General features: G+C 39.1%; 2 protein-coding genes and 1 long non-coding RNA gene across 10 annotated transcripts; 1 reads left to right on the top strand and 2 right to left on the bottom strand.

Moving 5' to 3' along the window:
- Window positions 1-60,053: 60,053 nt before the first annotated feature.
- LOC124871213 lies at window positions 60,054-82,211 on the bottom strand. Its single transcript, XR_007038975.1, has 3 exons — window positions 82,116-82,211; window positions 62,552-62,676; window positions 60,054-60,213 (listed from the first exon to the last, which is right to left on the bottom strand). It is a non-coding gene; the product is annotated as an uncharacterized LOC124871213 (long non-coding RNA).
- On the bottom strand, window positions 68,669-69,656 carry rprma (reprimo, TP53 dependent G2 arrest mediator candidate a). The gene has a single exon (XM_047370332.1). The coding sequence runs from the start codon at window positions 69,511-69,513 to the stop codon at window positions 69,118-69,120; it is 396 nt and encodes a 131-aa protein (XP_047226288.1). The 5' UTR covers window positions 69,514-69,656; the 3' UTR covers window positions 68,669-69,117.
- On the top strand, window positions 81,775-135,406 carry galnt13 (UDP-N-acetyl-alpha-D-galactosamine:polypeptide N-acetylgalactosaminyltransferase 13). Of its 8 annotated transcripts, none has more exons than XM_047370327.1 (13): window positions 81,775-81,871; window positions 88,246-88,533; window positions 96,288-96,456; window positions 100,555-100,721; window positions 102,876-103,083; window positions 104,329-104,499; window positions 105,198-105,315; window positions 107,598-107,778; window positions 110,054-110,193; window positions 114,786-114,884; window positions 116,513-116,647; window positions 120,813-121,041; window positions 130,636-130,771. In XM_047370327.1, the coding sequence occupies exons 2-12, from the start codon at window positions 88,392-88,394 to the stop codon at window positions 120,996-120,998; spliced, it is 1,716 nt and encodes a 571-aa protein (XP_047226283.1). In that variant the 5' UTR covers window positions 81,775-81,871; window positions 88,246-88,391; the 3' UTR covers window positions 120,999-121,041; window positions 130,636-130,771. The 8 variants fall into 8 exon arrangements, 6 of the variants coding, with proteins under 6 accessions (XP_047226283.1, XP_047226282.1, XP_047226284.1 ...); XM_047370326.1 differs by lacking the exon at window positions 81,775-81,871 and adding an exon at window positions 81,878-82,074; XM_047370328.1 differs by lacking the exon at window positions 81,775-81,871 and adding an exon at window positions 81,878-82,277 and having other exon boundaries at window positions 96,291-96,456.
- Window positions 135,407-144,179: the final 8,773 nt, after the last annotated feature.

Raw genomic sequence — 144,179 nt, 5'->3', positions numbered from 1 at the left:
AGTGTGCAATGAATCTAAAATATATGAATATTAAATTTTCATCATTACATTGTGGAAAATAATGAACTTTATCACAATATGCTAATATTTTGAGAAGGACCTGTATTGTAGGGGACTAAACTCCATCAGTGTTTTCATCAACTTATCAAAAGCATGAGATGATATAAAGGATGGGCTTTCTGTACGCAGCGCTGTTCACCATCTCACACTATAGTTGTCACTCGGCACACAGCGAAGATACCTTGCCAAGTGCAGTCAGAAGAAATCACGCATACACAATCAAAAATTATTGTTTTATTTTTCTTTGATCATCACTCACACTAAGGCTCTAACCCTAAACATTTTTAGCTGTTATAAATATTGAAAAATTATATCAACTCTAAATCAGCTGCTCCTGACGACTTTTTCTCCTCCCCCTCAATTTTATCATCCTTTCTTCCTTAGGTTAATTTTGCATTTAAACAGCAGCCTGAAAAAACTCACAGCTTCCAGTATCACACTTAACAGCACAGCCAGGCCTGCGTGCAATTTGGAGGTGTGAGCACATCCCACCCAGTGAGAGCCCTACTCCAGTGGAGAACCCAGCACATCTGGCTTGTTTTTATCAGCGTGATGCTGTTTTAATCTATTGTTGTTAAAGATCGTCAGTGAACCTCAGTGAACTGGCTTCTTTATTATTATGTAGTGGGTTACAAAACTTTGGGGGATAATTAGCAAATGTTGCATCACCAATCTCCCTACAGTTGTTGCGAATAATTTTCTGTAAGCTCGGAGTAGATAGTATTTTGCTCCAAATATAAGTGGAAGCCACTGCAGAGCTGCTAAACTGAATTAATAAGTTTTCTCCTTCTGCTTTAAGTTTGTGGCCTGACCTTGGGAATCACAAAAAAGTCATGAACAGGATCCAGTAAGTTTTCAAGAAAGGCCTTGATTAGTTTTAGCTTTTTCTTTGAGTCATAAATTATACATTTTTTGTTGTTTCTGAGGAGAAAATAAATCTGGATTTTAAACCAGCTGTCTGCTTCACCCTGCTGTCCTAATGATATGCCCATGAGTTAATTGGTGAGTCTGAATTGGCCTCGGGTATATATATTTAAATTTTTGCAGTAGTCTGTGAACTTGTGACCAGTCCTATTGAGCTTGTCTAATAATATCTACAACTTCACATGGGACTGCTTCTATCGCAGTGTGAAATCACAACTTGAATCTTATTTTATCAGAGCACCTACTCTGCATATTAAAATGATCACAGAAGTTGAAAAAAGCCCCACTATTTCTAGCCAGTTTTTTCTCTGGCTTGCAATTAACACCTACAACTCACAAAGCTGTTGATTGCCTGAGACAACCTATTCACAGTCTTTCCTCTGAAAGAGTTGCTGATTTCACATGATTTAGATCAAACAGCCTCCACGTTTCCAGTGCTCCCACCCACCCAGCCACACAAATACAGCCTTGAGCATTCATCAGACATTCCCACTGAAAGTTATAGAAGATGTGAAGAGAGGGAGCACACGAGGAGGGGTAGAGATAAGCAATGAATATCTCCTCCCTGATTCACCTGAGAACATGCTCAGGTTAGTGTTCCATAACATGTGACATGGACCTATGAACTCTACCAGAAAACCTACTGATCAAGCGTCATATACACTATATTGCCCACTGCATTAAGTTTAATGATATTACTTTCTAAATTTATTGCCCTATTATTTTCAGCTTTTCTAGGAAGGCTTTCTGCAAAGTTTAGGTGAGTGTTTATCTGAGTGAATATCTGAATTCTTACAGGAGAGCATCAGTGAGGTCAGGCACTGATGTTGAATGAGAAGGCCTGGCTCAAATGTTTCTCTGTAATTCATCCCAAGGATGTTCGACAGGGTTGAGGTCAGGGCTCCGTGCAGACGAATCAGGTTCCTTTACGCCAAATTGCCTTATTTTAGAAACTGATTTTAACCCACCCTATTTAACAGATCTGCTGCTGGAGTACAGTCCCTCTAGATCTCTCAGCTCTTCTTAAAAGGGTCTTCTTTAGGTACCTAGAGTGAGAACTAAAACATACGGTGAGTCGGTATTTTTCCTGTTGTGACCTTTAGCTACAGGTCTTTAGGAACAGCCTTCCTGAAAACCTGAGGACAGCTCAGAGTTTTGATGTTTTTAAAAGCAAACTAAAGACACATAATTTCAGTCTGTTTGTTTGTTTATAGCTATTCTTTATTGGTTATAGTTTATGATTTTACTTCAATTGTAGCAACATTTAATTAATATTTTCATTCATCTTCATCTATACCGCTTATTCCATATTGGGTCGCGGGGAAGCTGTTGCCTATCTCCAGCAGTCTACGGGCGAGAGGCAGAGTACACCCTGGACATGTCGCCAATCCACCACAGGGCAACACAGACACATACAGGACCAACAACCATGAACACACTCATTCACACCTAAGGGCAATTTAGAGAGACCAAAAACATGACCACCTGTCATGTTTTTGGACTGTGGGAGGAAGCTGGAGTACCCGGAGAGAACCCATGCATGCACGGGGAGAACAAGCAAACTCCATGCAGAAAGACCCCTAGCTGGGAGTCGAACCCATACCTTCTTTCTGCAAGGCAGCAGTCCTACCAATCGTGCCACAGTACTTCCATTAATTAATTAATTTATATTTTATTATTTTTTCTTACTTTTTAGTGACATATTTAGTTACAAGTTAATCATGGCAAGTACTGTTACATGTTTTAAGTATATCATACTTTACAATATTTTAGATATTATTTATGCTTACAATGGTCTTAGCTTTGGTGTTTTTATGAAATTTATTTTATATTTTTTTACATCTTTCCTTATATAATATACACGTATCTCCAGTGTTTCCTTTTTAATCCAATTTACACGATTGTGATTCCACAGTTCCTCATTCTCTATAGCTGATTAATTTCTATTACTTTTATTACCTAATTGTTTTGTTACCAACAATTATTTTTTTATCTGTGGATGTACTTGATTTAATCAGTTTGATTGCAGTTTCCTTGTGTGTGTCTCTAGTGCTTAAATACCTGTGGTGAAGTTTTGTATAAAAAGTACTCCATAATTAAGTTCAATAAATAGTCAGTCATTTTCTACTGCTTATTCCATAGTGGGTCGCGGGGGAGCTGGTGCCTATCTCCAGCAGTCTATGGGCAAGAGGCAGGGTACACCCTGGACAAGTCGCCAGTCCATCACACAAACAACCATTCATACACCTAAGGACAATTTAGAGTGACCAATTAACCTAACAGCCATGTCTTTGGACTGTGGGAGGAAGCCAGAGTACCCGGTGAGAACCCACGCATGCACAAGGAGAACATGCAAACTCCATGCAGAAAGACCCCTGTTTGGGAATCGAACCCAGGACCTTCTTGCTGCAAGGCAACAGTGCTACCAACTGCGCCACCATGCAGCCCGGGGTTAGGGACCTTGCGTTGTAATCTGGTGTTGTTGGAACCCAAGGGCCCATCCTCAAACTGTTTCCGCAGAGTTGGGAACATTAAATAGTTTAAAATATTTTGGAATATTGCAGCATTAAGAGTTGTCAAGTCAAATCAAGTAAACTTTATTATCCCCAAGGGACAGAGCAGACAGCAGTGAAAACATAAAAAACAGCCAAACATACAGAGAACAAAATAAAATAAAATAAAGGTCCTTACATTGTGGTCCTGGAATTAAGCAGGCTAATAACAGCAGGGAATAATGATTTTTTCAGTTTGTCTTACAATATGGCATTTTGTATCTCTGTCCTGATGGTAAAAAAGGGAGATTTCTGCCCACAGAGGATGGCTTGGATCAGCCAAAATGGTCCTAGCTTTCTTTAAAGACTCAGGTATTCATCAATGACTACAGGTCCTTCTCAAAATATTAGCATATTGTGATAAAGTCCATTATTTTCCATAATGTCATGATGAAAATTTAACATTCATATATTTTAGATTCATTGCACACTAACTGAAATATTTCAGGTCTTTTATTGTCTTAATACGGATGATTTTGGCATACAGCTCATGAAAACCCAAAATTCCTATCTCACAAAATTAGCATATTTCATCCGACCAATAAAAGAAAAGTGTTTTTAATACAAAAAACGTCAACCTTCAAATAATCATGTACAGTTATGCACTCAATACTTGGTCGGGAATCCTTTGGCAAAAATGACTGCTTCAATGCGGCGTGGCATGGAGGCAATCAGCCTGTGGCACTGCTGAGGTCTTATGGAGGCCCAGGATGCTTCGATAGCGGCCTTTAGCTCATCCAGAGTGTTGGGTCTTGAGTCTCTCAACGTTCTCTTCACAATATCCCACAGATTCTCTATGGGGTTCAGGTCAGGAGAGTTGGCAGGCCAATTGAGCACAGTGATACCATGGTCAGTAAACCATTTACCAGTGGTTTTGGCACTGTGAGCAGATGCCAGGTCGTGCTGAAAAATGAAATCTTCATCTCCATAAAGCTTTTCAGCAGATGGAAGCATGAAGTGCTCCAAAATCTCCTGATAGCTAGCTGCATTGACCCTGCCCTTGATAAAACACAGTGGACCAACACCAGCAGCTGACACGGCACCCCAGACCATCACTGACTGTGGATACTTGACACTGGACTTCTGGCATTTTGGCATTTCCTTCTCCCCAGTCTTCCTCCAGAGTCTGGCACCTTGATTTCCAAATGACATGCAGAATTTGCTTTCATCCGAAAAAAGTTCTTTGGACCACTGAGCAACAGTCCAGTGCTGCTTCTCTGTAGCCCAGGTCTGGGGAATGCGGCACCTGTAGCCCATTTCCTGCACACGCCTGTGCACGGTGGCTCTGGATGTTTCTACTCCAGACTCAGTCCACTGCTTCCGCAGGTCCCCCAAGGTCTGGAATCGGCCCTTCTCCACAATCTTCCTCAGGGTCCGGTCACCTCTTCTCGTTGTGCAGCGTTTTCTGCCACACTTTTCCCTTCCCACAGACTTCCCACTGAGGTGCCTTGATACAGCACACTGGGAACAGCCTATTCGTTCAGAAATGTCTTTCTGTGTCTTACCCTCTTGCTTGAGGGTGTCAATAGTGGCCTTCTGGACAGCAGTCAGGTCGGCAGTCTTACCCATGATTGGGGTTTTGAGTGATGAACCAGGCTGGGAGTTTTAAAGGCCTCAGGAATCTTTTGCAGGTGTTTAGAGTTAACTCGTTGATTCAGATGATTAGGTTCATAGCTCGTTTAGAGACCCTTTTAATGATATGCTAATTTTGTGAGATAGGAATTTTGGGTTTTCATGAGCTGTATGCCAAAATCATCCGTATTAAGACAATAAAAGACCTGAAATATTTCAGTTAGTGTGCAATGAATCTAAAATATATGAATGTTAAATTTTCATCATGACATTATGGAAAATAATGAACTTTATCACAATATGCTAATATTTTGAGAAGGACCTGTATACTGTGGCACCAGCTCCACTATTTGGTCATTGATCATCACTCGAAAGATCAGTATGGGGATTTTCCCAAAGTCTATGCACATTTCTTTTTGTTTTATTGACATTAATATATAAAAAGGATTCTTCACACCAGTTTTAAAAGTCATTGACCACCAAGCCATGTTGAGAGTTGGTTGACCACAACCTGAAAAAAATAAACTAAAACCATAATCCTCCTTTCATTAAACTTTGCATTTGGCAAAAACAGTCAGAAAAGTATAATTTGCCTGGCAACCACTAAATCTCCTCCATTGGACTACCAGAGAGGAAAGTGTGATTTCTCACTTCACAGAACACATAAATGGGATGAATGTAACATTAAAGAAGAAAAAGTTTTGAAATGATTGTGGACTTTTTTTTAGCATTACAAACAACTGGCCTTTTAACAGAGATGTGAGCACTTTATGTGGATGCTTTTTTGTTCAATTTATCTCATGCAATTGTTTGCTACATACTGTAACTTAGCCAACATTAATGAGAAGATTGTGAAAGTCTCATTTTAGCCATTACATTTTCTACCAGTAGCTGAATAGAAGCAAAAAGAAATAGATATTCTGGCTCTTAGAACATTCTTTTCTCTGCAAAGGGAGTAATATGAGAATATACAAAGTGTCAAATTACTGCCAGACAGCCTAGACCTGTTTTTAGGAAAGCAAGTTAATTGGTTTCATTGCTCGGAAAGGGAGAGTTGTAAGGAATGAGATAGAGTATGGATAATTCACACAGCCTCTCAAGTGGCAGCCCCATAACCAATCCATTTGCAAAAACATACATTTAATTAAACAACTGACTTCTACTCTTAAATGCATTCCCTTATGATACACATGCACTTATGCCTCTTCCATTCAGCATGCACAGTATTTCTGGCTGGCTCCATTAGGCAGTGCAGTTTGGAATGCATGTTTTGTTTGATGCATCTGCTGTGCAAATGGCATTGGTGAGTGGTTCCCATTTGAGAAACAAGGTTCAGCTGTGGACACTAGCTGGCTATACGCTGTCTGGGGCCTGTAATGAGAAGAAATGGCAGGGGAAAAATGGGGGGCACCGGTAGGACCAGAAGGAAGATGCTAGGGAATTTGTGTATTAGCAGACTTGTTAATGGGGCTTTATGGTCCAAGTCACACAAGATTGGCACAGCCTCTTCTGTTGCTGCAATGTGTTTTGCTGTCTTGGCTAAACAAAGGTGTTTTATTTTTATTTATTTTTTTATTTTTTTATTAATACATTTTCAGATTGATATTATTTCACAATTCCTTACAAAAAAAACCCTTTGAACTTTTTCAATTTTTTTCAAGTTACAACCATGAATAATCAGTCTTTTACGGGATTCTATTTGATAGACCAACATGAAGCAGTGCATAGTTGTGGGGTCAAAGGAAAATATCACATTATCCTCCAAATGTTTTACAAATAAAATACTGAAATAAAATACTGAAAAGTTTTCCCTGTGTTGGCATTCAACCCTCTTTCCTCTGTTACCTTTAAATAAAATCCAGTGCAATCAGTTGTCTTCTAAAGTCACTTAACTTGCAAGTAGAGTCCACAGAGGTCTAATGTAATCTCTGTATTAATTCAGCTGTTCTGTGAAGGCCTCAGCGGTTTGTTAGAGAACATTAATGAACAAACAGCATCATAAAGACCAAGGAACACAGCAGACGGATCAAATATAACGTTGAGATGTATAAGGGATTGTTTGGCTATAAAACAGTATCTAAAGCTTTAAAAATCTCACAGAGCCTTATTCCATCCATCATCCAAAAATGAAAAGCGAATGGCACAACTGTAAACCTACCAAGCCATGGGCATCCACCTTATTTGATAGGCCTTACAAGGAGAGCATAATCAGTGAAAGCACACAAGGGGACTATGGTAACTCTGTTGGAGCTACAGAGATCCACAGCTCTTTAGATCTGTATAACTGTTAGAAACATTCCCCAAAAGAGTTGGAGCTATAAATGCAGGGAAAAGTACTGACTCGGAAAGGGTGGACGGAAATGCATGCCGCATTTTGTAGGTTCTAAGTTCTTTTTTGTATAAAAAATGTGGCAAAATGTGGAAATGTTAAAGAGGTATAAATTATTTTACAAAAGGCTGTGCCCATGTAGTATTTTATTCAGAAATCAAGGATCAACATTGGTTTGTTATTTGTTTTGGTAAGCAGATTTAGTCCTTTGTGTCACATGTATACAACAAATCATCTCAGAATATAAAATGCAGCATGTTGCCTGCTCTAATTGTCATATAACTGAAAACATGATGATGCCCAAAGCTCATAAGTGCAATCTCATTTCTGCTGTAGAGCTTTTTACATCACTTCAGATCTTCTATTAGAAATGAGAAACACTTAACTTAAATGCATGCTTGGTGCAGACACATATTGCGTCATTGTAAAGACAGGAGGGTTTAATGATAACACCAGCCATCTACTAAGTGTCTGCAGTGTTATGTATACTAATAGTCAGCAGGAGCTATGCTCAAGTACAAGATACAGTTTTGTCTCGGGGATATTTTCTTTTTCAGCTTATCTCGATGAAGAGTAATCTGTGGATCAGATACAGCTTTTAACCACACTCCCCACACTGCTCTTGCAAGATTACTTTGAAAAAACAGGTTGCTTTTAACAGACTGGTCAACATAAATCCATCTAATATTGATTCAGCCATGGAGAAACAGCATATGGCTTTTCTGACCCAGAGAAGAAATAAATACGAGGAATAATCACATTGAATACCACAGCTGGATGTAGCTGCTGTTCTGTTATACAGTCAGCCCCTCCCCTGCTTCCACCCATCGTTGCAGAACATTGTGTTCAAAGCATGGAGGGGTGGTCAATTAACTTTTACACTGCTCATTTGTCTGTTATTAATACCCTGTTTGTCACTGAGATAGAATGGCTCCATGATACCCAATAAACTTTTCAGATCTAACTGTGAGTCATCCTGACTGAAACTAAATGGTAGGGCCTACATCTTTGGGCCTGATGTGACATCTGTTAGTAAAACTGTGATAGACTGCTGGGATCACGTGGGTTACCAACATCAGGTGTGCTGAGACTGACTCACCGATCCCAAAGGAGGCCACTGCGGGAAGTGTACTGTGAAATGGGGCAGCTATGGCAGGTTCACCGCACCTTGTTGAATCCCATAATACTCAAAAAATAAAAACTTGAGATAAACACCCCCACTTCCCCTCACCACCACCACCACCACCCCATAAAATGTTCAGACAGAGGAATTGTTTGACAGCATGAGGACTGCTTCTGCATCACACTAGGACGCATTCACACATCTGGCAATTAGACATGCAACAGTGACCAATCAGGCCCACAAGAGGACAGAACATTTTGTTTTGAAGTTCTGATGCCAGACTTAAATTGATGCTGTGAATATAAATAAGTTCATTTGGTAAAAATTAAAAACACAGAAATTGTGATTCGCAATAAATTTACATTTGGAATGATTTGTACAGAACTAGCTATCATGTTAAATTACTTTTTGCAAATTGTCAATTATTGATGGACATTTGATGATAGTAAAAAATTCTGCCAGAGCCACACTAAAAAGGGATTTACAGCACATTTGTATACCTTCAGCATCTCCTGCAACAACAGACATGAAGAAAGGCAGATGCGTTTTTCTTAAAGGCATCTCAATTTAATCAATTTTCCACTATCATGACATATAGGTATATAATTCTAGTAATTCTCATCAGCCACTTTGAACTTTGAATCTATTTAACTTGTTTATAAATACAGCATTTTTTTTTTCAAACCAATCTGGCCTTGTGTGATAATGTAAGTGCCACCTAAACCTAATTTCTGATTGTTACACTCTTGTTTGCAACAACTGCTATCAACTGTTTGAAATAAATTGAAATGAGCCTTTCGCATCAATGTGCAGGGATGCTGACCCAACCTTCAAATAGAATTGTTTCAGTGACAGAGGAGGATTTTCCAGCATGCACAACATGTATAAGGTCACGCGACAACATCTAAATCGGACTTAAGTCATTTGAATAGGCCTCTTCAAAATCCTCCTGTTTTTCTTTAGGGCCATTCACAGGTGGACTTGCCGGTGTGTTTTGGATCATTGCCCTGCTGCATTTCCAAAGTGCTTGAGCTTAATGTCATGAAATGATATTCGAATATTTTCCTTCAGGATTTTCTGGTAAGGAGCAGAAATCATGGTTCCATCATTGCAGTAAGCTGTACAAGCACTGAAGCAGCAAGGCAGACCCAGACTATCAAACTAATCTTCTGGAGTAATCAGGCCCTGGTGTGGCCAGAAAAATCAATTAAAAATGTAGTTAATCCCATTAAGGGCCAGACTGGTGTGGACAGCTTTTTTCTCTTAATAAATGAAATCACCATTTACAGGTCCATGTTTTTAACCAGGTCATCTTTGTCCGATATTTAAATCTGTTTAAGGATTTGAAACATTTAAGTGTAACAAAATGCAAAAAAGGAAGAAATCTCCTTCCATTGACTTCCATTCATCATGTTTATGACTTCCACATGACAAAGATCCCAAACATACATCCAGACAAAGCAGGCAGATAATAAGCTTCTTGGTGGCTGACAAAAGTGTGTTAGAGATGCAACTTTCTGAGGGACATTTCACCAAATACTTGATATGTATGTTTATATTTGAAGTTAAATCTTTTTGACCCCTTGTGGTCTAGAGAACATCCAAAGTAAATTTGAACTTGTGCACCCAATTGTTTATTTGAAAGTTCTTTGTTGTATGATAGTTCTAGAAAACCTCCCCAAAACAAATGAAAAACAAGTTTATGTACTAACCAGGACAGTAAATTAAAAAAATGTATCATATATATTTTAATTTCAGATGACAACATTGGAATATTACATAACATTGTTCACATGAAATTACCTGCTTTGTGTCATTTCCTATATCTAATAGGAATAAAAATAAGAATAGATATGTGACATTTCAGTTCAATTATTTTACATGTCGTTAACACATTATTAACCAATTATTCATTAACAAGTTGTACTTTTGGTCTTTCTTACTAGCAGGAGAGCAGGAGCCTATTCTAGCAGTTAGTAGGTGAGGGAAAATACACCCTGGATAGGTCGTCAGTCCATCTCTGGGTCAACAGAAAGACACACAGCACAAAACACCATGTGTGCACACACTTCCACTGACAGTGGGAGCAAACCAAATTACACTGTAGAAAACCAATGGAAGCAAAGGGAGAACATGCAAGCTCCATACAGAAAGACCCTAGACGGAAGTTGAACCCAGGAGCTCCATGGTGTGACGTAACACTAACAAGCAGACATTAAAAGTGTATCCAAAAATACCAATCTATTGTGTGTAGTCACACACAACACAGGTTTTAATCCACACTGACTATCTTTCTTCTCACATACTCATTACCATATTGATTAACACATCGGGGTTACTTGTGTTGTTTTGGAGAGGTTCAGGCTTAATCCAAATACGTATGCTGATAAACTTGACACATCCACTTACAGCTGGTGTCAAAGAGCTCAGAATGTAAGCATTTAAACTAGTGTCTAAACAACCTTTGCTAAACTGAGGTGATGAGGGAATTGTCATTTCATGTGTGTGCAAAGTTTTGCTGTTCAGTAATGTCAGAGCTTGGCTCACCTCTTTCACTATTGTCCTAATACCACCGCCTTGTTGGGCTGGTATCCACAGGACAACACTTAACAGACTGAATTATTATATAATAAAATATCAAAATATTATTATAAAATATAAACAAATATATTCAGAATAATTACAACATTGGTAGCTCTAGGAGAGTCAACAGTTGGACCATCGAGGCAACATTGGGTGTTATTTAGGAGCATGAAGCTAGAAATTGCATTGTTTTACCATTTAAGTGTCCTCTGACATCACAAAACACTAAATTATAAAATTAACAACCAATCTTCAAACATTCCTCATGCATGTTTACCCATGATAATTAACTCTTGTTGTTTTTAGGTCTTGTTGAGGTAAAATAATTCCACCAGATATAATAATAGAGCCTCAACACCCCAGTCCGGTTGTCGTGAGAAAGAACAGATGAAGAGCAGGAAATTAAGATTAACACAAGTTTAATTTGGTAAATGATAAGTCCAACTAGAAACCTGCAAGCAGCTTTGAAGGCCCTCGCACCCCTCAGCGCAACTCGGGCTGTTGAGTGACCGCAGGAGCCTGGCATCGCCTCATACACGCCACCGACGATGACACTGCTTCACTTCAACACGTCGTCACTAAGTGGTACTGTGAGCAACATGTCATATGATCTTCGGTCATGCAGAGTTTCGGTCTGGCAAAAAGCATTCAAATTTCGAGTAAATCGGACCTTCCAGAAGGACGCTGCAGTCGCTTGTTTGTTTGTGGGTGGGGCAAAAACGACATCATCAATTGACTGTGTCAAAATGTCAATCATTAACTCATGATCATGTATACTACATTTCAAGTGGATCCGATGATGTATGAGGGAGATATAGCCCTTGAAGTGTCCTAGTGGGCGCTATTGATCCAATTTTAAATGTAATCCAATAGAGCTGTTTAGGGGCTGACAAAGATCAACCATATTCAGTTTGGAGTTAATCGGACCTTCCATATGAAAACTACAGTCATTTGTTTATTAGTGGGCGGGGCTAGAGTGATGTAATGTATTGACTGTGTCAACATGTCCAGCATTGATACATGATGATGTACAGGAAGTTTGAAGTGGATCCAATCGGGATTAGTTGAAGGAGATCAAATATGGCCCACACTAAGTGAAACATGACACTTCCTGTTCTGAGGGGGCGGGGCTTCGATGATGTCAGCATCTGATCAGTGAATATTGTTCAGGGCCAGAGGTAGACCAATCCCAGAAGGTTTCATGTCTCTGTGACTTTCTTTGTAGAAACTATAAGAGTTTCGTGTTTCATGGCGAGAAGTCAGATTTTGAGGCTTAGCCACGCCCACATACTTTAATGTAGCAAAAAGCTTTTGATAACTTTTGATCCCCAGTGCCTTAAGACCATACTGATTGATTTCAAAAGCTGTAGGAGGAGTTCGCTCAGATTTGACGTGTGTAAATGAGACAAAATGGTGGCTTTGATCCAAAATGGCCGACTTCCTGTGGGGTTTGGACAATGGGTCCAAGAGACTTTTTTGTAGGTCCTGAGAAGTTACATAAGTGTACTGAATGTCATACACCTCGGACACAGCATGGCTTGGGGCTGGTTGTTTTAGTGCTCCTAGAGGGCGCTGTTGAGCAATTAGGCCACGCCCACCAATTTTATCACTGGAAATCTTTAGGGCGCTGGACCAGTATCAATCCTATTGAGTTTGGTGGCGATTGGCTTAGAAATGTGGAAATAACAGGCAAACGTAAGGCCATGGCGTGACGTCTGTCATCGCCACGCCGCCATGGCCACACCCTCCTGCCTAAAGTCTCTGTGTTCCAAACCAACTTAGACCATCTTGTTATCTGTCACTAGGGACAGTTTCGTGTTGATTAGGTAACAGGGGTGAAATTTGGACCTTTCACAGTAAAACATGGTACTTCCTGTTCTCAGGGGGCGGGGCTTAGATGATGGCAGGATGTGACCATTGAATATTGTTTGGGGCCAGATGTGGATCAATACCAGAAAGTTTTGTGTGTCTGCGACTTTCCTAGTAAGAGCTATAACAATTTCACTTTTTTTGGCGAGTCGTCAAACTTTGAGGCCTGGCTCCGCCCCCTCAGCATGCTAAAAAAGTCACAATTTTGATAACTTTAGATCCCCCATCCCTTCTGAGCAAACTGACCAAATTTCAAGGCGATCATTCAAAATCTGTAGGAGGAGTTCGATCAAATACGGATGCTATAAAGGACAAAAATGGGGTCAAAATTTAAACTTCAATCCAAGATGGCCGACTTCCTGTTTGTTGTAGGATGCGGGTGCAAGAGAGTTTTGGTTAGTTCTCGGGGAGTTCTACAAGTGTACAAAATTTCATAACTGTACGATAAAGTAAGGTCAATGCGGATGGTTTTTTGAAAATTTCAGGGGGGCGCTGTTGAGCCATTTTTATTGCGACTTTCGTGAAATCTTTAAAATACGTAAATTTCACACACGACTGATAGCTCCGTCAAATTTGCAGACTTTTTGAATATGTTAAAGCCGCGAAAAAGGCGATTCATTTGTCGCCAGAATAATAATAATAAACATTCGAATTACAATAGGCCTTTGCAGCTGCTTTGCTGCTCGGGCCTAATAATTCCCAATGCATATTGAACACAAAAGAATGATACAAAAAAGAAAGAGTTTACCAAAGGGCCCTCCCGGAGAGACTTGGTCAGCAAAACGAGGCCGTATCACCGAATGCTCTGTCTTACAATAAACGTTAAAACCTCTTGTACCTTTTGCTTCAAAGCTTACTGACTGACCCTCCAACTCCAAGAATTATTACAAAGTCTGTGTCGGCGCTGTAAATTAGCCAACCCCAATGTGAGTACTTTATTCAATTCAATTCAAAAATACTTTATTAATCCCAAAGGGAAATTAAATGTTGTTGTAGTTCATTATGAAGGTTTCCTCAAAGAGCCGTTGTGATGCTGATGGCTGTGGGCAGGAAGGATCTCCTGTAGCGCTCCGTCTTACAGCAGATCTGAAGAAGCCTCTGACTAAAGACACTCTGTTGTTGTTGGACAGTCTGATGAAGAGGATGCTCAGGGTTCTCCATAATGTTCTTCATTTTATGAAGAATCCATCTTTCCACACTGATCTCCAGAGGTTCCAGAGGAGTCCCCAGAACAGAGCCAGCCTTCTTTATCAGCTTGTTGAGCTTTTTTAAGTCCCTGGCTCTGATGCTGCTTCCCCAGCAGGTGATGGCAGAAGAGATCACACTCTCCACGACAGACTTATAGAAGATATGCAGCATCTTGTTGCAAACACCAAAGGACCTAAGCTTCCTCAAGAAGTACAGTCTGCTCTGTGAAACCTATGGTCTGTATTTAATTTGAGCATAGTCTTAATTGCGTAAATTAAAAGAACAGCATGCATTAGCAAATGGAAATAAAAGGAAAACACTTGATAAAGTTATTCTCAGCTTCTTAAAAGTGTTATTTAGCATTGTGCTTTCGATATATGGATGGACTCACAGTGATGATGAAAAATTAAAATCCAATTAAACTTTTTACCAGACATCTGAACATTTTGGGTCAAGGCTGACTGTTGTGTGTTGGTTTCATCCACCTTGACAGGAAGTCTGGTTTCATCTAAAGAGAAGTAACCCCGAATCATGATACTACCACCACCATGTTTAACTGTGGGTGTGGTGTTTGCCTGCAGTGTTGGTTTTGTGTCTAATGTACCTATTGGAGTTATGGACAAAACTTCAAGTGTGATTTCCTCAGACCATAACACATTTTATCCTCAATGTTTTGGGAGATTTTAGCCAATACTACAAGTTTTTTTTTTTTGAAAAAAAGATTTCTACCTTTCAACCCCCCTACATAATCCAGACAAATGGAGAAAACAGGAGAATGCTGTAATTTGTAGAACTCAACCAGTACTAACCAGAAATTCCTGCAGCGCATTCAGTGTTGCGATTAGGCTCTTTGTGGCAGTTTCTGTCTTCTCTTTTTATCATGTATTGAGAAACATCTGGTTGGGCAATTTCACTCTTCCATATATTTCCAATTATTGTTGACTGTCTTTACTGTTCTATGTTCCATATCAGAATAATTTGTGTACAAACAAGGAATTTGACTTCAGTTTCCATTGCTCACATCCTATATCAACATCAATCCAAACAACAACCACAATGTGTAAAAACACTTGGATAAACAAGGAAAAGTGTGTCTTTTAATGTATACAACAAGAGGGAAGGCTGGCTGCGATAGAAAAATAAGTTTATTTATTTCCTGCAGAATAGCTGACTACTCTGGCTGTGAGGTGTTCATTGCAACCGCAATGATCCTCTCTGCAGACCTAATTGTTTTTTGCAGTTTGGACCTGTCCAGCTTTGTAGATGAGCCAAAGCACACAGAGACGGATGAGCACAGAACAGACTGAATGATGGTAGTGTAGAAGATGACCAACAGCTCCTGTGGAAAGTTGTATTTCTTGAGTTGTACAATCTCTGCTGGGCCTTCTTCCAACAGTGTCTATGTGTGTGGACAATCTCTACCGCTGTGCTTAAAAGGAGCAGCTGGACGAGCATTCCCTGCCTGTTGGTCCATGCAGTTGGTAACCTCAAGTTACTCTGTTCTCAGTTGAACTCCAAAAACTCAGTCTGACCAAGCTTCTAGCAGCTTCCTGTTCTAAACCTTGTTTGTTGCCTTGCTCCTAGGTTTGGTTGGCGACCTCCTTTCTGGGTTCTCGGCATTCATGTGGAGGATAGCTCTTCCCTTGAAACATTCCTCCTACAAGTCAGCTAATTAACCGAGCCGCTCTGAGCACCTGCCTGCCCGCTCACTCTCCAATCCAGCCGAGCCTCTAAACTGAAAACCAAGCAAACGGATCACCTCCAGGGAATGCCCGACCGTAAGCCTCCCTCAAAGATACTAAGCGCCTCCAGAAACATAAGCCTTCCTCGTTCTCTGTCAATATCCTAACTCACTCCCTTTGGAATAAATTCTAACCCACCTCTCCTCCACAAAACGATCCAGATCCTGTTGACACTTGTGTCCAGCCTTCTAGCTATTCCGTAAAATAAACTTGTTGAAAACGTTCTCTTGTTCCTGTGTCTGAGGGGTTCCGCATGTGGGTCAGAAGATTAATTAGCTGGCAATATGACACCTCCTGTGTGTATGCAGACTCGTCATTGTCCTGGATAAAACCAATGACAGTGGTATCATCTGGAAACTTCAGCAGTTTCACAGATGGGTCCGCTGAGGTGCAGTTGTTTGTGTACAGAGAGAAGAGGAGTGGGGAGAGAACGCACAATAGGGGGGCAAAGGTGCTGATGGTTCTTGAGCGGGAGAAGAAGCTTCCCAGCCTCACCTGCTGCTGCCTAACAATCAGGAAGCTGGTGATCCACTGACAGGTTGAGGTTGGCACTATGAGCTGGGTGAACTTTTGATGAGGGATGTCTGGATTGATGGTGTTGAAGGCCAAACTGAAGTCTACAAACAGGATCCTGGCGTACGTCCCTAGGTGGCACAGGATGAAGTAGACCCAAGTTGATTGCATCGTCTGCCGACCTGTTCGACCAGTAGGCAAATTGCAGGGGGTTCAGCAGGGGGCCTTAGATGTCCTTCAGGTGCTTCAACAGGACATGTGCCCGTGGGCTGGCCGCTGGCCTGGCCCGTTCTGTGATCGCTGAGGTGTGGGACCAATGGTTCTGTTCAGGTCGCTCTTAAAAAACTATCCATGGCGTTAGTGAGGCTCACCTCTGGTATCTACCTGGCAGAAACTCCCAGACTGCAGTAGCAATAGGTAAAGACGGATAAGTAGACTATGTAACATGGAGCGAGAGCAACAGTTAAAGAAGGGTAGGTCTACTTTGAGGAACCAAGGGGGTCCAAACTTACTCAATAAAACCTTTTAAGGCACCGCAAATTTTAAAATATGGTTACTGAAAAGGATCTGGAAAAAAAACTTAATGCTAAAATGTCCAGGAATTCAGTTTTAGTGTTCCCTTCATAAACTCTACAAATATATACATTTACAAAGGTGGTGAAATAAGCAGTATCAGTACAGTGAGCACTGTACAGTACAGCTGCAAGAGCTCCTGCTGTCATGGAGGTGGTGAACAGCAGAAGTAAGAAGTCAGAGCGTTAATCTTCAGGTACAATTTGAGCACAAATATCACCTGCAGGCTATGCTCTAAGAATACTTTGTGCCTTACTCATGATGAAGTATAGATTATTTAAAATGTTAATTTCATTTTGCAGATAGACAAGAAAGTCAAGAGAAGCCATTTGATTATTTTTCCAGCCCTTACTCCAAGGATTTGGATTTATTTTTCATTACCACATAAATCAGACAAGTCAAAGAATTATTCCAAATCATTTGTTGTAAAATACTATGATTGGTTGTCAAATTCCTAGTGAGTTTAAAAGGGTTTATACATAGCATAATGTAGGTGAACATAATTTTAGTTTATGTTATTTGAGTACATAATATTGCACCACAGCAGAAACATTTATTTTGTAGGTATTCAGTTGATGACGTGTGCAGACGTCGTGCATTCAAAGTGTGCTTAATTTAACTCAGGCTTGAGTTGAATTTGCTGGTGGTGGCCTGGGATGGCACCAAATACCTTGTTAAAGGTATGAGTGAAGATGGGGTTAGTTGGTCAGTGCAGGTTTTCAGGCAGAGAGGGGACCATCAGGACCCGGAGTTTCTTCCCATTTAGACGATGGATGACCCAACTAACATCTTTTTCTTTGATTTTCAGTGCAGGCAGCGGGAGAGAGGAGGGGGTTGTAGAGTTATTGGTGGGAAATACAGGTCAATGCTTAGTGTGAGAGTGAGATATAAAAGGCTGGTAATCAAACCTACAGAAGAAACAGTTCAGATCCTCAGCCAGGTGAGGTGGGGTGTCATCACAGCATAGGGGGTAGGGCTCCTGTAGCTAGATTGATCTCCTTTGTCGGTCTGTTTCTCACCTGCTTATTCAGGGCCAGGTCTCCACTGTGGTAAGCCTCATCTTTGGACTGACACAGCCACCTCCGATGTGAAGGAAACCATGGTTTATTGTGGTTGAAAGTGCGAACGGTCTTGGTCTGCTCACACATTTCCTCGCAGAAGCTGATGTATTAAGTCACGATATTACTTATTTGGTTTAGATCAGAGGCAGAAACTTCAGTTTGACATGCTTTCCTGCCCATTTACCTCTCCTACCTCTTCGGTAAATCCCACAGAGAGCTGCCATGCTTCCAACCAGGGTCTCAGAAAAACTCGCTGATTTGATGAAGAGCAGGGAGCAACTGCCCAGAGACGACTCCCCGATGCTTAGGAGTTGCTCTCTTGTAAAGGTGGCTGCAGCATAGCAGCAGGATACAACAGAAAGGCACAAAAATACAAGAAATACACGTGAGCAAAGTACAGAGGCAACCATTCGTGGGCCCATCTTGGATGTAAAAACAATATATATATATAATATATATATATATATATTATATAATATATATATATTATATATATTATATATTATATATATATATATATTATATATATATATTATATATTATATATATATATATATATATATATATATATATATATTATATATATATATATAATATATATATATATATATATATATTATATATATATATATATATATATATATATATATAATATATATTAAGCTAAACAACCGAAATGTAACTGCATGTGGATCCGTATGGATGGATGAACCACTCACTAAAAACAAAGCTACAACATTCCAGTTCCCAATACGTCAAGGTAGAAATAACTGCACATCATCTAAACTGTTTATGTCTTCTTGTTGATTCAGTCATTAACCAATTTATTTGAATTGAAAAAAACATTGCTTATTGTTATGTGATAAAAATGTGAACAATTGCGATTGAAAAACTAAAATGCCTCTGAATAAATAAATAAATATTCTTTTGACTCTCTTTTGAATACTTTATTTTGATGCTTCCTGAAAACCCATGAGCCTCTTTGGAGATTCAGATGAAGCCACTATCTCCACTCAGACATGATGACTGACTGGCACAGCACTAAGGTGTTCAGTTATCTGAGGCCACCTGCTCCAAATGTAATAAGTATGCAGAGCATTTTGCACATCAACCATAACAGCAAAAGCCTGATGGAAACCAGGCCAAAATAATTACCCCATTTCTGAAGAGTCTGGAGGTGACTATTCAAATCTCCTACTACTTTAACTTGCTGGCATATTTGGTATTTCATTAAATTGCTGCCTTAGGCCCCCACTCACATGTGATAAACTGATGTTTCCTCCTTCTGCTGAGGATTGTTTTCTCACCACAGAGTGAAAGGTGTTATTTTGTGTTCAAAAGCACTGTTGCAAGCACAGATATCATGATTTATTTATTGTACTTGATAAATACAGCATTCAGAAATTGTGAGCTGAAATATACTTATATTTTATTAACTCTACTGTTCTTTTAACCATCACGAAATCTTTTTTTTAACTTTAAACGAGGAAAAGCTGCTAAAGCTTCGAAAACATTTCTTGCATTTTAGCCAAAATTAACTCCAAAGTCTGTCTGCATCTGTCACTCTGTGATTGTTAATTAGATATCATATAAAACTGTCACCCTCTGTTTGCCTGACATATTTCAGTGGACTCCATTCCCGATGCTCAGTTCCCTCTTATCTGCAGAAAACAGTTGGTGTGAAGCCATCTCTCCGCTGGCTCTTTCATCTAGGCTGGGGTGAAATCCTGTTGACTTCACATACAGAGCAATGCTTCTGTGCCGTTTCTCACAGAGTCTGATAGGACACATCTATCCTACCTGATATGAGGCACATATTTAATCAATGGAATGTTGCTGGGGTGTTTTTCCCTGTCTTCCCTTCAGCCAAATCACCCTCACTTTCACCAGATCAAGTGGGAGTATGGGAGATATTTTCCATAATCTGGATCTTTTTTAGTATACAGTACATACAGGGGTTGGACAATGAAACTGAAGCACCTGGTTTTAGACCACAATAACTTATTAGTATGGTGTAGGACCTCCTTTTGCGGCCAATAAAGCATCAATTCGTCTTGGGAATGACATATACAAGTTCTGCACAGTGGTCAGAGGGATTTTAAGCCATTCTTCTTGCAGGATAGTGGCCAGGTCACTACGTGATACTGGTGGAGAAAAATGTTTCCTGACTCACTCCTCCAAAACACCCCAAAGTGGCTCAATAATATTTAGATCTGGTGACTGTGCAGGCCATGGGAGATGTTAAACTTCACCAGTCTTGCTGTGTGTATTGGTGCATTGTCATTGAAACCGATATTTGGCATTGGCATGCGTGACCAAAGGTTTGGCTATAGCAGCCCGGCTGTGTATATTGACCCTGTGGAGCTCCCGACGGACAGTTCTGGTGGAAACAGGAGAGTTGAGGTGCACATTTAATTCTGCCGTGATTTGGGCAGCTGTGGTTTTATGTTTTTGGATATAATCCGGGTTAGACCCGAACATCCCTTTCAGACAGCTTCCTCTTGCGTCCACAGTTAATCCTGTTGGATGTGGTTCGTCCTTCTTGGTGGTATGCTGACATTACCTTGGATACCGTGGCTCTTGATACATCACAAAGACTTGCTGTCTTGGTCACAGATGCGCCAGCAAGACGTGCACCAACAATTTGTCCTCTTTTGAACTCTGGTATGTCACCCATAATGTTGTGTGCATTTCAATATTTTGAGCAAAACTGTGCTCTTCCCCTGCTAATTGAACCTTCACACTCTGCTCTTACTGGTGCAATGTGCAATCAATGAAGACTGGCTACCAGGCTGGTCCAATTTAGCCATGAAACCTCCCACACTAAAATGACAGGTGTTTCTGTTTCATTGTCCAACCCCTGTATATCTTTAGATTACTTTTATCTTTACCTCCGGAACACACAGGTGGATGCCCCTACAATCGCAACTCAGTAAGAAACGTGGTGAGGCTTCGGGGAAAGAATAATGCTAAACTGAGGTGATGAGGGAATTGTCATTTCATGTGTGTGCAAAGTTTTGCTGTTCAGTAATGTCAGAGCTTGGCTCACCTCTTTCACTATTGTCCTAATACCACCACCTTGTTGGGCTGGTATCCACAGGACAACACTTAACAGACTGAATTATTATATAATAAAATATCAAAATATTATTATAAAATATAAAAAAATATATTCAGAATAATTACAACATTGGTAGCTCTAGGAGAGTCAACAGTTGGACCATCGAGGCAACATTGGGTGTTATTTAGGAGCATGAAGCTAGAAATTGCATTGTTTTACCATTTAAGTGTCCTCTGACTTCACAAAACACTAAATTATAAAATTAACAACCAATCTTCAAACATTCCTCATGCATGTTTACCCATGATAATTAACTCTTGTTGTTTTTAGGTCTTGTTGAGGTAAAATAATTCCACCAGATATAATAATAGACCCTCAACACCCCAGTCCGGTTGTTGTGAGAAAGAACAGATGAAGAGCAGGAAATTAAGATTAACACAAGTTTAATTTGGTAAATGATAAGTCCAATAATTCCCAATGCATATTGAATACAAAAGAATGATACAAAAAAGAAAGAGTTTACCAAAGGGCCCTCCCGGAGAGACTTGGTCAGCAAAACGAGGCCGTATCACCGAATGCTCTGTCTTACAATAAATGTTAAAACCTCTTGTACCTTTTGCTTCAAAGCTTACTGACTGACCCTCCCCTCCAAGAATTATTATGAAGTCTGTGTCAGCGCTGTAAATTAGCCAACCCCAATGTGAGTACTTTATTCAATTCAATTCAAAAATACTTTATTAATCCCAAAGGGAAATTAAATGTTGTTGTAGCTCATCATGAGGGTTTCCTCAAAGAGCCGTTGTGATGCTGATGGCTGTGGGCAGGAAGGATCTCCAGTAGCGCTCCGTCTTACAGCAGATCTGAAGAAGCCTCTGACTAAAGACACTCTGTTGTAGGACAGTCTGATGAAGAGGATGCTCAGGGTTCTCCATAATGTTCTTCATTTTATGAAGAATCCATCTTTCCACACTGATCTCCAGAGGTTCCAGAGGAGTCCACAGAACAGAGCCAGCCTTCTTTATCAGCTTGTTGAGCTTTTTTAAGTCCCTCGCTCTGATGCTGCTTCCCTAGCAGGTGATGGCAGAAGAGATCACACTTTCCACAACAGACTTATAGAAGATATGCAGCATCTTGCTGCAAACACCAAAGGACCTAAGCTTCCTCAAGAAGTACAGTCTGCTCTGTCCCTTCTTGTAGATGGCTTCACAGTTGCATCTCCACTCTAGTCTGTTATCCAGGTGAACACCGAGGTATTTATACTCCTGCAGCACCTCCACTTCTTCTCCCATGACAGAAATAGTTTTTGACTTATTCCTGTTTCTCTTAAAATCTACAATCATCTCCTTTGTTTTAGTCACGTTCAAAATTAGATGATTGTTTCCACACCATGCCACAAAGTGGTCCACCACCTTCCTGTACTCAGCTTCTTGTCCATCTCTGATCCACCCCACGACTGCAGAATCATCCGAGTATTTCTGCAGATGACAGGAGCCTGTCTTGTACTGGAAGTCTGAGGTGTACAGAGTGAAGAGGAATGGTGAGAGTACAGTCCCTTGTGGTGCTCCTGTGCTGCTGACTACCTGGTTAGACTCACAACCCTTCAGTCTCACAAACTGTGGTCTGTTTGTCAGGTAGTCTTTGATCCAGGAGATTGTTGAGGCCTCCACCTGAGTCTTCTGGAGTTTCTGACAAAGCAAATCAGGTTGGATTGTATTAAATGCACTGGAGAAATCAAAGAACATGATCCTCACAGTGCTGCTGGCTTTGTCCAGATGACAGTGGGTTTGTTGAAGCAGGTGTATGATGGCATCTTCAACTCCAACTCCACAGCGATAAGCAAACTGAAGGGGGTCCTGATGGTTTACTGTTTGCTTACTCAGGTGAGCCAACAGAAGTATCTCTAGGACCTTCATGATGTGAGATGTCAGGGCAACAGGTCTATAGTCATTGAGGACTGATGGGTGAGTTTTCTTTGGTACTGGAGCAAGACAGGAGGTCTTCCACAACACCGGAACCTTCTTCTGGGCCAGGCTAAGGTTGAAGAGGTGCTGCAGAATCCCACAGAGCTGCTCTGCACAGGCCTTCAGGACTCTAGGGCTGACATGATCTGGACCTGCAGCCTTATTCCGATTCAGTCTCCCCAGTTGCATCTTCACTTGACTTCTTGAGACACACAGGTGGAAGGGGGAAGCAAAGGAAGCATCAGCATCTTCTGATATGGTTGAAGGCAAACATGTAGAAGCAGAAGGGTCTAGGGCTGAGGTGGAAGATAAAAAATTTGAGGTGTTACAGGACAGCTGTGGGTCAAAGGAGGGTGGGATGTCTGTTTAGCTGTGAGCACGACATTATTATTATTATTATAATTATTATTATTATAATAATTTAACATGAACATTATTATTATTATCTATACCATGCCCAACAGCCGACATTTACTGCTTACAGCTGCTGGGAACATCCTAACCTGGAGTTCACCCTTGCTCCAGTCTTTTGCCTGCTGTGACCCTGTGACTTCTCTCTCCCTAAGGCTCACACATGTTAAATCTGTTTTATGGTTATGCATGCGAACTGAATTAATAGCATGAAAGTATATGATTTTAATTCTCAACAGTCTCTTCTTAAAACATACTTTTACCAACTGGCTTGTACAGCACAAAGGTTGACTTATGGTCTTATATTGTCTTGACATGTGTTTTTTTTTAAACTTGGTTTTAACTTTGAACTATTGTTGTAATTGTCTGTTTTGGTGTGCAGCACTTCGGCCGGCATCAGTTGTTTTTATATGTGCTATATAAATACATTTAATTTAATTTGGTTTGATAATCAGCTGTTATTTTCTGTCATCCAGCAACTGCTCCCACACAGCATTGCCCCTGATATCCTTCTCCTTTCTGGACAAATTGCTACATAAACCTTCATATTGTGAAGTTACACTGAAGCTGGAGACTTCACTTTCATCTTGGGATTGCACTGTGTCCCATGCATTACGGTTTGGTGATACTTAACATCTTTGCACTTCAGGCAGCTTTTGGCTGTGCTCTTGGCTGCCCTGTGCTTGGTTTTTTTCTTTTGCACTTTTTAAACATATTTCTTGAGTTTGTATGTAGAATAAATATGACTAATATGAGCTTCAAGCATAACATGAAAATGAAAATGTGTGTAAATAATGATGGATATGCCCTTTAAAAGTATCATCTGTTTGGCGTGGCGATGGCGCAGGGATAAAGCATTTGACCCATATATGGAGGCACAGTCCTTGACGCAGGCTGTCGCGTGGTTCGAGTCCCGGCCTGTTGATTTTTATTGTATGTCCTCCACCCTTTCTCCACCCTATTTCCTGTCAACTCACCACTGGAAAAATGTAAAAAGTAAAGGCCACTAGTGCCTAAAAAATGTATCATCTGTTGTTTCAAACCATAGCTCAGAGAAAAGTAGAAGCACAGTACATGGTTTACTTCATTTTCACAATGTGGACAAGCTTTCTGTGGGTAGCGAACCACGGGAACAACAACATTTGCAAGTAGCTCATAAATATTCATGTTCTTCTTCGCTTCCAGTGACTGAAAAAGAGAGAAAGCAGATAAACACAGCTTTATTTTGTTCTGTTTTGTTGCTAAATTTTCTAAACCTTCTCAATGAAAAATAAATACAAAATCTCAGCATTCAAAAATCATAAACAAAATATGTTCTGCTGACAATGTCCAGAAAATCAGTTCAGCTGCAGTTGGTGAATGCATTTTGTCAAGTCATCCTATGTGCACACTCCTACCCCTTGAATTTTCCACATTTCATGTTATAACCACAAATTAACATTTAATGAATGCAGAATTTATGTGATATAACAATATAAGCTAGTGCATTATTACAAACTGAAGTGAAATCTGGAGTGTTATAAATTTGCTTTTAGCTCTGTTGACTCTTAACTAATTGCCTTCAGAAGTCCACTAATTATTAAATTGTCCACCTGTGTGTAATTTAAGTCTCAGCCTGAAAACACCATGCCTAAGGTGAAACATGGTGGTGGCAGCATCATGATGTGACAAGGCAGAGAAACTACTCAGAGTTGATAAAGGATGGAGGAAGTTAAATATTCACAATCCTGGAAGAAAACCTGTTAGAAGCTCCAAAATAATTGAGACTGGGGCAGAGGTTCACCTTCTAGCAGGGCAACGATCCTAAACCTAGAGGCAGAGCCATAATGGCATGGTTAAGTTTAAAGTTTTTAGAATGGTCCTATCAAATTATGGACCTAAATTCAATTTAGAATTCAGTCACAATTATAAATTGCTTTGAGTTGGTCTAATGTCATGTTAGAAAATTGGGCACAGAAGAAACTAAATACGAACATGAGTGAGAGCCAAAACACAAATAACTGTAGATCGTGACAATTACATAAAATCCCTGTAAAATAAATTGAGGTTTGTGGTTATAATGTGACAATTTGTGGCAAGGTTGAAGGGATAGAAACTGTCTTTAAGGTGCTGTAACAGGTCAAAATGGGTTTTCTATATAAAAACTTAATAGATAATGTTTACTCTCAGGAAATGATGACGATGTGAGACTTGGTATGTCCACTGTTTTATATCAGCAACACTTGCATGAACTGGTATTATTCTGCAGCTTCATTAACATGCTTTCTTACAATAAATTGTACTCAACACGAAGGGAGGACCGCTCAACATTTACCACTTAGCCAGTTTGTTAAACCTTTGCTAAAAAGTATTAGACATGCATGCACAAAGCAGCAGATTCCCTAATTAAATACAGTAACAACACCTTATGCCTGGAGGAACTGCAGAGATCAGTCAATAAAACAACACAATCAAATCAAAGCAAAAACATGCATGAGAGAAATATTTCCTAGTGTCTGCTTTGTTAGACTGGCAGTTGCTTTTACAGTCACCCAGAAATACCCTGAGCCTACGCACATGCTTATTTCCATTAGCAGAATCTTTGAAGGATGTGGAGTCTATTATCTCTGAACCTGGACATGGAAGTAAAGGTCAGGAACTGGAGACATTAATTCACTTACAAAGCTCAGCGAGGAAGATGACTGTCCTTTGAGCAGCAAATTGTTGTCTCTTCATGTGATCCCCTCTGACAAAACCTTAGACAACACTTGAATGTCTATCAAACAGCCCTCATACTTGTTTTGTCTGCACTTGTCAGTCATTCATGAATCTAAGTCAGTTCCCTTTTGTCAAATCATACCAACCTGTCCATAATCAAAGTTCACGCTCAAAGGCTAACGAAATGTGACAGTTGTCAAATTCATGCAGCATGTCTTATCGCACAGTTTTCTCAGAAAACACAGTGGGCTGCTCACAGCTATCTAAGCAAACAGAAGTGAATCCCTCTGTACAATGCGGCTCTCAACAGACAGGAAAAAATAATTCCCACTGATATAACAATCAGGTTTTAGACAGACTTCATATAAAGATTGTAGCTGTATTCAGGAGAGAAAATTAACTCTGTCAAGTAGAGTTAGTCAAATATTACAAAATCTAACAGGGTTGGTGAATACAAGGTGAGTTTTTGATTTTCAAAACAAACGTTTTTTGTATATACAGATCTAGTTAGAAATTAATCTAAATTCATTATGGACCTAAATGTTCTGTTAATTTTTAGGCTTTTGTTAAACTGTTCTCTTTCGAGGCTGGAATGATAATACAACATAAAACGTCAATTAATTTAAAAACAAATAAAAACAACGATTAGCTGCACATTTGAATTTAGTGTGGATATTCAGTAATTCTGTAAGCTAAGGGTCATACTGGCTAATTCTACCTGGATATTTAATAGTTTTCCATTGCCTCGGCAGAATTGGTTGAGTTCATTAAAATATATTGCTTTCTTGGTCGGCACTCAGTTAAACCAAGTCAACACATTATCAAATGTTAAGAAGTGTAGGGACATTATAGAAACTTTACTATTATATTACTTTGTCCATTTCAAAACCAGTTTTGGTGTGTGTTTGGGGTCATTGTTCTTTCAAGTTTCAATTATTTGACCGAAATCTCATTTTAGATGAAAGGAAATTGGTTTAGATGTTCAGGAACAACCCAGGAACCATTGATACTCAAGCCAGTCATAAGATGGAAGATTCTGAAACACCACTGTCACTGTTCAGACTGAGGTGAGTTCATCATCAAAATGGACAGAGAAGCTGACAAACAAGAAACTGCCCCCTGCTCCAGAATCAACACATCAGCTGACCACATCATTACGCAAAATGCCTTCCCGTCCTGTACCAACCGTCATGCATGTTAGTGGCAGCAATATGCTGTTGGATTTTGTTTTCAGTTAGCACTCTTGGCTGGTTCATTGAACAAAACTGGTTCCAACTGACTACAGCAGACTGATATTTAGTTTCTGGAATTGCAACAACCTAAAAACAATAAAAAATGTGCTTAAAGACCAGGGGAAGTGTTCACAAAGATTCTCAGAGTCCTCTCAGAGATCTCCTAACTTAGCCTAAAAATTCCTAGCAAAGAGTTCTAGCTTAAGAGTGATTCTGCTTGCTGCTGAGAATGAATCTGAGCGAGGAGACAATAGAAACTCCTCTTAATGAGGAGGTGTGGTTGACCCCATTCCTAGGTGTGACGCTGTGATTGGTTGTTGCAAAAACATGTTTGAACGTAGCTTAATCACATGCTCATCATTATTTTGATATGGAGTTTAAACGAAAATTCAACATGGAAGACTCACCATCCCCGCCACGTCCAATCACTCCTCACTGGCAGCTCCAATCAACGGCAGGTCCGCACTCCTCCTCAGCCAATCATCTCCCAGGGCATCACTTTTAAAGACCATCTGCATGGAAGACACCGCTCTTCTGCTGAGTTTCGACAATCAGCTGCGACTTGGCGAGTCCTCGCACTTGTCACGATGTGGTTTTGAGCCGGACCAAAGTGCAGACAAGAGCTGGGCAGCAACAAGATGTAAAAGGTCTTCAGCTTTATTTCCAGAGATTTTCCAAAGAAACCAAACAAGGCACTGCAGACACTAACAAACTCACAAGAATGGTTCTGCACAAACATGGAAAAACTCAGCACAAATACGTGGGTTGAGAACAGGATATGACAAACACAAGGAACCAGCAACAAACAATGACACAAAACCAACTAATATACTGAGGGATAACAAAGGGCAGGTAATCAGAGAAAACAGGGAACAGGTGTGACAAGGAGGCAGGGAGGCAGAAGGAACAGGTGAAACAAATACAAAGACAGAGCATGGGCAAAGTAACTAATAAACAGAAACACAGACCAAGCAAACCTATAGACAAAGATAAATAATCAAATAAGGAATAAGTAAAACTAGAATAATCATGACTAAAGTAAACAGAGAAACTAGAGGGAACATAGGAACAACAATAACAACCTAAGAACAAACAAAGAACCCATAAAGAAAACCTGAATACAAAAGTAAACAAACCTAACCTGACTGAATTAACTGGAAAGGAAACAGAAAAGTAAACTAGTAAACAAGAAGAGTGCAAAGGAACAAATAATAAAACACAATTAAACACAAAGATACTAAAGAGAAATAAAACTAGAGAATCCAGGGAAGATCAAGAACTATAATAATTACAATAATAATAATAAACCATACAAAGTAATAAGAAAACAACCATAAAAGAACTTAAGAAGTAAACACTAAGAGGCGGAAGAGGGAGAAAAGAAAACATGATACAAAAACCAAAATAGAAACATCTAAGCAAAAGGTAAACAAACACAAAGCCACAAACAAAGTCCAAAAAATGTCACTCCGTGACAGCACTGTTTTGTGACGAATTCCGCCCTCCTTCCTCCTGCTCCGCTTGTTGACTGCCCTCCTGCCTTGATGGCCCCTTTTCCCCTTGTCTCAGCTCCGGGCATGTGGAAAGCTCCTTAAGAACTCCTCCAATCCTCCTACTAAGTGTTGCTGAAGACGACCTGCCTTCACTGCGGCTCCCGCCGCCACGTCACCCGGCCCGGTTTCTGCAGTGGTTCTCCTCCGCTCTCGTCTCTCAAACCGATCTTCCCGCTCCCCAGGCACCGACGTCTTCTTCTACTCCGGTCATCCCACAATCTTCCCTGCTTCATTCATCTCGTCCATGGATTCTCTCCAGAGCTTCATATATTCTTTTATTCAGCTCCTCCGGGAGTTCGCCTCCAATTCCGCCACATCAGCATTTCCTCCACTCCGACAACGTTCAACCCGCTCCTGGCTCCTCCCACTGACATTCACCATGGCAACGTTCGTCCTAGCTCGTCTCTGAGGGTGAGATGTATCACTTCGTTCTCTTTTCTCATCTGTTTCCTCATTCATTTGCCCTTTAAGCACGCTGTGTTCCCCACTCCTCGTTACATTAAGGTAGATAATTTACTTCCATACATTCTAACATCTCACTCAGGCTCCGCTCCAAATCCTGCAAGGGCCGGCTCATTCATCTGGTTTCTCTCATTTTACTATCTCCCGAGGTTGATCACTGTTTCGCTTTATCTGATGGCTTAACGTTGTGTTTAAATTATCTACTCTCCACCTTTCTAAGAATCCCTTTTGGTGAGCTTTCGGCTGCCTTTAAGCATTTCAGAGACGTCTTCTGCTCTGTTATCTGAGCGTAGAATAAGTGATACCTATTCCTCTCTTATCATCGACCTTCTTTTCAAACATGACTTCCAGATTTTTCTATCATATCACAAATCCTTCTCTGCCAAAGCTGTGTCCAAACTCGCTCAATCAGAAGCTGCCTAGACTGGTTTATTCTCGCCACTGAATTTTGTCATGACACAGCCACCGTTGATTCCTGTGGCTCAGTTGGCCTCGTTTCAGTTCTTTATGGTCCGTACCATCTCGGTTAAAAGAAGGTCTCTCAAGCGGATGGTTCTCAATTCTTTCGTTGTCAGAGCTTTGCATGTGAACACATCATTATAGCTAAAAAATATACAGAACATAAATACCTTCAGTAACTCTATCAATATGCTGCTTTAATGCTCTTCAGGTTGCATCTCCCTCGCCTATTTGGGTTCTACAGTATCCACAAAAACAACAGGCTCAGGAAGGCATCAGAGACACCATTGAAGGCCTGAAGGCAGCAGGTGTGTTAGAACCCTCATCATGGAATACACCCATCCTTCTTGTACAGAAAAAAGGTCCTGGAAACTCCTACTGCTCTCTCCAACCTCGAACCTTCACATCAGTGGTACACATGCATTGATCTAGCTAATGCCTTTTTTTGTTTGCCATTAGCAGAAGAGTGCAGATACATTTTTTCCTTTCACCTATTGTGGGGAGCAGCTGCACTACACCCGTCTGCCACAAGGGTTCGCCCTTTCCCCAGGTATATTTAACCAGGTTTTGAAAGATGTGTTACAGATTTGCCCCCTACCGCAGAACGTGACTCTAATTCAGTACGTGGACGACTTACTACTGGCAGCATCTACAGCGGAGCTCTGTTTGCAGTCTACAGAACTCATGCTACGACATCTGCATAAACATGGATTCAAGGTCAGTAAGAATAAACTACAAATAACAAGGAAACAAGTTTCCTTCCTGGGCAGATTTATTACCGCAGGAAGCACGAGCATGTCAGGTTCACATAAGCAAAGCATTTTAACACACCCTAAACCTCTTAGGGTGAAAGACATGCTGTCATTTTTGGGCCTTACAGGCTACAGCAGGTACTACATCCCAGGTTACACCGATCTCACACAGCCCCTCAGAGAACACGGCATGCGCAATCTCAATAATGTCCTTAATTGGACACAGGAAGCAGAGGAAGCCTTCATTGCGTTAAAGCAGCTTCTCTCCAACGCGGCGGAGCTTATGCTCCTTGACTACACCACACCATTTTACTTGGATGTTTCTGTAACAAAACTGGTAGTAAATTGAGTTTTGTTTCAGAAATAAGGGGGAGAGAGGAGAGTGCTGATGTACGTTTCAGTAATGATGGATAACATGGAAAAACGCCACCCACAATACACACAACATGCAGCCGGGTTGGCAAAATTAATTAAAAAAACAGCTCACTTATTGATGGGACACCCTCTGAATGTTTTAACAACTCTGTGTGGTGGCATATGTGAACTCTCAAAGTTTCACCATGACAGCTCTGAGACAACACAGGCTCAGCAAAATCTTGGAGGCACCAACATAACCTACACTCACGAGGGAATCAACATGGCGGATGGAATAACACAGGGGGAACCACATCAATGTGAAGAGCTGGTTTGCAGGACAGAAAAGGTAAGACCAGACTTAGAAGCCAGCCCCCTTGAGGGACCATAGGTGAGACAGCTGTTCACAGATGGTTGTTGTTTCCGGCATGATGCAGAAGGACTGAAGGCTGCTTATGTTGTGGTAGAGCAGACAGAATCAGGACTGATAACAGTGGAAGCAAGAAGGTTGGAAGGACCCCAATCAGCACAGAGAGCAGAAGTTATGGCAGTAATAGCGGCACTCAGACTGACAGAGGGGCAGGAAGTGAATGTGTACACAGACTTAGCTTATTCTGCAGGAGCCGTTCATGTGGAACTCTATCAGTGGTTGAGAGCAGGATTTTTGACAGCTGGAGGAAAACCTATAAAACATCAGGCAGAAATGAAAGAGCTAGCAGAAGCCTTATTGTTACCAGCAAAAGTAGCAGTGATCAAATGTAAAAGACATGACAGCAGTGATTCAGAAGTACCAAAAGGGAATTGGGCTGCTGACCATTCTGCCAAGATAACAGCAGGTTATATTGCTCAGATGATGATGGTGGCTGAAGAGGGGGAAGTGAGAACGGTTGACCTTAGAGAAAGTAGTGGAGCTGCAAAGCAGAGCAGCCCCTGAGGAGAAGAACATGTGGAGGATGAGAGGAGCTACAGAGCAGTCAGGATGTTGGAGAGGATCAGATGGTAGGATGGTGTTCCCTCCTGGACTTAAACAGGAATTCTTTTCTGAGGCACATGGAGTAGGACACCTTGGAATTAAACAGATGCTGGAGAATCTGAAGGAGTGGTGGCATCCTTTTATGATAGACATGGTGAAACACTTTGTTAAATGCTGTACAGTGTGTGGGAAATTCAACCCAAAGAAAACTTTGACACCGTTGCGGGGAAAATTTCCTTTAATCACAAGGCCAGGAAAGGAAATAATTATTGACCACACAGACATGATGCAGTCAGTAAGAGGTTTCAGATATCTGCTTGTGTGTGTGTGGATACTTTCACAGGATGGCCAGAAGCATGGCCAGTGAAAAAGGAAGATGGCAAAACTGTGGTTAAATGTCTCATTAATCATTACATTCCCAGACACGGGTTTCCTGAAAAGATAAGGACTGACAATGGAACCCATTTTAAGAACCAGGAGCTGCAACAGGTGGAGTCCAGTTTGGGGCTGAAACACAGGTTTGGCACGGTGTATCACCCTCAGTCCCAAGGAAAAGTTGAAAGAATGAATCAAAACCTGAAAAACAAATTGGCTAAAATCTGTGCACAGACCAAATTATCATGGGTTGATGCATTACCTCTTGCTTTGATGTCAATCAGGTGTTCAGTGAACTCAACCACAGGATACACTCCATACGAGCTGGAAACCGGAAGGAGTTTTCCGGGACCACGAGGAGCAGTTCTGACATCTACAGGTGATATACAGAATCTGTCACACAAAGACTATTTTTCTCAGCTACAGACGGTGGTGGAAACCTACAACAAGGTTCTGGGATCTGAGAGATCTACAGGAGAGTCAACAACACCCCAGGTCGAGTGGGTGTGGTTGAAAGTTATCAAGTGGAAGTGGTTGGAGCCAAAGTTCACAGGACCATACCAGGTGACTGAGAGGACATCACACACAGTGAGGCTGAAGGGCAAAGGAGACACGTGGTTTCATTGGAGCCAGTGCACCGAGGCACCGGAACCAGGGAGACCCCTGGAGGAGATTGGAGGAAACACAGCTTCATTACAAGGGGCAGAATAATCCCCTGAGCTGTCAGACAACTAGGCAGTCTACCTTAGTTGTTGAACGAACCAACGTACCAACGAATGGCGAGACTGCGCCACCCGGAGGACGCAAGGACGAGATAAGACAACAAAGATAAAATAAAATAAAATTTTCAATTTATGGTTTTTACTTAACAAAAGTTATATTTTATATGTTATTGCATTTTTACTCTTTTATTATATTTATCTGTTGCTGTGCTTACTGTTCAGGGGCCATAAGGATTGAACCCATTAATTGTTTGTTTTCAATTAAGAAATGCAATTAATTAATAGGACTGAGAAGACATCCTCCACTTAGAAGGGGTCAAGACATCCCTGCTGAGGATCAGAAGGTTTTAAGCACCCTGAGACTACAGCCCGTCTGACCCTTATGGCGCCAAATTGACCATTCATGCTAATACTAAAAGAATCACGGTAGCACAACTTGACTTATGTAACATTATTAATTGTGGAACCAACCAGGTGGGTTAGCGTGGTTATGACGTCTATATGTGTGTGTTGAGAGGCTACTCCAGTGAATTGTCTCGGAATCTGTGTGGAGGTTGGGACCAGGTATTGTGGAACACTGGACCAGGCAGTTACACTCATCATTATGACCGCAGGAACAACTTAGGACAGCTGCAAAAGAATATGTCCTTGATTAGAGCCACACCAACACCTGGTGGACCTACAAACCCCCTCATATTCACCACTCGATATCTGACATATGTTCAACTCACCCCACGATCTCTTAAGACAATTAATGGGTATTATTTTGTCATAGGTGTCGACACATCAGGAAAATACCCTAAAGGCATTTTTAAGGTACAACTAGCATCACCTACTCCCGGTCCTGGGCCGTCCCTTGTCCATTATGTAGATTTACATAGTGTGAAGGACCTTATAACTTTGGAAACAGGATTTACTGAAGCTAATTTATGGTTAGAATGGATGGCTGAGACTGCGCAAGAAAATCCTATGTCTAACTGTGTAGCCTGTGCAGCTGCGAGACCCTCCCTTTACACTGAACCTGCTCCTCTGTACCCATCTGATACTTGGGGCTATAACTGTATGCTAAAGCTAACCAAGGCAGCTACACCCACTAACTGTACCACACTGGCTACTATTTTTCCGCCCATTAACAATAAATATCTTGCTGGACCATTTACCCCTTATAAAGGCAATGGAAGCTGTACATGTTTCAATTTTACCTCTCCAAATGCTATTGTGCTTCTAGGTGAAATCCCACAGGATTGGTGTAACAGAACTCAACCTAGTTCAAACATTGGAAGGTGGGCTAGAGCTGGTTTATACTATTATTGTGGTAACAGGAGACTTTTGATGAGGATCCCTCAGGAAGCCTGGGGAGTTTGTGCTATAGTCAGATTACAGGCACCACTGATGTTAATTGGTGAAGTCATAAAAAGAACTAATAACACTCATCTACCCTCTATCCTAACAGCTCGGAGGCGCAGATATGTGTTAAGGAAGTGCGCAACTAACTCCTTCGACCTCACGCAGAACTCTCCCACCTATATTGATGCAATTGGAGTGCCTAGAGCAGTGCCAGATGAGTATAAATTAGCGAATCAAGTAGCAGCCAGCTTTGAAAATATCCCCATAATCTCAGCGTTTATTCCAATAACTCCTAACAAGAATGTAGACCGCATTAATTATATTCATTACAATGTACTACGACTAGCCAACTTAACCCGGGATGTGCATTGAAGGTCTCTCAGAAGAACTAGCCCCCACCTCTCATGGCCATACAAAACAGAATGGCAATGGATATGTTGCTAGCTGAAAAAGGAGGTGTCTGTGCCATGTTTGGAGATATGTGTTGTATTTTTATCTCCAGTAACACCGCTCCTGACGGATCTGTCACTCGAGCCTTAGAAGGATTGAGAACTCTGAGTAAAACTATGCATGAGCATTCAGGGATTGACAATGCATTGGATCAATGGTTTACTGATACGTTTGGAAAATGGAAAGGTTTAGTTATGCCATTAATGATTTATATTGCTATTTTTGTTGCCATAATGGTTACCTGTGGTTGTTACTGTGTACCATGCATCAGGCTCTGATGGTTCGTTTCGTCACTGCCACAATTGAGAAGGGGAGTGCTGACTCTAAACCTCCTACTTATCAGATGTGTGCTTTGGCGGACGGACTTCAGGGGCTGGAGCTGGCTGCACCCTATGTGGAGTGATCTCCTTGTAGAGATCAAAAGGGGGAATTGTGGAAATATAAATGCCTTATTATTAGTAGTGTGGAAATATAAATGCCTTATTAGTAGCTAAGACTAAGATATATTTGGGACTTTGCTGTTTATAGATTGATTTTTATTAGGAGTTTTTAGTTATGTTTTTGATAGTTAGAAAAAGCCCCCAGTGAGACAACACAGACGTTTCCAGGTAGCAGTGTAAGTGTGATGTCTCCCCCTCAAAGTGGATGTTTCTTCAAACTTCGTCATCGCCCGGACAACTCCTCAGCATGGTTCATACGAGGTTAGGGTTTGGGCAGAGTAATAGAGAAAGATTTATGATCTGAATGTTTTTCATTTTATGAAGTTTTGTTTTGTTTGTGTTGAACTCATCTATCTTGGGGCTAGCAGGCTATCTGCAGCAAAGGTGCTCAGTTTTGTGTTCTGTGTTTGTGTGTTTGTAAAGTTAAGACAAACTTTATTTAAAGGGTGATTTTAAACACAGAAGATTGATCATAACGTCCGCGTTTATGCATTTTAACCCTTTTTATTAACGGTATTTTAAAGGTGTGTGTTTGATTCTGGTGCTAAGCTATCAGCTTCTTTTGTTAGCTTTAACTGCTAACAGCTAATGAAACACCATTAAGCCCCATTTCTCCAGAAAGATTTGGCTCTTTTCCAAAATATTTCCTTAATAATATTTCTTTAAATATTATTTCAATAAGAAAAGGCAGCTAATGAGACACCGTTGAGAATTAGTCATCCAGAAGGTTGGTTTTATTCAGCAGATCATTCTTTAAAGCATTATTTTAATAAAATAATATTTTATCTGATCTTGCATTGTGAATGGTTGTCTAAACGTTTGCTGATTATTGCCTAAGTTGGTTCCAAGACTAACTTAACTTCACTTCCAGATTCTTCAAGATAATCCTTGGTTCTCAAACATAAACATTGCATGATAATGTTGCATCAGTTATTCAGTCATGGTTTCAATCATCTTTAATCAACTTGTTTATATTGAACATAGCCCATTAGTCTTCATTATTCTTTTATTCTGCTTGGTAGTTTAGTTGGATTATTTTAGCATAGTAAAGAGTTTGTTGATTGAAATATGTTTGACTTTGAGTTGACTTATTTTTGTTAATAAATTCTTGTATTTTAAGAAATTGTGTGAATTCATTCCATGTGTGTGCAGTTTTGCTGTTCAATAATGTCAGAGCTTGGCTCACCCTTTTGATTTTGGCCTACTACCACTGCCTTACTAGGCTGGTATTCACAGGACAACCCTTAACAGGCCGAAATATTATTTGATAAAATATTAAATTATTAATATTAAATAATATTTTCAGATTAATAGTCACAACATATGGGTCACAACAACATGGGTTTCCTTAGATAGAAAAACTTTTTATCCAATTTGAATAAAAAGCGAACTCCGACTGCACTGTTCAATTGTTAGGATTAATTGGAATGTATGTACCTGACTGTTGTGAAGTGACTTGAGACGACGTGTTGTGAATTGGCGCTATATAAATAAAACTGAATTGAATTGAATTGAATATGTTGGGGCCATCCATTTTGGTCGCACATTTTGACATGCGCAGCTCAACAGACGTCGAAGCTCTGACGTCACAGGGAGTATAAACCCGCTCAGATGGAGAGTTTCGTGGCCATTTCCCACGTGTCTCACAGGACTGCGCAACGAAGGCGCATATCTGGAAAAACAAAGCTCGCAGGCAAACCTTTGCTCCATAAGGCCATTCCAGAAAGAGCTTGAAAGCTGGAAATCTGTCTGATACACGAAGATCAGCAGATTTATTCGCCGACACCCGGCGCAGGTGAAAACCAACAGAGGTTCTATTTAGGAGATGAGTTTCTTCCTTGTTATTCAGTCGAATAAACGGTTTTTCATCTTTTCTGGACGGATGAGAAGTTACCATTCGTTTTTTTTCTTAATTTGATCACGAACGCGTGGTCCCCCCTCCCCTCATTTTTTGTCAGACCTGATCCATCCTCAACTGGTGGAGAGAAGAAATCAACTTAAAAGTAATTTTGTTCTTTTTATATTAAACCGGCTGGGTGCATTTAGAGGTCTGGGCAGGATGAGGCATAGTGAAGCTGATTTAGAATCACCAGTAGTTAACCTAAGGTATTAACTTGTTGCATGCAATACTGGTTGAAGTGTTTTATGCTGAGTGGTGTTTTGATTTGCTGCGCAAGCGCTGCTGAATTGTGCTTGGTTATGTTTTGTCCGGCTGATCCCAAATCAGCCAGGAGTTAGAAGTTGGACTTTTAAAAGTTTTCATTCAAAGCAACTGTACCTCGTGGTTTGACCACTCTTTGTTCCAGTTTTATTGCTGGAGATTTTCCATTGAGTTCCCGCCTCAAGAGTTTTATGACCCTTTGTCCGAGATTTTGAGCAATCAACTGATAGTGGCTAAGAGCACCCAGCTCACCGTTTTATCAGCTGACCGCTGGAATCGAGACATCAGCACACCAGGAGGATTTCTCTTTCCATTCAACCCAAATTAAACATTTTGTCCATAAAACTGCTGGTTTGATTTTTATAGACACTAAATGCATGTATATTTTTCTTTTATTATTATTGTTAGGTAGTCATTTTTATTCCCTTCGTGTAGAACAGTGCTTGTTAGTTAGGTGAAGGTTTTTGGACCAGAATAATGGTATGTCAGGATTATTTGGGTTCAATAAATCTTCATATATATAATTAAGAGAAGCGTTTGTGTTTATTTTGTGCAAGAGTGATTTATCTGTCAAAACAAGGTCAAAGATCCTCCATCTTCGGTGAAGTGGTTGAATAAACAGTGACAGTTGGTGGTTTTGGTTAATAATTTGTAATTATTAAAGAGCTTTGTGCCCATAATCACAACACCAGAGGACATCTCTGATTTCTATTCGTAAGTAATGATTTTTGGTTAAGAAATTATTTTTGTTTTCTCAAATTATGATTTTAAATTATAATTCTTGATAAATATTGATTAATATTAATTATTGATTAATTAATTAATCAATAATCATAATCCTTACACATCTGATAAACAATATGGAAAGGGAGCTAATTATTAAGGTGATGGCAAAGAGGCCTTACAACCTTAAAGACTTCATCACCAAAGATAAATTGTCAAAAAACCAGAGGAAACACACAGAGAGCTGATCAACAAATATAAGAAGACATTGATTGTTGTAAAGACAATAAAGATTTTTCTATTAGTTATTGAGAAGGGGATAAATAATTTTGGACATGACATTTTTAAATAAAATATTTAAAAAATACATACTTTTTTTTCCCTTAACTAATACTTGTTTTATCAACTTTATGTCTCATTTCCTAACAGGAACAAACTTCTTGGATGAATGAAAATAATTTCACACTTAATTCTGTAAGGGTTATGCAGAACTGTGGCCTGTACTGTGTTGAATCTTCTTTCCTTAGCTGCATGTGTTGACTTTCATATTTCAGCTTGAACATTTGCTTATTCACATACTTGATAACTTCTCTGAAAAAAGAAATACATTAAATCATAGAGTCCAGAATTAAATTTCAGGGCTGCTACAGGACATTTCTTAGTCACTAAATATGACAAGATATAATGAAGCCTTTTTAAATAATGTGAGGCTTTTAGTACATGAAGTCTTACAACACTGAAACAGAGATTAGGTTTTTCTTAGAAATTTTCTTTTTCAAATGTTAGTAAACCACGGGTGGATTTGGAGCCTTCTACTCATATTAGGTTAGAACTGTTTTTTCAGCAGAACAACGACCCAAAGCACACAGCCAAGATCTCAAAGGTGTGGCTTCAGAACCACTCGGTCAATGTCCTGCGTGGCCAAGCCAGAGACCAGACTTGAATCTGATTGTAAATGGTGAGTTGCCGGTTCGAACCCCCGCTCCAATGGCATCGATTGTGTGGCAGCCAAGCTTCTGTCAGTATGCCTCAGGGCAGCTGTGACTACAATGTAGCTTACCACTGTCAGTGTGTGAATGGGTGTATGACTGATTGTGTTGTAATGTGCTTTGAACTCCTCAGACTTGATAAAGCGCTATACAAGTGCAGGCCATATTACTATTTTTGAAATGTAAAAACCATGAAATCTTGAAGATGAAGAGCATGATGATGAGGATTATTGTTATTTTATTTTTGTTACCCACAATATAGATGATTGATTCCAAAATACAGACAGCCTCAAATATATTTTTAAACTTAACTTTTAACTGTTTCAAATCAGGTAATTGACCCTGAGAAATAAGCTGCGATTTAATGGAGGAGTTAATCACCATGCCTCTCCCTAACGGCAGCTCCTCTATATTTTACATCTCTCCCTGTCTCCATGGGTCTTGTTGCTATGTACACTGCTATTTGCAGCCTCATCATTCCTCAGTAAACACATTAACTCATTTATAGGTATTAGCGCAGCCCCTTGTGTGTTCTTCTCAGCCTGGAGCAGTCGGTCATGTGCAGAAAAAAAGAAACAAACAAAAATGCATTTTGTTTGGCTGGGTGTGGGAGCAGCTTTAATGCTGTGGTTTTCAGGAAAAAGGGAGGGTGTCTGTAACACCTGTGAAAGATTTGCATTTACAGAGGTTGGCTGCGGAGCCCGGTGGCACTGAAACCTGCTCTGGGTGCCGCTGATGTGTTTTGACACGGCTGTCATCTAAATGCAGGCTGAAAGCAAGCGGAGGGACGCTGGAAAGAATGGCACACTCAGGAAGGCTAAACAGTTATGCAGTAGTGAATTAAGCCATATGATGAACTAAAACAAATGCAAAGACTCAATACAAAAGCAGTTAAACTTTTTCTATGACTATAATTGTCAAATTACTGTATTCTGCAACTTAAAAAAGGTTTGTTTCAACTCTTTCGTCTGAGAAATCCAGCAGATGACACATTTTGTTGTTACATTTCCAGCATGAGATGTACCATTTTCTAAATGTCATGTACAGTTTTAAGGGCTTTCATCCATCATCAGCGGCAGAAATAGCCTGTAACACAGACAGGTTGTCAAACACTGTGTTCAGCCTGTCGCCTCTTCATATTGTTTGTTTGTATATGTGTGTGTTTTCTACGTATGCAGTCCTTCTGCTGAGATTTCCAATATATGCATTGCCTAAGGGCAGACTGTTGTTGCTTTGCTGTCCGGAGATATTATTCCTAGACGATGCAAACATTACAACATGCTTAAAAAGAAAATTAGGTTTCTTCCTTTCCTCAAGGACGATTGTCAGTACCAATATTTTAACAGCTGCAAAATAATATTTGCATCCTGGCTGCTCCAGGTTCTGACTGACCTGTGAACAACAGGGAGGGGAACTAGTAAATATATACAGGTGGATCTCAATAAATATAATTATTTATCTAGAATAATTACACACAGTCTTTTGAATATCAAACGTTTTACATCTGCATTTTTAATACTGGGCATTCCAGTCAATGAAAACTCAAAATACAGTTTCCCAGGAAATGAGAGTATTGCATAAAAGCCATAAAATTGATTTTTCATCCATACATATTATATCATGGCCATATTATCTGTCCTACACAATCATGGGGAAAACTGCTGAGTTGACAGCTGTCTAGCAGGCAGCCAATGACACTTTTGGTGCAAAAATTTTAAAAATGGTGCAAAAAAGGCTGCGCAGTGTGTTGATTTTATGACCACAAATATTCATTACTAACAAATCTCCCTGTTCACAGAGTGCTTTACCAATGCATATTAATACAAAGTTCAATGGAAGAAAAAAGTGTGAGATGAAGACAGGATGAACAAGCAGAAGGTAAATTTAGCATTTTATTTGGAAATTAAGTTCCTGAATACAAATCTAAGTTGCTTGATGTTCAGCGTAAAGTTTCCACAGTCAGTGGTGATTTGTATAGCCGTGTCAACTGCCAGTGTTGGTCCACTGCACTTTATGAGGACCAAAGAAATGTAGCTGTGTACCATCAAATTTTAGGGCACTCAATGCTGCCTTCTGCTGACAAGCTTTATGAAGATGCTGATTCCATGCCACGCTGCATTGATGCAGTAATTCATGCATACCAAGCCCCAACCAGGTAATAAATATGCATAGTCTACAATACATTGATATACTTTTTGGTAGACAAACATTTCTGAATTAAAAATAATTTTTATTGGGTTTGTGCAATATTCAAATCTTCTAAGACACAGAATTTTGGGTTTTCATTTGGTGTGAGCCATTATAATCAAAACTGACAGAAATTAACACTTGAAATATATCACTATGTGTGTTATGAATCCATGTAATATATGAGTTTTACATTTAGATTTGTTAATAATAATAAATAGCTGTAATGATAAGATAAGACTATTTATAAAGATTTTAGAGATTTGTACAAATGTGTGAACACATTTTTATTTAGTTTGTTTATGCTTATTTTATATCATTATTATTAGATGTGGTAATTTCAACCAAGATTTAAATTAACTTGACTATTTATTTATTTTCATTGTATTTTTTTTGTTACAGATTCCAAAAATGAAAAATTGAGACAACTGGACTTATATGTTGTTATATGTTACAAGTTTGTTTCGTCTTCTGACATTTGTGTTAACACTTGAAATTCCTTTGATTAAATTCCTTCTTCAACAATAATAGAGGAAAAACTTGCTAAAGATTACAGGATTTGGAAAACTGATGACACTGTCTGTGCAACACTCATCCTTTGTAAGAATAACCCTGGCAGAGAGTCAGAGCTATTTTTAGAGAATACAGTTTAAAACCAAGATACCTCCGATAGTCTTTGTCAGTCTATGACAAAGCAAGCCCCTTTTCTGTGGCTGCCTGTTTTGTTAATGTTGAATGTGCATTGCGTGATGAAAGCAGTAGGCAGCAGAGCACTGCTTTCTCTTTCTGCCCTTAGGTCACACCAGCAGGGACCTCCTCAACCTTTACTGGTATCTTTTGTTGCAAAAACCTAACCTGTTAACTGTTCCGACTCCATTTTTACTAGAGTATAAGGTTTTGTGCTGTTATCAATGCAACATATTGGTGAAGCTGTGACAGAGGAGCTATTGTCAGCCTTTGAAGACACGTGACAGGCTGTGGCTCTCACTGGAAAATACCATGGATTCATACACATTGATTTTAAATTTGTATCACATGTGAAAAAGAAAAAAAAACTACTGGTGTTGATGTGAGGGATGAAAGCAGCAACGAGCAGCTTTGCTTGGCAGACACTGATCTTTGGTTATGATGAAAAAAAGCAGCAGTTATAAACAGAGACTGACATTTTCACTTTCTTATCTCCTCTTCAGCCTTAGTAAGTACAATATTTATCAACCTGTTTTAAACGCTGCATCCTACCTGGAAGACTTGAAAAAAGCTATGAATATGTGGAAATATGTGGGTTTTAATGTTATTCTATCTTCCAGTTAGTCTTGCATTAAAATTAGCATTAAATCATTTAATGTGAGAAAACAACTTGATGCAGCCAGCAGAGGTTTTTGCATGACTGGTACCCTGGGCCAACCCCTCCTTCTGCTAACAGACAGAAAAAATTATTAGCCTTCTAAACTCAGCCCAGCCATTTGATATATTTCATCAGTCAGGGATTGTATTTACCATCAATCAAACAAAGGGCTCTAATTTTTTTATTTGAGTATACATGAGTGACAAAATATTTATATGTCATGTTTTGGTTCAGTGAATGACTCAAATGCAGGAAAACCAGAGACAAAGTGATGAAGTGAGGTATCTTTAATTAATAAATAAAAAAGACTTACAATTTAAGGACGGAGGAAACAGGACATTAACCAGCATGGCAGAATCAAGCAGGGAAGCCGATGACGGGGAATATGCAGTCAACAGAAGAAACCAGAGAAGAACAGAGAGAACCAGAGAGCATATTTATTAAGGAAGAGGGGAGAAATGACAGGCAAACCAGATGAACTAATCAGAGGAAATAAGTTGCAGCTCAGGCAGAGAGGAAAAGTAGAGCAGCTGAAGGAGGGAGGATAATTAACATGAACGGAGAAGAAACACAGAGTAACCCAGGGAAGTGTCTAACAAAAATCTAACAGGAAAATAACGTCTAGATGTTTAAAGAACACTAAAACACAAAAGAATGAACTAACAAACACAAATGCATTACAATTTGCTTAAGGAAATAATTTTAGCATGACCAAAAAAGCATAAGAAACAGCAAAGAAATATTCAAAATACATACACAAAACTAAATCAGAACCTAACACCTCAGGATCGTGACAACATATTGTTAACTCTTATAAAAGTTTTACTTGGTCTCTCTGGAGTTTAAAAAAAGGACTTAAAGTTTAATTTTCAGTTATTATATCTGGCTGTAATTTGAGAGGAAAGGTTTGGGAGAGGAAAAAACTGAATACACTCAAAGTTAACGAACCCGCCTGGGCTTCCAATGAACTGGAGCCGAACATCAAGGACAGAAGTCACTTTAGTTCCAACATTGGTTCTGTCATAAAGACAGATTAATTATAAAGACTGGTGTGGGATAAGAGGATATTTGGCTTAACCAAAAATCTCCAGCAAGGCCATTTCCAAAGTGTTTGAAGAAAACTGTTGAATGCGTGTGAAAGGTCAGATGTGAGTGTTTATGGTCAGTACACAAACCACTACAGGATCTGAAGCTTTGCAGCATAGTTCAACTGAAAAATTTTAATGGTTTTCCTGCTTTTATTCAATATTATTAGTTCATTTGTTATATGCATTGAATTGATTATTGCCTGTTTTAGTAAATAATTTTCTTTAAAAAATTGTTAAAACAGGTCTCTCTTAAAAGACTTCAAAGAAACATACAATAATGCATGCTAAATTTGTGTTTAGCAAATAGCATGCCATTCAGGTTCTCTTTTTAGAGCAAGGAATATAAATTTATGCGTAGAATTTAATGCTTTGGCCACATTTGACCCTGACCAGAAAGCCAGTGAAAACCTATGCAGCCAGGCTTTAAAAATAGGACACAGACGGGACAGATTTTCCATGTCAAGTACCAGAGCAGGTCTCCCTGATGGGCAAAATGTGTGAATAGAGGTGTGGTGAAAGGCACCGTCAGTCAGGTGATACCCTGAGGCGCTGTCGAGGGATATGATCACTCCTGAAAGTGGCGGAGAGGAGGAGGTCAGAGTCTGAGTCAGGGCACCAGCTGCAATTTCTGAGATTGGCTACAACTGCGAGGCACAGATTAATGGCAGCCCTGACGCTCCTGTGCCTTTCTCACAGCAGAGGCGACATGGCAAGATGATAACGCTCCAAACATCTTTATTTTCAGCCCTCATGAATATGTCTGCTATGGGAGAGCCTCACATTATCAGACCTGGCAGGTTTGTGCAATGACATTTAATTTGAACCATGTTTATTTGCATGCTTATTACGGTCATGGCAAAAAGAAAGCACACCGTCGCTCAATTCTAGAAACATATTTAGTAAATTATTTGGCTTTTTGATGCTTAAATTACTTCAGTCTATCTCAAGTGTACAGAACCATACACTATGCCACTCATGCCTGAACAAATATGAATCACATAAGTAAAGTTTTGTAACTAGTACACCCCAACAAACTCAGATATGCAAGTTCAAGTACATGAGACTCTTCAAAATTAGACAGTCTGGACTTGGCTTGATTTTCAGTTTCAGTCAAGGGTTTACATACACTCATTACACTTCATTGATGTATTTATACTGTCATTTTCAATGGTTGAATGATTATGGAACACACAACTGCAAGCAATTTAAAAACAAACATTAGGTGGATTAAATTCATGGCGAATTTTCTCTAATCTCTACAGGTCAAAATTATATATTAAACTCAAATATATGGATACTCTCCCAGTGATATTGGAATATTTCTCAGCAAGATTTCTTAGCAAGTTATTTTCCCGAAATCCCTTCTGAGGAAAGGTTTTATGGTCAGACAGAGCAAAGATTGGTGCCAATGACAAGGTTTTCTTAGATTATACCTTAAATGCTTGAGAGTTAAAGCTTGTAGCACATTCAAAATCTAAAAACAATTTCTTGGTTACATGGTATGGTTTTGACAAATTATTAAAATACACAAATACAACTTGAAAGTTTTTACCGTAGCATTGCATTATCATTCACCTACAAAACTGACCTTATGAGATCAATGTCACTGTACTTTTGGAGTTCCTAGTTGTGTCCAACTTTCATTGATCTGACCCACGCTGTCCAGGTCAGATTAAAGTAAACTGGTTAGAATGATCAGGAACAACCCACCAAGGCTCAAGTCAGTTATTAATTGGGAGATGCTTATACACAAGTTTTACCATGGACTGAGAGAGTACCAACCAAATAAGTGCCTGATCCAAAGTTAATACCTTCAGCTCACACCTTTTGCTGAAATTTGCAACTGTCCACACATGCAAATCAAATGGGCCAGACAAAGATTGAGCTATTTGGACACAATGACAAGAAACATGTTTGAGAGGATTCAGTGTGAGGCTTTAAAATATAAACATATTGTACCACCTCGAATCACCTCAAATTAACAGCTAGTGTGACCCAAGTGTGGGTCACACTCTTTAAAACCGGTTTTGGGTCGGATGAAACAGGCTAACAATTGACTTCTGGAAACCAGTAAAGCAACCAAAACAAAATATGCCATTTTTGATAAGAACAAAGGACAAACATCCGGCCAAAATTATTCCATAACTTGTTTCGGCCAATTTCTAACCTGCCTTTTTAGGTAAAGTTTTAGCTTGGCTCGTCTTAAACAACTAAACTCTCATTTAAACTCTAATCTCAATCAATAAAAATAGCAGTCAGGTTTTAGACCCAAAAAAATAGCAAAGCACTGCACTGCTAAAGATTTTAAATGACCTCAGATATAATATGGATCCAAAAAACCCTTCAGAACTGGTATTTCTTGACCTTAGTACAGCTTTTGATACTGTTGACCACTCCCCTACTCAACAGGCGCAGACAGATCGGACTTTCTGGAAACGTCCCTAGGTGGTTCAAATCATATCTTAGCAATAAAAGGATCTCTGTAAATATGGGAAATTGTTTAACAGAATGTTATGATCTAAACTGTAGGTCCTATTCTTTCAATCTTTTTAGCTACTGTTGGACATGACAGGAATTTCTGAACACCTTTTAACTGCATTTTAGATATTAAGTCATGGATGCCACATATTGTCCTTCAGCATAATCAGTAGAAAACACATGTTTTAGTTACTGGCACAAACATTCAGAGAGAGAAACTCACAGCCCAACGTAAAACACTTCTTCAGATCTGTCAAAAACCTCATCATCATATTCGATCTAAACCTACGTTACACAAACTTCATTGACTTTGTTGTCTTTAAGCTTCTTCTTAACTAATTTGGCAGGATAATTAAAGTCGTTGTCCATTTTGAATACCTATTTGTGCCCTTACTTTCCTTGTCATGAGATCTTGCTTCAGTAATGTTCTTTAACCATGATTTTAAGCACTCCACCAACCATGTGGAGGTGCTCAGTTCATTTCCAGATATTTTTGACTGATTACTTTAGGTTTACCATGATGTCACACAAAGAAGCAGTACATTTGTGGTGTTGCCTTAAAATACATTCACAGGTGTGCCTACAGTTAAATTAAATGTTGTAACTTGACCAATCAGAAACTTATAACTACATGACATCATCATTTGAGCTTTTCCAAATTAAAAAAGCATGGTAATATTAGTGTATGCCAACTTTTGTATCTGAAGAAAGTAATGAAACTATCAAATGTTTTCTCTCAATTTTCTGGCATTTAGCAAAAAGAAATAATTTCTGTAATCACAATTTACCTAAAACAAAAAAAGGTTTAGTCTGTTTTAATGTAAGCAGCAATAAAAATGTCATGCCTATTTTTATACAATGTATGTAAATATCCTATGATCTACAGAAAAATGAAAAGAAAAGTACAGCAAGTACAGTGCTATAAAGGCTGTACAATGTAAATCAATTGTCTGGCAATGAAACTGTGCAAGTAAGTAAGTGCACCTTAAAGCCTTTACACATCTGATAAAAATATATACAGTATATATATATTCATGTGAACAACCATAAAAAACATAAAAATATGCATTTTTTCAGTCAATACAACCACAGCCACTCTGCACTGTATAAAGCCCCCTACACACCAGTTAGTCTGTCAGGGCACAAAGACGTCTGTCCTGCTCTTTCCGTTTTTTATCCCTAATCAATGTCCTGCCTCAAAGGGACCAGGGAGCTGTTTAATGGTTCCAAAGAGGGGAAAATAAGCAGAGAGATAGATCAAAGCACCTCTAACACAAGCCAGGTGCAACACTGTGGGATCAAACAGTTTATATGTGATGTCTTTAGCAACAGTGTACATAATTCACCTGATTATTCTTCAGCCTAATTATAACTTAACAGTTTCAGTGGAGGAGTCTGTAGTCCATTTAAAATCTAAAATGGGCATCTTCTTGGTGAAATGGCATGGATTTGTCAACTTGTTCAAATGTTAAATTGCCTTTTAGCAACATTGAGTTTGTTAAAGAATTATAATCTTCATTAACTGTAGACTTTGTAGCTAACTTATAATTTCTCATAGAGAAATATTGATAACACTATTTGAAATATTTCTTTCTACTTTATAGATTACTTGAATATCTCACTGAAAACAACCCAAAGCTGTCCCTTTCTCTATCAATCAAAATCTACAAATCCTGGAAAATCATCCTGGTTCTGAGGCATACATGTCATAGAGTGGGTTTTTGATGGACCAAATTGCAGGGAGACAGAAAACAAAGTACTAGACAAGGTAATATAAAAAAACACAAGCAGGTATGACAATACAGGTTGTCATGATAAAACTTAAATGAAAGACAGCGGGTTTCCTTGACTCCTTTTTGACAGATTACAACTTACTTCTTATTTAATAATTTATTTAAAATCTCAAGACAGAGAAGTGCATCACAAGTTATACTTCTTTTTCATCTAGATCCAATAAAAACACACCTTAATATTTAAGTCCAAATAGCTCTGATTTTTTTGGACACTATCCACTCCTTTATTGTAGCTACACTGGAAGCTTAAGACGTGTTTATGTCAGAATCAGCCCTTTTGTATTTATAAAAGGAGCTCCTTCACCAGTGTTTATCCTTATTTTGTACCTATCATTGCCATTTCAACCCTTTCCATTTCCATTTCATATCCATGTACTTAAACTCTTGAATGTAAGTTATTTCTCTACAGTTGAAACCAGATATTGAATGTACGAAAAGACACATAACTCCTTTTATTCCCCTTACTGTCTAGTGTGTGAGCCATGGTGTGCAGCAAAAAAAGGTTCTGGTTATGAAACCTAGTATTCATCTGGCCGAACCGTGGTCCTGATACCTCTCTTTCAGGTCGTGGGGGAAAACCGCTTCAATTAGACCTGCTATGGAGAGCTCTTGAGGGCACAAATCATTCCTCAAGGTCTCAGAAGAGAATATCAAGCTTTCCTCAAATACCCCATTTTTATGAGTGAGTGCTGGGTACTCGAACGGCAAATCATTACATACGATCGGAGTGTTTGTAGTCACTTTTGGATCGAAGGATTCTTCAAAGTAGAAGACTTACTTGCCGTAAGTTTCCAGGCCTTCAGCTGACGTGTGATCTGGTCCCTCCATTAGCTGCTGTCCGGAGCCGGAATGAGACCAAGTGGAGGGGGAACGTGCCCTTGGATCAGACGTTCCAGCTCTGAATCTTCCTCTTCCTGCGCTGTGTTAGGAATAGGTTAGTGTGATGTTGAAATTTGCAGATGTTCATACTGGCCTTTGTGTACAGTTCAGAGTCCATGTTCATCCATGTTTCACTTCATGGCTGGGGTCCCAACAGTGGGAAACTTGCAAGCTTGAACACACCATCCCAAATATAAAACACTTAAGAACAACAGAGTAATTTTTTAATTGTTTAGTCATTACAAAGCTTTCAACTCAGTCCCACAGACAATTTGTAAGAAGAGCTGAAAAGGTGAGTGCGAGCAAGATGTCCGACAAACCTGATTCAGTTTGACCAGTTCTGTCGAGAGCAATGGGCCAACATTCCTGCAAACTATTGCGAGAAATTTAAGAAAAGATACCCAAAATGTTCAATTTAAGTCATACAGTTTAAAGGCAATTCCATCAAATACTTTAAATTCTTTTATTATTCTAGTATTTAGTAAATGTAAATAATTTGTGTAATCTTGACTGACCGAAAACAGGAAATGTTTATTCTAATGTAATATTAAAAATTAAGCAATATTTATGTCTTTTTAACCAGTGTATGTCAATATCTGGTTGCAACTGTAAGTGTTTTCAATACTTTGGGGAGATTAACAGTAATACAAATGCTTTAGTCTTGTGTATAATCAAAGTTAATTGAATATTATTCCCTGAAGACTTTCTATTATACCTCTTTTCTATTTAGTCTGATGGCCAATCACTGGTCAGAGCCAACTAAGTTGAGAATTGTCCAACTGCAGTCACAAGTCTATTTCTCAGTGCATCTCTCCTTAAAAGTCTTATTCCATCAGAGTATTGTATCAACCCACAAAATTAACTTCATGGAACTGTTTATGAACCGGAGCTGATGCAAAGTGACGCAGTCAAACAGACTGGAGTTTATTGGTCATATGAAAGGCCTGACCTTTCATTTGTGAGAAGCAGCCCAGCAGAAGCCACTGTGAAAGCGGCTCCTGGAGCGTGCCCTGCTGGATGCTGATCCTTTGTGACAGCTGTGGAGCTTTAAGGTGCAGCTTAGCCAGGCTGCGATGTCATTTCACAGACATGTGCACAAACGCACACATATTAATGCAGCACTTCATGGTTACTGCTGCACCTGCAGTGTGAGCCCTTACAGTGTAAGCAAAAGATTGAAGGGTGCACCAAATTTACTGCAAGAAGATAAGTATGTAAAGTCTGGCTGTAGTGGAAAATCAATTTTCTGATTTTTTCAGTGTTATTTTGGCACATGCAACTGTGAAATAAAAAACAGTGACATGGTCACTGCTCTCACCGAGTCTGAGTGGGACACCGGCACCCTTACATTAGTGGCATTTTTTAATGTCATCCTGTCCGTTTCTTATTAAGTCCCACGACTGAAGAACAAGAGATAATTTCGACAGAGTGATAGATGTCCTTTTTGATAATATTTAAAGTTATCTTTACTTTCTGACTCACTGCTATAACTATTTCCCCTGTGTCCTTTGGTAAATGATAGATCTGTCATGTCAATGTACCTTCTTATCTCAGCCTACCAAAGTCTTTGCTTTAAGAAACCTGTCTGTGATAAAATATTGCAGCCTGCCGTAATTGGTCCGTTTGGCATTTACCTGATTCTGCAGAAAACATTATTTCTTTTACATTTTTGTACTTTTCTTAGGAAAAAGCTGAAGTGCGGCATGGTTTAAATGTTTGGAAGTAGGTGATATCACTGCAGAGCACCCGCAGAAAGAGGCGGGCGATAATGGAGCCAGCCCTGAGGGAGGAACTGCTTGCAGCATCATTGTGAAGCAATTTGAGGTAGCTCAATAAGTCATGACCCTGCAGAGGTTTTATCATACACCCTTCGGCCCTACTTTCATGTGGTGTGACACAACCAGGAGGTGGACCATTAGGCATGAATTCCCAAGGTACGGCATCAGATTGGAGACAGGGAGGATTTTACTCAACTGGCAACTAAGTCAGTATCACCACTGAAAATCTTTCTTCTTTGCAAAATAGCTCAAGCTCTGTCAGTCCGGATGGAAAATGTATGTGAACATAAATTTTGTAGTCTTTGCACAGATTCTCAATTGGATTTAGGTTTGCTTCTCTGATTAACACTCTACTTGCCTGGCCAGTCAGTTTTAGGTGAACGACCATGTTTTCATGAATTTGCAGTTGCACCACACTCTTCATTTTCAGGTGAAGATATTGTTTCATGACCAAACCTTTTCTTGTTGTTCCTAGTATATTAGTATATTCTCTGACAAACATCTGAGGCCTTAACAGAGCTGTTTAGGTATAAAATTACACACAGGCTGATTTACTAATAAGGTACCTTCTGAAAGCAATTCATTGTCCTTCCACTGTTCAGTCATGTGCATATTTGTGTTAGATGATCATAAAACACCAATAAAACAGATTGGAGTTAGTAGTTACAAATGTGGAAAAGGTTAAGGGGTATGAATACTTTTGCAAGGTACTATTTTTGCAGGTGGCTGAAACATTAGAATCAAGTTGCAGATGATGTGGTGGTGGTTATTTTGGCTAAAGTGGACCAGTACAGTGACTGAGTGCACCTGACAATGGGGACACAGGAGAATGGCACCCAGACAGGTAGGACAGTACTGCTTGGCAGCCAGGTCCTAACTGTCACGGCTTATTTCTGCAGTCAGGAATGAGGAGAGCACTTCGCATCAGTGTACCTTTGCTCAGCCAAGGGATCAGGGCAAGCCACAAAGGCTGAAAATAACTTTTGAGCTTTCAGAAACATCATGAATATTAATTGTGCTAATTTTGTGTAGCCACAGAAGTGCTGCCTTGCAGTATTGCACAGTCTATTCCACTCCATATGCAGGGAAGTAGTAGAAATCCCCAACTCTGTGTCATCCAGGTCTCAGGAGAGCAAGTGAACGTCATGATGATGGGATAAGGCCTAGATGTGTTGTGCCTGTGTGAACCTGGTGTCAAAATAAGGTCATCTCGTCTCCTCATTGAGCTCACTTGAGCTGCTGTTAAAAGGTGTCTCTTCTCTTACCTGTTCAGGCATTTTCAGCACTTTGAGTTGCAGCGAAAGACAAAGTTTGTGGTTATAGAGTTTTAGTGTTACACTGAACCTACCCATGTAATAACAAGGTAGGGAAATTTCTCATAGATGCATGAACAGTGTCATGCAAAGGTTAGAGATGTCTGATATGGTGGGTTTTGAAGTCCATCCATCCATCCATCCATTTTGACAATCACACTACCCTGACCATGTTTGACTGTCGGTATTATGTTCTTTTACTTTAATTCAATTCAATTCAGTTTATTTATATAGCGCCAATTCACAACACATGTTGTCTCAAGGCACTTAACAAAAATCAGGTACATACATTCCAAGTAATCCTAATCATTGAACAGTGCCATCAGATTCAGTTATTTATTCAAATTGGATAAAAAGTTTTTCTGTCTAAGGAAACCCAGCAGATTGCATCCAGTCAGAGACTTGCAGCATTCCCTCTTCCTGGATGAGCATGTAGAGACAGTGGACAGTCACTGGCGTTGACTTTGCAGCAATCCCTCATACTGAGCATGCATGTAGTGACAGTGGAGAGGAAAAACTCCCTTTTAACAGGAAGAAACCTCCGGCAGAACCAGGCTCTGTATGAGCGGGGTTTGAGAGAACAGAGCAGAGACACAAAAAGAACACAGAAGCACTGATCCAGGAGTACTTTCTATGGGAAAGAAAAGTAAATGTTAATGGATGTAGCTCCTTTTGTCATTTCATTTAGAATGAAAGAACAGATAAACTCTGAGCCAGTTTTCAAGGTAAGAGTCTGAAAGAGAGCACATAGAGTTAGTTACAGTAGAAGCTCAGTCAGTAGCTATGTCTAGGAGAGAGAAAGGGTTAAACACTGAAAGACAGGGCCATGTGGATCATTGGTAGAGGGTGAGCATTAAGTTGTTGCCAGCAGAAGCTTGGACGATGCCCCTCTCCAGAAAGGTGTCACAGGTAGACACAGAGTCAGGCCAGGTGTAGCTTCTAGGAAGAGAAAAGAGAGAGAACATAAAGTTAAAAGCTGAAATAACAGCAAATAATGCAAAATTGGAGAGTAGTGTGAGAATGTAGAGAAGAGGGTGAAAGTGGTCATTATGTCCTCCAGCAGCCTAAACCTATGGCAGTATAACTACAGAGATAGCTCAGGATAACCTAAGCCACTATAACTATAAGCTTTATCAAAAAGGAAAGTTTTAAGCCTAGCCTTAAAAGTAGACAGGGTGTCGGCCTCACGGACTAAAACTGGGAGCTGGTTCCACAGGAGAGGAGCCTGATAACTAAAGGATCTGCCTCCCATTCTACTTCTAGAGACTCTAGAAACCACCAGTAAACCTGCAGTCTGAGAACGAAGTGCTCTGTTAGGAACATATGGAACAATCAGATCTCTGATGTATGATGGAGCTAGATCATTAAGGGCTTTATATGTGAGGAGGACAATTTTAAATTCTATTCTGGATTTAACAGGGAGCCAATGAAGGGAAGCTAAAATAGGAGAAATATGATCTCTCTTTTTAATTTTCATCAGAACTCTTGCTGCAGCATTTTGAATCAGCTGAAGGCTTTTAACTGCACTTTGTGGACATCCTGATAGTAAAAAAATTACAATAGTCCAGCCTTGAAGTAACAAATGCATGGACTATTTTTTCAGCGTCACTCCTGGATAGGATATTTCTAATTTTGGCAATGTTCCGGAGGTGAAAGAAGGAAACCCTAGAAACCTGTTTAATATGGGATTTAAATGACATGTCCTGGTCAAAAATAACACCAAGGTTTTTTACTTTATTATCAGAGGTCAATTTAATGCCATCCAGGTTAAGTGATTGACTAAGCAGTCTCTTTTTCAAAGACTCCGGTCCAAAGACGACAACTTCTGTCTTGTCTGAATTTAGAAGCAGAAAATTTAAAGTCATCCATGTTTTTATATCTTCAAGACATGCTTGTAGTCTATCTAACTGGTAGGGCTCATCAGGATTTATAGATAAGTAAAGCTGAGTTTCATCAGCGTAACAGTGAAACTTTATTTTTTGCTGCCTGATAATTTTACCTATTGGAAGCATATATATGGGTCCTTCTCAAAATATTAGCATATTGTGATAAAGTTCATTATTTTCCATAATGTAATGATGAAAATCTAACATTCATATATTTTAGATTCATTGCACACTAACTGAAATATTTCAGGTCTTTTATTGTCTTAATACGGATGATTTTGGCATACAGCTCATGAAAATCCAAAATTCCTATCTCACAAAATTAGCATATTTCATCCGACCAATAAAAGAAAAGTGTTTTTAATACAAAAAACGTCAACCTTCAAATAATCATGTACAGTTATGCACTCAATACTTGGTCGGGAATCCTTTTGCAGAAATGACTGCTTCAATGCGGCGTGGCATGGAGGCAATCAGCCTGTGGCACTGCTGAGGTCTTATGGAGGCCCAAGATGCTTCGATAGCGGCCTTTAGCTCATCCAGAGTGTTAGGTCTTGAGTCTCTCAACGTTCTCTTCACAATATCCCACAGATTCTCTATGGGGTTCAGGTCAGGAGAGTTGGCAGGCCAATTGAGCACAGTGATACCATGGTCAGTAAACCATTTACCAGTGGTTTTGGCACTGTGAGCAGGTGCCAGGTCGTGCTGAAAAACGAAATCTTCATCTCCATAAAGCTTTTCAGCAGATGGAAGCATGAAGTGCTCCAAAATCTCCTGATAGCTAGCTGCATTGACCCTGCCCTTGATAAAACACAATGGACCAACACCAGCAGCTGACACGGCACCCCAGACCATCACTGACTGTGGGTACTTGACACTGGACTTCTGGCATTTTGGCATTTCCTTCTCCCCAGTCTTCCACCAGACTCTGGCACCTTGATTTCCGAATGACATGCAGAATTTGCTTTCATCCGAAAAAAGTACTTCGGTCCACTGAGCAACAGTCCAGTGCTGCTTCTCTGTAGCCCAGGTCAGGCGCTTCTGCCGCTGTTTCTGGTTCAAAAGTGGCTTGACCTGGGGAATGCGGCACCTGTAGCCCATTTCCTGCACACACCTGTGCACGGTGGCTCTGGATGTTTCTACTCCAGACTCAGTCCACTGCTTCCGCAGGTCCCCCAAGGTCTGGAATCGGCCCTTCTCCACAATCTTCCTCATGGTCCGGTCACCTCTTCTCGTTGTGCAGCGTTTTCTGCCACACTTTTTCCTTCCCACAGGCTTCCCACTGAGGTGCCTTGATACAGCACTCTGGGAACAGCCTATTCATTCAGAAATTTCTTTCTGTGTCTTACCCTCTTGCTTGAGGGTGTCAATAGTGGCCTTCTGGACAGCAGTCAGGTCGGCAGTCTTACCCATGATTGGGGTTTTGAGTGATGAACCCGGCTGGGAGTTTTAAAGGCCTCAGGAATCTTTTGCAGGTGTTTAGAGTTAACTCGTTGATTCAGATGATTAGGTTCATAGCTAGTTTAGAGACCCTTTTAATGATATGCTAATTTTGTGAGATAGGAATTTTGGGTTTTCATGAGCTGTATGCCAAAATCATCCGTATTAAGACAATAAAAGACCTGAAATATTTCAGTTAGTGTGCAATGAATCTAAAATATATGAATGTTAAATTTTCATCATGACATTATGGAAAATAATGAACTTCATCACAATATGCTAATATTTTGAGAAGGACCTGTATAGTAAGGAGAATTGGCCCAAGTACTGAACCCTGTGGTACTCCATAATTAACCCTGGAGTTTAAAGATGATTTATCATTTACATGAACAAACTGGAATCTGTCAGACAAATAAGATTTAAACCATCCTAGCGCTGTTCCCCTGATCCGTACATAATATTCCAGCCTTTCTAAGAGAATGTTGTGATCGACTGTATCAAATGCAGCACTGAGATCTAACAGGACAAATACAGACACAAGTCCATTATCTGACGCCAGGAGAATATCATTAGTGACTTTCAGCAGAGCTGTTTCAGTGCTATGATGAGCTCAGAAGCCTGACTGAAACTCTTCAAACAGGTCATTGCTGTATAAATGCTCACACATTTGATTAGCAACTATTTTCTCAAGAATTTTAGAAAAGAATGGAAGATTGGATATAGGTCTGTAATTTATTAAGTCATCTCGAAGGTTTCTTAAGCAAAGGTTTAATTACAGCTACCTTAAAAGCTTGTGGTACATATCCATTTACTAAGGATAAATTAATCATATCTAAAATGGGTCTGGTAATTAGAGGGAACACTTCCTTAAATAATTTGGTTGGGATTGGGTCTAACATACAAGTTGAAGGTTTAGATGAAGCTAATATTTCTGATAACTTTAAACATTACCTTCATTTTACACCCGATTGAATGTGATGCACACCTTAAAAAACATGCCAGGTTTTGTCTCATCACTCCACAGGATATTTTCCCAGAGGTTTTAGGGAAGATTACTTGTTTTTGTTGGAAAATATGACAGGGGTCCTTGTGTTCTTAGTCAGCAGTGGTTTTCGCCTTGAAACTCTCACTTGGAGGCCATTTTTGCCTAGTCTCTAGGTGTTATTCTAGGTGTTATTCTGGGTTATTTCATGACCTCCTAAATGAGTCATTGCTGTGTTTTTGGAGTAAATTTGGTCTCTACTGTGAAGATCTCCCATGGTTCAATGGTTCATCCATGACTACCACATTTTGTTGTCAACAATTTTATTGAGGAATCAGACATGTAAATTGAGACGTCCACAATACAAATTTGTCCTCTTTTTGATGTGAACATAAAACATAAAGACAATACAAAAACAAAACAAAAGTGACATAAATAAACAGGGACATTCTCAAAACCCACCCACCTCCCCTTTCTTAGGACTTACATCTTATCACACCGAGAATCAAATCAAATTCTCTTCAAATAGCGTTATCAATATATTGCCGAAGGGGTTGCCAAGTTCTATTGAATCGCTTTAAGTTATTTGCTAATGAGTACCGTATTCTTTCCAGATGAGAGAGCCTTACCAGTTCCTCCAACCACAATTTAACCGATAGAACCTCTGATTTTGTCCAGAACATCAACACTAGCTTTTTTCCTATAATAAAGACATAAGATAATTATTGTTTTTGGTATTTATTAAATTGAGAAAGCTGAACAGAAACTCCAAGAACAATCAGAAGTGGGTCCAGCCTCAACTCTGTACGAAGCATATCTGATAGTTTTGTAATCCTTTCCAAACTGATTGATGTCAATGACTTTGTTTCTCATCTATTGAATTTCTTTAGAGGGCTGCATGATATGTTGCTTTTTGAGATCGTTTAGCCCGCTTCATGTTGTCAGAGAGGTTCTATTTAAGTGATTTCTTGATTCTACAGGACAGGCAGTATTCAGGTCTTGGTTGGATGTGTGAAACTGAAGTCAGTTCACAAAAATGTGGTTCATCCCAGTTAATTTGTGATTTAACATTGGAGGCATTTATTTTATATTTAGCCTAATTTGACACATTTTTTTGATGATATATAAAATTGAAATAATCGTGAATCGATCTTGCTTTATTGCATACAGGTGGATATTTTTATTTTTTATTTTTTTATATCATTGACACAGACACATCTGCAGCACATAGCTGTTAACTATGCCTCATGTTGTGTGTTGCTTTGCGAGAAGCAACTATTGTCACCCTTAAAATAAAAATAATTTTGGGTGATCTTAATGTAATATAGTTACATAAAGAAGGTGGAATTCTTCAAGCAAAGTGAAGGCTAGCATGCAGACCAGACAACAGCTCCCATTATCTGTATTTTGCATATTTAATTTCTATCTTCACAGTTCCCAATGTGGGAAAAAATACCAAAAGCTAAAGTGATTAAAATCAGTGAAATGACACTCATTGTTATTGAGCTTTAAACCTTGAAACTGCATAACTACTGCTCTGTTAAGAGGTGATTTACTTTATTTTAGTGGTGCATTCAGCACCCTCCACTTCAAGTTGAGCAATAGTTCCCTTACAGAGAGAAGGCTGTTCAGGAGCTGATGTAGCTGACAGGAAGCACCATGATTGGAAGGTCAATATACCCTGAAACACGCTTACACAAGAACTGGAAGTGATTACAGGGTCAATATCACATCATCACTGCTATTATTTGAAAGTAATGAACACTCATTATGCATTTGTATGACCGAAGACAATAATGAGTTCCTAGTGTCTCCCTATAAAACACTATAATTTGATTTAGCAAAAGCTGCATAATGCACAAAGCTGTTTATTATCATTAACCACAAAAAAACAGATTAAGTTGAGCTGGTTTTGGATCACAAGGAGAAAAAACAGCAACTTACTAAGAGCCTTTTGAAACTTTATATATAGATAGATTCTGAAGATACATGGGCAGTTTCATTGGAGGTATGATTGTGCTTGTTCTCAGGTTTCATAGGCCGATCAGCAGTTTTAATCCTGTTGCTGAGCTGATGGGTTTTTCAGACTGAAACAGCTACCTGAGGTGCTTAAAACAGCACTGATAAGAGGAAAGACAATAACACAAAATACAACCATAAAGAAGAACTGGGAAACAACTACTTGTTTTAATAAAAAATAAATCAATAAATGACGCATTTAGTTTTCTTGTCAAATCAAATAGGGAAACTGAGAAGGTTACCTTTTTAATCTCAGCAACACATTTCCAGAAAAGTTGTAGCAAAACTATGTTAACTGCTAACAGGTTTTCATTGAATAGAAACCCATAATGATTTTAAGTATTGAAAACACAACAATATATGTAAAAAATATATACAAGTATATACAAACTCTCTAGATTGTCCTCTCACATGATCTCCTTTCTTCAGCTCACATCATATGTTTTCTATACGACTTAGGTCAAGAATTGAGGTGGCCACAGTAGAAGACAGATGTTGTGCCTGTTGAACCATGTCTGTGTTGGTTTGATTATGTTGTTCTCGATCATTATCAGGACAAAAGATCTATTGACCAGTTATTTTCAGTTTTCTGGCAGACACCAGAGGTTTGTGTTTCAAAGTTTTTGTGATGCCATGGATTCTAACAAGCTGCCCAGAGCCTTTAAGGAAGATTTATATCCACAGCATCACAGACCCTCCACTGTACTATGCAGTGGGCATAAGGTGATTTTCTACATGTTCATTACCTGTCATCACTATGCTAGACATTTTCTGATTTCTAAGGTTTGGCACAAATCTGACTTACTTCTCTTCTCATTCCCTTTTACTTACGCAGGTATAAACAAACTATAACTTTTCTAGGTATTGATAAGAGGGGGCAAAAACTGAATAAAAGTAATTAAGATTTATCATGGACCTTTCCCCCACTTTTAAATGTACCCAAAAGCAAAGAAAGATTTAAAAAGGAAATCAGTATGAGTTTGTTTCAGAACAACAAAAGGTGAATTTGGGTTAAGGCTTTTCATACATCTTTACCAAGGGTATCAATAAGAGTAAAAAAAGATGGATTTATTTAATTTGTTTTTTTAAAAGTAGGATGTTACCAACTCAGGTTTTAGTTTTTTAAGTAATAAGCCTGAATAACAATAAGACTTTTACTTTGGCTGAATATTTGCAGAATGTTGCTTGCCATCTTCTTGCTGAAATAAAGTCCTTGAATGTAAAAAATGTTGTCTAGATGGAACGATCCAGTGGCTCTATAGTTGGTCTGTATGACTCAGCACTCATAGTGTCTCTACAGAGATGGAAGACACCCGTATAAAATGGACTAATGCACCCACATATCATTGTGGATGTTGGCTTTTCAACAGGGCCAAAGAGAGGGCCAAAAGAATTTCAGTTTGATTCATCAGATGCCAAAAACAGCTCTGTCTGAAGAGAGAATGTGGTAGTCATGTTAGCTTTTGTGTCAATAGCACAGAACCCTTCTACAGGGTTTCTAAAAAATGTTTTTGTCAAGTTTCGTTACTTCTATGTATAACTCCTTTGATGTCTGAGGCCATTGTTTTTGTTTTTTTTTACCAGAAAAACTCAAAGAATATAAATACAAACCTTCACTATAAATTTACCTTGTTTAATTTTTGCAGTTTTCAGACGTTAAGCATGGAAGCTTCAAAAATCAGAGACGGACAGATGGATGAATGGCTGGATGGAGAGATGGATAGATGGAAGGAAAGATGGATGGTCGGATCGATTGAAGCAGGGAGGGAGAGATGGATGGAGGGAAGGACTGATATATAGAGGGACGGATGGACCTACAAGAAGGATGGATGGATGAATGTAGAACACTGTCTGAAAACATTAATGTATTGGTGTAATCTATGACGTATTTCCATATTTACCCAGACTTAAAAAATACTTAAACCAAATTCCAGATCTATAAAACCTGTGTGGGAACTGATTGTAGCTGCTGCAATAAACTGTTTATTATTAATGGCCTTTAGTTCTGCAATTACAGGTTTACACTGTTGGAGCCAGACACGAAGAAGAACTCTTCTCAGTCTGAGTGGAAGGAGCCATGATTCATTTCTTTATGACACAAGCACAAATGAACATACACACACATACTCTGGATTACAGCAAAGTATTAGAGGCAGCATAGTTCAGATGTTTAATTGCTATGATGTTTCTGTGTGAAACAATCAGCATTACAACAGAGCCATGACTCATCCACCTGAAAACAACTGAAGGCATTGGGTAATAAAAATTGAGACCAGTGTGTGGGGATTTCTCACAGCTTGATTTTCTCTTTCATCAACGGCTGACAGAAACTAATTTCTTCTGCTTGCCTCAGCCTTTTATTACAACTGCACAGAAAATATTATTGAGCATAAGTTGGGATGAAGTGAGAATTCTAACTTTGCTGACTGTCATGCAGAGCAAGGGAGCAAAAATATGATCCAGCCTTAAAGATCTCTCTCCACATTGACTGATGTGTCTGTGGCACCGCAGCCCAGGAGATCAGTTGTTGGGAGAACAGGAGAGAAATGAGAGTGTGGCTGCCTTGCTGCTATTTGGGGCTTTTCGTCACTATCCAGTTCATTGACCGGGCTTTTGCTCAGCAGCCAATCATAAGACAGCAAGCGAGGACCTGAAGCCTGTTTTAGCCCGCAATCAACACCCCACAGATGCTGTCATGGTTGAGCACAGTCCACTGACAGTCAGCATGGGATGAAGTGAGCTGATGTATTGCTCCGTATTGCTCTGCGTTACACTGTTCATATAGGTTTTTCCTGTTTTTTTGACCTAAACAGCTGGTACATGTAGTAATGAACAGTGTTTTTCCTTTTCCTCCCTCTGACCTGTAACACTCTCTTCCTTTGGGAAGAAATGTGAGAGCACATGGCCACATCAGGCTTTCCAAACATATATTTTTAATAGCCTGACTCTGAGTTTTAAAATTGCGCAGAGTAGCAATCAAAACACATTTCTGATGCATGTTGGGGGGAGAAGCTCATAAGCTCTGCAGAGCACAATCAGCTTGTTGAGGTTGGATAGAGATGGATGCTGTTAGTATCTCCTGAATTTCAACGAGCACTGGGGTGTGAAATCTTTAAGATGACAGATATGATTGCCTCACACCAAACTAACCCTCTGCAACATACGCTGTGTGAAAATGTGAAAATATGCTTTTGTAATAAAAATCTTATCACCTCTGTTTTTTATTATTATTCATGCCTCTTTTAAGTCAGCTTCAGACAGAAGGTTGCTCCTGGATATTTAACAGGCCAGACACCTATCAATGAGCATTTTCCAACACATCCTTTAATTATAGTGATCACAGACAGCAAACGGAGAGACTCAGTGTGGGAAATAAACCTGTCTTGCAATGACCTGTTGTTTTATTATCTTCTAATTTAAAAATTACAATGTGAAAGAAAAGGTAAACTGCTTTACATTTACAGAACATCCGTGAGCATCAGTTTTCAAGTATTGCCAGAGATTCTTAGGTGTGGACTTTGACTGGATCATTCTAATGGATGAATATACTGTAATCCAAGTTTAGCATTATTGTCCTGATGTTAGGCAAAGCTCCTTCCCATTCTTAAGTCATCTGCAGCCGATTTAATTTTTTATTTATTTTTTTCATTGCCTGGATCACTCTTATTCAGCTCCATCTATCTTCTCACCAACTGTGACCAGCTTCCATGTCCTTGCAAAACAAACCCATTCCTACCACATCTTTCTACCACCACCATGTTTTATGCTGAGGATGGTATGTTTAGAGTCATGTGCAAGGTTTTTTTTCCGTCCAACACATTTTGCATGCACTTACTTACTAGGCGACTTCTCATGGCAGTTATTGCACTCAACTTTATTTTTGGGTTAACAGAGAAAAGGTGGAGGAATTGTATAGCCTAGGCCTATCACATAAAATTCCCCCAAAAAATACATTAATGTTTGTTGTTGTGACAGGAAAAATGTGGAAAAGTTCAAGTAGTATAAATACCATTGCACTGCATATACTAAAAAATTATTCCTTTGCGGTAAATTGGTCCTTTTCAGTCTGAATCCATACCTCCACAATAAAAAGTCTTAGTAACATTTGTTTTTGTTGGCCAGGATTTTCCTGGTCTCTCGCCTATTGCTTACTGGTTTCTGGATTCACCGTCATTCAGCAATGCAGGTAAGCTCAGCTCTTCGGGGGGGTTGAGCCGCCTTCTGCCAGAGCCAGTAGGTGTACTCCTCTAAACTAGCGACGTACCACCTGAGCTCCTCTGCACACAGAAATTAAAGTGGATTTGAAGGAAAAGAGGATCCAGTGGAGGAATACAAAACTCAATGAGACAGCCAAAATGTAATGTCACTTCGGAACAAGTCCAAAGAACTCTCCACACTTTAAAAATTCGACCAGGATTTTAAACAAAGTAGTCTTTTCTGTTTTACTGAAACAGGCTTCCATTCGCTTTAACAGGGATGCAATAAAAGCCCGTAAGTCAGTTGGGGGGAGACTCTGCATGGCTTTTAGCAATGGGTGGTATGGGCAATAAACTTTAATGTGAGGGACACACAGAGCTGTAAACACTATGAAATGATTATTGTTTCTTTTAGACCTCACTATCTGTCCAGAGAGTTCTGCCAGATCACTGTTATCCTCGTTCATGTACCAGGTCTGGACTTTAACCTTGCTGCTGAGCAGATCACTGACAGCTACCGCAGTGCTGGGAGTCAGACTGGAGAGCAGCCAATATTTTTATTGGGAGATTTTAACAGGTGTGACATAACCACTCATCTACCTTCCTTAGAACAATATACAGGATTTATGCTTTGGTAACATCCCAAACATATATTTGTAAGCCACGTCATAATGTGATTCTGGTATCACCCAGATTACAACTAAAAACTAGTGAACCTGTTAGAAATAAAATTATGGTCTGGAATGAAGTAGCAGCTGAATCACGTAAAGGTTGCTTCGGCTTTACTGACTGGGACTTGGTTTTTTTACCAAATACGGGGTGATCCGCATCTTTTGATAGATGTTTAAACCTATCCCAAAAATAAAAAATGCATTACAAAGAACATGAAACTGTCTCATCCAGAGAAAAACATGCTGTCCTTCAAGGGGACAAATCCATTGGGAGGGAGCTTGAAAAAGAGTTCCTTCCACCCACACGTCATCATCAACAGACACCTGGTGACATCCATTCTCCAAAAACTCAACCCGCACGAACCCCCTGGCCCTGACAAGCTCAGAGGCAGAGTGCTGAAGAACTGCTGCAGTCAGCTAACTGGACCTCTCACAAGACGGTGCCCTGTCTTCAGTTTTATGTAAATGCATGGATAGAACATAGATAGATGCAGGAATAGAAGTGTGTGACCGGTAAAATGGAAGGTGTCAGATTAACTGGACCAACACCAGTTAGCCTTAAAGGCAAGGGATGGGTGGATGATGACGTCATTACCAAACACCTGGACATGGCCACACACAAGGGTATTATAAATGGACTTCTCTTCTGCTTTTAAAACTCTAAATATCCTAATTTTACTGCAGCGCCTTTGAGACCTACATGCTCAGCCATCATTGATTTAATGGATGAATTTTACAGTCCAGATCACAACATGTCCGTTTTAGAGGTTTTAAATCAAGTATGTTGGTTTTAAACCCTCAAGGCTCTGTTTTATTTGCTGTTCTGTTTTCTGTGTCTGCCAACTGTATTTCCTGCAACAGTGTCTCTAGTAGCTCACATTACCAGCTCTGATGCTCTACCCTGGTACCAACAGGCATTTGACAACTTGGCCAAAGTCTTTTGTGACAATGTGTTGGAACTAAATGTCACAGAAGAAAGAGTTGTCATGTGGGGGTAGAGATAAAGATGCCAGATCATCTCTCTTTCTGCCACTTAGCATCCAGGGCCAGCAGGTGGACTGGATGGTGTCTTTTAGATACCTTGGAACAGAAATTGACTCCCAGCTGTCATTTAAAAAACACACAGACTCCATTTTTAAAAAAAGCACAACAACGTCTCCACATGCTGAGAAAACTGCAATCTTTTAATATCAAGAAGGACATTTTGACATGGGCTACACGGTGGTGCAGTTGGTAGCACTGTTGCCTTGCAGCAAGAAGGTCCTGGGTTCAATTCCCAGCCGGTGGTCTTTCTGCATGGAGTTTGCATGTTCTCCCTGTGCATGTGTGGGTTCTCACCGGGTACTTTGGCTTCCTCCCACAGTCCAAAGACATGCCTGTTAGGTTAATTGGTCACTCTAAATTGCCCTTAGGTGTATGAATGAGTGTGTGCGTGGTTGTTTGTGTGTTGCCCTGTGATGGACTGGTGATCTGTCCAGGGTGTACCCTTCCTCTTGCCCATAGACTGCTGGAAATAGGCACCAGCTCCCCTGTGACCCACTATGGAATAAGCGGTAGAAAATGACTGACATTTTAACACTGGTTTATAAAGCACTCATGGAATCGTTCATCACTTTCAGCTTTCTCAGTTTGAAACACAAACCAAATTGTCCCGAATCACAAACCAGGGCAGTTTGGTTCACCTCAAACCTCCAGCTTTGAACTGCACAACCGCTCTGTGTTCGGAGGTCCACCCTGATCACAGAAGATCCTTCTGATCCCCTCCATCACTCATTCTAGCTGCTCCCGTCAGGCAGAAGGCTTAAAATCTCTCTGGACCGGAAAGCCATTTATGAAAAGTTATTTATTCCATTTGCAATATCCACCTTAAACACTTTAAAGTAAGAACGATAGATAGATAGATAGATAGATAGATAGATAGATAGATAGATAGATAGATAGATAGATAGATAGATAGATAGATAGATAGATAGATAGATAGATAGATAGATAGATAGATAGATAGATAGATAGATAGATAGATAGATAGATAGATAGATAGATAGATAGATAGATAGATAGATAGATAGATAGATAGATAGATAGATAGATAGATAGATAGATAGATAGATAGATAGAAGTAATAGGTAATAGGTCACATTTTTGCTATAGCTTCAGTCTCATTTGCAGCAGCTGAGTTGTTGTTTTTGATTTTATTAGTTTTTAAAGCATCACCCTAAGGATGACCAGATTAGCCCATGACAGTTAATTTCTCAAAACTGTCAGACAGAAGGGGACCTCAGTCAAACATGACACAACAGTCAAGATGGGGGAACAGGAGAAAAGAGAGACAAGATGAAGGGCATTTTAATGAATGTAAGTTGATTCACTTCAACTTTGTATGGAAGCACAGGTGGGCAGTGAAGCAGAGCGCCATATTGGCCGGTGGCTCCTTTGTCACTGCATTGACAAGACAAGTAATTTCTGACGCTCCTGGGGAGCTGGCAGCCAGGTGAACCCTGGGGCAGAGGAGCACGACAGATGTTTTGACAGAAGGAGGGAGGATGTGAAAGGCTGCATGGATCAAATCCTGACTCGGGCTGAGAAAAACGAAATCCTAAGATAATAAGGTTCATTTTCAAAGTCATTTTATTAAAAGGTTTATATCTGCATTTTCTATATAGACATAATTGAAAATGAGGAAGAAATCTTATGAAATTGGTACATTTCTTGCAGACACTGCACTGCCACGAACATCTCTTTTCTACATTGCTTTTTAAGGCTGTTTCTGGTTGGCCACTCCAAAATAATATGTTGAGAATTGGACTTTTTTTTCGCTGATAAAGAAAAAAGTAAACCAACAATACTGATGTAACAATTTGTATAAATTGTATTCATGCTGATTTTAATTCGCATTTCTGAGTAAAAACTGTTTAATTAAATTTAACAGCTAAAAGACTAAAACTTAGTTAAATTCCATTAACTTTGTAAAAGGTACTCACTAAACAAATTTAATGAAATTCAAACATTGTTTTGCATAATTTTACAAAATGTATTACATTTTTTAAACTTGTTTAATTACTGAATTACTGAATTACTAAATTTAATTACTAAATATATTACTTTTTTCTAAATTGTCCCTTTTATACTCACATTAAACACAAACATGATAATAGCATGGCTGCTTTCTCAATCCAGAATTAGCTTTCTAAATATACATTTAAACTCTACAGGTTCCCACTGAATAAGAAGAAATGATCAAATAGGAAACAGTTTCACATCTCCAGATTGAGACAGAGGACCCCCCTATATCATAAACTTGCAATGGATTCCCCTTAGTCGCAGAATCATAGCAAAATAGCTTCTTTACTGTTTCTTTCAAGATCATTGTTGATGTTATACTTTGCAAATCAAATAAGCAAGACTAATGTACAACATTTAATATAGATTAAAGAGGCATGTTCAATGGCGACAACGGTGTCAGGGTTAAGAAGCTCAGTTTGCTCCCAAGCTTGTTGTTAATGTTAGTGCAGCCGCTAAACCTGTTAAAGCTGCATACAAACTTACATTTTTGCTGTGACACAGAAGCCTTCTCAGTAGCTTCTAACATTGACTGAAATTCAACTTATTTATAGTATGATCCATGAAGAAAGATGCAGTGTTGTGAAAAAGTATTTTCCTTGTTACAGGTTTCTCACATTTTTACTTTTCCACCTCAAACAAATGTTTCAGATCATCAAACATAGTTAATTGTGAAAGAAAACCCAAGTACATAGTAAAAAAAACACTTCATTAATAATAATTTAATTAATTAAAGGAAAAAAGCAATCCAAGCCAACCAATATGAAAACATACCTGCCCTTTTTAAAAAATCATGATTCAACAACATTTTGGTTCAATTTCACTTGCCACACCCTGGCTTGCTTAAGTGTCTGGCCTGGAAAATCAAGAAATCATCTAAATAGAACCTGTCTGACAGTATGAAGTAGGCTAAAATATCTCAAAAAGAAACATGTCATGCCACAATCTTAAGAAATTTAGGAACAGATGAGCTCTGGGACTCTATTGAACTACAACAAGAGCCGTTATTCACAAATGGAAAAACATGGAACGGCGGTGAGCCTTCCCAGGAGTGACTACTCTAACCCCAGTCATGGAGTCTGCCCGGTCTTTTTCGTGGGCAAAATCGACATCCATGAGAGATTTCCAAGATGAAAACTACTTTTGACCAAAAACATCCCAAAGGCCATCTCACGTTGCCAAAATAACATCTTGATCACCCCCAGGTTTTTTGGAAAAAGCGTTACTTTTCTGGAAGGTGAGCATCCCGGCGTAACACAAACAACACATTTTAGAAAACGATCACCTTGCTGACAGTCAAATATAGTGGTGGTAGTGTTATGGTCTGGGGCCACTTTGCTTCTACAGAACTTGGATGACTTGCTGGGATTGTTGGGCTATGCAGCAGGACAATGATCCAAAACACATCAGCAAGTCCAATTATGAATTGCTAAAGAATGAAAAAAATTATAAATAAAGGAAAACTTTGGAGTGGCCTAGTCAAGGTCCGGTCTTAAACCCGATTCAGTTGTTGTGGCATAAAACCTTTCAATGTGACTGAATGAAAAGAATTCTGCAAAGAAGAGTGAGCAAAAATTCCTCTACAGTGATATAAAACTAACATTGTTGGTGATCACAAACACTTGAAAGCAGTAGTTTCACCAAAATTATTACAACCAGATGGTTTGGACAGCTTTTTCCCCTTAATAAGAGAAATCCTCATTTGACAACTGCATTCACTCACGTTATTTTATCTGATATTAAATTTGTTTGATGCTTTCAAAACTTTTGTGACCAAAATGCAAAAAGATTAAGAAATCTATAAGATGGGAGATACTTTTTCAGGGTACTGTAGCCTTATGAACGTGAAAGTTTTCTGCTGGACACAGCGCATAATAAATGAGAACGATTGACTGAACTAATTTTAATTCTATTGAAATTGTTAAGATAGGTTACCAGAAAATGTAGTTAATATTATTAAAATTTGAACATTATTGAACATTACTTTTACAAACTAATATGCTTGATTAAAGTTAAATAATTCTAACATTTAACATTTATTACCCTCCAAAACTCTTTTTTATAGTGTAGATTCTGTCCAAACAAAAATGTTGAAAGTCAAGGATGAATCTTATAACTTTTCAAAGGTATCTACAAATAATTAGAGGTTTTAATGTGGATGACTTTCCCCTTTCAAGTCTCAACCACATTGCTACACTTTGTCTTTTCAACAAAATGTTGCTCCTCATCTGTATCCCTGTAAAGCCATGTCCTCCTATTAAATACAGATCATTTAACCTGAACTGAACTGTGAGCCTCAAAGTAAGATGTGAGAGAAATAACTTCAATCAAGAAGAAAAGAGTCGTAATTACAGAAGGAATTTATTTAGGCATTTATCATTTTTGCGAGCTAGTACATTTTTATGTCCAGGAATTATATTGAACACAGTATTGCCTATTTTAGGCCAAATGGAGCAAAACATTCAACATTTAATTCCCCACTGCGTTTGCAAAGCTGAAAATACAAAACCTTTGCCTTTGACTGATGCTTTACAACTATTAAATTAGATCAGTGCGTGATCGAACACCTAACTAAAGAAGATCCCAGCGCACTTTACCTCTTTGAGACTGTTTGCATTAAAGGCCACATGAATACAGATGAGCAGCTGCCCATCAGGGTCCTCCTACAGGGGGCTCTTTCAGGTTTTTATAAACTGTACAAACATAAAAACAGGGCCTGGTGTTCGGGCTGTTGATCGTCGCGCCCTCTCCATCTGTTTTCAACACCTAGACTGTCCTCATCCATCACCCATCAGTAGGCTCCAACAATCACCGCCTCCGCTTCTTTAGAAGGTCTCCTGTCCGTCACCAGAAAGTTTATCATCCCCTCGGACTTTATGAGGAGGTTGCAGCCCAGGAAGAATATGCCAAACACCACGGTGAGGGACAGGACGCACATGACGGCTATCTGGACAACCCTCATGATGAAGAGGCTCCTCTCGTCCGGGGCCGCGGCCACAATGCCGTTATCAGTCACCACGGAGGAGAAGTTGCAGCAGAAAAACTCCTCCGTCTTGTTGAACAGCCCGCCCTCTGTCTGGTTGAACCCTGTGTTATTCATCTCTACTTTGGCATACAAGAAATAATCAAACTTTCCAAAAATCAAAAGACGCACAGTGGAGAGGCGCAATCCCAAAGCAATTGTCATCAAGTGAGGAGTGAAGATTAGGAGCGGCCGTTGAGTTGGAGAAGTTCCTCCGGGTTAAGCAGCGCTCTTCTGGAGTTTAGAAAGCTGCTTGGGAATCGCATTACTGGAGATCTGATGCGCTGCGTTCACAGTTTCAGAGCAGAATGAATCCACACACCCAGCGGTAAAATAGACTGCTGCGCCTGATTTGGTGGAAACAGCCCGAGCGCCACCATGCGGGCAGACTGGAGCTTGGCTTTGTAGGTGTACAGTTCGGGTGGTGTGATATGATGCTGGTGGGGACATTTTGCGCAGGGGTCTGAATGTGTGTGTGTGTGTTTGTTTGGTAAATGTTGCAGCCTGCTGTGTGTCGGAGTGTGGATGGGAATCATTATGGAGCTAAACTTCAACAGGTTCCCTGCTGACCTTCTGTCAGATGCTGTAACAGTGAGCTTGCATTTGCATTTTCAGCTCAATGAAAAAGTATTTGATCCCTTACAAATTTCTTCTGGTTTTTTTTTTTTTTTTTTTTTTTAAATCTCACTTTTTTGTCAGATACAGATAACCTGTGTAAATATGAAAAGCTATTTAAAAATGATGATTTCATGTATCAAGGAACTTGGATCTGTATGTGAAATCATAATCCCCCCTGAACCTGATAACTGGTTGTACCACCACTGGTTACATCACTGTGGAGGAAGTCTGGCACACTCTTCTTTTTAGTTAAGACACACTGGGGGCTTCTGAGCATGAACCGCCTGTGATCATGCCACAACATCTCAATTGCATTTGATTCCATACTTTGAGTAGGCCACCTTAAAGTCTTCATTTTCCTTTTTTTTTTAATCCATTCTGAGATGGACATTGTGGTCTGTTTTAGATCTTTGTCCTGCTGCATAACTCAAGTCCACTTGAGCTGACAGCCTCACATTCTCCATCAGAAGGATTAGTAGAGAAAGAAGTAGAATTAATTGTAAAGAGCAGAATTCATGGTTTCATCAATTATGGCAAGTAATCCATGTTGCCAAGCAACAATGAAATACCTGGACCTTCCTACCTCCAACACAATGTTATATGTGCTTTTCTTATTGTTGAATCAGGAATCATAACTCAGGCGAGTGTGGCCTGCAGTGCTTTGGTTGTTGTCGTGGGTTCTTTTATGACTTCCTGGATATGTCATTGATAAAGGTTTCCCACTAGTCCAAGTCTTTATTTTTGGATAATGGCTCTAACTGTGATTCGCTGGAGCTTAGAGCTTTAAAAGTGGCTTTGTAACCCTTTCTGGTAGATTTTTTATGGTTTTGCTTCTTATCTGTTCTTGAATTTTTTGAGCTCGGGGCACAATGTGTTGCTTTTTGAGATCGGAATTAAATGAAAAACATGTTTTACAGTTCATTCAACAGGCCAATTATTCTTCCATAATGGGCCAAGTGAATTTTTTCCTTTAACAACAAAAAAAACAAAAAAAAAACAAATCAACATTTGAATTCAGTTTCTTGAATTTGCTTTGTTTATTTGTTGTGTTGGCAAAATGTCTTTGATGTCTTGGAACATTTAGGGTGATAAAAGCAAAATAAGATAAATTCTGTCAAGGAGTGACTCATTTTTTACAGCACTGTTCTGTAAATAGGGCACTCATTGAAAGTGTCTTTTCCTTTAATATAGTTTCCTGGTATGGGAACGTCATTGCCAGAGACAGGAAGTGGCTCAACAGGCATCACCAGCACATGTATCCTCTTGACCCACACAAATGTGGTTTGAAGAAAAAAGGCAATTTAGGTTTACAATGACCCAGCACATCTCCTTTAAGCTGCTGCCATCTGGTAGGAGACTAATGGTCCGACTAACAGAAACAAACCGCAATAAAAACTCATTTATCCCCTCAGCTGTGTTCATTATGAACAAGGAGTACCTTAAATAGACACAAATTGATTATATCACTGTTTTTTGTTTTGTTTTTAAACAATAGAATGCTTTTAATGCATCCAGTATCTAGAGTTTATGAAGCTGTTGCTTTTAGCTATATTGTTTTAATAGTGTGTTTTATTATCTCTGTATGTGTAAGGGTGCTTGTTTTCCCAGATGTCAAAGACAAATCTCCATCTCAAAGAGGTGGTGGGCAATAAAGTTATCTTATCTTATCTTATCTCTTGTTATATGCTGAGGGTCTAATCCTCTGGACGTTTAGCACCAGGATAGTTTGTCGCTGCCGTTCCTGATTTACGAACTGCAGGAGTGAATGTGATTCATTGTAATATACATGTCGTCTGAAAGATTACGAGGCTTTGGTTTACTGAGACACACCACTGTATTGTATTGGTCTGCTTACCCATTCTGGAAAGAACAAGCCAAACACATGGCACCAAATTTGTCACATTAACATTTAGGGTGATACATTTTAATGTGACAGAATCATCTCGCAATGAAGAGGCTGCTACTAGTTTATTAGGGGCCCAGCATCTTTATTTTTTATTTTTTGTGTTGTCTATATGTCTAGTTGGTTCCTATATCATATATGTGGCTTTTTTGTTTTGATTGAACCTTTTAGTATTGAAAGGTTACTAATTTATTTGAGTAATTAAATTACGCCATGCCTGTCTTTCACACCTTCAGCTTGTTCAGAATGCTGCCGCTTGTCTTTTAACCCGTACACATAAACACCAGCATAAAGTGCCTCTACGTTTTCACGGCGCTGCACTTTTTTCCTCATTTAGTCCTGTTACAGACTTATTTCAAATGGTATTAAATTAATGTCTTTCCTCAAATTCTACGCATAATACCCCATTATGACAATGTGAAAGACATTTGCGATTGTTGCAAATTTATTGCAAATAGAAAACTAAGAAATCACATTTACATAAGTATGTGTGTGCATTTGGCATGGAGCTCAAAATTGAGATTAGGTTTGCACTGATCATCCTTGAGATGTTTCTCTACAGCTTAAAAGGAGTACATCTGTGGTAAATTCAGTTGATTGGACATGATTAGGAAATGATTAGGAAAGGCACAAACAGGATTGTCTTGAGGCACAAATCTTCTGCTGCTTTGAAGGTCCCAATCAGCACAGTGGCCTCCATCATTTATAAATGGATGACGTTTGGAACCACCAGGATTATTTCTAAAGCTGGCTAGCTGTCTAAACTAAGCAATCAGGAGAGAAGAGCCGTGGTCAGGGAGTTGACCAAGAACCCCAAGGTCACTCTGTCAGAGCTCCAGCGTTCCTCTGTGGAAAGAGGAGAACCTCTAAGAAGGACAACCATCTCTGCAGCAATCCACAAATCAAGCCTGTATGGTAGAATGGCCAGACAAAAGCCATTCCTTAATAAAAGGCACATGGCAGCCTGTCTGGAGTTTGCCAAAAGGTCCCTGAAGGACTTTCAGACCATGAGAAAAATAATTATCTGGGCTGATGAGACAAAGATTGAACTCTTTGTTGTGAATGCCAGGTGTCCTATTTGGAGGAAACCAACACAACAACGACCCAAAGCCCACAGCAAAGATCTCAAAGAAGTGGCTTCAGAACCACTCTGTCAATGTCCTGGAGTGGCCAAGCCAGAGTCCAGGCTTGAATCTGATTGAAAATCTCAGGAGAGATCTGAAAATGGCTGTCCACAGATGTCCCCCTTCCAATCTGATGCAGCATGAGATGTACTGCAAAGAAGACGGGTTCATCCTGTAACTGGTGGGTTGCCAGTTCGAACCCCTGCTCCGATGGCACCAATTGTATGGCAGCCCTGTTTCTGTCAGTCTGCTCTAAGGGCAGCTGTAGCTGCAATGCAGCTTACCACTGTCAGTGTCTGAATGTGTGTATGAATGGGTGGATCACTGATTGGAGTGTTAATTGATTTGGTGTCCTCAGACTTGATAAAGCACTATACAAGTGCTGGCCATTTACCATTTACCATATTCAAAAATGATTTGATATCATTCGGAATAACATTGTAACATAACTAAATGTCAAAAGGTTCGGTGTTGTCTTTACTTTGCAGATATACTGTACCTCTGCTGTTCTGTCATCTCTCCATTGGCTGTCTGTGTGCCAAAAAACTGACTTTAAAATATTTTTCTTGGCTTTCAAATGTGTTAATGGTCTTGCTCCTCTTTACCTCTCTGACTTGCTTCAGCCTTATGTTTCACCATGGGCCGTTAGACCAGGTTCTCTTGGTCGTACCAAAAACTAGGCTGAAGCTCAGAGAAGATCGGGTTTATTCAGTTTTGGCTCCAGAATTATGGAAAAAGTTGCAATTAAATATTAGACAGGCTTCTTTTGTTGCTGTTTTCAAGTCTCTTTTAAAAACAGACTTTTTCCAGTTGCTTCGATAGTGTGAGTTAGTTTGTTGTTTCTTTTTATTTTACCACAGTCTCTATAGTGTGTTTTTATTCTGCTTGTATTGTTTTGTTATATTATTATATTTATTATATTATTATATTTATTTTGTTTTTGTTTGACCTGTTTTAGTACTGTCAGGCACATTTTCATTCACAAATGAACACAACCAAAAAAACAAAGCTGGGCATTGAAGTGTGGATTTTAAATGCAGGTCTTCACAAGTAACTTAGTTCTTAAAAAGCACACTGAAGAATAAACAGATAATTGTACTTTATGTGTATAGGAGTTGATGACATCACAAGAGGAATGAGAATTAGACAAATTAGCTGGCAATAGTTAACCATTTTGTCGGATGAGCACCTTTTAACTGAATTTGATGTAGATCCTGAAATGTTAAAGTTGTATTTGAGTAGAAAGGATTTTAGCAGGACGTGTCTAAGCCAGAGTTTGACTCCAATAATTCCCACACCATGATGCATGCTGCTGTGAATGGTGAACCTGAGGCCAACTGTGTCCATAGCTTTATTTGATCTGTTTTTGTTATGTTCCTGCATGAAGTTTTCCATCTGTTTTGTTTCTATGCACTTTCGCCACACATAAAATGAGTAACTTTCCATATTCTGGTTGTATAGACTTAAAAATGAACTGATATGATTTAATTAGGTTAATTGGTCTCTCTAAATTGCCCTTAGGTGTATGAATGAGTATGTGCATGGTTGTTTGTGTGTTGCCCTGCGATGGACTGGCGACCTGTCCAGTACGTACCCCGCCTCCCACCCATAGACTGCTGGAGATGGGCACCAGGTCGCCCGCAACCCACTATGGAATAAGCGGTAGAAAATGACTGACTGATATGATTTGTCTATGTCCATCTTGCTGGTGATCATTTTTGCTGGAAGAAATGTGTAATGCAGCAGTTCTGTGAGAAACTTTGCTGAGGGCTGAAAATAGCTTTAACAGAACACATAATTCCTGAATGACAACTTGATCACTACAATCACTCAAAATGATCATCATGAAATCTGGCTAATCCATGACCCTCTTCACAACCAAATATTCGTTGCCAAATGTTCCTAAAACCCACGCAGCATTCCCACATAAAGCTCAAACTTTTTGCTGCAGCTGTACAGAATACAAATAAATACCCTTAAAAAATGTGATTAAAAATATACCAATGAAGATGAATAAAAAAAAGAAAAATACAAATAGACCAACTCAAAAAAATTCCGATCAATTAACTTCAGGCTTATGTGATATCAGCAGAGCAATGCATATTTGGAAGCTTGTTTTTGGGAGAGGAGAGTTTATTTTAATTACACAAAAAATTACAACAAAATAGCAAAACAAAAAGAAAGACCATGACATGTTCTATAAGTGGTCTGCTGGGTAATTTTAAATTATAGCACCCAGTTTTCAAGTGGATTGTTGTTGTTTGAAGGTCTGTTTTGTCACGCATTGCGCTCTATCCAAAAAATGCTGCCTGTCTTAAGACAAAAAAAAAAATATGTGAGAGTAAAATGACCAAAGACACAAGCATTGCAGTGCATAATTTATCAAAAATGTTTTCAAGAATAAATTTTCAACCATCTGCAAATATCAATTCCAATACCAAACCAATATTGGATAACAATGAAATGATCATTTTTAAATCCAGGGTTTACTGACTTAAAACTTGTCTGTTTTCAGGTAAAATGCAAAATTGAAACTGGAATTCATTTTTGTTAAAGGTCTATATAGCTATCAGTATTTCCCAACTTCTCTATTTTACATGAGTTCAAAGAATAAAAGTTGGATCAAATAATAATAATTACAATAATGTAATTAGTGTTAAAAGAAAGAGTTCGTTGCTGAACATCACAGGCAGTACAACATAGAAATGAAGTTTCACTGAATCTTAAACTATCTGCTCTGATTTCAGTCGAAGTGTTCCTGCAGGCCGAAGGAAGCTGTACAATCTCTTTCCTACCATTAGATGGCAACGTTGATTAACATGAGACGCCAGAAAACTGCCCACTTTACAGTAACTGAGGGCAGAAGGGGACTGGGACTAAAACTCAGACCTGGACATTTCATGGGTAGGACAACTTCCGGATGCAAACCAACAGCCACCAACAAGGTTGTTCTGATAGCTGCGTAGATTACAATATACATTTTTGAAATTCATGAGAAAAAACTTTCTGCACCCATCCTCTCTAAAGAGAAACACTTAAACAATTAACAAACTGCACCATTAAACAACTCCCAGGCCTGAATGTTTTGTATTAGTTCGACTATAGCCTACAACAGAAATATGAAAGAACAGAGGGGCAGAAACAAACCTTCAGTAGGAAAGGGCTTCATACTGATTTTCTCCAAACCTTAGGTTAAAATAGCTGCATGTGCCTCTATTTTGCCCTTACTGCCATGTTTTTCAGGTTATCACTTCCTTTTGAGCAGCTATAGAAATGAACTGGCTGCAACAAAAAGATGTAATGCGCTGATCTCCTGAATTATCTTTTCACATGTTTAATGGCATTTGAATTGGCTCGACAGGCAAGAAGTATAAATTTGGCTGTACTGAATGACAAGACATTTTTCACATCCTCATCATCCTGCAGTTCCACCTAGAAGCTAACAGAAAGGTGTCCTGTTACTAACTGTAGATCAGGTGACATGTCCTCTGTCGTCTGCCCCTCATCATGACCAGCCTCAGGATGCTACCTGAGTAAACTTCGACCTGGTGCTTTCGTGGGTGAAGGTGTCATTTGTTTGATCACCGATACTGCTACTGGCCGTTACATGGAGGCAGAAAGGCACTGACAAATTTTGTAATACAGTTATCTTTTGGATTGTTTCTTTTAACTTTCTCTCTTATTTTACTGATCACTATTAATCCGACTGGTTCACCTTCTCATTCAAAGAGTTTTCTTTATTTTCATGACTATGAATATTGTAGTTTCACACTGAAGGCATCAAAACTATGAATTAACACATGTGGAATTATATACTGAACAAAAAAGTGTGAAACAACTGATAATATGTTTGATTACTGCTCCGCACACTCTTGGCATTCTGTTGATGAGCTTCAAGAGGTAGTCATCTGAAATGGTTTTCCAACAGTCTTGAAGGAGTTCCCAGAGATGCTTAGCACTTGTTGGCCCTTTTGCCTTCACTCTGCGGTCCAGCTCACCCCAAACCATCTCGATTGGGTTCAGGTCCGGTTACTGTGGAGGCCAGGTCATCTGGCGCAGCACCCCATCACTCTCCTTCTTGGTCAAATAGCCCTTACACAGCCTGGAGGTGACTTTGGGGTCATTGTCCTGTTGAAAAATAAATGATAGTCCAACTAAACGCAAACCGGATGGAATAGCATGCCGCTGCAAGATGCTGTGGTAGCCATGCTGGTTCAGTATGCCTTCAATTTTGAATAAATCCCCAACAATGTCACCAGCAAAGCACCCCCACACCATCACACCTCCTCCTCCATGCTTCACAGTGGGAACCAGGCATGTAGAGTCCATCCGTTCACCTCTTCTACCGTGGATCTTTGGTTCCACGGTGGTTGGAACCAAAGATCTCAAACTTGGACTCATCAGACCAAAGCACAGATTTCCACTGGTCTAATGTCAATTCCTTGTGTTCTTTAGCCCAAACAAGTCTCTTCTGCTTGTTGCCTGTCCTCAGCAGTGGTTTCCTAGCAGCTATTTTACCATGAAGGCCTGATTCACACAGTCTCCTCTTAACAGTTGTTCTAGAGATGTGTCTGCTGCTAGAACTCTGTGTGGCATTGACCTGTTCTCTAATCTGAGCTGCTGTTAACCTGCGATTTCTGAGGCTGGTGACTCGGATGAACTTATCGTCCGCAGCAGAGGTGACTCATGGTCTTCCTTTCCTGGGGCGGTCCTCATGTGAGCCAGTTTCTTTGTAGCGCTTGATGGTTTTTGCGACTGCACTTGGGGACACTTACAAAGTTTTCCCAATTGTTCAGACTGACTGACCTTCATTTCTTAAAGTAATGATGGCCACTCGTTTTTCTTTACTTAGCTGCTTTTTTCTTGCCATAATACAAATTCTAACAGTCTATTCAGTAGGACTATCAGCTGTGTACTGTATCCACTTCCTGCACAACACAACTGATGGTCCCAACTCCATTTATAAGGCTTAAAATCCCACTTATTAAACCTGACAGGGCACATCTGTGAAGTGAAAACCATTTTAGGTGACTACCTCTTGAAGGACAATGACCCCAAACACACCTCCAGGCTGTGTAAGGGCTATTTGACCAAGAAGGAGAGTGATGGGGAGCTGCGCCAGATGACCTGGCCTCCACAGTCACCGGACCTGAACCCAATCGAGATGGTTTGGGGTGAACTGGACCGCAGAGTGAAGGCAAAAGGGCCAACAAGTGCTAAGCATCTCTGGGAACTCCTTCAAGACTGTTGGAAAACCATTTCAGGTGACTACCTCTTGAAGCTCATCAACAGAATGCCAAGAGTATGCGGAGCAGTAATAAAAGCAAAAGGTGGCTACTTTGAAGAGCCTAGAATATAAGACATATTATCAGTTGTTTCACACTTTTTTGTTCAGTATATAATTCCACATATGTTAATTCATAGTTTTGATGCCTTCAGTGTGAAGCTACAATATTCATAGTCATGAAAATAAAGACAACTCTTTGAATGAGAAGGTGTGTCCAAACCTTTGGTCTGTACTGTATATATATATATAACTTAAATAACGGTTGACAGGAGCAGAAGAGACGCTTCATTTATGGCTCATTGCTGCTACTCGTTCGGAAATAAATTCAAATAACTGTGTCCGGTTGAGGGAAACAAACATGTATCAGCTCTCTGCTTGAGAAGACACGGTTGCAACTTAACAGTAAAATGTTGGATTTTATAACTTCAACCTCGCTCTTATTACACCCCCACTTAAACACTGATAATATCAACGAATGATAGTGATTAACACATAGTCATCAGTCAGTCATGCATTTTCTACTGCTTATTCCATAGTGGGTCATGGGGAAGCTGGTGCCTATCTCCAGCAGTCTATGGGAAAGAGGCGGGGTACACCCTGGACATGTCGCCAGTCCATCGCAGGGCAACACAACACACAAACAACCACACTCATTCATACACCTAAGGGCAATTTAGAGTGACCAATTAACCTAACAGGCATGTCTTTGGACTGTGGGAGGAAGCCGGAGTACCCGGTGAGAACCCACTCATGCACAGGGAGAACATGCAAACTCCATGCAGAAAGAGCCCAGGCTGGGAATTGAACCCAGGACCTTCTTGCTGCAAGGCAACAGTGCTACCAACTGCTCCACCGTGCAGCCCCACTCACACTTAAAATATTCACTATCAAGGTTCCAAAGTGATAAATTATGTTTTAGTGTAAGTCATAGTCACTATTAATCCACTCGAGGAAGCTTGATTTTGTGCCATACATATTTAAAGGTCTTATGGGTACAAGAAGTTTTTTGTTTGTGCAGTCAGAGGAAATGAAAAGTAATTTTTTAAGGGGTTTTATATATATATATATATATATATATAAACCTTGGGTGGTTATAGAATTGTACATTAATTCAGTGGTAGAGACCCTGCTGTTGAGAGTTAGGTATGCTTTTGTAATGATAATGTGTAAATTTATTTAAAAAAATGTTATGATTGGTAAATTATCTTTGTGTATATTCTGTGTATTAGGTGTCTGTTTTTTATGTTTTCTGTGTCTTTTTCTCTCGTTTTATCTGTAATGCTACTTGTTGTATGTTTGTACTGGGCTTGGGTTTCTGGAGGACCACAATAGAAATACAGGTCCTTCTCAAAAAATTTGCATATTGTGATAAAGTTCATTATTTTCCATAATGTCATGATGAAAATTTAACATTCATATATTTTAGATTCATTGCACACTAACTGAAATATTTCAGGTCTTTTATTGTCTTAATACAGATGATTTTGGCATACAGTTCATGAAAACCCAAAATTCCTATCTCACAAAATTAGCATATTTCATCCGACCAATAAAAGAAAAGTGTTTTTAATACAAACAACGTCAACCTTCAAATAATCATGTACAGTTATACACTCAATACTTGGTCGGGAATCCTTTTGCAGAAATGACTGCTTCAATGCGGCGTGGCATGGAGGCAATCAGCCTGTGGCACTGCTGAGGTCTTATGGAGGCCCAGGATGCTTCGATAGCGGCCTTTAGCTCATCCAGAGTGTTGGGTCTTGAGTCTCTCAACGTTCTCTTCACAATATCCCACAGATTCTCTATGGGGTTCAGGTCAGGAGAGTTGGCAGGCCAATTGAGCACAGTGATACCATGGTCAGTAAACCATTTACCAGTGGTTTTGGCACTGTGAGCAGGTGCCAGGTCGTGCTGAAAAACAAAATCTTCATCTCCATAAAGCTTTTCAGCAGATGGAAGCATGAAGTGCTCCAAAATCTCCTGATAGCTAGCTGCATTGACCCTGCCCTTGATAAAACACAGTGGACCAACACCAGCAGCTGACACGGCACCCCAGACCATCACTGACTGTGGGTACTTGACACTGGACTTCTGGCATTTTGGCATTTCCTTCTCCCCAGTCTTCCTCCAGACTCTGGCACCTTGATTTCCGAATGACATGCAGAATTTGCTTTCATCCGAAAAAAGTACTTTGGACCACTGAGCAACAGTCCAGTGCTGCTTCTCTGTAGCCCAGGTCTGGGGAATGCGGCACCTGTAGCCCATTTCCTGCACACGCCTGTGCACGGTGGCTCTGGATGTTTCTACTCCAGACTCAGTCCACTGTTTCCGCAGGTCCCCCAAGGTCTGGAATCGGCCCTTCTCCACAATCTCCCTCAGGGTCCGGTCACCTCTTCTCGTTGTGCAGTGTTTTCTGCCACACGTTTTCCTTCCCACAGACTTTCCACTGAGGTGCCTTGATACAGCACTCTGGGAACAGCCTATTTGTTCAGAAATTTCTTTCTGTGTCTTACCCTCTTGCTTGAGGGTGTCAATAGTGGCCTTCTGGACAGCAGTCAGGTCGGCAGTCTTACCCATGATTGGGGTTTTGAGTGATGAACCAGGCTGGGAGTTTTAAAGGCCTCAGGAATCTTTTGCAGGTGTTTAGAGTTAACTCGTTGATTCAGATGATTAGGTTCATAGCTCGTTTAGAGACCCTTTTAATGATATGCTAATTTTGTGAGATAGGAATTTTGGGTTTTCATGAGCTGTATGCCAAAATCATCCGTATTAAGACAATAAAAAACCTGAAATATTTCAGTTAGTGTGCAATGAATCTAAAATATATGAATGTTAAATTTTCATCATTACATTATAGAAAATAATGAACTTTATCACAATATGCTAATTTTTTGAGAAGGACCTGTAAGTACCTGGCATTCTTGTGTTTTTATCCTCGTTGATGATACTTGACTTTGGTCATAAAATGTGGCTCAGTTGTTTACTTTCACCAAATAAATTCAAGTCAACTAAATACCACCTGTGCCCGCGCGCACAGAAATATGGGGCTCGCGCTCTGCTCTGACGCACACGCGAAAGCTTGGCTTCTCTTAAAGGGCCCGCGTCCCCTGCTGCTGTCTGTTAGAGGTGCTCAGTGTAACTTTTTGACGGCTTGGACTGACATCCTGAATTTTCCCAGAATCTACAGATTACCATCCCGCCCTTTAGGGCATTGTTTCCCTACAAGGCATAACTAAGCAATAAATAAATAAATACTTATTCTCGCATATTTAGCTAGTCGGCTATTATAGGAAAGGTTTGAACGCTGTACTGCTAAGAAAGATTTTTCTTTTGTTTACTGATTCGCTATAAACACTTTTCAACGTTCCGTTTTTTAAAGATGTAAATCAAAACTTAAAATATTCATTTTTTTTCCAAATTGTTTTTTTTTAAACAGCAGCTATTTAAATACAAAATTGACTGAATAATAGTAATAAAAACCTATTATGTTACAGTAACAGCCACCAGACGCCACTGAGTCGTCACTTTAGAAGGTCCCCATGATTGACGTCGCTGTCAGCCAATCAGAGAGGAGGAGCAGGACACATGCGGGTCAGTGTGAGCAGAGCTGAGGTTAGATTGTATGGAGCATTATCTCGCCTGTCTTTTTATAGTTACGATATACAGCCATGGAGCAGGTGCGTGGATAGACATCCGACTGAATGAATAAGCAAATCCCTCCCTACTCCTTCCTATTGACCGCCGCTACCTCAACTGTATCGGCTAAGAAATTACATCCAAAGGTACCATGAGAGGTATGACTGGACCAACAGCGGTTTACTGGTTTGTGGACTACCTTGGTTTGAGATGGACTGCATCCTAGGTGTCATTTCCAGACGTCGTCCGCGCCCGGTTTAAATTAGTTACTGGTTTATTTGTTGCGCGTTTGATCATGTTCAACACGTTGCCTGGCAGCGAGGCTGGAGCGGGTCACAGGTTCACTACACCTATAATTTAGGTAAGCAGAGTGTTCTCCTTTTCCGTCTTATTTACACCCTGCATTGGATAAATATCACAGTGCCAAATGCAATGACAGCTATAAGTGTGTGGAGATGATGGCTATATTTATTTATTCAGGTTGCCATGCGGCATAGTTTAGTTTAACCAAATAATATAGTAGCCTGATTGCTTGGCTGCTGTTGCTGTACTAATATTCACGTCACACCCAGCAACTAATAGGATCATCTTTGGTAACATAGAAAAACACTGCAGAATAAGTATTTTATAACATTTTGGTAAGTGTTTTACAAGATTATACACATTGTAATGTTGATCAAAATGCACTACAGTGAATGGCTTAATGGGTTTACAGAGATCAGCTCCATAATCACCTTCTGTTCCGGAGAGGATTGTGTAAAGCCAGGTTACCTTTACTGCTACCAAACTGCCAAAGATAAAATCTAGTATTTTATGTCCCTTTGCAAAGCTGAATTATTGTAAAATCCAGGACCATCCTGCGACTTGCAAAAGTACTCACACCCTTTGAAATGTTTCATATTTAGTCACATCAGAATCACATTTCACTGTTTTCATTGTGATTTTGTGTGTTAGACCAAATCAAAGTAGCATGTAATTGTGAAGTGGAAGGACAATGTTACATTGTTTTCAAATATCTTGGTTTAACTAAATGACTTCAAAAGTCTCCTAATTGCTATAAAGAGTCCACCTGTGTGTGATTTAGATCAGCCTTGAGGTGTAATGGAAGTCCAGTTTTTTGATAGCGGCATTTGGGCCATCTGCATTGTTGGGTCTACTGTCTGAACTTCCTTTATAGACAATGGCCTATAGAGGTTGGAGTTTGCTGCCATATTGAGAACAGTATTGGCATGGTCGCTGAACCAGCTTTTGGTACTTTTGACATTGTGGGTCGTTACCAAGTCCTGTTGGTAAATGAAGTCAGCCTCTCTAGAAAGGTTGCAAGCGTTGCTTTAAATTTGCTGGTAGATGACTGTGTTGACTGCTGCCTTCATAAAGACAATGGACCAACACCACTGCACTGAATGTGGAAACTTCACAATGGACTATGTGGATTCTGTGCCTCTTCACTCTTACCGATACATGGTACCTTGATTTCCAAATTAAATACAAACCTTACTTTAATCTGAAAGGGCGACTTTGGACCACCGAGCAACAGTCCAGTTATTTTTGTCCTTAGCCCAGGTAAGAAGCTTCTGATGTTTTTTCTGGTTCAGGCGTAAGAAAACTGATTTGCTAATCAGCCTTTCTGTATCATACAGTGAGCGAAGTTGCTCCTGTTGAATAAGTGACAAATGTGTAATCCAACTTGGAGAATGGTGTCAGACATTTCACAACAAAGAATGAATGAAACTCAATTAGTTGTCACTTGAGAAGACCTTTAAGGCCTGCTGTTTGTCATCAACGGACAGGAAGAATTGGCATTAGCGTTAGAGAAGTTTTTCTAGACCTGGGATATTATTCCATGCAGACGATTGGAATAATTTAGTCGCATATATTTGGACAAACCTCGAGGAAGCTGCTTGCGGAACAGTTGGTGGTTTTATACCCATTATTATTTATGGCAGATGCTTGAAAGTAGGTGGTGTGGGCTGTAATCAGGCATAATTTGACTATTAGCATTGACCTGTCTACAATGTGAGTGGAGGTATATGCTAGATAAGCTACAGGCAGACCTGCGTTTCTGCTTGTTTCTTGATCTGTGTTGTGATTGCATCTGAAATCATCCACCCCCCTGTGGGCCCTGCATTCGCGCTGCTGGACAGCGGCCGACTTGTTTCTGAATGAGGTACGAGTTTGCCCAAGGCAACAGCGCCATTTGTTACTGAGTATGTAGACAGGGAGCTCAGAGGAGAATATATGTTTGTGTCAGTGGAGCCTGAGTCATTAGCATGCTGCAAGAGAAACGTATGGAAATTAGCTTTAGATTTCCTACAGAAACAGCTGCAGGTATTATACACTGGTAAAATGATTAAAGGTAAATATAGGTAAATATACTTACAGTATACTCACAGATAATTTTTTTAACTATCAAACTATATTGATATTTAGTGTCAAAACAAAACCAAGCAAAAAGAGATGTTGCATGACTGACAAAGTAGTGCATAACTGATAAGTGGATGGAAAAGGATACATGATTTATACATAGGTGGTTAGCAATCATATTCTGCCCCATTCATTCTAACACCTAAGTAAAATAAAGAGTTTTTAAAAAGTCTTGTAATTATTAAATAGAGTACACCTGTGTAAAATTTAATCCCATGATTTATCCAGCTTTTTTGTGAAGGCCTCAGAAGTTTGCTGGAGAACAATGGCGAACAAACAGCTTTATGAAGACCATGGTACACAGAAGACAGGTCCTAGGGAACGTTGTGGAGAAGTTTAAAGTGGGGTTAAGTTATAAAACAATGTCCCATGCTCTCACAGAGGACTGCTCAGTCCATCATCTGAAAATGGAAAGAGCGTAGCACAAATGTAAACTTACCAGGACATGGTCATCAAGATAAACTGATGAAATACCATTTGATGAAATTATGAACCCATAAAGGGCCTCATCTGAAGTCACTGAGAAATTTAAACAGAAAAACGGACGCAGCAGGCTTGTCTAATTTCCTGAAATGTCATTACAGCAACTCAGAATGCTACTCATTGGTTTGTAAGGACCCTACATGCTTGTATGGGTGCCTGACAAGATCTGGGCATGCTCCTAAGGAGATGGCGGATGGTGTTTTGGGGTATCTCCTCACAGATCCTGACCAGGACATCACTGAGCTCCTGGACAATCTGAGGTGTGACCTGGTGGTGTTGGATGGACCTAAACAGGATGTCCCAGAGATGTCTATTGGATTTAGGTCAGGGGAGTGTGGAGGCCAGTCAATTTTCTGAATTTCTTCATCCTCCAGGAACTGCCTGCATACTCTTGCCACATGAGGCCGGGCATTATCATGCACCAGGTGGAACTCAGGATCCACTGGACCAGTAAAGGGTTTAACAATGAGTCTGAGGATTTCATTTTGATACGTAATGGTGGTCAGGGGGCCATTGTTTATCCTGCACCCCTTCATGGATATGCCTCCCCAGACCAACACTGATCCACCTTCAAACCGATCATGCTTAACAATGTTGCAGGCCACATAATGTTCACCACGGTTTCTCCAGTCCCTCTCACGTCTGTCATATGAGCCCAGAGTTAACCTGCTCTCATCTGTAAAAAGAATAGGCTGGCAGTGCCAAACCTACTAATTCAGGTGTTCTCTGGCAATGCCAGTCGAGCTCCATGGTGCTGGACAGTAAGCACAAGACCTACGAGAGGACGCCGGGCCCTCAGGCCACATTCATGAAGTCTGTTTCTCATGGTCTCGTCAGAGACATCCGCACTGGAAGTCATTTTGTAGGGCTCTAGCAGTACTCATCCTTTTCCTCCTTGCACAAAGGAGCAGATACCGGTTCTGCTGATGGGCTAAGGACATCCGACGTCCCTGTCCAGCTTTCCTAAAGTAACTGCCTGTCTCCTGGAATCTCCTCCAAGCTCTTGAGACGTTGCTGGGAGACACAGCAAACCTTCGGGCAATGGCACGTTTTAATGTGACATCCTGGTGGAGTTGGACTGCCTGCTCAACCTCTGTGAGGTCCAGGTAACTCCTCATGCTATCAATACTGACTGTGGTCATTGTGAAACGCAAAACTACTGAAAACCAATCACAAAATGTCTGTTTTTGGGGTCATATCATTGTTGCCCCTTCAGTGCACCTGTTAATTTTAACAACCCCCTCTACTACTTAACTGACCAGATCAGTATTCCTGATGTTTAACTGACTTGATATTATACTTATAAAGTGCTCCTTTTAATGTTTTTTAAGTTGTGTATTTTAAAGATGGTTAACACAAGGCCATGTTGTTGCAGCTTTTTTGCCTTACAGACTTGTTTGCCTTTTAAGTTGGACGATACAAGTATATATTGTGATCCTATTTTTCATCACCAATGAACACTTTGGAGATTGACTGCATATATTTGGTATCACTGTGAAAGCCTCTTAATTCTTTTACATGTGTGTGATATTTGATGGCTGAAAGCATTTTTCCATCATGCCATTTCCATGCCAATTATGCTTTTGTGTAGCTTTCAGTGGGGCTGCACAGTGGCACAGTCAGTAGCACTGTTGCCTTGCAGCAAGAAGGCCTTGGGTTCGATTCCCAGCCGGGGGTCTTTCTGCATGGAGTTTGCATGTTCTCCCTGTGCATGCGTGGGTTCTCACCAGGTACTCTGGCTTCCTCCCACAGTCCAAAGACATGCCTGTTAGGTTAATTGGTCACTCTAAATTGCCCTTAGGTGTGTGCATGGTTGTTTGTGTGTTGCCCTGCGATGGACTGGCAACTTGTCCAGGGTGTACCCCGCCTCTCGCCCATAGACTGCTGGAGATAGGCACCAGCTTCCCCGCGTCCCACTATGGAATAAGTGGTAGAAAATGACTGACTGTGGCTTTCAGTCACAAACCCTATAATTTTCAGCCAAGTGCAAATCCTGTTTGACAGAAAAATACGTTATTTTCATCAGAAAATATTGTGAAGCCCACATTCTTTGCCAGAGTATATTTAACCTCCACAAACTGCCTTTGATATGAAAGCTTCCCAGATGGTTGTTGCAGCACTCCTGATGAAGTAGGGGTGTGTATGTATAAATGGACATCTTCTCCTTTCAGACAAAAGAGAAAAAAGTCAATGGTCAGTATAATTGAAAAAGCTTTTGGGTTTTTGAGAAACTGCATTGCATTTGTGTTTCTTCTTTTATTTTTTTTAAATCAAAACTTTCAAGAAAAGTTTCACTAGATACAATAGTACCAAATGTCCACTATAACTTGCATGTGGGATAATCTGTCAACAGGACATCTATTAGTTGTGCACTCCACAAATTTGGCCTTCATGGAAGAATGACAAGAAGAAAGCAATTGTTGATAGAAAGTCACATATCCAGTTTGAAACACACCATTTTAGGGATACAGCAAACCTTCAGATGAGACCAAAGTCAGACTTTGGAGCCTATAAGCGAAACTGTATGCTTGGCGGAAAACGTACACTGCAAGGCACCCTGAGCACACTACGCCCACGGTGGTGGCAGTATCATACTGTGGGAATAATTTTCTACAGCATGTATACTGCTTAGTTGTTGAGAGGATGGATGAAGCTAAAAAATGGGTAATTCTGAAAAAAATAAACTTTTAGAGGCAAAGACTTGAAAAGATTCACCTTCCAGCAGGACAAACATAAACACACACACACAGAGTAACAATCAAAAGATTTAGATCAAAGCATTTTTATCTTAGAATGGCCCAGTCAAAGTCCACACCTAAATTCAATGAAGAATCTGTGGCAACACTTAAAGAGTGTTGTCAACAAAAACCGTTTTGAAGCCAATATAAAAGCCCTTGAGCTGTTTTGCAAAGAAGAATGGGCGAAATCTAGATTTGAGACGAATGTCTTGCAGCTGTAGTAGCAGTGAAAGGTGGTTCTAGAACAGGGATGGGCAAACTGCGGCCTAAATCCCTTTATACGGCCTGTTTAGGTTTTTAAAATGCATTTGGAAAATAATTTAAACAATAGGCCTTGCATATCCATGCTTTACTATCTATTAAAGGACAGAACCTTTTGAATGTTATGGCTTTTACGTGTCATTTATAGTAGTTCACACAAATACTACATCCATCCGCTCCTGGCCTGGTCCCTCTGTCAAATTCTAGAACCCATTTTAGCCCATGATCCAAAAAGTTTGCCCACCCCTGTTCTAGAAAATATGGACTCTGGCGGCCTGGATACAAATGCATGCCTTGCATTTTAGATTTATTTTTTCTAAAAACTGAAACTGAAATGCATCCTGAATAATTGGATTTCAATTTATATTTTTAAACATTGAATTATTTGTTTTTTGTTGTGTGCCTCTTTGCCTCTACCTGTAGGATGATGCCTCCTGGCCACAACATCTTCGTCTCAGCCCTTCATCCTCACCCTACCTGCAGAGATCAAACACCTCCCCGGCTGTCTGAGACGTCCAAGGCCCTCACCATCCTCCTTGTTTGTTTGTCTGCCTGAGTTCCCGGAGGTGATGCGGCGGTTTGTTTACTGCAAGGTGGTGTTGACCACCTCCTTAGTGTGGGTGCTGGTCGACGTGTTCTTGCTGCTGTACTTCAGTGAATGTAACAAATGTGATGAGAGGAAAGATCGCTCTCTGCTCCCTGCCCTCCGAGGTGAGTTCACAACCTTGCTCACACCTTTTCAGTTACAGACAAAACTCGAGGAGGCGTAAAGTTTCAGGCTACGTCTGAAAGTGAACCAATCAAGTCTGGCTTTTCTGTCACCTCTTTTCTCAGTATGTCAGAAATAATGTAGGAGAGAAAATTATGTGTAGTCAGGTTAATAATGTAATCAACATTGGAAATGTTTTTGGAAATTAATAAAAAACATTTATTTAATTGAAAATGAAATTATTCATACCCTGGATAGATTCAGGTTTAAAGTAATCTTTCAATTTCTCTAACATGGTTCTTCTGACTGAAACTAATATTAACATTTTGGAGTGGGCCAGCCAGAGTCCCGCCTTTTTAATCTGACTGAGAATCTGTAAAGAGAGCTAAACATTAGGGTTATGGCAAGGAGGCTTTTCAACCTCAAGATCTGGAGCTCATCTCCAAATGCCAATAAAGATTTTTCCACTGATTATTGAAAAAGGAATAAATAATTCTCAACATGTATTTTTTTTTTAATTATATATAAAAACCAAAATTTTTATTGTTCAAAATTGATTCTGCCTGTTCCATTGTTTTGTTTTATTTTGATAGCTGTCTAATTACCTATCAAGAAACAAACGTCTGGGCTGACTTCACTGTATATAGGCTCATAGATTTCAAACCACTTTATTTTTCTGTACTTTCTGGATAAAAACTATTTCCTTTATCATTTCTAAAACTGTTAACTGTGAAGTAATATTATTTCCAATGCAAATTGATTCAGAGTATTTCTCAACATTTTATTAAATAAAGTAGACTTAAGGTCTGTGGGAATTTTGACGCCATGCTTGGGAGTCAGCTTCCTATTACAGTATCTGTGTATGTTTGTTTCTTTCAGTAACAGTTAAGGCTGTACAAGACTTAACTTTTGTACATCTGGGACCCATGAATGTGCAATGTTGTATTTGAAGTTGTGTAAAAAAAAAATCTAGTTTATTTAGACTAAATGTTGTTTTTGGTTTCAAATCGGCTTCCATGATGTTTTTTCACTGCGTTTTAGATTGTACCATGGCTATTTCCCTTGTGCATAATTTCATGAAGCGTACAGTGTTTTTGTCCTAATATCCAATGAGTATAATCATCATTGGATAACTGCTTTTTACATTTCCTCGGGAATGTCTGTCGGATATTAAAATTTGCGTGACGATCTAAAAAATTAAGTGGGACAAACAAGCACAAACAGAAGCAATCTGTAACAAGATGAATGCTTTTTTCACATCACTGTATTTCTCCATTGGACACAACTTGTGGGCAGGTTGAACATACAGTGGCAAAGGCACACAGCACTGAACATAAGGGACCATTTCACATGTAAATATATCAAAAATCCCCAATTGTTTTGTTATTTTTAGGTAACGCAGTTGCTATGAAACCAGTGATTGCTCCCTTGGATTTGGTTATTTTTTCAGACTCGTTAATTCATCTCACAACAGAAATAGAAACACTGTTTATTAATATAGACATGACGGGGAATTTAAACATAGCTGAATACATTATATGAGAGCACAGAGAGTACAACTGAAGATGACGGATTTTAGTACAGTATTAACACACAATGTACCCATAGCTGAATACACATTGTGACAGCAAAGTAAAGCTGGCTACAGTATTGTATAATACCTGATATTTCTTTTCCAACAATCCAATTAAATCTCTTGCATTAATTTTTACTTTCTGTTTCTCCTCTGCTCCTGACTTCACTCCTGCATTAATGTCTGTTCATCTCAGAGGATGTTGTAATGTCAGTTTGTTTTAAATGCAAAGCTCACCTTTGTGTTCTTTTCCACTCGCTCCTCTCTAACGTGAATGTATTTACATACATGTGGCATTAATTAAAAATGTTCCTGATCCTACACTCTTAGTATTTTGGACATGAGAACGCATATTTATTTCCAAACCATACTTTCTGCATCATGTACTGGCTTCTGTGTGTTATAGACAACCACTATTGCGGCCCTTCCATGTGTCAAGCTGTTAGAGCACATCACCAGCAGAGGACCTCCTGTTGTGAAAAACATGCGTGAACAACAACAGAAACTCTGGAAAAAGTCCAGAGCAAAACACGCAGACATGCCCTGAAATTCTCTGGCATACATGTTTGTGTTTTCTCTTTTCCAAAATTATGTTTTTGAGATCAAATGTGCAGAGTTCATCTTTAGCAAAGCCAGATTTCTCACATGCCCTCAAGAAAGCAGGTTGCCATGTTTTATAAGAGGCTTACTAATCTGCTTTTAGGTTGGAACGAGGTAGAGCCGCCGGCTACTCTGGCTCATGCTTTTAAAAAAAGTAAAATGCTACTCTTTAGTTAGTTTACATGTAAGATGAACCAAATCTGAGGGTTTCTTGGGCATTGCACATATCTACAATCATTGCCCTGTAAATTTCATTTTCTTTTCATCATTTATTGTTCATTTGTGTGTCTTATTCACAAAGCCAAAGTCCAAAGACATGCCTGTTAGGTTAATTGGTCTCTCTAAATTGCCCTTAGGTGTATGAATGAGTGTGTGCATGGTTGTTTGTGTGTTGCCCTGCGATGGACTGGCGACCTGTCCAGGGTGTACCCTGCCTCTCGCCCATAGACTGCTGGAGATAGGCACCAGCTCCCCCGCGACCCATTATGGAATAAGCGGTAGAAAATGACTGACTGACTGACATTTATTGTTCATTTGTGTGTCTTATTCACAAAGCAAATAGCACAAATGAGATGTATTTGGAAACATCTCATTAGTAATGCAAAAACATTCAAATTTTTTTTGCATTAGATTTTAGGCGTTTACATCGTAGTATACTATGACTTTACAAATAATTTACAAAAATGAATGACAGGGAAATAAGCTCTACAGTATTCTCAAAACTACATTTTAAAGGATTAATAAACCTGTGTCACTTTTGCCCTTATTTTTGTGTAGCTGGGTGCTTTAATTTTTGTTTCTCCTCCTGCATCACAGTTACCAACAGCTTTCAGGATACAGTAAATATTCCTCACTAAATAAGTGTTGCAAGCAGCAGTGGTCATTCAGAATCAGACACTTTTTTTTTTTTTGGTTTGGTAGTAATTGACAAATGTGCATAATCATGGATTATTTTGTTGCCTAAATGACTGAATTATGCCTCGACTGCAGATGGTGTTATGCAAAGACATTGTATTTGTTTGGTGAATTAGACAGACTTACAAACTCTGGTTTACACCTCTTATGCATACCCAGCTAAAGGGATTCAGGGTCTTAAGATGTCAAAATGTAATCTTTTGTCACACTAATCTGATGATTTTTTTTTTTTAATTTGTTTGATATCGGCTAAAAGTCCCAGTAAATAAACATTGAAAAATTGTGTCCATGGATCTCATTGAATGTTCATTAGAAATGTCATTCTCCAGGTTTTACTAAAGTGGTAGTCCTGCACATAAGCATGAAGTTTCATATTCCCACAGTATGGTAACCTTCATCAGTTCCATCATAATAAAACAAACATTTAAAATAAAAAGGGAGATCATCTAATTGCTTTTATTAATAATAAAAAAAGCAATTTCCTGCTGCACTGGTTAGCTACTTTAGTTAAGGGTAGGGCATGTGGGGCAGAGGGCCATGGGAGGGGTGGTGGTGGTGAAAGGCATGAAATGGTTCAGAATATTTTAGGGGTTGGAAGGTATAAAAAAAAAAAAAAGTTTAGGCCACCAAAATCTGTCATTGTTTACTGGTAACTAATGTGTAGATAACCAGATATTGTGAAAACAGTGTTCCCTGTTCTAATTGGGACCTGAGCTTAATTTCTTAATTTTTCCTCTTTTTTTAAGCCAGAGAGCAACTGGTCATTAATCTCTTGCTACTATTACCAAGTGGATAATGATCTTTTTAAATGGTCTCCACCTAAAATGACTTATTAGGGCAGGCAAACTGCAAACACTGCATTTAGCTGTTACTGCAATGAACTGTGATCATTTTACTCATCACTCTGCTGAGCTAGTAATTGATGTTCTCCTGACATGCTCAGAGTACAGTTGTTGGGACTTATTCTAATAATATGTGCAGAAACTGACCTTTAATGGTCTCTGAAGTGAAAATCTGTTAATTCTTCTGCTATTTGTTTTGCACCACAGCAAACCCAATTTTAAATCTCTTCTGAGCAGATGGTTATTCGAGAACGATGTATTTTAACAGGAAAAGCATGGTTTTCCTGATTGGTAAGGTACGCTGGGAGAGCTGCGCTTTCAGTTGAAAATGAAGCTTTTACATAACACTAAACTAATTGAGCAATGAGGTTTCTACTCTGTTAGTTTTAATCTGGGATTTATTTCTGTTACTAATTTTCTGTAGCACTGACCTCTTTTTAACTGCAACCACAGTTAAAACAATGTGAAAGTTATTCACCAGATTAACCTGTTATCCTAAAGTAAATATTATGTTCTCTGTTTATTGAAAATATTATTTAAAATTTGGTTATTGGAAAGACTTTCACCCATCACAATGTTAAAAATTAGTAATCATAATCAGAAAACAACGAAAAACAGTCCTGTATACCTTCTATTACTTGCATTGGCACATAAAATGTTAACGGTAATGATATAAATGAGTTGGCTTTATTTATTCAGTCATTAAATGAAAAAAGAACAAACAGTCAGATATATTTTTAAGATCACAATGATTTAATGTTAATACGATTTTTCTAGCAGAGCAAACTCGGTATGTTTTCCTTTCTTTAGAGCAGTAATTTATATGATGAACCTAGTCTGTTGTCATTTAGCAAAGTGGAGGAGTGTCCGTTATTAATAATATAATGCCAGCGGTGTCAGACTTGCAGGCAGGAGGGAGAGCACAGCGGTTAAAGGAGGAGAAGGTAATGGATTGAGCCTACAAAGGAGCCTCCAACTGTGCTCAGCTACGCAGAGCCTTTTCTGTAAAGTAAATGAGACCGAACATAGCTACAGGATGTTGGAAGCCATGTTCAGACTCAGGGCAGCAGAAAATGTGCATTCAGATTGTTGTTCATCTTGATAGACCAGCTGAGGCAATAATGAAGCTCTTAGAGGGCCTATAAATACAGTTACAACACACATCACATTTATTAGCACCTGTGGTAAAGGTACTGTATTTTCCGCACTATAAGGCGCACCGGATTATAAGGCGCACCTTCAATGAATGGCCTATTTTAGAACTTTTTTCATATATAGGGCGCACCGGATTATAAGGCGCATAGAATAGAAGCTACTGCAGTCAAACGTTTGACTGGGGTTGCGTTATGCATCCACGAGATGGAGCTGTGCTAAAGACAATGTCAACAAAACAGTCAGATAAGTCAGTCAAACTTTATTAATACACTACAAACCAGCGTTCTGATAACTCCATTCACTCTCATGGTAAGGTCTCCTCTACATAGAATTCTATTGAATAGAGCCAACCTCACGTTAGGAATGCATTGGAGTCTATGAAGTTGAAGTTGAAATCAAACGTTAGTTAAAACGTGAAAGGGAACTTTTCCCTTATTCAGTAAACACATAAAAGAAACAGTTTGATGCACTAAATCAATCGTTAGTACTGTTAACCTTTCCTGTTTCTGTCCCCTGACCGTAGTCTGATGACACAGGGGAGACGCTTTCTCCAGGGCCGAAGTTACTAGTTTCCTCGGGGTTAACTCCCTCACTCATACGTTGCTGAGTTGAGCATGAAGAAACAGCATCAAAACACTGAGTTGTTGACGAGATTCGGGGTTCTTTTTAATGACTTTGCAGCACGTAAAAACACAGGGCTTACAGACTCATACACCGCTGCTCCGGTCGCCGTCTCTACCCACCCCACACACACAATAATACCGACGTCACTCCTTCACTCTTGATTCTCAGCTACGGCAGCACACAGCGCCACCTCTGTCCGGAGGAGTAATGTCAACATCTTCCATACACACACACGAAACATACACCCCACACACTGAGCTTCTAATCACATATAGTTCAGGCAATTCCTGCAACAGTACATTCAAACGTTATACACACACAAGTGGTGTTGGACTAGGAGTAAGCACAGTACAGGTGTTTACCGCTATTACTTCGGCGACGCCCCTGACTACGGTAGCCGTAATGCTGCAAGCGGTGCGGCTTTGTAGTTTACCAGTCGTACTGAAACATTTTGACAGTGCGCCGTGTACAACCAGTATGGATCAACCAATTAACCAATTGATCCATATATAAGGCGCTCCAGATTACAAGGCGCACTGTCATTTTTTGAAAAAATTAAAGGTTTTTAAGTGCGCCTTATAGTGCGGAAAATACGGTATTTAAAAACTCCCAGAAGAAAATCCTCTTTAGTTTCCTGGACGAATGTGTTGTGTAGTTGCCATCCATCCGTCCATCCATCCATTAGTCCGCCTGTCCATTCATACATGATAGAATTCTATCAGAAACATGACTCCCATTGATCGTCGTACATTTTCATCACGTGAGACATTTCTTGACGTGTGTTTCCAGACATACAGAGTGATGGGTTTGAGTGAACACTTTACCCAGGCATCCAGCTTAACTCTGTAGCTGTTACCATCAGATGAAAGCTGATTTTCAGCAGCAATATCAAGAAAAGAGCGGAGTCAGCTGAGGTTAACAACATGGCCAACATCATTCCATTTATACAAAGTGTTTTTGTATGGAGTCCGCTAAACTGTTAGCCGTGCAGCCAGTGTCCCACATTGCCCTCTTTCATGGAAATCACTGCCTCTGTTTTGAAGGATTATTTGAGGGAGAGTGGGGGAGAGCGGCGTCATAAATCCATGGGATAATATTTACCTTTGTTGAAAGGAGCTGACACTGTGCTGTAGCAGCAGAACTAATCTGCTGATGTTCTGCAGGCAGAACTGTAGGAAAATGTTCCCAGGAGGGCTATAAGCAACTATGTGAACCTTTTTTGCCATTAAGCTAGAACTGGCAACGTCCTAGAACTCATAGTTTCTCCTAAATCTCAATACAAATCTGCCCAGTAGATCATCTATGAATTTAAATATAGCTGCCAGGCAGTGCTTAATACCCAGTTAGCTGAAGCCAAAGCTGCGAGATGAGTTTATTTAGGGTTAATGCCCAGTCTGTATTTATGGCTTTACAGTGTTTCATGCTCACTGATGTTTCAGAAAAAGGATTGTTCTTTTAGATTTCACCTTTGCATGCTTGAAATATGTGGGAACAATCTTTTCTAAAACATCAGTAAATATGATGTCACATTTTCAGTATTATGGATTAATAAGGAATAAATGTAGATTCAGTAATCAAGCCTTGTTGTGACTTGTGACATAAAGCGGTAAACATAAAGTGGTTACTCACAGGTAATTCCTATTTTAATAAGAAGGAAAGCTATGTTATCAAATAGCGGCTGGTTTGTTAGGATAGATTTTGTTTCCTTTTAAAAATAAAAATAATCATTTGGCAACTGCGTTTTGTATTTATACAGGTTATCTTTGATTTTAAAATATGTTTGATCTGAAATGTTTGACAAAAGGCAAAAACAGAAGAAATCTGTGAGGAGGCAAATACTTTTTTGTGGCACTCACTGGATGTGTACAATCTACACGTGTTGCTAGGCCTTATATAGTTTTCAGAAATATAGAGGATAAATGCCAAACCTGTCTTTTTTTTTTTTTTGTCTGGCTATATTTTGTGTTCACTTTAAAATCGTCTCAAAAGCTGTTTTTTGCTTATTTTGTGTCTCATTAGTGAGAGAAACATCTCTGTTCTCTTACAGCAGTGATATCTCGAAGCCACGAGGGTCCGGGTGAGATGGGTAAGGCAGTAAACATCGCAAAAAACGACCAGGAGAAGATGAAGGAGCTCTTTAAGATTAACCAGTTTAACCTGATGGCCAGCGACATGATTGCGCTGAACAGGAGTCTACCAGATGTGAGGTTGGATGGGTGCGTATGCTTCTTCTTCCACATGACTGCTGTGAATCACAATACTGTACTGACAATTAAACAGCTACTGCAACAAATCTGTACAGGGACATCTACCCAGGCTTCCACTTTGCATCAGGAGAGAGGGCTGCAGATAGTGATTCAAGCTGCAAAACTAAACAGTTATTCAAATTAAAATGTTGGTAGATGCTTTTTTAATTATGGAAAGTGCAATGCAGAATCCTTGTGGGAGTGAGCTACTACCCCAGGTGAAGAAGTTCAAGTATGAGTGTACAATGAAGTGAAAAATTAATAGGCAGATTGCAGCAGCATCTGCAGCAATGCGGACACTGTACTGGTCTGTTGTTGTGAATAGAGAGAAAATCAAAGCTATAACCGTACCGTTCTGTCTACAATGTTACCATCAGCCGTTCTTAGGAGCCATAGCATGTGACCAAAAGAACAACATTACTGATACAAAGGGCCAAAATGAGCTTCTTCCTTACTGGTAGAATTCATTTTTAGCTACAGGATTAGGAGCTCAGCTCTACAGTGGAGTCATTACTCCGCCCATCTAAAGAAGACTGCTGAGGACTTGTGAATATCTGGTAAGGATGCATTCTGGACACAATCCCCGGGAGGTTGTTGAAGAGTGGTTGTTTGGGTTGTAATGGCAGATTTATACTGAGCTATAATGCAGTGCATGTGGTCAGATGAGCAGTATGCTAGTTTCAGGTGATCACCACTCTCATTTAGGGTGAGGATGTATAAGATTTTGTTGCTTTCTGTAAAAGGTCCGATCAGAAAATGAGTAGGTTAAGTTTGGTTCTTAAACACTCCACACCAAACTAATGCAAGAAGCGTGGGTTAATAATGGTACCCTGAAAGTTAAAGCCCTATTGGATTGTTTAAAAAATGTAGTAGTGTGAAGTGGACAGGGAGCAGTGGGTATATGTATCCTGGTCTGAACAAACTGATGGATTATTGGTACATTCATTTAATTGGAGAGAGCGGATTTAATTCAAATTGAGCACCTAAAATAGATTTTTTTAATTTATTTTGCGGTAGTCCTTTTAGTAGGATGTGTAGTTTGTATGGAGCCCGCGAGGGGGCATGGGGGAATTTTTTTTCTGTGTCCCTACGCAATACTTTTGCGTACGCTCGCAATACTTTTGGGTCCCCAGGCAATACTTTTTGCGTTCTCTCGAAATAGTCTTTTCGTTATCTCGCAATACTTTGTGGGATAGTTTCCAAACCAGATAACTGCAAAAATGGAACAAACACTACACCCGTCTTTGAGATTTAGCCTATTGAGTTTTATTTTGAAATTGGCCTTCAATAAAATGATATTCAATCAGACTTAAAGACAGTTATTATCCACAAGCTGTCAAACTTCTGAACTCTGGACAGTAATACTGCACTAAACCACATCTGTGACACTTTATTTGCTTATTGCTGCTGCATGATGTGTACTTTTTTTTTGCACGCCATTAGTGCTTTTATTTTTATAGTAATCTGAACGGTTCTTCTTATCCTAAGCATTTAATTGCATTGTTGACTGCGTGTTAACCTGCATATGACAAGTAAACTATACCAATGCCATATCAGTGCTGTTTGTTTTGTGAGCAGTTTGTCATCTGTGCTGCTGTTCCAAAATGCACAGCTTTCTCAAGGTGATTAACAACTTTTGCGAGCAAATACAAAAGTATTGTGTGGGGACGCAAAAGAAAAAGAATTCCCCAATGTCCCCTCGCGTAAGTCTATCTTGTTGACCGGAGTTGTTTTTTTTATTTATTTTTTGCTTTTTAAGTGCACATTTCTTCCCACTCTCAAGGCTTGTCTCAATATGATTAATTAATTCTACCGTTTTCAACTTTTAAGTGGCTCTGCTTTGCACTGAAGTCAGCAATTAAAACAGTTTTGTTTGTCCCATGTCAGTGGTGGTGGTGTTGAGAGTGGGATATATTGGGTTTGGGCTATTGGCCTGGTAGAGGAGATCCATCCATGAGGGCCTGGGGGCTGGTATTGGCTTAACTAGTCCAGAGCAGTGACCAGCAGGTCAGGAAATCGAAAATCTGATTCTTCTGTATGATTACTGAGCACATTATATCTAGGCCCTAACAGGTCACTGTAACAACACTCTTCGGTGTGGACACTGTTACTGTGGGAAGATTACTCAAAGTTGGCTGTTTTCAATGTCAGTAGGGAGTTTAAAAATTAAGTCGGAAAAAGAGCTGAGAGGTAAGACGTTACAGAGACATATCTGCAGCTCATTCAGGCTGCAAGAGCAGAGAGTGTTTTGTTTCTTTGTCATTTTATTTTGGTCGTTAATAAAAATTATTCCGGCTGTTTTCATATCCAACCATGCAGACTTGTAAAAATAAACAGGCTTTCAGACTCTTGCCTTGCTGCTCTTCTGTTGGGCGAGTGGCACACAAATTGCCGTGTGTGCATACACCTTTATTGTGAAACGCTTTTTGTTAGGACTTAAATGACATGAATAAACCTGGCATAAGTTGACCAACCTCAGCAGGTAACAGATAAATGCATTCAAGTTCCTCCCTTTATTTTTTTTAAACCTTTTATCTAATTTGGAAATCTGCTTAGGTAATGAAGCATCCATTACATTCAGGTGTGTTGAACCAGGGGGGCCTCTAAACATGCAGAACAACAGTTAAACCTGACGTCTGGAGTTTATTTCAAATTGCTTTTGTCTTTCTTTTGAATTGGATAAATTGATTTCACAGAGAAAAGGTGAACGTTCAGCTATTTTCAGCTCCAAACTTTTCTGTCCATTATAGAACTTTTTTTCTCTCTATATAAATAATACAACGGATTTATTGCAGAATGCAGCTTAACCTTGCAAAATTTCTGCAGCTATGCAGAGAGAATTATTCAGATAGGGGCAGAGTTACTCGTGAAGGGCAATAGCACTTTTTCTTTAAGGCAACCTCCAGGCCTAGTTCTGTCAGTCTGCGCTGTCATGTCAAATAGACAGGACCGAACGAGCAATGCTGTCTGCATCGGTGGCTTTTTGCACCCTTCGTCACTTCTCCCCACTCCCCCTCCTGCCATATGCGGCACTTTTGCTGTCCACCTCTGCTGTAATGTAGCAAATTCTTTATTCAATAACAGCCACTGGTTTATCACTGGTTTATCATAGTCTCTAGTTATTCTTTCGCAAATGTCGCATCGAGCCAAGGACATGATGACACTGCTGTCAACAATGTTTTTACTTCTCCTTCCTTCCCCAGAGAGAATGTTTCTGCACCGGTGGCAGTGTTGAAGAGCAGCAGGATACCAAAACTGTGTTCTCAGTCTCTTTAATATGCTACTTTTTGAAGCTAACTCCGAAGGTTTGCAGTAATTTCAGATTGTAGTGATGAACAGAAATGTTGGTGTAGGTGTCTACATTTACATTGGGTGTTAATGATAGTTAAGTATAGTTCAGCTACTGATAATATTTAAACTCACTGTCATATTACGACTACTTGACTAACACTCAGCAGATCTGTATGCCGTTAATCCAGCTCTGCTGATCAATGGATATCTTGTGACATCTTGGGGTGTGTGACTCTGGACCATTAGAAATGAATTGTTTGAGATCTGTGGATGGTCACATATGTGTTCATCAAATTTAATCTGCAAACAAATCTCATCGGACTGAATATATGGAGTGTTTCAAGGCCAGACACTTTGTTCTTTGAGCTATTCCTACACACACAGACAGACTAATTTGGTGATATCTAAAAGCAGTTGGCTGAAGTGGATTTTATTTAGCGGTATCAGAGTAAAGGGGGTAGAACAATTGCATGCCACGCTTTTCAGATTTTATTTGTGAAAGAAAATCCTTTTTTCAGGCACCACTTTGTGTTGGTGGTAAAAAAAAAACCCGAATGTCAGTGATTGTAATGTGAAAAAATGTGGAAAGTGTTCAGTGGTCATTAAGACTTTCTAAAGGCACTGTGTATGATTACTCTAAATGATCTGGTCACATATTCAAAAGGATTGTCTTTAAGGAAATCCTCAGATCAAATCCTTTTATATTTCTGTAAAGCTCTACATGTAGTTGTGTGGGTTTTGTTCCACAGATTTCTCTTGTCTGTGTCACCCTGTCAGTTGTAAGACCAAGGTGTACCCAGATGATTTGCCCAACACCAGCATCGTCATCGTGTTTCATAACGAGGCGTGGAGCACCCTGCTGCGGACCGTCCACAGTGTCATCGACCGCTCCCCGAGGGACCTACTGGTGGAGATTGTGCTGGTGGATGACGCCAGTGAACGAGGTTGGTAGTTTGTGTTGTAACTCATCAGCTTCTTACAGAATAGAAAGTATCAAGTGGACATGTAGTTTAATTCGTTAAAATTTTATTCATTTACCCAAAAAATTCTGAAAGAGTATAAAAAGATTATTTATAATACAACAAAATCCTTAGACCCAATACCAGACTTTAAAACTCGATCCAAATGCGCATTAATCAGAATTCTCAGTAGTTACATGCAGAGATCGGTACAGAAGCCCAACTCCACAAATGCTTTCAGTTTTTATTGTTGAAGGTTCATAGTTTAATGGTTGGGCTAAAGTTATAGAAAGGAAATCTATTTAAACAATAACATAGTCATTCAAAATTAAGGCACACCATGAAGCATTTTGTTCTTCCTTAAGAAATGCTCACATATTGAGCCTTTTGTTTTATTGCTGGAAAATAATGTGATTTAATTGCGCTTTAAAAGCAAAAAAAATTTTTTTTTTACAATTAAACAAAATATATCAACAAAAATACATTTTATAGGTAATGTTAAAGTTAGGATACCCTTTTCCTTAATGGTTGTTTTGTTTCCTCCTTATAGTTTAAATGCCTTCAGTGAGCTGTGTGCCAGTCTCTGACTTCATTCTGGGGAAGGTTTGCTCCACCAAACCAATCCTTTGTGGATTTACTGTTATGTTTTGGGATTTTGCATGTTGCAGGATCCTGTTTTGCTTTAGCTTTTTTTTTTGCACAAAAAGTCTCAAATTTTCCTGAAGCACCTTCTGATAGGCAGACATGATGCTGTGTTGGTGAGCTGGCCACCTTTTATAAATGCTGAGTAATGTTTTTAATCATGTGCACCTGATGGACACACCTGTGTGTAATTTTAGGCTGTTTTTGAAGTAGGAATCAATGTAGGGATTTCCTAATTTGTACCTCACTAAGAATTGCATACATTTTTTTTTTGTTAAAAAGGTTTTTCCTCAGTTTGTGTTTATTTTAAATTATTTAAATCTTTCTGTATTGTTTTTCTGCATATCCATATGTTAAAATATGTTAAACACTTTCTTTCAGATGTTTGTATCCATTCCATATCTCAGAATAATAGCTTATAATACCTGATTAATGTCAGAAGACTTGTTAACTTTACAATAACATTCCTGTCTATCACACTTATTAATATTTTTATGGTAAGCCTGTAAGATTCCCCTGCTGATTGGCGACTGTTTGTTGATATCACCCAGTGTAGTTCGTTGTATTGTCTCTTATCTCCAATTCAGATTTTTTTCTTAATATAGTGAAATGCCACTCAAATGCCATCTTCTTAAGAAGCTTTTTTTCCATTGTTGGATCTATAATATTATTTCCAGACTGAGAGTTTGTTTTTCTGTCATCCATAAATTTTCTCCTTGTAAAATGTCATGTTTTACAAAGAATTCACAATCATTGCAATATTTGTTGGACTTAATGTTATCCATCATGTGCAAATTTGATTGTGGTGCTTTTATTTGAAGTGATACTAAATTAAGCAGATTATTATATTTTTGCTATTCAAGCAGGTATATAGTTGTTTTAACTTTACTTAGTTTGTGCCAAAAAAAGAGATGAGCTATGAAGGAAAGGTTTCAGTTAGGCCTGCACGATATTAGAAAATCTTGCGTTGGAGAAAATAATGGTAGATATTTCGATGACCATGTTAGTTCTGATATGTGCCTATTTTCTTTTTTTCCTCTCCTCATCTGTGCTTCCATCACTCTGTGACCTTTAGCATTTTGGGTGATGTCATTTGCGTTTGCGGTGAGCATCTGATGCCATGTGACTGTCCAACTGGCTAAATATTACATTTACATAAAAAATGAAAGTTCATAACCGCTGAAATCTATTTGCCAACAATCTTTACACTCCAAGCAGTCCTTTGCGATGGGATATTTGTTATATATTGTGCAGCCCTAATGTCAGTTTAACTTTCCTGTGACAAATTCCTTAAATTATTTGTTGCAAAATACTATTTTACATATTAGACGGAACACAGCATGAGTAGAAACTAAAAATAAGAGCTTTCAATCCTCTTTCATAATTCCTGACTATTATTTTCTGATTATCATTTGGCTCCTGACTAAGCTTCTACTGTAATTACTTCAGCTCTAGTTGAATCACTCCACAGCCCACACTCCTTTGTTTTTGTTTCAGACTTTTTAAAGTTGAAGCTGGAGACTTATGTTCAGACTTTAGAGGTGCCGGTGAAGATACTGAGGATGGAGCAGCGCTCAGGTCTGATCAGAGCCCGGCTTAGGGGGGCGGCCGTCACCACAGGTCAAGTCATCACCTTCCTCGACGCTCACTGCGAGTGCACCGAGGGCTGGCTGGAGGCCCTGTTGGCTCGTATCAGAGAGGACAGGTAGAAGCCAAAACGGAGCAAAATGAGGATATGTGACAGACAGAAATAAGGAATATTGCTTTTTAATGGCACGGCATCACTGCTCTACAGTGACTGTCAAACAATTTACCTGTCATGCTGACTCCTGAAACATTATTTTTTAATACTGCTGTTAACTCCCAGGTTAGATGAGTTGGTCCTCGAACTACAGCTTGATTTGATCATTGATTGGACAGCAAATTGTCATCTGGACACTGGAGGATAATTGGTTTGTTGCCTCACTGGATCGTTTATCTTACTGACAGTTAATGTCAGGATTAAAGCAAACGAGCACACGTTAAAGGGAAAATTCAAGGTTTTTAAACTGATTTTCTGTTTAAAGTTTATAAGCAGGTAACATCTAAACTGCAGTAGATAACAATTTTGCTGTCTTTGTTTAGTATAGATCAAAATAAGTCGGTCAAGGAGGCTGAAGCTATTAATTGCTTTTTATTATTTAACAGAACATTACTTTAAAAATCCTGAACTATCCTTTTAAGGGATCAGGCTTATTTTTTTCTTCAAGGAGGTTCGTCACCTCCATCAGAACATGGAGAAAAACAAAATAAGTCTGTGTGTGCTGTATAGTGAATTAATATGTTGGTCACTGACCAAAAACAACCAAAATGATGAGAGACAAGAAACATAAGAGCCAGAATGACAGTACTGTAAAAACAGAGAAAAACCTGAAACAATGACAACAGTTCAAACCACTGACAATGATGTGCACAAGGTGCACACCAGTACATCTTAGTACTCACAGAAAAGCCTTTTAGGACATGTTTCATGTTAATGTTTTTTATTTGTGGGAGAAATTACGAGCTACAAGTTACAAATCTTGCATCTACCTAGAATGCCATCCTAAATATAAATTTAGCATTAATGGATCTTATGCACTGTAGAGTAGCGTCGATAATGTCCTTCCTTATATGGTCTGAGTTGTTTTCATCCTGCAGGAAATTTGCCATCATATTACTCAAGCTACTGTATTATCATAACCTTGCATATATATTAAAAGGAGATGCAGAAAATTCATGAGTGCTAATTTACTTGGTTCACGGTGTAGACTTCCATTTCCTCTGAATTCATGAAGTCGAAGAAAATGCACAATATTCTAGTTTAAGGTCAGAACTTTGAGAAAATATATTCATCTGTTTCCTGATTGTTTTCATTATTTTGCAGCAATTTTTCCTCTCACAACTAAATTGTACATGTTGTGTCTTTCAGAAGAGCAGTGGTGTGCCCTATCATAGATGTCATCAGCGATGAAACGTTTGAGTACATGGCGGGCTCAGATATGACTTATGGAGGGTTCAACTGGAAGCTGAACTTTCGGTGGTACCCAGTTCCCCAGCGGGAGATGGATCGACGCAAAGGAGACCGAACACTCCCAGTCAGGTACCCAAAAAAGATATGTTCTCCTTGTCCACAGTTGGTATGAAGAACATTTTTAATCAATTATTTTAGTATCTAAAATGAGAAAAAAAATGTAACTCAGTTTTTTATTTACCATTTTAACAGAAAAGTGAGCAGAACTTCACTTCACTCCCTACAACAAACAGTCTTTAATTCATTACTGGCTGAGTTAAAGGTTAGAGATGGTTACTTTCTAACGCTTTGTTTTAATTTGCAAAACAAATTAGACTTAATTGTGTCCTCAATGCCTCACTGAGCTACAGCAGGAAACTAAGGATTACATAATGAATGCAAAACTCCATGCATCGATTTTCTTGACATAAAACATTAGGATATTTATCAGAAACGATTTGTTTCAAATAAAATATCCTGCAAAAATAAAAATCATTTGCGATTTTTTAATTTTTTTTTATCTGCACGCACCTGCATGCATTCTCTGCTATATGGTGCAGCAGTGTATCTTCATTAAAACCAAAACATAAAACAGCTAGATTAGATTGATCTGAACCGAATTGAAAAATACTTGATTTCTATCAAATGAAGAAAAGCTTCTTACAAAGTTTAGCTAAACGTAAATAATCTGTCCTGTTTAGCTCTCGTTTTTCTTTGCTAAATAAACCAACTCCAGCTCAGCAAAGAAGTTGTTTATTTGGCTGTAATTTGTTGTTTGTCTTCTGCAGGACTCCCACCATGGCAGGAGGTTTATTCTCCATAGACAAAACATATTTTGAAGAAATTGGAAGCTATGATCCAGGGATGGATATATGGGGTGGAGAAAACCTGGAAATGTCTTTTAGGGTGAGTGACAGAGAGCATCATGTTATCATCCTGCCAGACATGGTTAATGATAGTGGATAAATGCAAATCTTATAGACATACCTCTTTTATTTACATAAAACATTGTACATTCTGCTTGATATTCATGAGAGAGGTGTGCAAAATCTTCATCTCTTCCGCTCGCAGCCAGAAGAGTTGTACAAACACTGTCAACACTTGCTTATATCAAACACCATCCATACTCCAGCAGAACTATGATGCAATCCTCATTTATTGGCTCCCCTGATAATAAATATTCTATATAAATGGTTGTTATGGAAACATGGTGACTTCACTTACCTTCCTCCTTACTGCAAGGCAAGATAAACATAGTTCCAGTTGTTTTTTTAAACATTGTAAATGTTGTATTGGCTGTTCTTATGTGTGGCTTTAAGTAAGAAGCTACTTTCTTGTAGCCATGATATGACTTCTTGAGATTAACTCACACCTGCTTAACTTAAATGTGATGTTCCCTTTTCTTTCCCATTTTGAAGAGTGGCAAAGGGAAGTGGATCTCTGTCAGTTCATGGTTATAGATACTAATTAGCAGCGCCATAGAAAGAGAGAGTTACGAACCTCCCATTGACTTCTATAGAAAGAATAGAATGCGGAAGTCACGTGGGTGATGGAGCCGCTAATAGTTCCAAACACCAGCAGCTCCAGCACTGGACGTAGTTCATGCTCGGTGTTTCGGAAGGATTTTTTACAGTAAGTTGATGAGAGAGAGAGAGAGTTTTGCCTTTCAGTATGACCTTCCAGCTATGATAGTGATTGATTCTGAGTCTTCTAAACTGTTTCTGTATTGTTTTCAGGGAGGTCAGCAGATGTGGTGACTGACTTCAAAAGGGGCTGGTGCCAATAATGCCAAGGAGGATGAACCCTCATTCAGACTTGGGCACATTTCTACCTTGTAGAACTCTCTCTTTCTATGGCGCTGCTAATTAGACGTTCCTAAACATTCTAAACAAAAGTTAAGAATACATAAAAAAAATATGTAAAGAATTTTTACGGGTGTGAATAATTTAGCACCTATTGTTTTGCTCAAAATGCATCATCTAACACCCTGGTGCCCTTTTTGTATTTTAATGAAAATCAGATAAAGGTTAAGGACATTTTGTTTAATCTATAAATGGGAATAATCTATAGATTTCTCCCTTTTTTAGTACCTTTTGGCAAAGAATCTGCAGCACATATTCGGTATTGATCAGTTAGAGAATAATTGTGCATCTCTACCACTGCATAAATAAACCAAAATGTTTCTCATCTTGCACGGTGAGATTTAGCTGCTGCTTGAAAAATGTATTTATTTCAAAATTTTTTACACGTTTTTACCAACCTTGTCAGTAAATGTGGGGGAGCGCTGTATTTAGAAGCATTTCCAAGGTCAAAGGTGTGCTAAATTTGACATGAGTCAATTTTTGTAGAGTTAAATATAATTTATTTTTATTATTCAGTTGATTAAAGGCAGTTTTAAATCTTAAACCAGTTTATAACAATGAAGAAATTTTGTTTTTTATAAAAACTGCCGCATGTTGGTGACAAAACATTTGAATACTCTGTAACTAATTTTATGACTATTAAACTGTTGGACTTTGACAGTAAGGTTTTGTTTGACTACTCTGATTTTTCTGAAAACATCAAGGAGTGTTACAGTTGAAATATCCTGCAAAGATATTTGACGTTACTATTGCTTAAAACATCACAGCATAGATAATGTCAGTTGTTACTCAATGCATATTGTTTAAAAACATCTCCCTTCCAACGGCCAGTGCCTTTCTTTCTTAGACTTTAATTCCAGGGTTTAATGTAAAGTTTATTTTTCAGCTTGTGCATTAAAAAGTCATGAAGGCTTCCTAAGTATTTCCTCTGCAATCTTCTGAACTCCTGCAGCATAATCTGCCTACGAGTAACTGTTTGTTGCTCTGCTTTTCACCGTCCTCTTCCTTCCTGCTGCTTGGGAATAATGAACCAGAGATATAAAAATAGGTCATAAATGTTCCAGCCACAACCTTTATGTGGTAACATCAAACTGAAGTTTCAATTTGTGGCTTATTTTACCTTCTCATTTGAATAAATTTACTCAAAACAAAAGCTGGATATTTCTAAAAATTTCCACTGTGAAATCTTACTACTGCCATAATCGATGCATTTAATTTCAGTTTAATTGTATACATTTTACCAGGTGTGCCAATAAATGTGGGGAGTGCTGTGTTCTATAAATTAGTTTATTTAAAAAAAAAAAATCTAATTCCTCGTCTTTCCAGATCTGGCAGTGTGGCGGCTCCTTGGAAATCGTAACATGCTCACATGTGGGGCACGTTTTCCGCAAGGCCACTCCGTACAGCTTTCCTGGAGGAACAGGCCAAGTTATCAACAAGAACAACCGACGGCTGGCCGAAGTCTGGATGGACGAATTCAAAGACTTCTTTTATATCATCTCACCAGGTAGAGAGCAAAGCACCTGTCGCTGTGTGACTACATGTTTTGCTGCTTTTATAATAGAAGAGGACGTCAAAGACAATTGAGAAATGGCATACGTTAGGTTTAAAGGAATTTAGAGATGAGACAGGGATTTGCTTTATGCTTTATTTAGCATACATTCATGTTTAAAAGCAGATATGGACAGTCTTCATTACCCAGCCTCACTGGGCTCATTGATATTACATTTAGCAAATTGCTCTGAAAGGATGTGTCTGCTCTATTTCATTATTTTATTCTCCTACAGAGTCCTTTTCTTCTCATCCATTAAATAATTCACATTTCTGTCTCTGCTCATATGTTGGAATGTAAGGCTGCTTTGTCATCTTCAAAGGAGGTTAATTTATTTTTGCTTTCAGACACATTTGTGGTGCTCTCGTGAACTCAGTTCAGAAATTTGTCAAAATTGGTCTTCTCTAAAAAAACAGAGCTTCGGCGCATATGTGGAAACTAGAGCAACAGGGCTGTGCAGCTTGTGAGATGAGTACCCCTCCATCTGTTGTCTCAGTAATGTGATTACCCTTTAGAAGAAATCACTTTTCCGGAAATCTCTGGCTAAGTATTCTAGATGGCTTGCCAGCCTATAAGGGATCATCCTTAATCTGCGGATCTTCCTGCACAAATTGTGACCTTCTCTGCAGCTCAGCCAGGCAGGACTCTCCAAGGGCAGGTGTGGAGACAGAGCCAGTGTTGTGATGGATGGCTTTTGCTATGCAGTGTGGCCCCACAATGCTTTTCTGTTCCTCCTGGACATTATTGAGGATCATCTGAGCTGTGCCACTGCCAGAGCTCACTTATTGGCACAGAGGAGCTCGCTGTGTTGGCTCATTTTTGGAGAGGCCTGTAGTCATCCTAATAAAAGTGTAATTGCTTCCTTATTCCCTTCTTTTCAGTCTTTTAGGATCAAAGAGGCTTCCAGTCCTCTGAAACATTATCTGCCCTCTACAGTTCCTTGCAGGTGTATTCACAGCTCGCAAAACTTTGCATGTTCTTAAATTACAACCACAAACTGCAATGTATTTCATATAGATTTTATGTGATAGACTGACTTAAAGTACTGAATGATTCTTAAATAGTAGGAGAAAGAGACTTGGTTTTCAAAATTTCTTACACATAAAAAAAATTAAATCAGGTGTGCGTTTGTATTCAGCTCCTTTTACTCTGATACCAATAAATAAAGCCGGTGCTTTAAGATATAGCATTTGTTTTCAGGTCTTTCCACATGTTTTTGATTAGATTTAGGTCTGGGCTTTGACTGGGCCATTCTAACACATGAACATGCTTTGTTCTAAACCATTCCACCTTAGCTCTGGCTGCATGTTAGAGGACCTTCTTCAACATGTGTTCCCTGCAAGTCATGTAGCAAATCTCCAGTTAACTTCTTAGGACTTCTTGTCAGTCTTCCCTCGAGGCCAAAGTTTTATAGCAACTGTCTCTCGCCTGAGCTTTGGATAACTTGCAGCTCCTCCAGAGTTACCGTGGGCCTCTTGGCAGCTTCTATGATTAATGCTCTTGCCTTTTATAAATAAAATTCCAATAAAATACATTTAGGTTTGTGATTGTAATTTGATAAAACTTCAATGGGTGTAAATAATTTTGGAAAGCACTGTTAATAATTCTCTTAAATTAAATGTTAAGCCTGTGTGGGTATTTAAAGGTGCATGTCCCTTTGTTTAGTTGTTGTTTAATTTAAGTTTACAGTGCACGGTTTTTGGTCACACATTTTGGTTGTTTTTAAAAAAATTTGTGCTGTCTCCCCCCCCCCCTTTGCAATCAAGCTCTTTCATAATAAATTACCACCCTGTATCTATCTGCACGCGAGCTATGACTCCTCGAGAGGCACTCCAAGACAAACCATCTGCTTGATGGGTTTGTGTATGTGCCCAGTTGCTGTCTAATCCTTCCCTTCTTTTCAGTTTTAACAGTGCTGATACATCAAGCTGTTTTTAATTTGGCAGCATGATGCATGTTTCTAAGAGAAGCATTAACTTAAACAGTGTTTGGTAGGTGTCTGTCTGTGTGTGCAAAATGGACTCAAGAGGCCAGGTTAATTATGTTTAACTTAAGAGAGAATAGCTCCCTGATTACCCACATGGCGCACATTTTGTAAGCAGGGCTGTGACATGTTTGTGAGGAGAGGCCCTCTGGTGTTTCTTCAGGGTGATGCAAGAAAACAGAACAGGAAAATATAAATCCAGGCTCTCCGATAAATATGGTTAACGCCATCTCTTGACCCCTGCAGGGGTGATGCGGGTGGACTACGGAGACGTCTCCTCCCGCAAGTCTCTGAGAGAGGCCTTGAAGTGCAAACCATTTTCCTGGTATCTAGAGAACATCTATCCAGACTCCCAGATCCCAAGAAGATACTACTCACTTGGTGAAGTATGAGCGCTCTTGTACTTGAATCCTGTGTTTTGTACTACTTTTGCCTGATACAGATGCCTCACAATAGATGAGAATATCTTAAACAAGTTACTTTATATCAGTAATTCAAATCAAAGAGTGAAGCTCATATATTATATAGATTCATTACACACAGGTTGATTATGTAATATTGATTTCTGTTTTGATTGTGGCTTACAGCTGATGAAAAAGTTTTTTAGAAGATTAAAATGCTACATAAGACCAATAAAAAAATTTAAAATTGGTTGCACAGTATGTGCACTCAATATGCAGTCAGATTTCCTATTGTACGAATTACTGCATCAGTTCAGCATATCACAGATGGATGCAACCAGTGGCTCGGCTGAGATGTAAAGCAGGTCCAGGTTTGTTTTAATAGAAGCCTATAGCTTATCTGCATTGATGGATCTGGTGTCTCTCATCTTCGTTTTGATAATACCTCATAGAATCTCTGCAGGGTTTAAGTCAGACCCGCACAGTGATACGATAGTTATCACTGTGCGATAACTGTGCAGGTATTGATATTTTTAGCAGTGTGACCAGGTGCCAAGTCCTGCTGCAAAAGGAAATCTGCTCCACAAAGCTTGTCAGCAGAGGGAAGCATGAGGTGCTCCAAAATTTCCTGTTTTGACTGCTGCAGGGATATTGGACTTGATAAAGCCAATTGAACCAATACCAGCAGATTACATGGCTCTCCAAATTGTCACTGACTGTGGAAAAGTTCTCACTGGACCTCAAGTAACTTGGATTCTCTGTCTCTCCACCCTTATCCCAAAGTCTGGGCCCTAGAATTTCAAATAAAATGAAAAGTTTAATTTAATCTGAAAAGAGGACATTGGATATCTGAGCAAATGTCTAGTCTTTTTTTTCCCTTTAGCCCAGCTAAGACTATTCTGATGTCTTGTTCAGGAATGGCTTAACACAAGAAATTGGACAGTTGTAACCCATGTTTTGGATATATCCCTGGATCTTTCTGTGTTTGGTGGTTATGGAAGCTCTGACTCAAGGTGCAGTCCATGTCTTGCTGGGCTTTGCTTCACAGTCCTCACAAAGATGTGGTTATCTCTGTTGCTTGTGCACCTTTTTCTACCACACATTTTCCTTCCACTAAACTTTCCACTAATATACTAATTTCCATTACTCTAAACAGCCAGCTTCTTTAACAGTTACCTTTTGTGGCTTTGACTGTCTGCTGGGGAAATGTCAAGTCAACAGTCTTCCCCATGATTTTTAAGTCATAAAATAACACAATAACAATAATAACAATCATTTATCATCATTATTTGTTATCAGATTTTCTAAAAAGAAAAGCAGTCACTCCTTAATAAATATATACAGCACATCAGTTCTCCTTTATGGACTGAAATCCTGAAATATGTGAACTTTTAGGCTGTGTTCTGATTTATTGAGAGCATACTGTGTATTTCTGTGTTTTCAGAAAGACGGTATTACTGGGAGATAAATGTAAAAATCTTTGGACCCAAGAAAGGCTGAAGAAAATAAGATACAAGCAGACACACCCGGTCGTTTGTATTGAACACTTAAAACAGCCGCTTGGATGTTTACATAGGCGATACTGATCTTTGAGACGTTTACAGAATTATTTTGTGCTAGCTGAGGGAGTGAGGTAAGGCTTATGTATCAATTTAGCAGATCTCTACAATGCAAGTAAAATGTATTTTTTTAAATGTCCATGTTTCTAAATATCCAAAATAAATAAAGTACTGTATGTTTTTTTGCAGAGATGGCAGGCTGCAGGAGTAAGTGTTAGATCTTCAGCTAAGACGTAACCATTTCCACTAGCAAGATAAAAAATACTTTTATGTTGAGTTAGCAGGAGCTTGAACTTATATTAAGTAACCCAATTTGCCTCTTTATGCATGTCTGCTCCGGTGCAGCTTTGGGTTGAGGCAGAACTGACATGAGGCATGCCTCCCTCTGGGTAAATGACCATTTAGACAGCAGTGTCCATAAAAGAACTTATGGTGAAAAGAGCCTGAAATCCTCCAACAGCTGAGGACAAGAGGATTTTCATCATTGCTGCTCCGTCATCCTGCTGTAAAAAAGCTGAGCCTGTCGCTCTCCTCCCATTTCCCTCGGAGCCAGACTTCTTCTGACTGAGTCTCAATTACCATAACACACTGTCAGCCTTTCTGCGACAGCTGCAAATGTTGGGTTTTGTATTTCTTAATTGTGACACATTTTAGTTGTGCATGTTGGGTTTAGACGATAGCTTGCTCAGCATCAGCTTCAACGCTGTGAATGCAAGAGTTTAAGAAAAAGCTAAGTTATTTAGAAGCCACAAGAAGTTTTGATAACACGGGCTGCTCAGACACACAGATGTTATATTTAATTCCTATGTTTTGAAATTAGACCTTGAAATTAGAAGATGTTTCGGTATTTACTTGCATTGATCGTAAATATCAGAGGAATGAAACATCTGTCATGCCGAAACGCCAGGTTTCCCACAAATTTACTATCTCAAAACTCTAGATTTTCTCTTTTAGGTTTTCTTTTAGCATTCTGCAGATTTTTTACTTTAACCAAGTTTTATCATCCGTAATTTCTGCCAATTGTTAAAGAAAATAATACTAAAATTAGACCAATATAGGTTAGATTTAATAAAAAATCTATAGAATTTAAGACTTTTCTAATCCGCATTCAATTATCCAACATTAAATACAGGCACTTTAAACCAGAGGTTTTGATCTGTGATTTCTTTATCTGGTTTGAAAAAATTTAAAAGTCCCTATGCTTTGTTTGGCATCTTAACTGGATTCATTTTAAAAACATCAGTTCCAATTTAAAACCAGATCTAAGTATAGCAAAACCCCACATTTTTCATACAGAAAGACATCTCTCAAAACCAAATAAAATGATTACTGAGAAGTATTCATTTTACAAAGAATAATTGATCTGTTTTTATTTATATTATATAAAAAACAATTCAATCAGTAATCAAACCCTTCTGAAGATTACTGACTCACTTTTTGCATTTTTTCACTGGTATTTTGATGATTTATCTTTGGTGAAGTCTTTGAGATTGGAAGGCCTCCTTGCCAACACCCTAATCTTTAGCTCCCTCCTAAGATTCTCCATCAGATTCAAGTCGGGACTCTGGCTGGGCCACTCCAAAACATTAATATTACTTCCAGGTAGAAGAAATAAATTAGCAAAAATTAAAGGTTATTTTAAACGTAAATCTGCCAGTGGTATTAATAATTTTGACCTTAATGAGTGAGATAGATTTGAAAGTGAATTATGTGTCTGTAGTTGAAATACAATGGGTTGGAAAATACACTAAAGTTGTGAATGTGGTGAACCAAGGATAAAGGATGTAATCTAAAATGATATAAATTATATCTTAGATTATGAAAATGTAAACATTTATACCCAGTTTTATTTCTCCAGTACTCCCACAGAATTGAGAAATGATCAAATAAAGTCTCATTCCAGACTTTACATGATTAAATGTGTAATTGTCTCCACTAACAAATTTTAAAGGTTTACCCGTACGTCTCAAACCTTATACTAATCTAAAGCCACTCAGTCCTCTAAGCAGGAGTCTAGAAAACATCAAATTGTAATTACTGATGCTAATGAAAAAGTCTGTAAGAGGTGGCAGAGAAAGAAGCTATTACTCCAGTTTGGACTGGAACGAAGACTTGTCTGATAATGGGATTGGTGGTGGTAGTGGTTGGGAGTATGGCGATACGAGATTGTGAAAGATTAGAACATGTTGATGATCTGCCAAAGCAGAGAGGTTGGGGTATTCTCTATAGTGCACATTCTATCTATTGCTGTTCTGTGCTCCTGCCAAGCTTTTTAAAAACAAAATTTAATAAATTGTATATGCAAGTTCTGGGCATTGTTATGACTATCTTCATATTTTGTTCAAGTATATGACTACAAAAATACACTGATAAGCATTGTTTATGTGCGAGTGTAAAAATTGTTTCTTTAAAGGTGTGCAATTGAAGTAGGAAGAAAAGAAATGGCAATGAATGAGCATTAAATGAGGGTATGAATTGACAAAGAGGTGAATTCCCCTGGAGCCACATTTTTCGAGTTTGTCTAACCTTTGGTTTACCTTTACTGTTCCTTTACAGATAGATACAGATATGTTTTATCTTTGGGAGATGATGGTCAAATTATATAACCACGATTTTACTGAAATCTTGAATATTTTGTCATATTGTCCACCCGTAGGTGGTGGTATGGTCCAAACATTAATGACTGAAAGGGGTTTAATTAAAAAGTGCAAGCTGAATAACTTCCCAGTTTTATGAAAACATATGTGGGCTAAAATTAGCTGCAGTGACTTCTGTCACCATCATCTGTCTATCTTAGGATTTCTAGCCGGAAAATGTATTCAGATCTGTGATCTGACTTTAGCGCTTTAGGATTACCCAGCTAACCAATTAAGACACGATATATGGTTTTCGGTGTGACAGCGCTGAAAGTACATGTTTTGAACTGTAAAGTTATTGCAGTCGATGTCATTGATCAATATTTAGGGAATTTCTTTGATTAAAAAAAGAAATCTCATGGTATATACCCTAACCCTGCAGATCAGAAACGTGGAGACAAACCAGTGTGTGGACAACATGGGAAGAAAGGAGAACGAGAAAGTTGGCTTTTTCAACTGTCACGGCATGGGTGGAAATCAGGTGAGGGAGCGAAGGTTGTTTCTCTGTTTAGATACAGCAGCTTACACCTATTGTATTTACAGTTCAGTGAAAGCAAAGGCTAACCTTTCATCCAATAGATAATTACAATTCAGTAAACATTTTTTATATCTTTGTAAAATTAATAGCTTATACAGAACGAAGGACCATGTTTTAATATTTGACCTATTTGAGGATTTGTGTTTCATATTTTCATCAGCTGGTTACCAGATCCCCTGTTGTCCATCATTGAACATCACTTTTCCACAAAGCAGCAGAAAAAGAAACAGGCTATTTAAAGCCCAGAAAATAAATATGTAAAACACGTATAGGAGTAAGCGTCGTTAAGACTGCTCTAAGAGAAGCTTTATGAAGGCCGGGTTTAAGAATCTCACACGGCTGATGGCCTTTAGAAAAAGGAGTTGATGTAAACTTAAAAGTTCTAATTCACTTTGCTGCAACAAACAGTATTAACATAACTTTTGTTTATTTTTTTTGCTCTCTGCCTTGTTATCATGAAACTACAAGTTCAGTGATGAAAAAAGAAAAAGGATTCTTTCCTAAAATATAAAAGAAAATAAATCTTTTACACATGGGTCCCAGACAATTTGAATGCCATCACGTCATTTTGCTGCCTTCATCACTCTGTACTTTGGCGGTTCTTTTTGTGTTGTACCGACTTTTTAGAATACGACAAGAAGCTATCTGCCAGGAGATGTTTTGTACCCACGATGCATCAATACTTGCACACCTTGAGGACACTTCATAGCGTATTTGACAACCCATGATTAGAATTTTTTTTAAAACATTACTCATAGTTACTGTAAGAAAATGTGGCATTATGTCTCCAGTGACCATCTACCAGTAGGAGGTCACTTATGGTCACTTTGATTGGATGTGGAGGTAAAATAATAACTTTTCAGTTAGTTTTCCCAAAACAGCTGAAAAATGTTCAGAAACAAAATACTTTTAAATAATTTATTTGTGTGATTTTATTATTTTTAGGATTATTAACTGCCATGATTCGTCTTAATTCTTAATAATCAAGAGAAATTAACCGATAAACTTTAATTACACAGGGATGCAGTGGTTTATTGGAAGTAGGTTTGGGACGAAATGGGAATCCGTTAGAACGAAATATGGTATGAAGGGGGGAACTGACCCGAAACGTCTAGTGATTCATTAGAATACACACTATGTTTTACTTTAGCTTGTAAAAATAATCTTAGTCCTTTCATTTTCTAATGTGATTTTAAACTGTCTTCACACATTTCAAATGCTCTCTTTGAAAAATGTTTTGGAATAAAATTTTGCTTTGCAGTTAAACATTTTGTAAATCTACATTAAAATCACTCAGAGGTAGACATGAAGCTAAAAGCCAAGGTATCAGTAAGTGAATTTTCTGTTTTTGCCAAGACATCTGTCTTCGTTTTTGAATCCAGTGTTTAATTTATACTTTTCATCTCTATTGAAGGTTTATTCTCAGATCTGCAGTTGAAAGGTTGCAAATGTAGAATAAATTGTCGTGCCTGTAGAAAGCACTGAGAAAAAAGTATTCTAATTTGTTCAAGGTTTTTCAAGATGTTTTGAATGCAACATGTTTTCTTTATTCTTGGTGTTGTAATCCCCAGGTCTTTTCCTACACGGCAGATAAAGAAATCCGAACGGATGACCTCTGTTTGGATGTCTCCAGGCTCAACGGACCTGTCAAGATGCTCAAGTGCCACCACATGAAGGGCAACCAGATGTTTGAGTATGACGCAGAGGTAGGATCTGTGTTTCCTGCAGGAACCAAAGAGTCTGAAATGAAGCGGTTGTAGGTGGTTCACCTTGCCCCCAATGACTTTTTTATCCTCACAATTGAAGCAGACTTGAAGACGATTTAAGCGTTTGAACACTGGAAAATGTAATACCCCCACTCTGCCACTAGATGGCGCCGTGTTTTAAACTTTTTATTTTATTTTAAGTTTTTTATAATTTTTTTTAGGCAGCACAGTATTGAGTTGCTATTTCCATCCAGCAGCTGTGTCTCCTCTCATCTTCTCTCATTTCATATAGTATGTTGGCAAGTGGGAGTATGATTTTGAGGTAAGCTGTTCAAGTTCTCCTTCCTTAATCTCCCAATAGCTTGGCTTGTGTCCTGTGCTTCAAGTGCCGTGGTATCCTGTGGCGACTATAAAGAATCAGTGGCTCTTAGGTTAGCACAAATAAGTCTTTATGTGAAATTCAGGCTTTTTTTTCTTTGCATGAAGTGGAAGGTAAACCAGAAATTAAAAACAGCAAAAAGAAACAAACCTGAATTTAGCAACTAAAATTTATTTGCTTTTAAACTGATATATTTGCTATACTTTTGAAGCCAAATATTGAAACAAAAACACTTACAGGTCCTTCTCAAAATATTAGCATATTGTGATAAAGTTCATTATTTTCCATAATGTCATGATGAAAATTTAACATTCATATATTTTAGATTCATTGCACACTAACTGAAATATTTCAGGTCTTTTATTGTCTTAATACGGATGATTTTGGCATACAGCTCATGAAAACCCAAAATTCCTATCTCACAAAATTAGCATATTTCATCCGACCAATAAAAGAAAAGTGTTTTTAATACAAAAAACTGTCAACCTTCAAATAATCATGTACAGTTATGCACTCAATACTTGGTCAGGAATCATTTTGCAGAAATGACTGCTTCAATGCGGCGTGGCATGGAGGCAATCAGCCTGTGGCACTGCTGAGGTCTTATGGAGGCCCAGGATGCTTCGATAGCGGCCTTTAGCTCATCCAGAGTGTTGGGTCTTGAGTCTCTCAACTGTTCTCTTCACAATATCCCACAGATTCTCTATGGGGTTCAGGTCAGGAGAGTTGGCAGGCCAATTGAGCACAGTTATACCATGGTCAGTAAACCATTTACCAGTGGTTTTGGCACTGTGAGCAGGTGCCAGGTCGTGCTGAAAAATGAAATCTTCATCTCCATAAAGCTTTTCAGCAGATGGAAGCATGAAGTGCTCCAAAATCTCCTGATAGCTAGCTGCATTGACCCTGCCCATGATAAAACACAGTGGACCAACACCAGCAGCTGACACAGCACCCCAGACCATCACTGATTGTGGGTACTTGACACTGGACTTCTGGCATTTTGGCATTTCCTTCTCCCCAGTCTTCCTCCAGACTCTGGCACCTTGATTTCCGAATGACATGCAGAATTTGCTTTCATCTGAAAAAAAGTACTTTGGACCACTGAGCAACAGTCCAGTGCTGCTTCTCTGTAGCCCAGGTCAGGTGCTTCTGCCGCTGTTTCTGGTTCAAAAGTGGCTTGACCTGGGGAATGCGGCACCTGTAGCCCATTTCCTGCACACGCCTGTGCACGGTGGCTCTGGATGTTTCTACTCCAGACTCAGTCCACTGCTTCCGCAGGTCCCCCAAGGTCTGGAATCGGCCCTTCTCCACAATCTTCCTCAGGGTCCGGTCACCTCTTCTCGTTGTGCAGCATTTTCTGCCACACGTTTTCCTTCCCACTGACTTCCCACTGAGGTGCCTTGATACAGCACTCTGGGAACAGCCTATTCGTTCAGAAATTTCTTTCTGTGTCTTACCCTCTTGCTTGAGGGTGTCAATAGTGGCCTTCTGGACAGCAGTCAGGTCGGCAGTCTTACCCATGATTGGGGTTTTGAGTGATGAACCAGGCTGGGAGTTTTAAAGGCCTGAGGAATCTTTTGCAGGTGTTTAGAGTTAACTCGTTGATTCAGATGATTAGGTTCATAGCTCGTTTAGAGACCCTTTTAATGATATGCTAATTTTGTGAGATAGGAATTTTGGGTTTTCATGAGCTGTATGCCAAAATCATCCGTATTAAGACAATAAAAGACCTGAAATATTTCAGTTAGTGTGCAATGAATCTAAAATATATGAATGTTAAATTTTTATCATTACATTATGGAAAATAATGAACTTTATCACAATATGCTAATATTTTGAGAAGGACCTGTATATGTTGCAAACAGCCGTTTTAAAAAACCAACAGAACCTCAAAACAATGATTAAAATATACACAAATGGCCTTTTTAACAAGGAGTAGCACCTGTGTGTATTTGTTTTAATTGTCAATAAGGAAAACACAGAATTTAAATCAAATAAATACACCCATATGTCAGAGTTTATACATTTGTTGCTCTACAGAACCAAAGTGGAAACAAAGGTGGGATAAATCACAGTGCCTTACACTGAATATCACTGAATATTAAACGCCTAGGTTTCATCTCACCTTACACTCCTGTTTGTGCAAACCGTCATTTTAATATTCAGTCAAATGAAGAAACAGATGTTGTTTACAAGACACAGCATGGCATTTTATGCTCATGAGAGAAGTAAAAAAATTCTTCCCTAAGCTTTCTTAAGCCTCTGTTGCCTGACTGGTCAAAAACATTATGGCTTATACAACTCAAAAAACATTTTTGTTTGAACTATTTATGAATTTTGAAATCGCTGGGGAGATGCTAAAAAAGTCTTGCAGTGTGATCTGTGAGTGATTGACTTGTCAGAATGCTGACATGACGATATGGCGAGGCGGAGAAGCCCACAGGCCGTTTCCATCATGCACTGAGCAAACCCCGGGAGAAATCCTTTAATTAGACTTTGTTCTTAGGGTACTTTTTGAAAGTGGGAAAAAAAATCTGAATAAATAATGAAGGAGACCAGCCCCTTTCAGACCAATAAGCAACACTGGGGTTTCACGACTGCTGAGATCGGGGTTATTTTTAGCCCAGGGGTGACTGACAAAGATTGAATCCTGGGTCACCTGACAAACTTAAGCTGGTCATCAGTTTAATTTTCTCATTCTCACCTTCTCACACTCTGCTGTATGGCTGAGAAATATAGCCTCTTTTAATTTGTAAATGCTATGATGCTTTAGCCAAAAAGAAGCTGTTGTCATAAAAAATTTTTAAGATGTGCTGCTAATAATTTGAAAAATTTTACCAATAATGTTGGTGAAATAATTTTGTGTAACAGAAATGAAAGCTAATTACTGCAAAATGCATATTACATTTAGTGTGTTTATGTTACAATATTTAAATATAAGCAGCTTATCCAAAATAGAATCATCTGAGACCCTGTCTATATTATAGGCATTGGCTGAGATGAGATTTTGGCAAAATCATAATTTTAATCAGAAATACAACTTTCATTGTATTATAATTCATTGTATTACTGTACTAAAATAAAACAATGAAAATCCGGAACCTACACTTAAGCCCAAAATTATTCCTAGCAGATTTAGGTTTAAAGTAACCTTTACATTTTACTGATATGTTTTTTCTAACTGGAAGCAATGTTAACTCTTTGGATATAGACTGTAGTGGGAGCAAAAAAAATAAATCATCAAAACCTGTAAAACATTTGCCAGAATGGTATAAATATTTGAAACTTGAAATTCTTGAATAAAAAAACGTGTGTGTGTATATGTATATATATATATATACATATACACACAAACACACACAAAACCTACAGAAAATAAAATCCAATTAATTTGTTTTATGTGAGGATTTTTCAGTTTTTGCATCTACTTATCCCTAATTCATTAAATAACTTTAACCACAAAGAAAAACAACTTGATGTGCAATGGTTTGAATAAATGGGAACGAACTGTTTAGTTTATGGGTACTAAATGAAAATGGCATGGGGCAAAATGGCACCACCTGCTTATAAAATTGGGTAAAAATTGGCAAAGACACAAAATGCCGATAATAACACCTCTGAAGCCTGAGACAAATTTCCTTGTTCATTCGTTTGGTATTATGCCAAATCTGTGACCGAAACAAAGGTAAATTTGACATCTATTTGACACCCCAGTTGGAACATTTAAATAATAATCTCACTTAACTTCACAACCATGTGTCCCTCTTCCTTCCTGGATCCGTGCAGAAACGGACCTTCCTCCACATCATCACCCAATCATGTCTGACCATCAGCCGTCTGGAGGACGGCACCTACGGCCCCACCGTGGAGTACTGTAACAACAGCCCCTTACAGGCGTGGATCCTCCACAGCTACACCCGCCTGGAGGTCGCTAGACACCTCTACTTCAGTCCCACCGATTATATTCTCTAAACTAGCGTCTGCTCTTCGGGGCAGTGTTGGGGGGGCACATGAGGTGAGCACATGTTAGGCTTAGTAGCTGGTCTTAGCTGCACTGTCGCAATGTGGTTTAGATCTGTTAGGTTGTTTAGTCGCTAGTTGCCTCCACAGCAGATTGTCGCTTTAGATATTTTACTTTCATGCTTTTTGCAGGAAGAGCAGATGGATTCAGAGCATGTTGTTCACCTTTAGGTTTTAGAATGTGGATGCAGATTGTTTTAGGAAGCATTAAAAAGCTTTTACTGGTGACCTTTTTAGAGGGAATCCATGAAGACGGGGGAGAAGCACATTAGGCAATGACAGATGTCCCGTCAAGATGCTTCAGTGTATAAGATACTATCTGCAGAACCTTTAGCTAAACGTCATGCTAAATTAGATCTCATTTGACATTTATTTTCTAACATAAATGTTTTATTTTGATGTGAATATTTGCTGGCTGTATCCTGGTCTGCCCACGCCTGGTGAGTGATGTTTGAAACGGAGGAGGACGTGTTTATTTTTAGCTGATTATCTACCAGCACACATGATTGAAATGGGTCTGCCATTGTTTACAAGTTCTTTGAAGTGATCCTTCATTGTGGAGCTACCTTTTCATGGCTCTGGACACTCAGATGGCTCTCTTATTGGCCTGAAGCAGCTGTGCACACTGTGTGCCATGTTCAGATTGTAAAAGCAATGAATCCTAATCATCAGGGCTTTTCACCACTCTGCCTACTTATTTACATAGCTCTGTAAGAGATGTTTTTTTTTGCTCATATTTTCTTTTCAGGGTTTTTATTTCCCCGCCTTTGCGTCTGTCATTTTCTCTATAGCCTATTCTGTTCTGTAGACATATCTCAGGTTTGCACTTCAGAGTCCTAGAGCTTAGTGACTCTCAGAATGCTAAAGAGCATGTAGCATGCTGCAGTTTTTGTGTCCAGGCAGCGTAAATTGGGCTTGAAGCTCCCAGAACTGGTAGTGTGTCAGAGTCATGGCTGCAAAGCAACGTGCTGTTAGATGGCCTGATTTGCTGTTCGCACTCTTTGAGTTCCTTTTCGCCTTGCCCTGAGAAGAAGAAAGCACGTACGCAAGAGCGAGGCACCATTAAAGCAAACGAAACCATTGCTGACTCTGCCTTGAGATAAAAAGAGTCGCAAAGGAAAAAGGGAAAGAGAAAATAAGTCAGCCTGGCAGATCAAAATGGTGACTCTTGTTACCTCGATGCAAGTGTGGTGTGCTGCCTGGTGACAGAAAGGATGGTTCGAAGCAGTCCTCATTTAATTAGCTGGCCTCAGCTGTGCACACGCTCTGTAACTTGCTCCGGAGGCCCTGCTTTGCTTGCAGAGAGGTTAGAGTGGGAGTTTTCTCTGCCCTAAAGCTGGCATCAAATGATTATGAGCAAGTGACTGGACCTCCACACTTCTGCTTATTTCATTTAACGTGGAACATTTTCCCTGACCCTCAGTGTAATACTTTTCTTCTGAGGTCTCTTGCTATTACAATATCTTAGATATTTAAAAAAAATTAAAATACTTCTCTCAACTCAATCAGCCTGATGAGATGCATTAATAATTGTGGTGTAACGATACATCCAGTTCATGAAATGAGACGATACACAATATAAACCCATTGCAGCATGACGTCATGAGGAATGTTACCAATCTATAGACATTGTGGTTATATTTAGCGAGTTTCCTGACCCCTTTAGCTACTCTTTTGCAACAAAACATGTCAAAAATCGTGTCACATTTCCCTATGTTATTGGGGACTGATGAACTTATTCTTCCTGTTCTCAACGAGCAGCGAGTGGTGACATCCCAAAGATATCGTAGGCAGCCCAGTACATTTGCAGTAGACCTTGCCGGCTGCAGTGAGAGTCCCCTCCACAGCCAGACTGCTAACAAATCGCGCATTTTCGCTTTTTGTTCTATTAAGATAGCTTTGTGTTCATGTAGATGGAATAAAAAAATGGATAAATAAAAATGCTAATGTGTTGCTGGGACTTGTAGGTTCCTAAGAGGACTATAAGATTAAAAACTAAACTTTACTGAGCAGAGTGTGAAACTCTTAGATAATCTGACAGATAAATGTAAACAGCCAAAAGTGCTTCCACACTAAGGTTTATTAAGAAATCCATCATCCATATATTTCCAAAGGAAAAACTGCTAGGTTTAGTGAGAGCTTTTAGCTTTAGTGACTTGCAAAACTGTGGAAGCCTTCAGATCATGGTCAATATTGTTGTTTGCTTTTTACTACATGTGTATTTTTACTTATTTTCTTAATTCTGTTTTCTCTGAGCATTAACCTGAAGAGTAAGAATTAAACTGTCAGCAGTGCTCATGAAGTCTCATACCTAAGACCTGATGAGGAGATAGTTGCTGCTATACTCCTGGCTATCCACCCTACCTGTCATTAGTGTGTAAAGAGTTTGTTGAGGCATTAAATATATCCTGTTAATTGGTAAATATAAACCAACCTGTTTTGAAATATTGTCTGATTACCTAGCAGTAATTACTCCCGGTAGCTATAAAATAACTTAATAAGCTCAATTTGTCATTAAATTCAGTGAAAACAGTGAAAGCTATGATCTAAATACGATCTGAACTCTGCAGACCAACTTGCGGAGCTTTTCATCCGCAGCAGACTGATGACAGATCCATTCTTAAAGACACATCAGCAGTCCATAAGGCTTAAAAGTCTCGCTGAGATTGTTTTTCTAAAACAATGAGTCCTTTGACACCTCAGAAAATAACAATTATATATTATGATTTATGTGCATACACGTTTGACCTCACAGCATAATTGCCTAAGTCAATTATGCTGTGAGGCTAACAACCCTCTTTCTGACACCCTTTATGTAAAGGGTCTTCATTTTTAAAGAACTCACTGTTATATGCTGGGCTTATAATAATATTGTTGACGTATTTTGCCAGGCGAGGTCACATGGATGACAGAAGCTGGATGGTGCTTCACGAGACGGACTTCAGTAGAAATATTGTGCCATTTCAATATCGCAAGGTCTTTTTATTGGTATGGCTGCTTGTCATTCTCAGATGCTAAAGAAAAACAGTTTATTTTATGTCAGGATTATATCATTTTTCTTTTTCTAAATAAAGCCAGGGCTTTGTTCTTTTCTCCAGTTTTTTTGGCAGGTGCGAGGGATCGTGTGCCACCTGCTCTTTGTTCTCACTCTGTTTGAACAAATGGGCCTTGTTGGGCAGTCTGCAATGTGCACTTCAGGAAAAATACATGTGTGTGTCTGTGTGCACATCTTTGTATCTGGGCAGAGAAATTACAGGTCCTTGTATTTTTATAGCTTAAGATCAAATATGGTCTGGGTGTCTCTGCGAGCTCATTAGTCTGGATTTCCTCTGTCAACGACCAAAGCGCAATCTTTTTTTAATGAACAGTTTACAGTGTGCCTTCAACGTAGGATAAAAAAAACTGGCAATCGCAGACTGGGTATTATAGTTCTTCACATGTATTTTATTGCATGTTACTTGAGAATGACTCAAAATAGTGCTGTGCAGACTGCTACCGCAGCCTAAATTTGGAAGAGACCCCTAAATTATATTTTCATACATTACAGAACTGTGTGCCATTGCAGCATTTTGTAGCAACATAGGTTTGCATTATGTTCAAGTCGCAATTTCTTCTAAGTGGAGATGCACCAATCACAGAATCTGTTTCTTTAAAAGATCAGGGCCCCGGATTCAAAACGCTTCTCAGATTCTCCTCTCAGAGATCTCCTAACTTAGCCTGAAATTCCTGCCAAAGAGTCCTAGCTTCAGAGTTATTCTGCTTGCTGCTGAGAGCGACTCTGAGCGAGGAGATGACAAAATCTCCTATCTTAGTGTGGAGGTGTGGTTGACCCCGTTGCTAGGTGTGATGCTGTCTTCTAAAAGCTGTGATTGGTTGTTACAAGAAACAACCAAAATGAAACAAATGCGCTCCTAGTAATCAGTGGAGAAAAATAACTGATGATATAATTTAGACTGCATGCAGAAATGTGTAAATCATGATGATGACTTTGCAAAATTAAATTAATTGTCACACAGCATTAAAATTGTTAATGGTAGCTGATTTACATGCTTGTCATTATTTTTGATTTACTTATTAGGTTTACTCGCCATGCTGGTTATTTTCATACTGCATCCATTTCATATTGATAAATGTCATATTAAAATTCCGCATTTTAATGTGATCTTCTTGTATAATGAGTTTTAGTTTGGTAAAATGACCAAAACAAAACTGAGAAAAAAGGTGGAGAACAGACTGAACAGAGGAGCAGAACCTGAAGAGAGGAGTGTTGAAAGGTAGATGTGGTCCTGGGATCACGGTGTGAACAAACAGGCATTCCTGAGCAAATCGATGCGTCGTTCCCTCTGCTTTCAGCACCAGCCTGGAATGTGAGCAGCTCTGGTACCTGCTGCGATCAGAAGCCACAGAGGAGATTGCAGCAGACCAGAGACCTTCTCCACAGACGGGGAGCGATGTAGATGACTATTTAGGCTACTGACATCATGATGTACAACACAGCAAATACTTATTCACCTAATTTACTTCTTTCTTCTCTGTATATAATACTTAGATTATTATACTGTTGTCTAGAGTTTGTATATATATATATATTTTTTTAAGTTTCTCAAATATTTTTCCAAATTTATTTAAATAATAGTATTAAAATAATTCTGTACTATATTGTTTGTAATTTTGTTCACCTTTTATCTATGGTTATTTATTATTGTGTCTATTATTTATCCTTCCTAAGATAACTTTACTAGAGGTGCACCTTTAACCTGTCCTGCCACTTAAACTATTTAATTTCCCCCTAGAGAGGTGATGAGGTTAATCTTATCTCTATATTAATAATGGTATGATTGTTATAGAAGTTTATGTTCTCATTTATTTGACTGTTTAGGGGGTGGATCCCTGAAGTCTGGTTTGGGGACCAGAGGATTTCATCTCTTCTTTTTGCAGATGACGTGGTCCTGCTGGCCCCCTCTAGCCAAGACCTACAGCATGCGCTGGGGCGGTTCCCAGCCGAGAGTGAAGCGGCTGGGATGAAGATCAGCTCCTCTAAGTCCGAGGCCATGGTTCTCGACCGGAAAAGGGTGGCTTGTCCTCTTCAGGTTGGAGGGGAGTTTCTACCTCAAGTGGAGGAGTTTAAGTATCTCGGGGTCTTGTTCACGAGTGAGGGAAGAATGGAGCGGGAGATCGACAGACGGATCGATGCAGCTGCCACAGTGATGGGGGCGCTGTGCCGGTCCATTGTGGTGAAGAGAGAGCTGAGCCGAAAAGCAAAGCTCTCGATTTACTGGTCGGTCTACGTTCCTACCCTCACCTATGGCCATGAACTTTGGGTCATGACCAAAAGAACGAGATCACGGATACAAGCGGCTGAAATGAGCTTCCTCCGTAGGGTGGCCGGGCACTCCCTTAGAGATAGGGTGAGGAGCTCGGAGTAGAGCCGCTGCTCCTCCACATCGAGAGGAGCCAGTTGAGGTGGCTCGGGGATCTATATCGGATGCCTCCTGGACGCCTTCCTCGGGAGGTGTTCCAGGCACGTCCCACCGGGAGGAGGCCCAGGGGACGACCCAGGACAAGCTGGAGAGACTATGTCTCTTGGCTGGCCTGGGAACGCCTTGGGCTCCCCCCGGAGGAGCTGGAGGAGGTGTCTGGGGAGAAGGACATCTGGGCGTCTCTGCTGAGTCTGCTGCCCCCGCGACCCGGTCCCCGATAAAGCGGACAAGTACGAGTAATAATCTGTTTTTTTGGGGGGGTTTTCTGTTTCAAATTAAAGTCAACTAGATAAGAATTCAATTATGTGATTTTTCTAATTGTTCTTAATATTTATATTTTTTAACATCTCAAAACATAAAAGTATAATATTTCAGGAAATTTAATTCCTAAATTTTAAACTACAGTTAAAAACAGCAAGTGAGTAAAAACCTCTGATTTATTGTTCTGTCATTCTGTGTTAAACTGATAAAAAATAATTCAGTTTGTCGTAACTTTATTGCTCCTGTTCACCTATCCTCTGCAACAACCACAGTTGAGGCAGAAAAATCCACTCTGCACTCATAAAATCCATTATACTTTCCTACAGATTTTGGAGGGACTTTAAATAAGTTATAGAATAAATATTCTATAGATCATCTGTAATAGATTTATTGCTAAAATCTTTTTTTGTTATTTTTAGTTGAAACACACACAATAAACAGCCCCGGGGAGATTGATGGGTCAGGGTGATAAACATTCTTAGCATAATGGAAGATTGTTAACATAGCCTACATTCAGAGTTTTCCATCAGGCTGCAAATATTTCTAAACAGTGCATGTTGGATGATATCTAGAGGTTCAAATCTAAAAAACTGTAGAAAACCGTTTCCTTCTAGTGCCCTTTTACAACTTGTTTGCTTCATCAAAAATAATTTTGCAGCACCTTGCTGGTTATAAAATGACTCGATATGAGTCACTGCGAGTGATGCAGCGAGGAGTCTGCAGGTGACTGAACATGTTCAGCTTGATCAGCGCCGACTCCTGACCAACCAGCCGTAAACTTAAAAATCGGATCTTTTACCCACCGTTGAACTCACTATACCTAAGCTCTACTGCGTCGCGCTGAAAACAACACTACTTAGTTTAGATCAGGGGTCGCCAACCAGTCTATTGCGATGGACCATGTTGATGTATGTATCAAAGTAGTTTGAAAAGCATTTAAGGCTATTAATATATAATTTTAAACTATCTAACCTAAGTTAGGTCATTGGAAGTTTTTTTCCCATTCAGCCAATCTGCTTACTTTTTATATATGTCATTCTTCTTTTTCCATGTTTAGTGGGTTTTTGATGTCTGAATGTCTCGTGATGTTTGATTGGGTCACTGACATACAAGCAAAGCTACATAGAAAGTTGTTAGGATGAAACTGCGATCTACCCACTGTGTAGCCATGTATTTTGGCAAATGGTATTCAGGGAAGGCTGAAAACCTACCACTTTCATTCAGAATGGGAGCATGATTTAATTTAATTTAATTAATAAGGTATTTATTAACTTTTTTGTTTTCCCTTATATTTCTGAGAAGCTGTCACACTGACTTTGAGGAAGTTTAGTATCGTCTGGGTTTGAAATACCGACAGTTACTTTTTTTTTTTTTTATCGTTATTTGGCATATGATTAAATGTAAAACTTATTTAGCTCTTTTATTTTCAATACAACTACAATTCCAGCTATTTTTGATACATTTTGATACATTCTCTGTGGACTTTGAGATTCGTATGTCATATTTCAGGTCATTCATTGCTCTGGCATAGCAGGCATATACGAGTCTGAATTAAAGTTGCACATGCTTACATGCTGGAAAATAGACACATTTTCAGTTTTAACAGATTTTTTTTCTCCTTAGGATTTTAAACAGTAGATCTAGGCCTTCATTTAAAAGTGATCTCGTCTTGGAATAGGTAGGGGACCACTGGTTTAGACTTTGAAAATGGGTAACAGACTTCTTCACTCAGTAGCAATGTGGTGATTAAAAACCACATTTAAATAAAACTTTCTACAACATGTGAAGACGTGTTTGTCCATTCAGAGAGAGAGAGAGAGAGTAAGACTTTCAGCAGATAACAGGAAGGCTGAACAAATTGCAGTAAATTGCAGTTCCTTTAGTCTTTTATGTTTAAAAAGAAACAAAAGTTGCACAATAGGTTAGACAAGTAGATTAGATTGGTGGATAAGATCAGTCTCACATATAAGTATCAGCCGATGACAATCTCCCAAAATTAACTAAATCTGGGCTGATTGGCCAGCTAAACAATCTGTGCACCCCTAAAGAAAATGTCTTAATTCTCTAAAAATTGCTAATAGAGACTACTGTGCAAAACCCTGATAAGTAATATATGATGGTAAAGACGTTGTTAAATATTAGACCTATGATGATATTCCTGTCTCACACCTCTGTTCAACTGTGTTGTAAAGCAGGATGGCTTGAAAAATATTTCGAATGCTATTCTTATACCTTTTATATTATAGAAAATGCAAAACAAAATGCAAATTACAGCAAATGCAAAAACAAATAAATAAAAATTTGATAACATCTGACATGTCCTAATTAATGAGTGCAATCCTACTCCCTACAAATCTAGTCCTCAACTCATATGCATTTGATTATAGGACAGTTAAGGAAAGAGAGAGGTAAGATTGTGGAAGCATCTTACATCTGAGAGCATGAACACGAATGGTTAATTTAGAACCACAGAGAGGTCTCCTGCTGTTATTAGTGGTGGGGGAGTCATCTCTGCTGCCTTCATGGTAGATCGCTTCTCTCTTGTGCCACACGATGTGGTGCCCGGGTTCATCTCATCATAACAGGTGGGGCTTTTTTTCAGTGTTTTCTGTCGCCTGGCTTCTCCAGCTAACTTGTCAGAGCAGCAGACAGACAGGGACTGACAGGTGAGAGGGGTCAAACAGTAGGAGAGAAACACAGTAAATACAATGATGAAGGAAGGCCCTGTTTTTTTCTGGTGTCTCAGTGAATTCACAGCTGTGACAGCGAGTCAACATGTACGAATCCAAAAGCAACTTAATGGACATCTTTCATTTCCCTAGAGATGTCTTTTGTGAAATACACCTATTAATCAGTCATTGTCAGCTGATCTCAATCTGACAGATCATGAAACGACTTGTGTCAAGACCAATTTATTTTGTAGATGATGCCACGGTTGCCCTATGATGTATGATGTGGCCTTTGTGTTCTCTCTATTTTTTTTGTTTTTTTTTTTTGAGATCGATGTTATCAAAATGTACCGAAATAGCATATTTGTTCTTTTTTGGTACAAGGTCTTGCTTTTAATATGTCTGTGCTTTCCTCTAACATATTTTGAAATGGATATACCAAAATGTATCAACACATATCCAATTAAATTAAAACCCTAGATAGATCAAAACCCTTCACATACAGTGACTTGTAAAGGCATTTATAAATTTTTTTTTTTTTATCACATAACATCCATACATTTCAGTGTGTTAAATTGGGGTTTTATGTAATAGACCAACACAATGTAGTGTATAATTACACAGTGGAAGGAAGGTTGACATGCATTTGCATTTAGTCCTGTTTACTCTGATACTCCTAAATTAATGGAAAGAGTGAGGAACTGCAAACTTACCATCGAAGTGACAATCTGTGGCAAGATTTTAAAATTGATATTCACACTCTCCATCTAATCTGACTGAGTTTGAGTTGTTTTGCAAAGAAGAATATTTAAAAAAATGTTTGTCTCTTGTTGCATTTTTCAATCCAAGTAAAATACATTAAAAGTTGTGTTTTTGTAATGTGACAAAATATGAAAAAGTTCAAAGGATATGGATATTTTTGCAAGAACCTGTATGGGTGTGTTTTTGGTTTGCTGCTTTTCCCACAGAAAACTTTCCTGTTAAATGGAAATGGCCGTTGACGCCAAATACAGGAGCCTTAGTTTTTATAACCAAAATGACTTTCTAAAACATTCCTCTCACCTGTTTCCATCTAAAGCCTCTGATATGGTTCTGTGTTAACATTTCATAAAATACAGTTAGAAAGAAAGTGTCCAGTCACACTGGTAATCACCTGTGTTTCCACTCTTCTCTCCTCAGCAACTCACGCTACTCCACGTGAATAGTAACCAATGCTTGGACATGCCGTCTGAGGAGGACAAGATGGTCCCCACCCTGAGAGACTGCAGCGGCAGCCGCTCCCAGCAGTGGCTGCTCCGTAACATGACCCTGAGCATCTGATCCATCACTTCATCATTCCCCCCTCCTCCTCCTCCTCCTAACCTATCCTGCCATACACACCTTCACCAGGTGGCTCTTAACACACAACGTATGCTTCCTCCTGTAGCTGCGTGGCCACCAGTCACAGAAATGCTGGGACGCAGCAGAGGCTTAACCTCATCTGTGGAGTCGTATCCTGTTACGGCTTGCCTCAGGTTTAAGTGAGGCAGCACCTGCCTTTCCGATCACGTGGTGAGGTGTTGCTTTAGGCCGTTTCCAGGCTGGAAGAACGACCCGTGGGGTCGAAGCATGAAGAACATGGAAAGATTTGCTTGTAGATGCTGCTCTGCTGGAGGTTGAATGAGTAAACAGCATAGCTGGTAAAATATTAAAATCTCCAAATATGGTTTGCAATGTTATTTGGTGCATAGGCTGTTGGTAAAATCTTATCAACACAGCTGGTTTGCTGCTCATCTTTTTTAACATCACTGTCTGCTTTGCTCAGATAAAAAAAGGTTTAACCTAGGATTGCTAGGATGGTTTCAGTTCAGAAAATATGGTGACAGCGCATGCGGTGGTATTTTATTTTTTGTTTACTTTGGTTTTAAAATAAAACTGGAGCTATTTGTTGCATTGATTATCTTTTTCAAAAACAAAGGGCCATATATTCTGGGAGCTGCAGGTGTTTCCCATCACAGCAGTAGCTGTTGTCAGAGGGTCAACATCAACACTGTGGGAGGCATGCTGTCAAACCTCTACCCTCTCTGACACTGACACAAATCTGTGGCATATTTTTTCTTCCTCTTGCATTTGACAGGACTCTACTGTAAATGTGCTCATTTTAGAAGGGGTAGCATGCAGAGATGATTAGTTTCCTGTCAGAAACTGGAAACCTATGATCAGATGTTGACCCATGAAATTGTAGCCATAAAACACGCAAATCTAGGAAAGGTGGTTCATAAAAAACTCTTGTTAAATCATTAAATAAATGTGATTAACCACTTTTTTTTTTGGTTCACATTCGCTAACAACACTCAGGCCTGATATCTGTCAGACTTCTATGAATCACTTTAAAATAACTTTTCTTAACATGAAGTAGGCTAAAAGGTCTGAAAAAGCAACACATCATGCTCCTTTCTAAAGAATTCAAAGAACAAATGAGAAACAGTCATCAGTATAGAAAGGGTTATAAAGCCACTTCTACAGCTTTGGGAGTCCAGAGAACGACAGTGAGAACCATTATTCACAAACAGAGAAAATCATGTAACAATGCTGAACTTTTCCAGAAGAGGCCAGCCTACCAAAATTACTCCAAAAGTGCCTGAACAACATCTTGGAGGTTGCAAATGAATCCAGATCATTTAAAGCACTGCAAACCTCACTTGCATCAGTAAAGGTTGACCAATTGGACCACAAAATTCTATTTCGTATTTATCAAAAAACATCCTGATGAACCCCAAGACCTTTGTGAAAATATTCTGCAGGATGTTTAGACAACAGTTAAACTTTCTGGAAGGTGTACAACACAATTCCCACTCATCTAAGCTACAAAGGGCATCCATAAGGCAAAATGTATGAGGTGATTTAGTCTGCGATGAGGAAAAACTCTGGAGAAGTGTTGTCTGAGAGCTGTAGCTTGGAGACCTAACAGACCATTTCTCTATACTGAGGTTTACAAGCTCTAAGTTGAGAGCACACTTTGTATTTTTTTCTCGGCGCATCTCTACGGTTCACCTTTTACTGTCAGAAATCTCACCCACTTTTTACATAGAGGGATCTTTGAGAAAATGTTCTCAGTCTATTCTTTTTTTGTGTTGCCAATAAGTGACCACACGTCCATTTGACATATTCCCTTTAGCAAGATCTTTTTCTGTTTACTGTAGGCAGTGAAAGTCTTCTGTTACATATGGTACATTATCATCCATATATTGTTATACATTTCTAGTTTAGAAAACAGTGTCTTCAAATACTTCTTTTTTTTGTCCAAAAATGCGTTTCAATTTATCTGCTTTGAAAAACAATACAACACTAACGGGGATTTAGTGTTTTATACTTAAAATTATTTTATGGTTTTCTGGCTCTAAAATATATTTGCCCTTTAACATCCTCAGTCTAAACCAGACCCTGTTAATTTTACCATAACTCTAACTAATGTCAGATGTATTTCCTAAATGAACTACAAATCAGGCCCCACGACCCACATTAATATTAATGAGTTTTACCCGGCCCTCCAGTAAAGAAAATCTATCTGCTTCAAAGAAAATGAAAACATAGTTTTAACTTTTGCATAATTCTGCTCTAATGAAAACAAAATTACTCGTACTATGTTTCATTCCTGTGGACACGTTTCCTCAATGCCATATCGTGGAAGGTCAAAAATGATACAAACAGGTTCCTGTGTTGTTCTCTTTGTCTCAAAAACAAAACAAAGAGAAGGTACGAATTTAGTTCTCAAAAATATCTGGGGTAGCATATCTGTAAAATGCCAGTTCTGATTTCTTAGTTTGTTTTTGTAATTACGAAAGGTGTCAAGAGTTGTTTGGATAACAAAACGCCCATATTGTTTCATAGCATTGTATTAGAAATTGTTTTAGTACATTGTTTTAAGCACCAGAAGAGAGTGGAGTGGGAACATATAGCTTTTTCCTAAACCAGGAATGTTGAATGGAATGTTTTTACAAGGTTTCACTTCTTCTCAGAAGAAATTAAATTGTGCTGGACCGGTATTGTAACGTGTGCCTTTAGACACGTTGTTTAAACATGTTTCTGTTTTCAAGTTTTAATTTTTGATTAAATCTGAAGCATATGCATACAAATAACAGCCACATCTTTATCCCGTTTATTCTTAACCGTTGAACGAGGGTCAGCTACGGTGTCATAATTCATCTGTTACCGACAGAAATGTGAGAGGGACTTTTGGTTGCATTGCTATGCTGGAATCAGGAAACGGATGTTGTGAACAAAGGCTGTGAACATGTTTGTATCACTGTTGATGTTGTAAATAAAGAACCAGTTATTTTTTTATGATCTTGTAAATTTAAACACCCATCAGTTGTAAAGGTGATTGAAAGATAAAATGTACTAAACGATTGTTTCTGGAATATTGGTCTTGTAATTGGGCTGCGTTTTTTGATACAGTGCCTTGCAAAAGTATTTACACCCTTTAAACGTTTTGGGGTATTTTTTTTGTGATAGACCAAGACAGAGAAACACATGATCGTGACATAGAAGGAAAATAATACGTTTTTGACAAAGACAGTTTGACCCCCTTTGCTGTTCCACCCTTGAGTGGAATCGAATGTAACCAAGTGCCATAACAAGTTGCCCAAATAGTAAATTTGAGTTCATCTGTGCGTGACTTAAACACGGTATAAGTAGTTTTCTAAAGGCCTCGGAGACTAGTAAGAGAACATGAGAGAACAAACAATTGTGTTGTGGAGAAGCTTAAAGCAAACTCTAGTGTAAAACTCACATTGCAAATTAGCCTGAACACACCATTCACACAGTGATACATGGTGGTGGCAGCATCCTGCTGTGGGGATGTTTTTTCTTAAGCAGGGACACAAGCTGGTCAGAGATGATGGGAAGATAGATGGAACTAAATAGAGTACAATGCTGGAACTCAACCTGTTAGTGGTTGCAAACGAGTTGAGAATTGGGTGTAGGTTCACCCTCAAGCAGGACGGCAACCCTAAATCTACACACAAAGCTACTATTGAAGAGTTTAGATTATTGGAGCCCAACTCCAGTCCTCCAGAGCCAATGTCCTGCATGTTTCAATTGTGTTACTGCTCCAGCAAAGTGGAATTAATGTGCGACTTTCCTCTGTCCCTCATTGCAAAAAGACCTGGAAAATGGGTGTATTTGACCCAGCTCTGTTGAACCACAGGAGGATCTAAAACATCCAGGACACGGGCTCTTGAGAACTGGCTTTTCACACCGGTACTCTAGATCAAAGCATATGTGTCAGGATGGCCTAGTCAAAGTCCGTACCTAAATTTAATTGAGAGCCTGTAGTAAGATAATCAATGTTCACAAATGCTTGAAATTAATGTTGACTGGGTTTGAGCTATTTGGCAAAGAACAGGCAAAAAATATTGGGTGGCATAAGCCAAAGGACTTGCAGCTTTATTGACTCCTGGGAGAGGGAAATACAAATGCAGATCGCTTTTTTCCTTCTGTGTTTCACTGTCATAGAACTACATCCTGTCCAGGGTATACCTTGCCTTTAGCCCAATGATCGCTTGAGATAGAAAACCAGCTCTCCCACAACCCTGCAAGGATAAGCGGGGTGGAGACAATCGATGGTTGGATGTAGCATGAGAACGTGGGAAAAAAATTCTTATCAGTACTTTTGCAAGACACTGTAATTACCCCCCCAAAACAAATCAGACCACCTTAGGGACCTCAGGTAAAAGTACAGGAGAAATTAACCATTAAAGCCACTTGAATTGTTGCATAGTGCTTACCTGGGACTCAGAGTACGTTTTAATGACCTCTTTGATATCACACACAACCTAATCGGCTGTCATTCCGTTAAAGTGCACAAAGTAAAAATAGAAATGTAATGTTTCATTGTGCAGGCTGCAAAGTGATGTTACCTGTTTGTATGTTTTGCCTTTTTTTTGTTAAAAACAAAAATCTGAATACATTTTCCTTGAATTCTCCGAGTTTACAATGAGCTTTTAAGACCCCTGCACATCTCATTACCCGCCTTCATGTGGCGCCTTTGGCAAATTGTGGACTGTATTTTACAATGGAAGAAAGAATGAGTTTCCGACGGATGTTACATTCTCCTTTTGTCCATTTTGTATAAGGAGCCTGTGATTGTCAGCAGATGAAGGAACTCCTGACTAATTTTTCTGTGTACATTTTAGCTAAGAAGGCTTGACCTTTCAGAGGACTCTGCTTTGTTAAACCCTGAAAGGGGGAAAATTACTCTCCCTGAACGGGACTGAGAAAAGAGGCAGAGTGAGCACTGTAGAGTATGAATATATGAATATTACAGAGCTCATCATTATTTTAAAGAGTCTGTACTATTCTTTTTTCCACCTTTACACTGATTGTGCTGTAAAGCCTTTTGTGCATGGAATAGGTCAGCACATTTACACCACAGAAGTTCACACAAAAAGAAATTTGGACTGTTTGATCACAATGCTGTTGAACTGCCCAAAACATAGTCTGTAGTCAGCTGCTTCATGCTCTACATACCTCTGCCAATAGGAAACCGATGTATTACATTTCTGCCTAGTAATTACTCCAAGTGAACTCCAAATGCAATTCTTGGACAGAACAGTCATGTTTTGGTCACAAGTGGCACAAGCTAGTTGTTTTTGTTTGTGACTCTCAAAAGTGTACATTCACCCCTGAAACAAACAGGTTTTTGTTATTCATAAAAAAGAGACTTTGATCAATAATTTCTGAACTTTATCCTTATATAATGTAAATTGTATCCTGTCCCATTCAACTGAAAACAGTCTTCCTGAGTTTACACCTGCCATCAATTCTAGGGACTCTGATCAATGTGAAATGCAGTTCATCTGTCCCTGTAGGATTTCCATGACTTATTTGCATCCTTTAGCTAAAGGTGTAATTTACAGAGAGATAACCAAGGATCAAAAGGATCGTATTGAACGAAGCTACACGTCAGGAGAAGGGTACTTGACTTTCTCTCAACGTAGATTAATAGTTCTAAATACTGGGCCAAGAGTCTCCCTCTCAAACAAACTCCTTTGAAGACAGAAATGTGCATGTTTTTGGCAAGAGAGGAGACAAATTGAGAGAGGAGTGAAAGAAGTAACATTAAACATAGTGTAACAGAAGATGTGGCCTTAGCTTTCATCTTTCTAACACCAACAGCAGCCTTGACCCTCCTCCCCAGGTCATTTTAATACCATTCACACCTTGAGACCTTTACTACAATCCAACATGTTGGCATTGTAAAAAAAGATTACATAAGTGACAATAGCCCAAACATTGACCCAAATGGACTGGATGGTTAAGTCACTGACTCATAGGACATTGACGGCCCAATTAATGACCATAACGGCTCTTTTGGTGCAATTATTCTGACTACAACCTGATAAATCTTATACTTCTAACCTATATTTTCAGAACTGAAGAAGCCTTTTGGATGAGAGGTAAAAGGAGAAGTCCAGTGGGCTTTTGTTTAAGCACCTGGAATGTTTTGTGTTAAATCATTTTGTTGTATATTGTATATTTAGTGTGGTTCTCCTACAGGAAGATGAACCTCTTCCCCAGTCTCAAGTCTCTTGCGTTGGTTTTCTTCAAGAATTTCCCTGTAGACTCAGCATAAAACTCCCACCCAAATTGTTTCTGGTGGAGACCGTTTGTTCTGAGTTATCTGTGGTTTTGTGCCACTCAGCATTTTCATATAGGCTACCAAGTTAAGTTCCATTTTCAACTCATCTGACCAGAGCACATGTTCACTATATGGTTCACTTCCTTTGAGGCTTGTGGCAAACTGGAAATGAGACTACAGTTTCTGTTCAGAGAGAACTCCAAAGGGAAATGAAATACTTTTTGTGAATCATTCACACCTTTAATCATTCCCCTTTCTTCAAGTTCAATAATATTCAGTGAATCTTTCTGAGGTAGTCTCAGTAAAGCCATTAACAGCTTCTGAAGAGTTGACAACACATCAGTGCCTCGCCACTTTCTCAGCAGGGACCCTTTGGGGTCTGACTGAGGTTTCAGGCACTCTCGCACCTGTTGGAGACCAAACACAGGCTCGTTAACCAGTCCTGTGAGGATAAGATACGGTGATTTTGTGGCCAGGCCAGAGGAGTGCATTAAGGGGTGCGATGGCTTTGAATACCAGTCCTAATGGAAGCCTTATCAGTGGCTGTCTGAGGCACACTTTGGCTCTTGAAGGTAGAACATGCTCAGGGACACATAATTCTCAGTTATTTAAAGCATGGGCTTATTGAAGTTCAGGAAATAGAAAACGTGAATGTGTCTAGAAGTCCTATTTAGCTTTTTTGTTTTTTTCAAAATCTCATTTTGCACAGGTAAGACACTAGGTTATCTTTATTCTATTCTCTCCAATGTTTATTGGCAATGAGAAACCAGGACTTAAGTCTAATTTCCATTAAATGCTGATACAGCATGTAAATGCTCCTTTCCTGTTGGTCATTTTTCATGCTACTAAAGATACAAATCAATGCATAGAGGAGAAAAAAAACAATTTGACCTTTCTCTATGTTGCATTAGGTCACAGCAACATGATGCCAAAGAGTAAGTTTGTCAAAGCAAACATCATTTTATGTAAGATTGTGGAACACTTTTGTGACAGAAAGTATGAACATAACTGTGACTCTAACAAATAAGATGTCAAAGATTCTACATTTTTTTGCCAGAAGAGCCATTTTTGTTACAAAGCAGACCTCAGGATTGACTGAATGGGTCAGAGGTCAGGAACATGACGAGTTACAGTCAGTACATGTGGCTATGTGGCAGTGACAAGAAGACAATGCCTCAGGATTTGTACTTTGTAACTGTCCATGGTGTCAATCATTAAATAGTTATTTTATTTGAAAAGCAAATGACACTGATCTGAGATCAAGAATAAAAAGGGAAACACAATTTTATTATTTTAAAATGAAGGCAAAATGGGTTTACATTTGGAACTGCTTTTAGCATAAATGCTAAACATTACCACAGATAACAATGTTAAAACAACAATCACTGTGTGTATTTATAATGGTAACATGGATCCATATCTTAACCCTGAGATTTCCAAAGATTTGCCAACATTTCCAAATTAAGCATGTTCAATGGTCTGAAAGCTCAAAGGGATAAAACAAAAGATGTTCTCTGTAATCTGTTCAGCCTTCCTGTTTTCTGCTGAAAGTCTCACTAACTTGCAGCCCAAAAAAGCCAGAAATGTCTTGAAAAGTCAGAGAAAATAGTTTCTTTTTAAATTTCTCCTTACATCTCTGTCCTACCTCTGACTTCATTTTTTTAAATCTTACTGAATATCTTACTGAATATCTCAAAGTTTGAGTCTTGTTCCCTAAATAACGACGTCCTCACAGAGTTAGTGTTGTTACCGCAGTCTGGTAGGCTTTGGTGTGGTCCGTTTACAGATGGGAATAAAAAAAAATTGGATCAACTTGTGGGCAACATTTTCACGGTGAACCATTCTTGTTTTTTTTTTTTTAAACCAATCACAGGGTTTCAATCGAGACAATATCTTTAGAGAAATGTGAACCACTTTGTTTTGATTTTTACGTTCTGACATGGTGCTCCATCATGCAGGAAACCACCAAACTGTACCTAAATTGCTAAATGAAGTTGCGTTTTGGAGGACGTTTTAAAGTTGCTCTTCATTCCCGCTATCAGTGGTAGACAGAGCACCCTGACTAGTCTGGAGCTATGCAGTGCCACACAAAACAAAGTGTGATGCATCTGGACACCCTTCTTTTGCAGAGCCAGGATGAACATTTCTCTTAGCATTTTGAAATACATTCTGTTAATTGGAGTGCACAATCCAGCCTTCACTCCTTATCTGCATCAGTGGGCCTTGTCAGCCCATGACCCTGTCATCAATTTAACACTGTCCCTTTTTAGGACCCCGTTTGATAGATGCAGACAGGGAACACTTTACAAGAGCTGCAATGATGAAGATGCTCTGACCCAGTCACCTAGCAGTCACAATTTTCCCCCTGTGAAACCCGCTCGGATCCTTCCACTTCCTCCTTTGTCTGATTTCTGGTGTAACCCACCTAACAGATGCCAGTATGAAGAGAGATGTGTTATTCATTTTACCTGTCAGTGGTCATAATATTATGACTGATCAGGAAATGATCAACTAACTTTGATTGTACTTTATTATATTTAGATTAAACTGGACTGTAAATAACTGGATCTGAAAAGAACTACATGATGCGATGATACTGAATTGAGATGGACTGATTTTAACTGAATATGAACAGAACTGGATTCCATGTAACTGGGCATAGACTGAACCTGTATGTCTTATAAAGTGCATTAAGATGGCATTTGTTGTGAAAATGCGCAACATGAATAAATTGAAATAAAAAAGAAAATACATACAATCAAGAAACTGAACAAACAAACCATGTAAATAATTATTGGCTTATACTTTAATTTGCCCTTTTTTTGCATCTAATAATTCCAAGATTTCAGCAGTACCTCAGGCCTTTTACCTTTCGGTCCTTTGTCTCTGTTCTGGTTGCATCAGACCATCCAGCCTATAATCTCTCATTCTCTTCATGCCTTGCTCTCGATTACAACATTGCATGTTTTTTTTTTTACCCATTTGTCCAAGTGTCTCTGGCTTGCTTGATTATTTGACTGTCTGCCCTGTCTCTCCCTGCTCCATATATATTTATTCGAGAAGAGAGTGAGGGGATAATAAAACCTTTGGCTGCGTGTTTTCTGTTCTGTTCAAGACCATAAGAGAAATCCTGCACTTAATTGTTGAAGGGATCTGAGGTGCCAAAGCACCTGCATTGAAAAGCAGCTTTAATTAGACATGGTATTAGGACAGTATCTCCAATGTGGTCAGATTCACAGCCACTGGAGGCACACAAACACCCCCACACACAGACAAAAATGCACAACACCTGTCTGTTTACGTACAGAGACAGCCCCGGGATTTAACTGAGATATATCTGATGTATGCTCTCAGTCTCTTGGGTATTTTTTCTTTTCATTGATTTTCAGGGAGGAAGTGGCTCTAAGTAGCATCTCCTGTGTGATAATCTTCTTTTTGCAACAAAAGCAGTGATTAGAAGGAGGTGTCCCGCTGCTTTGAGCAGTATTTGTGCACTAATCAATCATCAATCTCCAGAAGCTGCTGTACAAAACAATCCAGGTCAGTTGATATTTTGTGACCTGTTGCGGTCTCTAATGGGATCTTTCTTTAGCTAGGAAAGAAAAAAAAATCAAACATACTACAACAACAATACTCCAAATTAACGACTGAGTGTAAATGTATTGTTCTAATTATATACCTACCTGCTATATGTCTCTAAAAGGCATCATTGTCATAGTTTTCCATCATAATTAGCTGTAATTTTAGTTGATTACCACAAGACGTTGACAATTTCATTCATCACTTGAAAGCTGCGTATTTTGTCCCAGTTTAAATCTGCTCTGCCTCATCCTCCATATGCTTCCTTTTCACATCACAAAGTAGAGCCCGTTGGTTTTCCGTTGTCCACTGAACATTTTTCAGATCATGTTTAAATTTAATCTTTCCAGGGCAAAAAAAGGAAACCCACACTACGTGTTTTCAATGTGAAGAGAATTGTTTGGACAAATACAAAAATCAATATCCCAGCTGTAAAATGAGATTCCACAGAATTTTTAGAGGGGAGAACACAAACTTGTAAGGGGGTCATTCAAAAGCAAATCAATTGAAGCCGAGATCAAAGCCGAGGCATTTTTCTCCCTGCTCTGTCCCTGATTGTGAAGATTATGGAGGAAGATGAGAAATTAGATCGGATTGTCTGATCTTTGGGGAGAAAGACCTCAAGTGCTGTTTTAGTTGATTTGGAGAAGGGGTCAAAAGCATCTAGTGTCCTACATTGGTCTGATTGGATTAAAAAATCAATCCCATCTCCACCCGCCCAACAAGTTTTTATCCAGGCTATTTTTAAGAAATGGGTTACAGAAGATCATCAAAGTGCCTCTGATCAGTCGACACACATTTTATTTAGAGTAATGCAGGAAATGGCATCGGTCTGCACTTCACTAGAAGGTAAGATTTGCTGTAGAACAAAAAAACATTTTTGATGTGGGCTTGTAATGTTTCCTGCACATAACCCTGAACACTACCCACATGGTGAAACAAGATGGTAGGAGCATCATGCTGTGGGGATGCTTTTCATTGAAGAAAACGATGTTCACCTTCCAGCAGAATGTTGATCCTAAATATACAGCCAAAGCTACGCTAGAATAGTTCTGGTGAAAGCATGTCCTTGTTTTAGAATGGCCCAGTCAAAGTCCAGACCGAAATCCAACTGGAAATCTTGTAGACTGGTGTTCATAGACATTCTCCATCCAGTCTGACTGAACATAAGATTTTACCCTGGTGGATTGTAAGAAATTGGTTACAGAAAATCAACAAATTGCAGAAAATGATGAAATGATGCAGGAAATGGTATTTGCACTGCACTAGATAGTCAGAAGAGTTGTTATAAAAGAATCATAAAAGCCTTTTTCTTAAGGTGTCTGTTCTGAAAAATGTTCTGCACTATAAAATCCTCCCATTATTAGATGAGAACTAATCTGCATATATTCAAATTTGGTGCACAGTGTTTTACCTCAGCTGCCTTTCGGTGTGTGACAAGAACAAGCCCAGACCTTAACCTCTCTCTTGTATTGGGCTGTCACTGACAAACCCTGTGTACCCTGCAGGATTAAAGGAGTGCTGCTGTGGGATAGCAAACATCTGAATGATGATTCAAACAAAGCTTCCCATTGAACATATCTTGGATTGTGCACCAAATAGTGTTTCTTTTACCAATGTCTCTGTGACTATAAGTGATACTAAACTAAACATGAAAGACCTTAAATGTAATCCAACAGATGCAACATTGGTCAAGCTCTGCATTCATGTCTGCCTGTTTGGACATAATTGTGAGGGTCTGAAACTCCTCGAACTGCTGTTTTTGATCATCTCCATTGTATGTTAAAAATGTCTAAATAATAAAACAGAGAGCTTTTTAAAACATGTATAGCATGTACTGTATACCTAGAAAATATGTAAAAATTGAGAAAATGGTTTAGCCCAGGTATGTTCAAAAGTCCAAATCTGATTTCTAGATAAGGCCGAAGGTCTGGAGCAACTAGTGATGAGTAAGTCCCTTTTCTTAAAACTTATAAGAGAAAGAACTTGCAATTTTTGCCTGTAATTGTTTGTTTTTGACAATAAAGCATATTGAGCATTGTTTTCTGTATAAGAAAAATTGAAGTTAAACTTGGTTAACCTAATTACTTTACATGCTTAATCAAATAAAGTCCCTTTCTTTCTCCCCAAGAATACAGAAAGTTAACAAACCAAACTTAAAGTGCAAAAAGACACCATAAAACAAAAACAAAAAAACTAAAGTAAAACTCACCCAGAGACTGTTACAACCCTAATTCCAATGAAGTTGTTACGTTGTGTAAAACATAAATAAAAACCGAACACAATGATTTGAAAATCCTGTTGACTACAATTGACTACACAACAAAGACAATATGCTTAATGTTGAAACTGATAAACTTTGTTTTTGTTGGAAACATTCACTCATTTTGAATTTGATGCTTTCAACATGTTCCAGAAAAACTGGGACAAGGCCAAAATAAAACTAGGAAAGTTGAGGAATGCTCCAAAAACACCTGCTGGGAGTCTTCCACAGGCGAACAGGTAAATTGGAAGCAGGTGAGTGTCATGATTGACTGTAAGAAGAACATCCCCCAAAGGCTCAGTCATTCACAACCAAGGATGGGTCGAGGTTCATCGCTGTGTGACCCAAGAATCCAACAGTTTACGAACAACATTTCTCAACGTACATTTCCAAGGAATTCAGGGATTTCATCATCTACAGTCCATAATAAAATTAAAAGATTCAGAGAATCTGGAGAAATCTGCATGTAAGCGGCAAGGCCAAAAATCAACATTGTCCAACTGTAACAGATTTAGACCTTTGACCTTTGATCTCTCAAGAGGCACTGCATTAAAAACCAACATCATTCTGTAACAGATATTACCGCATGGACTCAGGAACATGTGAGAAAACCATTGTCAGTCAACACAGTTTGACGCTACATCTATTAAGTTCAAGTTAAAACTCTTCCATGCAAAACGAAAGCTATATATCAACAACACCCAGAAACGCCACAAGCTTTTCTCGGTCCGAGCTCATCTCAGATGAAAATAGAAAAGTGTGCTGTGGTCTGACGAGTCCACATTTCAAACTGTTTTTGGTAATTTGTGGAAGTATTTTTTTATTTTACACATTTTATGTAAAAGCTAAGAAACTTACCTGGTTGTCAAATAAAAGCTCCTTAGACATGACGTTAAAATTCAGACATTTTATCAGCATTACAGGCGCTGCAGTATTTTTGGTACCTAATGTACTCCCCAATCATGATGCATTTGTAGTTTTAGACAGTGGCTAGTATTTTTACAAAGTCTTTAGTAAATGCACATCTCACTTTGCTGAGTATCTTTGCTCCCAGAGATGTTTCTGAGCTGCTAGGCTCACATTAGCTTGTTTGCTCTCTGTTTTTTTATTGGAACTCATTGATAACTCATGTTTCCTTTGCAGTTAATCATGCAAACAAAAGAGTTGTTTGCATGCTTCGTAAAGTAACTTTTATTTTAAACATTATAATTATTAATGACTAGTTCTCAGGTCTCTCCCACACAACTGTCAGATGAGAGT

This window comes from Girardinichthys multiradiatus, chromosome 7 (assembly GCF_021462225.1).
Source record: "Girardinichthys multiradiatus isolate DD_20200921_A chromosome 7, DD_fGirMul_XY1, whole genome shotgun sequence".
Taxonomy (NCBI): Eukaryota; Metazoa; Chordata; class Actinopteri; order Cyprinodontiformes; family Goodeidae; genus Girardinichthys; species Girardinichthys multiradiatus.
The sequence above is the reverse complement of the archived record's forward strand: the minus strand, read 5'-3'. Positions and strand labels throughout refer to the sequence as shown.

Excerpts from the sequence above, each read along its gene's own strand:
- rprma (XM_047370332.1), bottom strand. The coding sequence starts at position 69,513 with ATGACAATTGCTTTGGGATTGCGCCTCTCCACTGTGCGTCTTTTGATT.
- galnt13 (XM_047370327.1), top strand. The coding sequence starts at position 88,392 with ATGCGGCGGTTTGTTTACTGCAAGGTGGTGTTGACCACCTCCTTAGTG. Across the intron at positions 88,534-96,287 it reads TCTGCTCCCTGCCCTCCGAG|CAGTGATATCTCGAAGCCAC; the intron begins GTGAGTTCACAA and ends GTTCTCTTACAG. Across the intron at positions 107,779-110,053 it reads CTTTTATATCATCTCACCAG|GGGTGATGCGGGTGGACTAC; the intron begins GTAGAGAGCAAA and ends TGACCCCTGCAG.